The 122,834-nt window shown below is 39.7% G+C and overlaps 2 protein-coding genes and 2 long non-coding RNA genes across 8 annotated transcripts; 3 read left to right on the top strand and 1 right to left on the bottom strand.

Moving 5' to 3' along the window:
* Positions 1-1,844: 1,844 nt before the first annotated feature.
* SLC30A6 (solute carrier family 30 member 6) lies at positions 1,845-50,660 on the top strand. 2 transcript variants are annotated; one of them, NM_001075766.1, is made up of 14 exons: positions 1,845-1,901; positions 6,561-6,647; positions 12,247-12,331; positions 13,315-13,357; positions 15,106-15,171; positions 20,753-20,833; positions 21,274-21,309; positions 22,049-22,143; positions 24,333-24,381; positions 24,695-24,814; positions 28,933-29,035; positions 29,927-29,974; positions 31,098-31,166; positions 47,161-48,029. In NM_001075766.1, the coding sequence occupies exons 1-14, from the start codon at positions 1,899-1,901 to the stop codon at positions 47,659-47,661; spliced, it is 1,386 nt and encodes a 461-aa protein (NP_001069234.1). In that variant the 5' UTR covers positions 1,845-1,898; the 3' UTR covers positions 47,662-48,029. The 2 variants fall into 2 exon arrangements, with proteins under 2 accessions (NP_001069234.1, XP_059747235.1); XM_059891252.1 differs by lacking the exons at positions 1,845-1,901; positions 6,561-6,647; positions 13,315-13,357 and having other exon boundaries at positions 12,246-12,331; positions 47,161-50,660.
* Positions 48,933-103,289, bottom strand: NLRC4 (NLR family CARD domain containing 4). Of its 3 annotated transcripts, XM_005212521.5 has the most exons (9): positions 103,202-103,289; positions 90,243-90,369; positions 88,207-88,467; positions 85,325-87,298; positions 75,282-75,374; positions 74,967-75,137; positions 72,190-72,282; positions 71,367-71,534; positions 48,933-54,372 (listed from the first exon to the last, which is right to left on the bottom strand). In XM_005212521.5, coding segments are annotated over exons 2-9 (3,054 nt in total). In that variant the 5' UTR covers positions 90,244-90,369; positions 103,202-103,289; the 3' UTR covers positions 48,933-54,079.
* On the top strand, positions 66,784-72,357 carry LOC132346550 (uncharacterized). Its single transcript, XR_009496381.1, has 2 exons — positions 66,784-70,572; positions 72,227-72,357. It is a non-coding gene; the product is annotated as an uncharacterized lncRNA (long non-coding RNA).
* LOC132346551 (uncharacterized) lies at positions 87,239-105,099 on the top strand. 2 transcript variants are annotated; one of them, XR_009496383.1, is made up of 3 exons: positions 87,239-87,312; positions 87,808-87,908; positions 99,685-105,099. It is a non-coding gene; the product is annotated as an uncharacterized lncRNA (long non-coding RNA). The 2 variants fall into 2 exon arrangements; XR_009496382.1 differs by lacking the exon at positions 99,685-105,099 and adding an exon at positions 91,074-98,870.
* The last annotated feature ends 17,735 nt before the right edge of the window (positions 105,100-122,834 follow it).

Raw genomic sequence — 122,834 nt, forward strand, 5'->3', positions numbered from 1 at the left:
TAGCAAGTACAGGATAGCTGGTACTTTAAAACTAGGTTGTACAGAATTCCAGCTCCACCCCTGACTAGTTGTTTGACCCTGACACAATTTTCCAAGCAGGAGCTAACCACAGTACCTGTATCAAAGGGATACTGTGCTGTGCTTAGTGTTCAGTCCTGTTGGACTCTTTGTGACACCATGGACTGTAACCTGCCAGGCTCCTCCATCTATGGGGATTCTCCAGGCAAGAATACTGAGTTGCCATGCCCTCCTCCAGGGGAATCTTCCCAACCTGGGAATCGAACCCAGGTCTCCCGCATTGCGGCAGATTCTTTACCATCTGAGCCACCAGAGGAGCCCAAGAATCCTGGAGTCGGTAGCCTATCCCTTTTCCAACGGAAGTTGCCTACCCAGGAATCGAACAGGGCTCTCCTGTATTTGCAGACGATTTGTTTACCAACCGAGCTACTGGGGAAGCCCGAAAAGATAATATAAGGATTAAATGAGCTAATACACTTTAAGTCCTGAGTGCCTACTACATAAGTGCTTTAATAAATGTTAGCAATTATCTTCCAACTACAATCCTTTCTGCATACCACAGCCAAAATGTAGCAGGTCACTCCGTTGTAAAAAGTGTCCCCTGGCTTCCTGTCTCACTCCGGGGCGGGGGGGGGAGGGGGGTAGAAAAAAAAGCAAGCTCTTTAACCCTGATTAGAAATTTCTGCTTGATCTGGGCCCTATTTACCACTTCGATATTCTCTTCATTTCTTCCCCTCAAAGACAACGCTCCAGACACACTACCTAATTTCAGATCTTAAAACACACTTACTTGAGTTTTGCACTACTTATCCTGCCTGCAAAAATCTTCACAAAAAGACTTGTCATTTGAAAGTCAAATTTAATCTTCTTAGAGCTTTCTGTGACTACCTCTTTAAATCAGCGACTCAGTTACTCTCTGTTGCTGCTGCTGCTGCTAAGTCGCTTAGTCGTGTCCAACACTCTGCGACCCCATGGACTGCAGCCCACCAGGCTCCTCCGTCCATGGGCTTTTCCAGGCATGAGTACTGGAGTGGGGTGCCATTGCCTTCTCCGCACTTACTCTCTACTATTACCCATCTGGAGAAGGACATGGCAACCCACTCCAGTTAATTCTTGCCTGGAAAATCAGATGGACAGAGGAGCCTGGCGGGCTACAGTCCATGGGGTCGCAAGAGTTAGACACGACTTAGCTACTTAACCACGACCACAAGAATATCCTTTTCATGAGGGCGATACCTGATACACACGTGTTCCATATTCAATTTTTGCTGAATGAATTATACTTCAATGTGTTTTATTTTCCTTTTTAAAGTAAAATCAATCCTATAAAATTTACGTATTATTTTAGGAATTACTACATAATACTCTGTCACTGGAGAAGGCAATGGCAACCCACTCCAGTACTCCTGCCTGAAAAATCCCATTAGTCGGCCTGAGCAACAGCTGCTATGGCAAACTAGGTGGTCTCTGGGTAAGTTTCTCGATCCTGTTTCCTCACTTGAAAAATTGAAAAATGGAAATGTTACCTATTTCATACGGTATTGCAAAAATTAAAAAACACAACATAGGTCAAAGAGCTTCAGGACTCAAAGAAATTTTTCTAGTTACAAACAAATTGCTCCTTAAACCTAAAGACCTCAGCTGGCAAATCTGCACCCAGACCTCCGCCAGCTTGGAAGAGTCGCTCTAGCCGCCGCCTTCGCCTCTATAGAAAGCAGGGGCAGCCGGGAAGTGGGGCGCCGGACCAGGAGGCCAGTGCACGCACTTCCGCCCCCCGCGTCGCTCGCAACCAATCGGCCTCTGATGTCCACGCCCCTTCCGCTCCAGGGAACTACCAGCTCCCAGAGCGTCTTCCGGTGGGAGCTGTGCCGCTCCTTATCATGGTGAGTTGGCCAGGGGAATGAGGGTTTCTTTTGTGATTCTTCTTATTCTCTCTGGTTCCGAAGCGGCCTAGAAATGCTTCAGCTGCCCAGAGGAGGGGTCGTCAGAATTATGCTCGAGGTCCCCGGAAGGAGTCTAGCGTCGGAGAGAGTGCCCTCAGAGCTCTGATGCCCCCTCGCTCCCTCACCCGGTTCCTTTGCGTCTCGGGACACCGGCATCGCTCCAGAACGACTTTTCGGCTCTGATGAGTGTATGACTCTTCGCTGCCGTGATATCCTTGATATAGAAATAAAAGTCTTTGCTGGTGTCAGTAACCACAACACCGACAAAAGATCTGAAAACAAGTCCACAGTAGCGACGACCGTATTAGTGATGCGTACAGCAGTGATGATAACGTTGCATTAATGAACAGCATGATTAATAGGCTATTGAAGCTGACGCCCCACTCTCCAAATTGGTTTTATTGAGTGCAGATAGCCGGGTACAGCACAACTTTGAGAAGGCCAAAGATTGGCGAAAGTCAAGGTGTCGGTCGTTCCTCTTACTGCAGCTTTTTTGGTGCTTTTGTAGATCCCAGTATACCTTAGGGCTTTAGGAATGTGCTGTTTAAATTTTGTTAGACAAGTTAGTTATTTTATTCTTTAATAAATCAAGTATATAGCTCTCTGAATTTCATCTAAGGGTAAGCAGTGGATTGTGATTTCAGTGTCAAAAGAGGTACACACCATTTTATCAGAAAAATTTATGGATCTCTTATTGATAGCCTGTATATGACAGAACGACCATGTTTCTGTGTCTACGTATTGTCATTCCATTTTTTCCTTGAGTGAATATGATGGAAAAAATGTCTTATTTATCTACTTAAATATTTTCTAAATTTCCTGTAATCTTTCCTTTAAACATGTAGAAAATAGGTAAAAGTTTACTGTTTTGGCTGACCAAATAGCCTCTGTGTTCAACATCAGAACATTCACCACTGTGTAGCAGAGTTAAGTTTCTAAAACTTGACCATACCAGTTCCTTGCTTAAAATTCTTCCTTTTTTTTTTTTTCTTTAGCCCACAAGCTAAAGACCTGTTTAGTATGGCAAGCAAAGACATCTGTAGTCTAGCTTCTTACCTTTGCAGGTTTTTTTCACGCATACATACATATATCCATATTCCAGCTACCAGGAACAGCTTGGGGATTGTGCTCTAAGAATTAGACCTTTGCGCTGAATTAATATGTGCTGTTCTATCTGCAAGAATCGTTCTCCATCCCTTACGTGTCCTTTAGTCTCTTTCCTGAGCCTTTCTGTCATGTCTCAAGGTCCTATTAAGTGCCTCCTTTAGGCTCCTATGAGGCTGCTTTTTACCAGTAGCATCTGTAGCCCTTAGCAGACTGTGTTACGATTGTGTATTTACTTGCTTGTCTTTCTCACTTCTTAGGCTATAAGCTCTTTAAGAGCAGAACCTATGTATTCACTGTCACATTCCCAGAGTCTTTTGTACAGTGCCTGGCCCAGAGGAAGTTTTCAATAAATACCTGTTTCAGAAAATGATGAATAAGTAACCTTGGCAGTAAATTTTTATATTTGAAACATTAGTAATAAGGGAAATACTAGCATTTAAGTTTTATTTTTAAAATTGCCCATTATTCATTTTAATAACATATACTATGTGCAAAGCATAGTGCTATCTTAGAAAATGTTGGGGAAATATAGCCCTTGTTATTGGTGAAGTTACTGAAAATGAACTTACCGTGCAAGATGACAGTATGAAGGCTAGCCTGTGGTGAATTACAAAACAAGTGGCATTAAAAAAAAAACTCATCTAAATAACGTAATACGGCTTCTTGCAGGAAGTGAACCAGTGAACTGAGTACTTTGTCCCTTTATTCCAGTCTCTTAGTCTACTTTTCATTACTCTCTTCTGGGTGAGGAAACAGAGAGGTCAGATAACTTGCTAAGTGCTACAGGGCTATTAGTGCCTGGGTTAGACCAGTCTGATCTTTTCACTGTAGAATTATCGATATGATCATGAGACAAGGAGTACACCAATATAGTGGAAATTGAGGAGAGCAATTTCCTCAATAGTGGAAATAGAGCAAGAGAGAAAATGGAAAGAAACAGGCTAACTCACTGAACACACTTGAGTTCCAGGTTGTAAAATTTGGTGTTTATTTTGATAACAGTGGAGAGCCAATATAATTTTAGAAAGAGTGACATTAAGATTAGGGTATTTGTAGTTGTTCCTCTACTATCAGAATGGCATCAGAAATGGACGTCTGCCTTTTAGAAACCTTATTGATTGTCTTAACCTGAAACTTAAAGTAACTGAAATAATTTTAAATGAGCTAGAAGTTAGAAGATATTCAAGAATAACAGTAGTAAGCAGAATTTATCTTTGGGACCAAAATATCCCACTCATAATTCTTTAAGAATAAAGTATGTTTATTAACATTAACATTTAGTAACATCTCAGATTAAAATAGCATATTGTTCCTTTTCAACTGAATTGACTTAGCAGAGCCTTAGGTTATTCACATACACTGATCTTTATTTGGGTATCAAAATTGGTAATACCTTTTTCTTGATGCTTTATTTTTACATTTTAAAGTATATCTTTAACTTTTTATTGTGTAAACTTTCAAACATGCAGAAAAGTAGAGAGAATATCATGAAGTCCCCATGTAGCCCTAACTTGGCCTCCACAGTTACCAGCATTTTGCTGTTTTTGTTGTGCCACATTTCTAGCACTCAGCCTATTTTCTGCCTTCGCTGAGTCTCAACATAATGCAACTAATGACATGTCAAACTTAAAGAAATGGAATATATCATTTTATAGCTACCAAGATGTTTCTAAATGTATTTGCCTGTAGGCAAATCATACTTCTGCTTGTATTGGATCTGAAACTTCACATTTTTTATCTGTTAACTCCCATTTCCTCTGTTGTCTGTAAAAAGCCAGTGTTTGAGTCAAATTGGCCAACTTTAATGAGATGGAAATGCCTCATTATGGTATAGTGGTATAGTGATTGTGGCCTTTACCATCTAGGAAAATGTTTTGTTAAAGTTGAAATCCAAATATTTAAGTGCATGGCACTTAGTAGTCAAGTTACTGTGTATGACCCATTGAAAATTGTGAAGGATATTTTTTTCTCTAGAAACAATTACTTTACCTTTGTAATAACAAAGATCTTCAGTTTATTTTTCTTGGGTTTTCTTTCTTATACATCCATGAGTTTCTTCAAATGTACTATTGTTTTATATTTGAAAACTTAGATTGAGAAGTATAGTAAGGACCCATCTTTGCCTTTTTCCAAATACCATTTATTGAATAACCCATACTTTCTCCTACTGATGTTGGATACTACCTTAATTTCAGGCTAATTTCCTATATGTGGTTGAGCGCTCCTTTATGATAAGGCTTTCTTACACTGTTTCCTGAGCTTGAGTGGCAAATCCCTCAGTGCTCACCACTGCCGTGTTCTTTCTCTGCTAGTACCGTACTGCATACTAGCAGGGACCACGGAAGCTAGATAGATGTCACATACTTTGAATGCCTAAGAGAGAAACTCAGAGGTTTGATTCTAGTAATACTTGCCAAACCTTTCATATATAAAGCTTTAATTAGGTAAATGGTATAATATCTTGGAAATTAGAGCTACTTGGAAACTGCTTTTCCGGTTCAAAATTGCCTAGGCAATCTATTTTACAGCAGAGGTTTTGGTCCTGAGCTAAAACTCCTAGATTTGAATTCCTGCTCAGATGTTACTAGCACTATGTACTTCAGTTCAGTTCAGTCGCTCAGTCGTGTCCGACTCTTTGCGACCCCATGAATCGCAGCACACCAGGCCTCCCTGTCCATCACCAACTCCCGGAGTTCACTCAAACTCACGTCCATCGAGTCAGTGATGCCATCCAGCCATCTCATCCTCTGTCGTCCCCTTCTCCTCCTGCCCACAATGCCTCCCAGCATCAGAGTCTTTTCCAATGAGTCAACTCTTTGCATGAGGTGGCCAAAGTACTGGAGTTTCAGCTTTAGCATCATTCCTTCCAAAGAACACCCAGGGCTGATCTCCCTCAGAATGGACTGGTTGGATCTCCTTGCAGTCCAAGGGATTCTCAAGAGTCTTCTCCAACACCACAGTTCAAAAGCATCAATTCTTCGGTGCTCAGCCTTCTTCACAGTCCAACTCTCACATCCATACATGACCACTGGAAAAACCATAGCCTAGACTAGACGGACCTTTGTTGGTAAAGTGATGTCTCTGCTTTTGAATATGCTATCTAGGTTGGTCATAACTTTTCTTCCAAGGAGTAAGCATCTTTTAATTTCATGGCTGCAGTCACCATCTGCAGTGATTTTGGAGCCCAAAAAAATGAAGTCTGACACTGTTTCCAAGGTTTCCCCATCTATTTCCCATGAAGTGATGGGACCAGATGCCATGATCTTCATTTTCTGAATGTTGAATTTTAAGTGTACTTAGTTTACTAAAAATTATTTCCACCACATAGGTTATTGTGAATCTTAAATAGACAAATACATGTAAGGTGTCTAGAATAATTGCTTGTCGTGTATCAAGCATTCAAGAAATGTTAGTTGTGATTTACTATATCACAGGAGTGCAGAAGCTTAGGTACTTAAATGCTGATTTGTATACTTTTTGTTTACTTTAAAGGGGACAATTCATCTCTTTAGAAAACCACAAAGATCTTTTTTTGGCAAGTTATTACAGGAATTTAGACTTGTAGCAGCTGATCGAAGGGTAAGTTATTTTTATTTCTTAATCCTAATTTTATTTATTGTATCAACAGTATTATAAAGTTGAAAAAGGTAATTTTTAAGACAAATATAAATCACTCTCAATTCATCACAGTGTTTTTATTTTTTTTTGTTGGATAAGTAATTTGTTAATGTAAAACCACAGCACTTTAGTATACAGTTGTTATGCCTGGGAGGAAACTCAGCTTTTATTAGTTTTTTTTCTGATTTTAAAGAGTTTTGAAGAAAAATTGGTGATTGCCTTATGTTGTTAGTTTTTTCACAAATTAAGTGGATGTGGTCTGAAGCCATGTTTTCTCATTTTGAATGTAAGGCAGAAAACAAGTTTTTTCATTAAGTTAAACTTTGAGACTATAAAGAAATAATCGGTACCCATTTTGGTCACCAATGTAGACTTTCTAGTTATTATTCTGTTTTCATTGTTCTCATTACTGTCTCATTTATACTGTAAGTTCCTTGAGGGTAGTGACTATGTGTCTCTTGCTCACATTTTTAATAAAAGTATAAAATAAAATTTTAAATAATGCTAGCTTTATGTAACATAATAAGCAGAAGCAATAATATTGACCATGTCTTGTGATACTAAAGACTTCTTTGTTTTTTACCCTTTTATCTCCTGTTTATAAAACCTTGGGATATAATCAGAAGCCAGTAATTCTAGTATTTGGAAATATTGTCACCTCTAGATGTTAAAGTTCAAGAGCCAAGGGTAGGAAACTAACTCACCTACTTATGTATCTAGTCCATTTAGGATGCTCTCTTGAGAACAGACAGTTACGATGTTGATGGAAAACAACTCTATTGCAGAAGTAAGCAGGGAGTTCTTTAAGCACACTTCAGTGAAACACCGTACACCACAGAATAGGTAGTAGGAGCAAAACTGATACAGGAGCACCTGGATTATACAGACAACCTGTATCATAATTTAAATCTGAAGAGATCCACCTGGCTCATCGCTATTCATTACTTCTCCTGTCTTAGTTCTTAGTGATTGCATATTTCATATGAAAGATCCTTACCTCTCAATTCCTCACCACAAATCTTGTCCTGTGTTCCTCTCAACTGCCCACTCCTATGATCATACCATGCTGCTGCTGCTGTTCAGCTACTAAGTCATGTCCGACACTTTTGTGACCCTGTGAAGCCTACTATATGCCTATGTCCAAGAAATTTCCCAAGCAAAAATACTGGAGTGGATTGCCATTTCCTTCTCCAGGAAATCTTCCTGACTCAGGGATCAAACCCACGAGTCCTGCTTGGCAGGCAGATTCTTTACCACTGAGCCACCAAGGAAGCCTGATCATGCCATACACTTTATCATTCACAATAACTATCTTCCCATTGTCTCAGTTACAAGCATTTTACTCATCAGTCACCGTCTCTTGTCTTTCCAGTCCCCTTCTCTTACCAGGACCTCCAGTTCATTGACTCTGCTGTGTTTTCACTGTTTTTTCACGTCTCTTATTGTCAATTGCTTGCTTATCAATTTAGATTCTCTGGTCCATCATTTTCATTTTCTTGCACATGCCTTCAACCCCTTTGTTTCCATCTTCTGTCTATCATACTTTATTGGAAAATCCTCAACTTTATTAAGTCCACTCTACTCTGTACCTCATGCAAGCAACTGAGTGTAGCCTTAAACACAAAACCGTACTGACTGGTCTTACTTTGTTTTGTTTTGTTTTTTTATTTTTTTTGCCACGCCATGGCACATGTGGGATCTTAGTTCCCCAACCAGAGATTGAACCTGTGCCCCCTTCAGTGGGAGCACAGTCTTAACCATTGGTCCACCAGGGAAGCCCCTGGTCTCACTTTAAATTCATGATCAAGTATGCCATTTGCACTGCCCATACTGTATCTTCCTAGTTTATTCAATTTCCCACGTTCTTAAGTGACATTTTCTTTCACTTCTGTCCTCGAACTCCCCAAAACTTGTTCATCCTCACTCTAACCTGTTGGGTCTGGCTTCCTGTTTCTCTGAGGGAAAAGAAGCAATCAGGAGAAAACTTCTGCACCTTGTCATTAGCACATCTGCCGGCACTCTGCCTTCCCTCCCATTTCTTTGAATGAACTGTCTGATCTGGTCCATAAGGCCCATCCCTCCATTGTTGCCTTACTCAGAGCCAGGGTTCCTAGAACCATTCCTTCTTCTCTTGCATTGTTGTTCCTTCTTTAATCTTTCTCCTTCTCACATCATAATTACATGCCATAAATACCACTCTCAGCTGCTGCTTCCTTTCTCTGCTTGCTTTTGAAGCAAAACTATTTAGAATTGTCTTTACTCTCTTTGTTCAGTTTCTCTTCTCACTGTTTCTGTTAAGCAAAACCAGTCTAACTCTGGTCCCCACTTATCCACAGAAACTGCTTTTACAAGTACCTAATAACCTCTGTGTTGCCAAAAGCAATGGTCATCCTCATTTCCCATCTTATTTGGCCTTCAATGGCATTTGAATCAGTCTTCCTCCTTAAAGCATTTTATTCACTTGGACTCTGAACTGCCACCCTTGATTTTCCTCCTACTTACTTGAAAGCGTGAAAGTATTAGTCACTCAGTCATGTCCGACTCTTTGTGACCCCATGGACTGTTGCCTGCCAGGCTCCTCTATCCATGGGATTCCCTAAGCAAGAATACTGGAGTGGGTTGCTGTGCTCTCTTCCAGGGGATCTTCCTGACCCAGGGTTCGAACCCACATCTCTTATGTCTCCTGCATTGGCAGGTGGGTTCTTTACCACTAGTGCCACCTGGGGGGGCCCACTTACTTCTTAGTCTTTATTTTTTAGTCTCCTTTGTTACTCGCCTCCCATCTTTCTGACTTCTGAGTTTGGAGTGCCCAGGACTTAGAGAACTCTGGCCTCTCTTGTTTGCCTCATTCTGTCTTGGTGAGACTTTCACTACCATATGCTGATGACCCCGTATTTATATCTCAGCCTCTACCTTCTTCCCTACCTCCAATTCCTATATATAATGGCCTTCTCAACATTTTCACCCAAATATCTAATAGCCATCTCAAATTTAGTAAGATCAAACCCGAACTTTGATTTTCTATCACTTCTTCACCAAATGGCTCAGGCCAGAAACCTTGGAGTCACCTTTACCCCTCTCTTTCCTTCACTCCTCACAGCTGTTTTATAAGTAATTGCCAGCTCTGTCCTCGTAGTAGGACAGAAGCTGACTCTTCTAACAGCCACCTTCAAAGCTCCCATCATTCCCCACATGGTTTATTGCAAGCACATTCTAATGGTCTTCCTACTTCCATCCATGCCCCTGTGCAGCATATTCCAGGTTGAGAAGCTGAATGAGCTTTTTAAAATGAAAGCTAAGTCACTGCTTCATCTCATCTGGAATACATCCCAGTTCTTTTCCTGGCATACATGACACTGCTTAATGTAGCCCCAGACTCCTCTCACCTCTCCTGTCTAGCTGTCCTCAGCCCCTCTTTTATCTCAAAGTATTTGCACTGTGGTTTCCGTTTTCTCTCTGAGATGTCTGGATGCTTAGCATCTTCACCTCTTTCAGATTTCTGGGCACATGTCAGCTTATCAGAGAGTTCTTTTCTGACCACCCTATCTAGATGAGCAGCTCTTTAGTATCTTCCATTACTGTGTTCTTACTATGCTTTATTTTTTCTTTCTAGCACTTACCACCGCCTGACTTCCTATATTTGCTTCTTGTCTGTCATCCCATCTGGATTACAAGGTCCATGTTTCATTCACTGCTGTATCTCCAGTGCCTCAAATGCTATCTGTTACAAAATAGATACTCAAATGTTTGATTAACAGCTTGATTTGGCATGAGAATGGCATGTATTACATGCTTTATCTGCCTTTTCTGACTGTTACTGAATCCCTGTCCTGACTAGGCCCCTTGTCCAGTCATGTCCTCATTGGGCATACAGTCCCTCGTCCTGTTAACTTGTCATATCAGTTCTCAAGTTTCTAACATCCCCATGTCACCTGCTCTTCTGGTTTTGCTCCTCCTTGAGGAGGAAGTTCGAGAATGGTGTCTCCCATAAATTTATGCTGGGAATTATTGTTCTTCTTTTTGATGCTCCAGTAACGTATTCACCATAACAGCTATTGTGAAGATTTTTTCTGTATTTAAGTGTCCAGTCCTACTTTACCATATGCCTTAGTTTTAGGAAATGGCTTGTTTCTTCCTTAGATTTATAGCCTGTTACCTCTGTGCTCCATGACTGTCACTTCTTTCTGCCTTATGATTTCTGTCTCTTGAGTTACCTTCTTATCCTTCTCACTTCTGGTGGTGGTCTTCCTTTCTAGACCTACAGCTTTCATCTGTATTATAAAACCATCCTATCCCATACCTTTCCCATACCTTATTTGACCTTATCTATTTAAATATATAAATATAAATTATATGTTTAAACTTAACATTTCCAAATAACAACCTTCCACTATTTCATCTATACTTTGAAACAAGTGTTGGTCTCCCTATGTAGGGATTGGAGCAGAACAAAGTAAAAAACACTTCACTTGATCTCGTCTTCCTTAATTTTTAGAATGCTATTCTTCCTTCCTCTGACTAAATCCAAGCTGTTTCAGATCAGTTCAGTCGCTCAGTCATGTCCGACTCTTTGAGACTCCATGAATCGCAGCATGCCAGGCCTCCCGGTCCATCACCATCTCCCGGAATTCATTCAAACTCATGTCCATTGAGTCGGTGATGCCATCCAGCCATCTCATCCTCTGTCGTCCCCTTCTCCTCCTGCCCCCAATCCCTCCCAGCATCAGAGTCTTTTCCAATGAGTCAACTCTTCGCATGAGGTGGCCAAAGTACTGGAGTTTCAGCTTTAGTATCATTCCTTCCAAAGAAATCCCTGGGCTGATCTCCTTCAGAATGGACTGGTTGGATCTCCTTGCAGTCCAAGGGACTCTCAAGAGTCTTCTCCAACACCACAGTTCAAAAGCATCAATTCTTTGGCGCTCAGCTTTCTTCACAGTCCAACTCTCATATCCATACATGACCACTGGAAAAACCATAGCTGTTTCAAGGTATATCTCAAATCCTCCCTTTTCTATGAACTTCTAAACTGTGGTAATCTCCTTTTTTTAGCAGTCCTGTTTCTTATGACCTATTTGGTAAATAACCAAGCATTGTTCTGTTTTTGGTGGGTGGATGGGCAGGCTAACTTTATTTTGATGTAATTGCAAGCTTATAGAAAAGTTTTCAGATTAGTGTAACGAATTCCCTTATACCCTTTATTCAGATGCATCAGTTGCTTTATATTTTGCCCCATTTGTTTTATCATTGTCTCCATATATATGTTTATAGAGTCAAAATTATATTCAAATGTCATCTTATTTTCTCAACTATTTGAGAATTTATATGTCAGAATTTATTTTCTCTTGAATAATTCCCCTTCTCGAATTTTTTTAGGTTTATATATTGTGATAATAACTTGGTTGATGAATTTTTTGGGAAGTTTTAGAAACTGTAACCCTTCAGTTTTTTAAAACAGGTTGTGCTTATTCCTTTGAATATTAGAGTATGAATCCTCAAACTTGAGTGGACCCAAAGAAGTTTATCGGTGTTGTACAAGTAAGAATGATTTTCCTTTTCACAGTCCTGGAAGATACTGCTCTTTGGTGCAATAAACTTAACATGTACTGGCTTCCTGCTAATGTGGTGCAGTTCCACTAATAGTATAGGTATGTCACTGTTCTTATTTTTATAGTTAATTATTAATTTCACTTTTATTGTTCTCATCTTAAATAAAGGTATGTCTTCCTTAACATGGAATATATTATTCTGAAATACAACTTGAAAGATTTAAATGAGGGAATCTATTCCAAAAGTACCTTGTTATATTCTGTTTTGGCCCTGTCGCTTGGCATGTGGGATATTAATTCTCCAACCAGGGATTGATCCCCTGCTCCCTGCAGTGGCAGTGCAGAGTCTTAACCACTAGACTGCCAGGGAAGTCCCTCAAAAGTACCTTGTAAACTATAAAATTTGGTTCAATTGTTAGGCATTATTTAAAATGAGCTTTTTCAAAAGATTTAAATCTATTTGAAAAACGGAGGTTTCTTTTTATTTTTTAATTGAGGTATAGTTGATTTATGTTAATAGTTTCAGGTGTACAGCATAGTGATTCAGTATTTTTATAGATTATACTCCACTCAAAATTACTATAGGGACTTCCCTTGGTGAGGAAGCTATAGATTAATACATTTGTTTGTTTTATTTTTTAGATTTCATATATAAGTGATACCATATAGTATTTGTCTTTCTCTGGCTTATTTCCCCAAGCAGAATATACTCTAGGGGTTATCTGTGTTGCTGCAAATGGCAGATGCACTCCTTTTTATGGATGAGTAATCCTCCTTCCTGCCTTTGTGTCTGTTGATGGCCCCTTGGGTTGCGTCCATGTCTTGGCTGCTGTAACTAGTGCTGCTGTGAACACTGGGTGCATGTATCTTTGTGAGGTATTTTTAGTGATAGATTAGTTCTTCAATTTATGTAGTGTATAAATAAGATTTTGAGGTTTATTGAGTTTTTCTTAAAAGGTAAAACCTCTTAATATCTTTCTTGTGTTTTTAAAAACCTCTTATATTTTTATGTACCATTATTTGTTGTATTTCCTAACCATGGATTCAGTAACATTTTAATCAGTCTTTCTGTTGTTTTGCAGCTTTAACTGCCTATACTTACCTGACCATTTTTGATCTTTTTAGGTAAGTTTTAAAAACTCTCCTTAATGTTTTAAAGCTTATATAGAATTTGTCAATCAACTATACTTCATTTAAAAAAAAAAAGAAAGAGATGTCCAGAAAACTTCCCCGTTGTTTTACTTCTGACCTTAATTTGTGGTTACATGGGTGGTTTTTTTTTTCTATTTGTTAAAATGTACATATGTGCTTCATGCACATTTCTGTATAAATGTCCTATTTGGAATAAAACAGTAAAAATAAAAGAAGAGTTTATTGCACTGAATTTATGAAATTTTCTTTAATTAAAGGAAAGTAATCTGTGAAATTGGAGAAGGAAATGGAAACCCACTCCAGTGTTCTTGCCTGGAGAATCCCAGGGACGGGGAAGCCTGGTGGGCTGCTGTCTATGGGGTCGCACAAAGTCGGACACAGCTGAAGCGACTTAGCAATAGTAGCAGCAATCTGTGAAATAAGTAAAATTATCAACATGGATCATGTATACAAATAAAAACAATTAGAAGATATGCTGGAAGAAGATATCCCATTTACATAGCAACAGAAAAATACCCAGACGTTAGGTCAGTTGCCTACCTATAGATGAGTCAGCTATAGGTTCCTGCTAGGGAGCAGGAACATGTAAGAGCATACCAGTTCCCACTGGAACTGTGTAGATGGGAAAAGAAATGAGGGGTATTAATAACTGCAAAGCAAGTATGTGATTGTGAGATCGAGAGACAACCTGTCGGCTCCTGCTTTGGGGGACCTTTCTTATTTCCAGTGTGTGTGTGCTTAGTCACTCAGTGGTGTCTGACTCTTTGAGACCCATGGACTGTAGCCTGCCAGGCTCCTCTGTCCATGGGATTCTCCAGGCAAGAATACTGGAGTGGGTTACCATGCCCTTCTCCAGAGGATTTTCCCAACCCAGAGATAAAACCCAGGTCTCCCGCATTGTAGGCAGATTCTTTACCGTCGGAGCCACCAGGGAAGCCCCATGTTTCCAATAAAGATTACAAAGTGCTTGGACAATGATGTCTCCAATATCTGTGCCATAGGTGTGTTATAGGATGTCTTTTCATCAGTCACATAACTAAATCTTCTTGATGGATCTAAAACAGATAGTTGTTACCTGAATTTCACACTGTAGTAAATTGTCTTAGAGTGAATTTCCACTATACCTGGAAAGCAACCATAACTTTACCTCATCTAGAATATTGTCAAGGTGTTATTAATATTTAGTTTAACTTTTAACATAGATTAAATAAAGTTTATCAAAGTTGAAATGTTTATGCCTGCTACTACTACTAAGTCACTTCAGTCGTGTCCGACTCTGTGTGACCCCATGGACTGCAGCTTACCAGGCTTCTCCGTCCATGGGATTCTCCAGGCAAGAACACTGGAGTGGGTTGCCATTTCCTTCTCCAGTTTATGCCTAGAACCAAGTAAATATTCTTAATTATTACTATGTTATTTTTTGCAGGCTCAGTTATGGAAACCATTTAGGGTGGATAACTTACTGAGTAGAGAAAATATGAGTTTAAAGTATTCTATTTAACTGTCTTAATGGTATATCATAACTTCTTCTGTTTCTCCCCATGTTAAAACTCACATGTTAGGGTGTTTATTGTGATTAGATTATAAATCATTAGAATAATTTGTTGTTAGCCTGTGAACACTGTTACTTTTAGCAACTTAGGTATTCTGAAAACCAAATTTCTTTTTGTATGTCTTCTAGCTCTTGTTCTAATGCTGTATTTATTTGCCTTTTTACTTAGTTTGATAACTTGTTTAGTAAGTTACTGGGTGATGATGAGGAAACCTAGCCCTGCCTATTCATTTGGGTAAGTTCAATTTACTTTATTTTCTGCTAACTTATTGCTATTAAAATTAGTAGTTAAACTACTAAAGAGCTAGCTTGAATATTTGTAGAAAATAAGTATTGCCTGTTTAGTGTGATAATGATAAATAGTAAAATTAGATTTTAAAAAGCATCTTCTAAGAGGATTCTAGATAAGAAACATAGATGATTAAATTTAAATCATATTAAAGTAAAATGTTCACATTAGGTTCTTTGCTATTTTACAAAACAAATCTTAACATAAAATGTTCATTTTAAGGTCTTTGGTAATTTCTTATTTCAGTTAGAGAAAGTACAAAGGATTTTTGTGTATGTATCTTCTAGATGTTAAAGTAAGTGGGATACACTTTAACGTTAATGCAGTGGTAGAGGTATATTTTTCCCATAAGACTAGATTTGTGATAGCAGCAAACTGACAAAGATTTTAAGATCTCTGTGTCTATAGTTTAGAAATTGCTGAAAGCTGGAAAATAATCTTTTACATCAGAGGATTTTTTTTTTAATATTTATTCATTTATTTCACTGGGCCAAGTCCTAGTTGTAGTATGTGGGATCTAGTTTCCTGACCAGGGATCGAACTCAGGGCACCTGCATTGGGGGTGCAGAGTCTTAGCCACTGAACTACCAGGGAAGTCCCGGATGTTTTTATTATATTAGGAAAAGAAATGAATTCCTTTCAGATTCAAGGAAAGAACTAGAAAGAAAAATTTAACCTTGGTGAAGAAACTCTTGAACCAAACTTAACCTTTCTTTTCCATACCATTCATTGGGATTATATTCTTTTGAACAAAATCAGGTTTTATTTACTTAAATAATAAGACAGAGTGAACATGAAATTTTAATGCAAAATGAAAATATTTGTGTGTCACTGAAATTTAATAGAGTTGGACTGTTACTATGATAACCATTTGTAGAGAATACATATCTGTATATGGAAATCTTAACTCTTGAGTCAGGCTTTTGGTGGTGACAGAAATCCAATTCAAACTAATTTGGTGGGAAAATGATAATATACTTGTGTGGGAAGACTGAGGTAAGCTGGCACAGGGACACTCAGGACATTGTCTTTCTCTTACCTCAGTGGCCTGCTTTTCTCTGCATGTCAGGTTCGGTTTCTCAGACCATTTTTCTCCACTCTGCTGGAATGATAACTTCTAGCAAGACTTGGAACCTTCTCACCTTCCTCCTAGACAGGAAAGGACTCTTCCCCAGCTCTAGTTCTGAAAATTAATGAGAAAGAGCTGTTGGTTTTTCCGCCTTGGTATAGATGTTAGTTTTTTTAGTTTAGCTCCTGTGGCCAGGATACAAGGTTTAATAAGGACATGACAGCTCCCATTTTGGTCTCATTGCTTAGAGAATAGGAAACGAGAGAGCAATTAAATATAATTACAGTCAGTTGCATGGCTTGAAGTATCATCTATATCTGATAATCCCAAAATTCAGTTCTGTAGCACTGAGATTTACCTCATGTCAGTGTTCCCTTCATGCCAACTTCACATGGGTGCCTAATTGATGTCTTAAATTCAAGCTAAATTTCCTGTTTTGTTTTCTTTCCCCAACATCTGTTCCTCTGTAGTTTTTCCCATCTTAGTAAATACACAGCCACTTAGTTGCTCAGGCAAAATCCTCGATTATTCTCTCATCACCCACATTTATCCATCGGGAGGTTATGTCAGGATAACTTACAAACACATCCAGAATCTGCCTCCACCCCCATTTCTGTCTCCAGTACTACCATCCTAACCAAGCTACCTTCATTTCTTGCCTTCAGCAACATCCTGCATCCTAATTCTAACTAGTCTGCATACTTTGCTTTTCCCAACCCTTGGAGTCCATTCTTTGTGTAGCAACCAGTGTTTGTTTGGTTTTTTTTAAGCCTAAATCATGCTATCATTCTACTCCTTAAAACCATCCAGTTGTTTCCTATCACATTTAGAGTAAAATCCTGACTCCTTTCCCTTGTTTATAAAGGCTGTGTATGACTTAGACCCAACCTACTTCTTTTCAAGTTACCACTATCATGCACTCTGTCTTTGTGTCTATAATTTGAATATAACTTATTCTTGCTTTAGGATCTTTATACAGACTATTCTCTCTCCTTGAGATGCTCTTCACCTGATTCTTTCAAGATAAGCCCAGTTTTGTTATTCCAGTCTTAATATTACCAAGTGCTAATATCATTAAGTGACTGGGCGCAGTCTACAATGAATTCTGAAATAGATCACCTAGTTAGTCTTTTGTCACATCAGACTGGACTTCCCTGGTGGCTCAGACGGTAAAAATTCTGCCTGCAATGCAGGACACCCAGGTTCATTCCCTAGGTTGGGAAGATCCCCTAGAAAAGGGAATGGCAAGCCACTCCCAGTCTTCTTGCCTGGAGAATTCCATGGACAGAGGAGCCTGGCAGGCTGCAACCCAGTCCATGGGGTTGCAAACAGTCGGACACGACTGAGTGACTAACATTACACACCAGACTACTATAATTCTCTGTATAGAACTTATCAGTTATTTGTTTTTTTGTCTCCCCCTTTAAATATAAATTTCTTGGTAGCATGGACTGTTATCTTATTCTTTTCTTATATCCTTGTACAGTTTGATGAATTTTAACAGATAAATATACTTGTATAACTACTATCTGGATCATGATATAAACCATTATAAGTTCCCCCAAAGCCTCCATTCATGACTTAAGGTTGAGTCAAATGCCGAGAAAAGTAACCAGTATTCTGATTGCTGTCATTTCAGATTATTATTGCCAGTTTTGAAATCATATAAATGGGATTGTAATATGTATCATCATATAGCAGTAATTCATTCTTGTTCTTTGCTCTAATGTTCCAATATGCCAATATACGTTTATATGTTCAACTATTGAAAGAAATTTAGATAATTTTTACCTTTTTGTTATTATGAATAAAACTACATATGCTCATTTTGTACTTTTATTTTGGTATACATGTGTGCTCATTTATGTTGGGCATATGTCTTTGAGTGAAATTACTGTCATAGGACTTGCATATATTTGTCATTAGAAGATAGGATAATTCCAAGCAGTTCTCCAGAGTGGTTTTGCATTTCTACTGGCAGTATACATTTCTACTGGCAGTATATCTGAGTTCTAGTTGCTTCAAGTCCTTACCAACTGTTGGTATTGCCTTTTTTTTAAAAGCCATTCTAGGATGTGCAGTGGTATCTCATTGTAGGTTTAAGTTATTTTCTTGATGAGTATTTGAGCACTTTTTCTTATGTTTATTAGCCATTCAGATTACCTCTTTTCTGAAATGCTTGTTAAAGTGTTTTATCCATTTTTATATTGGGTTGCTTATTTTTTCTTATTGATCCATAGGAGTTCTTTCTCTTTCATTCTCTTAAAGCTATCTTCTGATGCATGGAATGTTTTTAATTTCAATGATAAATTCAGTTGATCAGTCTTTTCCTTTATGGTTAGTACTTTCTGTGTACTTGTCAAGAAATCTTGGCCCAAGATCATGAGATACTCTTCGCTGTCATTAGGAGTTTTACAATTTGACCTTTCACATATAGGCTTAACAATCAAACTAGAATTTGCTTTTTGTATATGGTTTGAAGTAGAGGTCAAGGCACATTGGTTTCTATACAGCTATTCAATTTGATAAAACATTAATTGAATCAAGTTTCTTCTTTTTTATTGCTTTTATGTGCTACTTTTTCATTAATCAAGTAACTGTATATGTTGGTCTGTTTCTAGATTCTCCTTTCTCTTCAAAGTGTATTTGTCTGTCTTTGCATCGGTTCTGTACTGTGTTAATTACTGTAGTTTGAAATCTTGCAGTGGAATACTGTAGTGGAAATCTTCCTACTTTGTTCTTTAGACCTTTGCTTTCCTTCACCTTTTGCATTTCTATGTGCACTTTAGTATCAACTTATCAATATCTACAGATAACATTGCTGCATTTACATACTGTTTTTTCCATACCCTCCTATAACCTACTTTTCTTCATTTATTTCCTTTCATGTCAGTAAATACATTTGTTATATTTTTAGTAATACATAATGGTCTTTTGTTGATTCCAACATTTTTCCATTACCAATAGCAACGTGATGTATGTCCTTAATTATTTTATTATTTCCTGAATTTTGTACCTCCTGGAATTAAACCAGCTGATTTGAGGAGAAAAAAAGTAATGTGATGAACATCCTTAATTATTTATTATCTTTTCTGAACATAATTATTTCCTTGAGAAATTTTAGTGTACGTACATACTACAAATGTTGAATGCCATTAAACTGTGTATAGTGGTAAAAACCAAGATAAATAAGACAGCAGTCCATGGCCTCCAGCTGATAGTTTAGGGATAATAAGACATATGTAAATGTGACAGGCAGTATCAGTTCAGTTCAGTCACTCAGTCGTGTCTGACTCTTTGTGACTCCATGAACCGCAGCACCCCAGGCCTTCCTGTCCATCACCAACTCCCGGAGTCACCCAAACCCATGTCCATTGAGTTGGTGATGTCATCCAACCATCTCATCCTCTGTCGTCTCCTTCTCCTTCTGCCGTCAATCTTTGCCAGCATCAGGGTCTTTTCAAATGAGTCAGCTGTTCGCATCAGGTGGCCAAAGTATTGGAGTTCCAGCTTCAACATCAGTTCTTCAAATGAACACCCAGGACTGATCTCCTTTAGGATGGACTGGTTAGATCTCCTTGGAGTCTAAGGGACTCTCAAGAGTCTTCTCCAACACCACAGTTCAAAAGCATCAATTCTTTGGTGCTCAGCTTTCTTCACAGTCCAACTCTCACATCCATACACGACCACAGGAAAAACCATAGCCTTGACTAGATGGACCTTTGTTGGCAAAGTAATGTCTCTGCTTTTGAATATGCTGTCTAGGTTGGTCATAACTTTCCTTCCAAGGAGTAAGCGTCTTTTAATTTCATGGCTGCAATCACCATCTGCAGTGATTTTGGAGCCCAGAAAAATAAAGTCTGACACTGTTTCCACTGTTTCCCCATCTGTTTCCCATGAAGTGATGAGACTGGATGCCATGATCTTAGTTTTCTTAATGTTGAGCTTTAAGTCAACTTTTTCACTCTCCTCTTTATCGTAGTGATTAAAGTCATGAACACTAGAGCCAGAGTGTCTGAGTTTGAAAATCTGACTCCTCCACTTGCTAGCTATATGACTAAACAGTTACTCTTACTCTTGGGCTTCAAGATCCTTATCTCTTACTTATTTATTTTTTTAAAGAGGGATAGAATCACCCCTCATAAGGATTTAGATGAGATAATGTGTTAAGTACTTTGACTGGGTGTCTAACATAAGATGGGTCAATTAAGTGTTAGCTGTTATTATGATAATGAATATTTCTAGAGAAAAAAAGCCATAAAGAATATATGTTTTATAAATAGGTACTCTTTCTAAAATCTAAGATATTCACTGTTTATTATCATTCTAGAAACTAGATTTTTTAAACAGTGTTTGACTTACAGTAGTTACACTTGTAGTGAGTGAGTGATGTGTTTTACAGATGCTAGTTTGTGAATTGAAAAAATTATGCTAATTTAATTAATTTTCCAATTTCAGATTTGAAAGATTAGAAGTCCTGGCTGTATTTGCCTCCACAGTCTTGGCACAGTTGGGAGCTCTCTTTATTTTAAAAGAAAGGTACATTTGTATATGATGTTTCTGTCACTGCAAATTCTACCTGTGCTACCTTTGGAAATATGAAAGAATCCAGTGAGACATTCTGGTTAAAAGGGTATACAAATTAATATGAACAATGCTGGAGATTTGATAGTACAATTTCTTCATGTTTCAGACTTTTCTCCCTCTTTATACCCTTCTTTTATTACCTTTGATACTACTAAATCCAGTCATAAGTAGATGTGAATAAAAGGAAGGGATTCAGTCAGACATATTCAGGTTTGTTAGAGAAGGATTGGACATTGCACCTTGAGGATAACTTGTGGGTCTGCTTGTCTCATCACTACTAGTAATCAACAGGTCATATTTAAAAGTTTTGTGAATTTATTAGATTAATTATGTATTTAATAAAGTTTTTTAACTTAATTCTTTAATACATTAACATTATTTCTTTCTTTTAGCGCAGAACGCTTTTTGGAGCAGCCCGAGATACACACGTAAGATTCTACTTTTGACATACAATATACTATTAAGTTTGATTCCTAGTGATTAATTGGGAATTATGAAAATTATGAAAATTATGAAAAAAAAATAATATGAAATAATGATTACTTTGGCCCATACTAGAGTTCAGAGTGTGGTAATATATATTTCACAAGCAAAATCCCCAAGTCCCAAGACTCCTTCTTTTCACCCTTAACTGTTCCCAAGCCCCTACGTTTTTATATGGAACAAAAAGGCCTCTCTACTTTGATGTCGGGTCCCTCAGTATTTCCAAATCCAGGCGAACATGCTAAACCAGCCCTGTCTTGTCGTCTATAATTTAGATCCCCCAAATTTTTTAGTAGCATCTCTAGAAGAGATGGAAGTGTTATTAGCTGCAACAAAGATGCTAACTGTGTGGATCTGTTCTGATCAGTTTCATTCAGGACAGTTTGACTTAGCCAGCAGACTATAAACCAAATATCTGTAGCATTTCTAAAGATTTATAATAGCAATTACCTGTAAGAAGATATTGTTAATGCTAAGGGTCTTTTTTGGAGGGGTGGGGATCCCATGTAAGATGGAGCAACCATATGCAGAACATGGGTCATAAAGCTAGAAACCAAGTTCAAATTCTGACTGCAAATACTGAAGCAGACCACTCTGCTCCCTCATCTCCTAGTCACGCTACATGCTGAAATTATATATTAATATTACCAAGAAAAAAATAACAATGAGTGTTATTCTTTTTAGGGGAAGATTATTAGTTGGTACTTTTGTGGCTCTTTCCTTCAACCTGTTCACAATGCTTTCAATTCGGAATAAACCTTTTGCTTATGTTTCTGAAGGTATGTTTTTGTTTACCATTAATAAAAATCCAATTAATTTCTGATAGCAACAAATCTTTTGTTTGTTTCATTGATTCATAAATCAATGAGAAAGTGTATCCTGAGGGAAAGAGAGAACTACCTCCCCCTAAAGTTCTAAAGTCTTCAGAAACTTATAAAGCAGAAAATTAAGAAATAGAATCTAACTTTTAAGTTTTAAAATAACATATTCCTTAAAAACAAGCAGAACTGACAATTAAATTACATGAGATAAAAAATTACATTTACCAGATAACATGAATGAAATTTTAAGTGTATAAACTACCTAAGAATGCATTTTAGAAGCATCAGCGTACATATAGTTGATGTGCTCATTGCAAATAATTGTATTTTGTTAATTAACTTCATTCCCAGGAACTCTCTGGGGCGATGATGGGTGGGCATATATTTGAAAGTATCCAAATTTTAGTCCTTTTGATAAATTCTTTTACTTTCAAGTCTAAAAATTCAGATAGAATTTTCATTTTAGTGGTCTAAAGTATTGACATTTTTCACTAATTTCAGTGTTTTGGAGTCCTACTCCCCCACACCAGGTTAACCGCTGTTGGATGGCTGGAGGAGTTTTACCTCACTTTACACTGAGATAAAAACAAAAGCGGGCTGTGTACACACACCTGCACTTTGAAGGAAAAATAGGGGAAGGTCTTTTTAAGTCTCACTGACTTGAATACCAAGATAACCAGGGGAAGAAAGCTTTCTGAAATACCCATTCAAGCTTAAACAACTTCCTAAGTGTCATGAAGTATGAATTTATTTGTATGAATTAGAGTTTAAGAATTACTGCATAAACTGGAAAATTAAATAATGATATTTATGATCATCAGAATTATTTTGAAAAAACTTTATTAAAATACTATTATGCTCATTCTTGAAATTTTAAGAAGGTACAAAGATTTACAAACTATGTTTCCCTGAAGAGCAGAAAGATACAAGAAGGAAACAGTACTGGTAATCTCATGAGCCAGAGATAACATCTATTAACATTTCTGTTTTGTTCCTTTATTTTTTTTTCTGTGCACATATGTATGTTTTTTTACATACTTAGAATTGTATCAGTTAAAAATTTTATGCTTGGCTTTTTTCACTTAACTTTATGTCTTGAATATTGCCTGTCATTAAATAATCTTTGAAAAATAATTTTTGAATGCTTGCATAACATTTTGTCATGAATATTTAAAAAAATTAGTCTAATGTACATTTTCAACTTTTCCTTTTAACTATAACCACCTTTTTTCTATCAAATTTCTTGTATGCATTTCTAATCTTCTCAGAGAAAAAATTATAAGTGTTTGATATATATCGCCAAGTTTATTTCCAGAAAAATCATCTAGTTTGTATTTTTATTAGCTGGAAATGAAAGTTCGCAGAAATATCAAGATTTACAACATGAGTTGAAATTTGAGTGAAAAAAAATATTAAAGCACTTTCTGCCAGGCAGTGTGCTCAGTACTTTACACAGAGCCCATTTAATTCTTCCTATAACCATATAAGGTAAATCGTTTTATTCTCCCCACTTTACACTGAGGCACTGAGAGATTCAGTCACTTGTCTCAGGCTATATATCTAGTCAAGGGCAGGGTTGAGGTTGAAGCCAAGTATCCTGGCATCAGAGTCTGCTTTAACTGCTGTTCTAGGCCACTGTTTATATGGCTTGCCAATCTTTTCTACATCATGGTGCACATAAATGAGAATTTCTGTAGCACCCTGGAGTAAATATAAGAGTATGCTTGCACCTGGAGGCTACATGTCCAGGGTCAGTCACTGACTGGCATCTGCATGTAGCCAGATACCTGGCCTCTCTGAAAGCTAAGAGAGTTAGTAATTGGTGGACCTGCAACTCATTCTCAACACACTGGTTAGGAAGCTTTGCTTTGCAGTGTAATAAGCCTTTAAAACTTCAAACTAATAGTAACGATGACATGTGTAAGTTCATTGATTCCATCAGATCAGCTATGTATTGTAGTTGAAACTACTTTTCATTTAATATCCTAAAGGCATAAAAAAGAAAAAAGTTCTAGGTATAATGTATCCCTTTGTACTGTTACATAGTCATCATGAAATTTATTTTTTAAATTTAAGAATCAAGTATTTCTGGTAATTTAATAATTATTTCTGGTAATTTTAATAATTTAAGTATTTTCTTTTTAAAGCTGCAAGTACGAGTTGGCTTCAAGAGCATGTTGCAGATCTTAGTAGAAGGTAAGATGTTTGGGGTTTCATAAAATACATATTGTTAAAGGAATGCACAGGAAACACATCTGTTATGGGAACTTAACATTATTCGTTGCTGAGGTTACTATATGAATCTCACAGATCAGATTCTTCTTTTCCCTTGGCTTTTTCTTATTTTTTAATTGATGATACAAAAGAGAACTTTACAAGTGAGAGATTTGTTCCCAAATCCTCTTTGTTAAATGATTTATGATACTAAAATGCAAGTCATCTTTTATTCAGTTTTCATTATTATTACATAAGTTTTGGTAATGAGTACTCTTTGTTTGTTTTTTCATAGCTTGTGTGGAATTATTCCAGGACTTAGCAGTATCTTCCTTCCCCGAATGAATCCATTTGTTTTGATTGATCTTGCTGGAGCATTTGCTCTTTGTATTACTTATATGCTAATTGAAATTAAGTAAGTATTTTTTATTGCTCTCAAGTGGATTTCCATTCCTGGGGTCTGATTTTTAAGGGCATTAGGACGCATGCGGATTAAGTTTATAGCATGTTTATGACCTGTGCAACTTTGGTCAAGTCTTGTCCTCAAGTGTCTTCATCTGAAAAAATTAAGGGGGGTTGGATTCAATAAGAAATCTTCACTACAATCTATAATGCAGATGGGAAAGCTATTTAAATTCCCTTCTGCTGGCCAGATGAGTGAAACAGAAGAGGAGAGTAAGAGACTCATAAATTATAGGTACTGTTGCTGAATGAGGAAAGAGGAGTAGATGTGAACCAATTTTTTTTTTAAAGCAAGCCTATTAAGAAATAGTCTTTAGCAAGCTTAAGTTTAATGTTATGACATTATTCTTTGACTCCCTACCCTTTTGCCTACTCTCCTAGGACATCACATACCATTGTTTGTATTTTCTACCTTTGTGTGATTCCTTCACTTTATTTCTAGCCCAGATCTCTATATCTCAAAGCCTATCTTCTGTTCATGTCCACCTCGACTGAACCTGTTTTCCCCATCCGCTAAACTGCTTTTTTTTTTTTGTATTTCCTGTGAGACTGACTGCTGCCACCATCTATTCCATTGCATTCTACTTTTTTGTGTGTTCATTTTAATTTATTTATGTATGGCTGTGCTGGGTCTTTATTGCTTCGCAGGCTTTTCTCTGGTTGTGAGTGGGGGCTGGTTGTGGTGCTCAGGCTACTCACTGCATTGGCATCTCTTGTCATGGAGCACGGGCTCCAGGGCGCACAGGCTTCAGTAGTTGCGGCACATAGGCTCAGTAGCTGTGGTGCATGGTCTTAGTTCTTCTGCAGCATGTGGGATCTTCCTGAATCAGGGATCAAATCCGTGTCTCCTGTGTTGGCAGGCAGATTCTTTACCTCTGAACCACCAGGAAAGCCCTGCTTTCCACTCTTAAATTGCATAAAAAACATACGTAAAATAAAATTTACCATTTTAGCCATTTTCAAGCATACAGTTTAGTATTTTCACAGGCATTTGGTGCATTCACTTTGTTGTACAACCATCATCATGATTCATCTACAGAACTTTTTCATCTTCCCCAGCTGAACCTGTACTCATTAAATAACTTCTACCAATTTGGCCTCCTTCCAGCCCCTGGCAACCACTATTCCACTTTTGGTCACTATGAAGTATTCTGAGTACTTGATTTAAATGAAATCATACGTATTTGTCCTTTTGTATCTGGCTTATTTCACTTAGCGTAATGTCCTCAAGGTCCATCCATGTCAGAAATGGCAGGATTTCCTTCTTATGGCTGAATAATATTCCACTAGTGTACATACTTGTGTATATATATATGCCACACGGGGCCTCCCTGATAGCTCAGTTGGTAAAGAATCCACCTGCAATGCAGGAGACCGCAATTCAATTCCTGGGTCGGGAAGATCCTCTGGAGAAGGGATAGGCTATCCACTCCATTATTCTTGGACTTCCCTTGTGGCTTAGCTGGTAAAGAATCCGCCTGCAATGCAGGACACCAGGGTTTGATTCCTGGGTTGGGAAGATCCCCTGGAGAAGGCAAAGGCTACCCACTCTGGTATTCTGGCCTGGAGAATTCCATGGACTATATAGTCCATGGGGTTGCAGAGAGTCGGGCACAACTGAGCAACTTGCACTTTCACTTTCTATATGCCACATTTTCTTTATCCATTTATCTGTCAATAAGCACGTAGGTTGTTTCCATGTCTTGGCTGTTGTAAATGATAGTCTTATCTCCTACTCTTGTTTAATCTTTCCTTTTTTATCTTTCCCTTCTTCCCATTCTGTTCCCTAAATTGAGGCCCTTATCTTCATTTCCTTGACCTAATTAGAATAGTCTCCTGATCTCAAAATTTTTCTTCTCATACATCTTTAGTTACCTGCTATTTTGCTACTGATCATATCAGATCAGTCAGTCGCTCAGTCGTGTCCGACTCTTTGTGACCCCATGAACCGCAGCACGCCAGGCCTCCCTGTCCATCACCAACTCCCGGAGTTCACTCAGACTCAGGTCCATCGAGTCAAGTGATGCCATCCAGCCATCTCATCCTCTGTCGTCCCCTTCTCCTCCTGCCCACAATCCCTCCCAGCATCAGAGTCTTTTCCAATGAGTCAACTCTTCGCATGAGGTGGCCAAAGTATCGGAGTTTCAGCTTTAGCATCATTCCTTCCAAAGAAATCCCAGGGCTGATCTCCTTCAGAATGGACTGGTTGGATCTCCTTGCAGTCCAAGGGACTCTCAAGAGTCTTCTCCAACACCACAGTTCAAAAGCATCATTTCTTCGGGGCTCAGCCTTCTTCACAGTCCAACTCTCACATCCATACATGACCACAAGAAAAACCGTAGCCTTGACTAGACAAACCTTTGTTGGCAAAGTAATGTCTCTGCTTTTGAATATGCTATCTAGGTTTGGTCATAACTTTCCTTCCAAGGAGTAAGCATCTTTTAATTTCATGGCTGCAGTCACCATCTGCAGTGATTTTGGAGCCCAGAAAAATAAAGTCTGACACTGTTTCCCCATCTATTTCCCATGAAGTGATGGGACCGGATGCCATGATCTTTGTTTTCTGAATGTTGAGCTTTAAGCCAACTTTTTCACTCTTGACTTTCACCTTCATCAAGAGGCTTTTTAGTTCCTCTTCACTTTCTGCCATAAGGGTGGTGTCATCTGCATATCTGAGGTGATTGATATTTCTCCCAGCAACCTTGATTCTAGTTTGTGTTTCTTCCAGTCCAGCGTTTCTTATGATGTACTCTGCATATAAGTTAAATAAACAGGGTGACGATATACAGCCTTGACGTACTCCTTTTCCTGTTTGGAACCAGTCTGTTGTTCCATGTCCAGTTCTAACTGTTACTTCCTGACCTGCATACAAATTTCTCAAGAGGCAGATCAGGTGGTCTGGTATTCCCATCTCTTTCAGAATTTTCCACAGTTTATTGTGATCCACACAGTCAAAGGCTTTGGCATAGTCAATAAAGCAGAAATAGACGTTTTTCTGGAACTCTCTTGCTTTTTCCATGATCCAGCGGATGTGATCACTAAAAGCTGCAAATCTAGACATAATATTTTCCTGTTTCAAAATCCTCTCCTTTCTATACCTAACAAAATTAAAAGTTGTTAGTATGATGAAGCCTCTATCAACCTTACTAGCCATCCATCTGCCTGTACTTAACTGTTCATAGTTTCTTCACTGCGTTAGGGTTTTCATGCCCTTGCACATGCTGCTGTCACTGTCTACAGTGTCCTGTCCCCCTCATCTTGGCCATCTTTGAAGGCTCAGCTCAGATGTCACCTCTTTTTGATTTAGCCTTTCTGGATTATCCTACCCCTGTAGGCTCACTACTCACTCCTTTGTGCAGCCATGATACCCTGTAGGGCTTCTCCTTTGTACTCAAAGTCATTTCTTGTATTTTTCACATGAGTGTTTCCTGTCATTTCAAAGGCAGGAACTGTGTCTTTATTTGTGTTTCTATTCCCAGCTGATAGGAAAAAGTGAAAAAGAGTACATGATTAGCTTGTAACCTTTGGCATTTTTGGTCTCTCTTGTTAATAGAGCTGTGAACTACTGATGAGCCATTGTACTTCAGTCACAGTGTTCACTGTAACAGATTCTTAAGAATCTCATCTTAAGAAATTCCTGGGGAATTTGACATTTTTTAATACTAATTATTGGAAAGTTCATGTTTACAGCAAATTGATAAAATCACAGATGAATTCCATTGGTCTTTATCAGAAATTACTAGTTAAAGGTTTTTATTTGTTGCAGCAGATAAATATATACGACATATTTACAGTTGACAAGTAGATAAAAGTACATTGTAGGGAAATATATTTTTTTCTTCATCATCTCTCTTCACACTAATTAACATAATTATTAGTTATTTTCCCTTCAACTTTGGCAAGAAAGGATTCTGAAAACTTTCTTTTTTCCTTTGAGATGCTCTCATTGCAGTAGTGGCCAGTTATATTAAAATAGTCCTGTTGCTTGAGATAATTAAAGTTTGGTGGATTAAATTGTAAGAAGCCTAGTGAAGGATACATTTAAGATTTAGAATTGCTTTTTCTTTTTAGTAATTACTTTGCTGTAGACACTGCGTCAGCCATTGCCATTGCTCTGATGACGTTCGGCACTATGTATCCCATGAGCGTGTACAGTGGGAAAGTGTTACTCCAGGTAATGGTCATCTTTCAGTATGCATGCTTAGAATTAGCCATGTTCTTTTACCAGATTATAAAAATAAACGTGTTCATCTGCCAGATTATGAAATTTTTAGGAGGGTCCTGTTGGAGATGAAGCCAAACAGTAACCTCTGAAATTTGTATAGTAAGAACCAGATGAAGTTATATTGGTGTACAAAATAGGCACAAATGAGTCGTCATATATTTATATATAAGACAAAAGCATAAATAAGAAACTTTGCCTTTAATAATATTTCAAGTAAAAACAATATTAATTAAAATCTCTTTAGATACTTATTTTCCCCTGATAAATGTATTTTGGCTATTATATAATCCAGTTATGATTGTTTTCTTATTTCCTATTCTTGAATTAGTGAGACTTCTAAATTTCAAACTTAAAATCACTCCTTATTGAAACAATAGGAACACCTGTAGACAACACCTGACTAGAAAGATGGTTTCCCAGGACTAGATGAATATATAGGCTCTACTTCTCATTATGCCTTTCCCACATGTCTTCTCTAAAACATATGGGTTGTATCTCCCTCTCGAGAAGCAACAATAACAATTAGTTTACTAGTGCTATGTCTTATACAAAATTTTACTTTCTTAAAAGATTTTTTTGTTGATTTGTTGGTCCTTTAAGGCTTATTTGGTTACAGAAATAGCAGCTTCTTTGCAAAATAAGAAATAAGCATGGATGGATTTCTGATGTTGCTTGATGAGTGAGTCAGTTGAAACCTCTCTTTCCTAAACCATGTGAAGGCACATGTGAAACAAAGCCAAGGCTGGTATAAAATGCATTTTTTTTTTTACTGTCAGGACCACTGTTGGAAAATTTTTTCTCTCTCTAGATTCATGTTCTATTTTATTTTTTTTCCCCCAGACAACACCACCCCATGTTATTGGTCAGTTGGACAAACTTATCAGAGAGGTAAGATGGAATAATAAATAAAATCATTTTAATTTATGATTAGAGAATACAAAGAGTGGGTACAAATAATTTCAGGCTCTTTCTAGAATTTTAGGGAAGTTTATGTAACATAGTGACAAAAATAGAAAAATTTGACCACTTGCTCAGTCTGGAAGCCAAATTCACTTGAAATAAATGTAGATGGTAATTGTGATTCTGTATTCAAATCTGGGCTTCCCAGGTGACTCAGTGGTAAAGAATCCAACTGCCAGTACAGGAGACACAGGAGATGCAGGTTTGATCCTGGGTCAGGAAGATCCCCTGGAGGAGGATATGGCAACCCACTCCATTCTTGCTGAGGAAATTCCTTTGACAGAGGAGGCTATAGTCCATGGGGTTGCAAAGAGTCGAACAAGACTAAGCACGCACACACACACAAAGCCTATTCAAACTTAGGATTTTGATTAAGTCAGAGGCCACTTTGACATGGTGATTGCTTCACCACATAGTAGGTTTTGATTTTGTATTGTTATAAAATTCCACCTGTTAACTAATGAAGGAATAAGATAATCAAATTATTTGATTGTTGAGAGTAATTAAAACTATTGATTGTCACTATCACAGAGGCCACTTTGATCAGTGTAGCTGACCACTTGTCTCAGCTGCTGAGTCTGTGCCACTGTACCAATGGGCTACACACTGTCCTTGGAATTTCTTTTTGGCTCAAATCCAAATAACATCCTATGTTGTACAGAAATGTGTTGAAAGAGAATCCAGAGGAAGAAATCATTGAGAAGACAAAGATTCTGATACCTCAAGTACTGGATATAAACATATACTATACTAACAAGATGAAAAGAACTACACACTGTTGAACAAGGTGTGGGTGAGGGAAGTAAAGACCTAATTCTAGAGAGATTGGTGCAGATAAGAAACTGGGGAAAAAAAAAAAACAGACCCTGGCTCAGTATGGAACAAGAAGAAATGATATCTTGAGTGAATGGTCTGGCACTTCTTTTGGCTAATGAGTGTCTTCATGCAGGGTTTGACCATGTCATTCCTAGGTGTAGAGCAAATCCATAATTTGACTGAGTTGTGTTGGATATGTCAAATACAAAAACCCTATTTCTATGTTTTTGATTAGGTATCTACCTTGGATGGAGTTTTGGAAGTCCGAAATGAGCATTTTTGGACCCTAGGTTTTGGCTCATTGGTATGCTTTCTATGTATTACTTTAGTTATAATTTAAAACATAGTTTATAATTTTTAGGCTCTTTACCAGCTCCCTCATGGCTCAGCTGGTAAAGAATCTGCCTGCAATATGGGAGACCTGGATTTGATCCCTGGGTTGGGAAGATCCCTTGGAGAAGGGAAAGGCTACCCACTCTGGTATTCTGACCTGGAGAATTCCATGGACTATATGTATTACTTTAGTTATAATTTAAAGCTATATAATTTATAGTTTATAATTTTTAAAACTGAGAAAAGTGTTTCTTTAAAATTTTTATGGGTCCTTTGATTCCCATTTCTGTTCAATAAAGTAAAATATGTAGATGGATTCAGTAACCTAATTGAGATTAATTAAGGGATTTTTTTTTTTTTTCATTTTTTCCCTTTCAAACTAAATGATCTTAATACTGGGCTATTCAAAAGAGAAAAATCCATAGTCAGACATTCCTAAATATGAAAATGTTACAAAAGTAAAATGTGCTTTTATTTTCTTTTTTATTACAGTTCTGATTTTGGAGATTTTTGCTGAATATGTTAAAGAGTTATAATAATAGCTGTTTCAGCATAAAATTCCATCTTTTCTAATCCAGTTTTGGACCTTATTACCAAAGAGATTTTATTATGGCATGATTTTATTCCTATGTCAGAAATGATGAAGAAAATATGGGAAAGTACCCAGAAAAAAAAATTGAAACAACCATAATTGTATCATGTGAAGAAAACTGCCATTGATTTTTTGGTTTAATATTCACATACTTAAACTCTTTAGAAAATGAAGTCATGCTGTTTTATAATTTGTTCTTTTCACTTAATATATCATAAACAGTTCTCCATGTTATTAAATATTACTCTTCTACAGTACCAGTTTTAAATAAAAAACATAGGATTTGACTTTTGTAACATAGATTTTTGAGGCAGATTAGGGTTGGTCCAACAGCTCAATGATATCACTGCTTTGCAGTCTTTAGTTCAGACTTACACGCTTTTAATGGAAAAATGGCTACTTCATCTCTTCCTTCTCCTTCTCTTCCCCTCTCTCACTCATTATTTTGGATATCTAAAACTCATTCTCTAGTAAATTCTTCAGGGAAAAGGCCCTTGCAAACAATATTCCCTAAATTTTTTCATGTTGAAAACAGTTGTGAACATTATTGAAAATCATTTGGCTGGATATAACATCCTGAGCAGATATTTTCTTGAGTTTCTTACCTCTGGCATAAGACGTTACTGTGATAAACCCTGAAGACTCAGTCTTATTTTTTCCCATTGATATGTGACTTGATCTTTTTACCTCTATGCCTAAAATATTTTTTCAGTCCAGTAATTTTACTAGACTGTGTCTTGGTGTTGATGGTCAGTTATTTCAGGGATGCAGTATACCCTTGTATAATGTTATTTTAGAAACAGTTCTTTAAAACTTTCAGGAAAGTTTTCTTTAATTAAAGTTCTTAATATTCTCTTCTCTTGCTTTGATTTTCTTCTTTGGAAATGCCTATTATAAGCATGGTGGAGCTTTACCTTTCTTTCATATTTGTTATTTTCTTTCAGTTACTTAGTATCTCAATTTCCTTTGATTTTTAAAACTTCTCTTTTTATCTTTTTTTTTCATAATATACCTGTATGTTTATTGCTTTTCTAGCTTAATCTTTGTTTCAGAAATTTGGGAGTCGGCATGCTACATGACTTGCCACATCTTAGTTCCCTGACCAGAGATTGAACCCAGGCCCACAGCAGTCAGAGGACCTAGTCCTAACCACTGGACAACTAGGGAATTCCCTGAAAAAAATTTTTTTTCATGTATTTCTAATTGCCACTCCATTTCTAGGTTTTCTATTTTGATTTATATTCTTCTTAATCAATTCAAAAATTGATTTGAAAAAGAAAGTCATAGTTCTCATCAGTTTTGTAGGTAAATCTTTCCAATCTTTTATGATCTATTCTGTATTCTCCTTTTTTCTTATAATAACTATGTGTAGGATTTGGATTCAGTTCTTTGCTTTTGCTCCTTTTTATGTGAAATTCGTTTTCCTGAATTTTAAAATAAAAAATGGTTTAAGGTAGTGTATCTAAATTCATGGTTCTAGAGTTCCCTCTTCTGATGAGTCTGTAAAGTGAAAGCTTTTTTTCCTCCTGGTTCTGTTCCTCTCCCATTTGTATCTGAACCTTCTTTATCTTCTGTTTCTACTCTGCTGCTCAATTTAGATTCTCTTCCCAGCTGTTTCTTCTTAATGTGGGGCTTTGTGCTGGAAGGGAGCTTTGCTTGGTTACTTTTGAGAGCTCACAGGGTCACACTACTCCAGTCCTTCATATCTTGTTGCAGACCCAGTGCATTCACCCAGTACTGAAATGTGCGAAACACCTTCCATTTCCCGGCTGCCTTTCTCAAATTCACTGTCCTAGATTTCCATGAAGAGCTAGTTACCTATTGTGAGGTTTTTAGGTCAATCAGATGCCCTATTGTATCCTCCTCCACAGATGCTAATACCTTACAGGTCTTACAGTTTGTATTTGGGTTTTCTTAGGGTGTTGTGTTATTTATTTTTTTTTGGGGGGTAGGTGTTGTCCATAGGTATTTGAATTTGCTGTTTTAGTTTTTGTTTTTATGGGGATATTCGGGACATTTCAAAAAATGCTACCAATGCTTCTGTCTTTCAAGAATCCCAGCATAATTAATAATGACTGCAGAATTTTACAATATATGAATATACCATATTTTATTTAATCAGTCCTCTAATATATGTTTGTTTGTTTGTTTTTTCCTTAGCTGTGCTATGCAGCATACAGGATCAAGGCTATTTTTTAATTGGGGATGGAGGGTTTTGATGTTGAGTTGAATGAGTTCTTTTATGTCTTCATCAGACATACTGTTTGCAAATATCTTCTCCCATTCAGTAGGCTGCCTTTGATGGTTTCCTTCACTGCAAAAGCCTTTTAGTTTGATGAGGTCCCGTTTGCTTATTTTTGCTTCTGTGGCCCTTGCCTGAGGAGACAGATCAAAAAAATATTGCAAAGGCTGATGTCAAGGAGCTTATTACTGCTTGTGTTTTCTTAAGTTTACTTGTGTACATGGTATGAGAAAATGTTCTAGTTTTGTTCTTTTGCATGTAGCTATCCAGTTTTCCCAGCACTACTTGTTGAAGGAACTGTCTCTTCCCCTTTGTATTTTCTGCCTCCTTCACTGTAGACTAATTGACTGTATGTGTGTGGATTTATTTCTGGGTTCTCTGTTCTGTTCCATTGATCTGTGTGTCTGGTTTGTGCCAGTACGGTGCTATTTTGATTACTATAGTTTTTGTAGTATAGTTTTGTCAGCTGCTGCTGCTGCTGTTAAGTCGCTTCAGTCATGTCCGACACTCTGTGCGACCCCATAGACGGCAGCCCACCAGGCTCCCCCGTCCCTGGGATTCTCCAGGCAAGAACACTGGAGTGGGTTGCCATTTCTTTCTCCAATGCATGAAAGTGAAAAGTGAAAGTGAAGTCGCTCAGTCATGCCCGACTCTTAGCGACCCCATGGACTGCAGCCTTCCAGGCTCCTACGTCCATGGGATTTTCCAGGCAAGAGTACTGGAGTGGGTTGCCATTGCCTTCTGTCTCACTGGCACATATTAAAGCTAAATCAAAGTGATTTTACATTGCCTGGTGGTTTAGAAAGAGACAGAACTGAGGAAATTACACACTCCCCTGACAAAACTGGAGAAGGCAATGGCACCCCACTCCAGTACTCTTGCCTGGAAAATCCCATTGACAGAGGAGCCTGGAAGGCTGCAGTCCATGGGGTCGCTAAGAGTCGGGCATGACTGAGCGACTTTGTTTCACCTGAGGTCCTCACTCTGGTCCTTGGACCTTCCTTTGTTCTATTTTTGTGGGCTTTTTCCTTTCTTTGTCTTTTAACCACCACTATTTTGGACTCCTTTTTCCTATTCTAGCTACCTAACATTCCCCCCTCAAGAGATGGGAGGCCCAGTTCTTTAGGAATAGGGGCATCAAGGTCTCTGTGGCACTTCTTGCTGAGCTGGGACATTGAGGGGCATTGGGCCTCCCCCTCTTGCTAATCTCAAGCCTCAGAGTTCTTATAGCAGTATCCATCTAAGGGTGAGTGATATTTTCCACGGTCAGGTGTAGTTTTATATATCCTTGTTGAACTGGCACCGCATGTTGTAGCTTGTTGACCTGGGCAGAGACAAAATGGGTTAGACAATTGATAATACATGGAGCAATCATAAGCAGCATCAATATGATGATAACAGGGATTAGTTGGAGCATTAGCCAACTCCAAATTCCCCCTCGCCAGGAGAAGGATCCACCAAATAGGGATTGGAGCCACCCACCCCAGGAACTCTCTAGCTCATTCTTTGAGTTTCTGTAGGAGATTTTTTTTTGAGGACTGTGTTTTTCTTGAGGACTGTGAGACTTTCTTTAACTTAGCTGGAGGTATTTACCCAGAAACAATATGTCTCATTCAAGATGGCTCAAGTCCCTCCTTGTTCAGGGATCAGGAGATCTATCTCCTGTCTGTTTTGGAGTACAACCTCTGCCAAGCTGTGTTGGCTCTTTAGAGCTGACTTGAGAAATCTTATCGCCAGAAACTTGATTTTGGGGGTGTTTATTAGAATGACCCTCATTTGTAGTTCTGAATAGGTATCTGAGATCTCCCAGGGGCTCACAGGTGTATTGAGTGTCCTCTTCTGTTTTCTTCCATGGCTTGACTCGTGAGTAGTGAATCCAGGAGTCGTGTCCTGGTACCTTGACTGCTGTGGGTGTAGAAAGTATTACAGGGTCTCCCATATAGCATCTCATAAGAACTAAGACCAACCTCTTCCTTAGGGGCAATACGGGTATGGAGAAGAGCTATTGGTAAAGCCTCCTTCCATCCCAGGGAGGTCTCCTGGGTTATCTTTTTATCTATCATAACTAGTAGATATTTAATCCCTTGAGAAACTGGCATCTGGGTGAAGTCCATCTGCCAGCCCTTTCCTGGGAAGGTCCCATGCTGTTGGGACAGGCTGGGCCAGTTGGAGTCTTCGCACTCCTTGGGGGCTGTTTAATTGGCAAGTGGGACAAGAGGAGACCATTTGCCTTATACTTGTTTGGAGGCCTATTCCTCTGAAGGACCTTTCTAGTAATCTTTGGAGGGCCTTCTCCCCTAAATGAGTGGTGGCATGTAAGGAGTTAACCAACTTCCATTGGAGTCCCTCCTTTTGGAACCACCCCATATGATCTTCTTGAAAGCCCTCACTCTTAGCTTTAATAGTCTCACATTCAGTATATGAAGGAGTTTCTGGCAAATTAGTCTGTGGAACTAGGGTGGCAACCCCTGTTAGGTCATTGTTCTGTAATTAGGTCATTGTTCTGTAATGCTGCTCTCTTAGCTGCCTCATTAGCTGCTTGGTTCCCTCGTGCCACTTCTGTGCTCCCTTTTTGGTGTCCTTTACAATGGGAGACTGAAACTCCAGTGGGCAGATGGACTGCCTCCAAGAGCCTAAGGATTTGGTCACCATATTTAATTAGGGACCCTCAGATGATGAAGTGGCCTCTCTCTTTCCAAACAGCAGCATGTGCATGTACCACCAGAAAGGCATACTTGGAGTCTGTAAATGGCTACTCTTTTTCCTTTTCCCAGCTCTAAGCTCGAGTCAGGGCCATGAGTTCAACTAATTGGACTGAAGTATCTGGTAGCAAAGGTTTGGCCTCTATGGTCTCAAAATTGGAGACTACTACATATCCAGATCTTCTTTTTCCATCCAAGACAAAGCTGCTTCCACCAGTGTACCAGATTTCCTCAGGATTGGTCAGAGGGTCTTCTGACAATCCCTCTCAAGGTTTCCAGGCAAGAATGGAAGGGGAGAGAGTCCTCAGGGGTAGGCTGGGTTAAGAATCTCACAAGGGGATATAGTCAGACCTGGATTTTCCATCAGCACTACTTGGTATCTGAGGATCCTTTGATCAGACATCCATAAATGGCCTCTCCCATTCAGGAGTTGTTTCACTTGGTGGCTGGTAAAAATAATTTTTCCCCAAAAGAGAGTTTTAAAGCATCTTCTATCAGGACTGCAATAGCTGCAAGATTTCGAAGGCAGGAAGGCCAGCCTCGGGCAGTTGGTTCACGCCTCTTGGATAAGCAAGCTATAGGCTGGGGCTCAGGTCCCAGTCTTTGGGTTAACATTCCCAAGGCTCTTCCTTCTTTTTCGTGGACATAAAGTTGGAATGCTTTTTCTAGCTCTGGGAACCTCAAGGTGGGTGCTCGAGTTAAGGCTTGTTTTAGTGTACCCTCTGCCTTCTTTTGAGGAGTTCCCCATATCAGTGGGATTGAATCATCCTGTCCCTTCAAGCTTTCATATAAGGGCTGGGCAATTAGACCATAGTTGGGTATCCAGATTCTACAATACCCAGTTAGCCCCAGGAAAGCTCACAGTTGTTTTCGAGTTGTGGGGGAGGGCAACTGGAGGATTCCCTATACTCGATCAGAGGACAGCCATGTGTAATCTGAACTCCCAGCTAAGTGACCTTTGTCTCAATCATCTGTGCCTTAGCACAGGAGACTTTATATTCCCTCTCTGCCAAAAAGTTTAGATCCTGAATTGCATGTTGGGCATTTTTCTCATCTGGAGAACAGATTAGTAGGTTATCTACATATTGTAGTATTTTCCCATTAGATCCCAGGTCCAGATCTAGGAGATACCAGCTAAGAGCCTGCCCAGACAGGTAGGGGCTGTCTCTGAACCCCTGAGGTAATACTGTCCAAGTCATCTGTTGGTGTTTTTCTCCTGGAGATTCCCACTCGAAGGTAAAAAGATACTGGGATTCTTTAGGCAGTGGTATGCAAAAGAATTCATCCTTGAGATGCAAGACTGTAAACGACTTGGCACTGGGTGGGATTTCTCCCAAGATTACATCGGGATTGGGTACTGTGGGAAGGAGAGGGACTATAGCTTCATTTATGATCTGGAGATCTTAAACCATTTGCCAGGTCCCATCTTTTTTCTTTACAGGGAGGATTGGGGTGTTACATGGCTAATTGGTGGGGACCAATAGCCCACAGGCAAGGAATTTATTTATTTTAGAGGCTGTAGTCCTCGAGCTTCTCTTCTGAGAGGGTATTGTTTCTGGTTTGGAAACCAGTGGGATCTTGGAGGACAGTGATGACCAGTTCAGCTTTGTGGGCTCATACAGGAGTCCCCTGGTCCCACACCTTGTGGTTAATTTTGTCCTCCCATAGTTTTTGGTCTCTCCCTGTTGGAGAGGGTGTAACAGGTTCCTCAGTAGTAACCAGGAGCTGTAGGGCTCTAGGGGCTGAAAAGCTTCCCATCACAAGGGTGGTCCCCAGTTTAGTGAGTATATCTCTTCCCAATAAGGGGTTAGGACACAGGGACCACCAGAAACTGGTGGGAAAATATTTGTCCACCCCAGCAACAAAGAAGTGCTCGGGTGAATCTTTTTGTAATTGTTTTTCCTATAGCACCCAAAATGGTACAGGTTTGGGAGGAGAAGGCTCTGGAGTAGGAGGTCAGGACAGAGTAGGTAGCCCCTGTGTCAGCCAAGAGATTCTTGGACCTACCTGCCAATCCAGTTGCACCCTTGGCTCCAGCCCTGTGATGGTTATCTGTGACAGGCAGGCTGGCTGGAGTGGGCCGCTTCAGTCCTGTTGAACTGTAGAGGGAAGGCTTGGCACTTGACCTTGAGGCTTTTGGGTCCTGAGGGCAGTGTGCCGCCCAGTGTCCCAATTGATGGCATTTGTAGCAAGCCATTTTAGGAGACTTGTCAAGATTTGGACACTCTTTGGCCCAGTGTCCCGCCTGTCTACAGATTAGGCATTTGCCTCGTGCCTTGTCCTTTAAGGACTCAGAGTTTGCCATAGGGCTTCCCTGGAGGGCAGCCAGAATCTGGGCATGCCTTGTCTCTTTGCTTTTCTCCGTTTCCTGGGCCTTGGCCTCTCTCTCCTGTTGTTCTCTGTTATAAAAGCTAGAGTCTGGTGGCTGGAGTCTGGACCATCTCATCTAAAGAGGCAGCAGAGTCCTGCTGCTGTAGCTGTTGTAACTTTATCCTGATGTCTGATCCACACTGGGATAGGAATTTGTCCTTTAATATCACCTGTTCCTCTTAAGTGTCTCAGTCCAGATTGGTAAGTGGAGTTCTTGTTGGGCTCCTGAGTTATTGCTGACCCCCAGGCATAGCTGATTACTTTTTGCTGGGCTGCTTTTAGTCCTGCCTTTACACAGATCAGAAAATGATCCTTTTCCCAGATGTGCTCAGGGTCGTTATAATTCCAATTAGGATCTGAAGAAGGAACCACAGTTTCCCCCACCAGGTATTTTCGCTTGACATGTGAAGCCCCATAGCATACCTTTGGGCTTCCTTTAAGACCCTAGCATACTCAGGGTCAGATAAAGTTTGACTAAATATGACCATTGATGTCCTTCCACATCAAGTCAAAGGCCAAAGTAATGTGTTGGAATGTATCACATTCCAATATATCTATATATTTGCTGGGTCATCTGTATAGCTTCCCAGGTCTTGTTTGATCTGTCTTAGTTTTAAGAGGGAGAAGGGCTTATGGACCTGGACTGGTCCAAATTCTCTAGTTTCAACTAAGGGACGTACTCAAGTTGGCTTTTGTCGAGGGGGTGCTCCCGGATATGGGGGCACGTTTGGATAGAAGGAAGGAGCACCAGGCAACTTGGGAGCCATGGGAGGTGAGCCTTCACAGGGGGCTTCCTTCTCTTGGTTGTCTGTGCCTAACACCATTTGCCTGGTAGGCTCACTTTTAGGCCATACAACAATCCCATACTTAACACAGAGTTCCTTCATATCTCTTGGAAGAAAATTTGGGCATAGGGGATCTCTGTCCATGTCCCTTATCTTTTGCAGAATAAGTCTAGCTGGAGGATGGTGTTGTAATTTAACTCCCATCCTCAGGCCAGTGTTCCTTGTCCCCTAGAGGATACCATGGCCACTCAGTGGCACAAAAGAATTTTAAGCAACTTCTCCTTAGAGTTTGAGAATTGAAATAGATTCCAGTTATCAAGAATGCATCTCAAGGGTATCTGTTAGGAAGTGGATTGGTTATTTTCCATCTGAAAGACAGTGATGACAGAGAAAGGAAAAGAAAAAAAAAAAGCCAATAGTCCTCCTTCTATTTTTATGGGTGGACTTCCTTAGGGGTGAGTCTTTCTGAAGCCTATCCTACTCAGTATTGTTGCAACCTGAAAGCCGGGTGTCCCCAGGTCAGGGTGCAGATCCCCTGCAGGCTGAGTCATGACAGTCTCCTGGAGATCAAATTCCTGGGCAGATCGAGGCAGGTTGGCCTCCTGAGAATTGGGTCCCTTGGCATTGGTCAAGGCATGTCGACCTTCTGGGACCCCTGAACTGGTGGATCTCCAAGCAGGTTGAGGCATGACCGCCTCCCAAGGACCAAATCCCTAGGCAGGTCGAGGTAGGTCAACCTCGTGGGACCCCTAGCTGGGGTTGGGCGTCCCCAAGGTCTCCAGCCTGACCAGTGCTGGGTAGGATTAAGGGGTTGTAATCTTAACTCATTGCTGGTTTGTCCACTGCAGATAGGAATAGATATCATGATGTAAAGCAATCCAAGCCTGTGCCCTGAGACTGGAAACCTGGTGAAACAACCATCAGCCTTATCCTCTTATTGCTCTGAGGGAATGTAAGTCACTGGTTTCTTCCCTTAGTCCTCCATAAGAGCAGTTTAGGGTATTTCCAATGGTAAATATTTCAGTGTCATAGACGCACTTTAGGTAATAACAGAAGTAATGACAAAGGAGTGAGTTATCTTGGCCTGTTAGGGGCATTCAGTTCAGTTCAGTCTTTCAGTCATCTCCAGCTCTTTGCAACCCCATGAACCACAGCACGCCAGGCCTCTCTGTCCATCACCAACTCCCAGAGTCACCCAAACCCATGTCCATCGAGTCGGTGATGCCATCCAACCATCTTATCCTCTGTCATCCCCTTCTCCTCCTGCCCTCAATCTTTCCCAGCATCAGGGTCTTTTCAAATGAGTCAGCTCTTTGTATCAGGTGGCCAAACTATTGGAGTTTCAGCTTCAACATCAGTCCTACCAATAAATACCTAGGACTGATCTTCTTTAGGATGGACTGGATGGATCTCCTTGCAGTCCAAGGGACTCTCAAGAGCCTTCTCCAACACCACAGTTCAAAAGCATCAATTCTTCGGCACTCAGCTTTCTTCACAGTCCAACTCTCACATCCATACATGACCACTGGAAAAACCATAGCCTTGACTAGACGGACCTTTGTTGACAAAGTAATGTTTCTGCTTTTTAATATGCTGTCTAGGTTGGTCATAACTTTCCTTCCAAGGAGTAAGCGTCTTTTAATTTCATGGCTGCCGTCACCATCTGTAGTGATGTTGGAGCCCAAGAATATAGTCTCCTACTGTATCCACTATTTCCCCATCTATTTGCCATGAAGTGATGGGACCAGCTGCCATGATCTTAGTTTTCTGAATGTTGAGCTTTAAGCCAACTTTTTCACTCTCCTCTTTCACTTTCATCAAGAGGCTCTTTACTTCTGCGCTTTCTGCCATAAGTGTGGTGTCATCTGCGTATCTGAGGTTATTGATATTTCTCCCAGCAATCTTGATTCCAGCTTGTGCTTCCTCCAGCCCAGCATTTCTCATGATGTACTCTGCATACAAGTTAAATAAGCAGGGTGACAATATACAGCCTTGACGTACTCCTTTTCCTATTTGGAACCAGTCTGTTGTTCCATGTCCATTTGTTCTAACTGTTGCTTCCTGACCTGCATATAGGTTTCTCAAGAGACAGATCAGATGCTCTGGTATTCCCATCTCTTTCAGAATTTGCCACAGTTTATTGTGATCCACACAAAGGCTTTGGCATAGTCAGTAAAGCAGAAATAGATGTTTTTCTGGAACTCTCTTGCTTTTTCGATGATGCAGCAGATGTTGGCAATTTGATCTCTGGTTCCTCTGCCTTTTCTAAATCCACCTTGAACATCTGGAAGTTCACGGTTCACGTACTGCTGAAGCCTGGCTTGGAGAATTTTGAGCATTACTTTGCTAGCATGTGAGATGAGTGCAATTGTGCGGTAGTTTAAGCATTCTTTGGCATTGCCTTTCTTTGGGATTGGAATGAAAACTCACCTTTTCCAGTCCTGTGGCCACTGCTGAGTTTTCCAAATTTGCTGACATATAGAGTGCAGCACTTTCACAGCATCATCTTTCAGGATTTGAAATAGCTCAACTGGAATTCTATCACCTCCACTAGCTTTGTTTGTAGTGATGCTTTCTAAGGCCCACTTGACTTCACATTCCAGGATGTCTGGCTCTAGGTAAGTGATCACACCATTGTGATTATCTGGGTCGTGAAGATCTTTTTTGTACAGTTCTTCTGTGTATTCTTGCTACTTCTTCTTAATATCTTCTGCTTCTCTTAGGTCCATACCATTTCTGTCCTTTATTGAGTCCATCTTTGCATGAAATGTTCCCTTGGTATCTCTAATTTTCTTGAAGATATCTCTGGTCTTTCCTATTCTATTGTTTTCCTCTAATTCTTTGCATTGATAGCTGAGGAATGCTTCCTTATCTCTCCTTGCTATTCTTTGGAACTCTGCATTCAAATGGGTATATCTTTCCTTTTCTCCTTTGCTTTTCACTTCTCTTCTTTTCACAGCTATTTGTAAGGCCTCCTCAGACAGCCATTTTGCTTTTTTGCATTTCTTTTTCTTGGGGATGGTCTTGATTCCTGTCTCCTATACAATGTCACGAATCTCCGTCCGTAGTTCATCAAGAGTATTTTAATATAAGTGGGATGGAGTTATGTTGCCTACAAGGAGGCAGAGTCCTGGCTGTAGGAGTTAGTAAGTGGTTTAAGAACAAATTGATAAGAAGCAATAGACTAGATGTTCCATAAAAGTAGAGTGTAGATTTGATCTGGGGCTATGTTTGTAACTTAGGACAAGGGTGATAAGGATTTGGGCCAGATGGCCTACAGGGCTGACTCCCAAAGTGGCAGACATTGTCCCTGGAAGCCCAATTGCCCTTGAATGGATACCGCCAACAGATAGACTTCTAGTAGGCACCTGTCACCTGCCCTAGCAGGTTCACTGAGAGCTGCTGTTGTTGCACATTTTGTAGGAAACATGGAAGATGAAGGCCTGACTATCTAGAGGGATTGGATATTATGTAGTATTTTCCCTCCCAAGAGCCAGCTATTTCCTGGTTGTCTCTCCCAAAGATAGTAGAGGCAACATTGTGGGTGCAGACAGGGCTCAGGAAAAGAGATGAAACAGGAGGGAAGGGGGCAGGGCGCAACTTTTGAGAGAATGACGTAGCCCAAGGGCATAACATAAACCGATTAAAATTAAATGGGTCCAAGACAAATTTAACTAAACCTTGATTCTCAATCTGCAAGCTTAATGACACACCCAGAGGCACCAGGACAGTTCCAAGGCACTATCAAAAGATGGAGGAGTGGGTGGTTCTCCAATTGTTAGAATGACCCTCCCTCTTTAGCATAAGAAATCACACACTCTGGACTGTGCATCTCTCTGAATCTGAACAAATCTACCTCTTACCTATTGCTGTGTCTCTCACTGAATTTTTTTGCAATGAGACATCAAGACCCTGAGCTTCATTAGGTCCTGAAACCAGGCACCCTGGGTTTTGGCTGGGCTTAAGTCCCAGTCGTATATGACTGAGTGACTAAGCATAGCACAGAATCCCTGCCATGTGGGTTTGATTCCCAGTCTTAGGTAAACAGTTTCAAACACAACTTTCAGAAATGGAAAGATGATGATCTGCCCAATACTTTGTAAGCAGTGGCATAGATGGAGAGAGGAGCTGAAGGACAGGAGGAAAAAAGCAGTGGGAAAAACATGCCGAGGAATCCCCTTCATAACCTGCTGGAAAATCTGCTAAATATCTGACCTGTGTTCACAGTTTTCATTGGCCTGATCCTTGGCACAAAAAAGATTAAGGACAGAAGAACCCCCACTCACTTAGGCAACAGCTACAAGGTGCAACCGACAGTAGAGCCTTCGGGACATACTGGGGACTAGCCCCTAGCAGAGTCCCTCAGTTGCACCCACTGCCATTCACGGGGTTCGGGGAAACAAGAAATTAGAGATTGTAAAGGAATGTAGATTTTGTTAGCCATATGTCCTTCCAGCCATCGGAGCAAAGACCTCCTTAACCAGAGGTCTTCTGAAATCTGAGACTGAGCTGCTTGCGCTTTCTGTCGAGTTTGTTTTTGCTGTCCTGGTTTCCAGCACGCTAGGCTTCTTGTCACTGCCACTGCGCTGGGTTTTCTTCATGTTCAGCTTCCATCACGTGAGTTTTCACCAAGTTGGGCTTCTGGTGTGCTTGGCCTCCGCCTTGCGGAGACCGAGCCAAGATTGTTTCAGCCAAATTAAATCCAAGTCACGGAGCCAGATATGTTGGGGGAGTGTATAATTTCCTCGGTTCTGTCTCACCACAGCAAAAATCTGAAGCGGCAGACCAGTGTTTCAGCTCAGTTACAGCTCAGTTTAAATGGCAAACCAGTGTTACAGCTTGGTTACAGCTCAGTTTTATTTGGCAAGCAAAGGAAAACACATCCTTGAGGTGTGAGGGCCGGCCGACCCAAAAGAAGAGAGGAGCTCAATTTTGGCTCCTCTTTTTATGTTTTTTCCTCCTCCTCCTGAGCCTGCCCTATGTAAATTGGGCTAGCCAGGAGGGCTGTTTGTTTCACCTGAGGTTCTCACTCCTGTCCCTGGACCTTCCTTTGTTCTATTTTTTCGGGCTTTTTCCTTTCTTTGTTTTTTGGCCACCGCTATTTTGGACTCCTTTTTCCTATTCTAGCTACCTAACAGTTTGAAGGCAGGGGGCATAATACCTTTGTTCTTCTTTCTCAAGATTGCTTTGGCTATTTGGGGTCTTTTGTGGTTCTACATAAAATATGGGATTATTTGTTTTAGTTCTGTGAAAAATGTCATGGCTGAATGTGCTTTAGGTAGTGTGGACATTTTAGCAATATTAATTCATCCAGTGTACGAACACAAACTATCTTTCCATTTATTAGTATCATCTTTAGTTTCTTTCATCAGTTTTGTAGTTTCAGAGTGTGTCTTTTACCTGCTTGGTCAAATTTATTCCTAGATATTTTACTCTTTTTGATTTAATTGTAAATACGGTTTTCTTGATTTTTCTTTTTGATACTTGATTTTAGTATATAGAAACGCAACAGATTTCTCCATATTAGTTTCATATCATGAAACTTTGAATTCATTTATTAGTTCTAATAGTTTTTTGTGTACTCTTTAGGATTTTCTATATATATTATCATGTCTTCTGCAAACAGTAATGATTTTACTTCTTCTCTTCCATTTTGGATGCCTCTTACTCTTATTCTCCTCTGATTGCTGTGGCTAGAATTTACAGTACTGTGTTAAATACAAGTGGCAAGAGTGGACATCCTCGTCTTGTTCCTGATCCTAGAGGAAAAGCTTTCAGGTTTTCACATTGAGTATGATGTCAGTTGTGTGTTTGTCATGCATGTGTGCATGCATGCGTGCATACTCAGTCACTGTCGTGTCAACCCTTTACAGCCCTGAGAACTATAGCTCACCAGGCTCCTCTGTTCATGGAATTTCCCAGGCAAGAATACTGGAGTAAGTGGCCCTTTTCTTCTCCAGGGGATCTTGTGGACCACATCTCCTGTTCTCCTGCAGTGGCAGGTGGATTCTTTACCATTGAACCACCTGGGAAGCCCTCGTGTTTGTCATAAATAGTCTTTATTGTTTTGATGTATGTTTCCTCTATACCAACTTTGTCGAGAGTTTTTATCATGAATGGGTGTTGAATTTTGCCAAGTGCTTTTTCTGCATCTATTAAGATGATCATATGATACCATTCTTGATATTTTTGTTTGTTTTAATCAAAATATAATTATTGTATCTACTATTTTATTATCTTTTGAAGACAAGATGTGTAATGACCATTTTATCAAGTTAGTAAACATACTTCTGACTGTCATTCTAATGCCTGGGCTCTCTATCCTCCTGGTAACCTAGGCTAGAAACCTTGAGATTGTCTTTTGATAAGTTCATCTCCCTCATTCATTATTTATATCCAGTTGAAATCAAAGTCTCCCACTTCTATCCAACCCCTGGAATATCATGAAATCATTTGTCCCTCTGTAGTCCCACTATAGCTGTCCTATCTTGGCCTCTCCATTCCTAACCTAGACTGTTTTAGTCAATTCCTAAATAATTAGCAGTTATCCATAACTGTAATTTTTCTGAACTCTGATTACCTTACTTCTGTTGGATTGCTGCAACTAAAACTCCTTATTCATGATTTTTAGAACCCTACAGCTAGCCTTTCTTTTTTTTTTTTTTACATTTTTTTTCTTTACATTCTTTTTTTTTTTTTTTACATTCTAAAACTAAACTTTTTTTTTTTCTTTACATTCTTCCTGTCCTTATTTGCTTCCTCCTTTCCTCCTCCTTTTCTTCCTGTCTTTTCTCTTTCATTTCTTTTCTGCCTCCTGAAATACTGTACTTCTTTTATATAGTAATGTTGCTTATTCTTGCCCAAACATGCCATGTTTTCAAGTACTGTTGCCCCAGCTTAGAATGCCTGTCTCTACCTTTTGAGATTTCATTTAATCCCCAGCCCCAGATCAGATGCCATCTTCTTTTGAAGTCTTCCTCAACTGGAATTAATAGCTACCTTCTCTGCCCTTGCAGTGCATTTTTCCATATACTTCATTTGTGTTCTGCCTTCTATTGCTATATACCCGCCTTCCTCCTACATGGATTTCTTTCTTTTTTTAATATTTTAATGTTATATTTTATTTAGAGTCATAAATTATTTTATTAACTCTTTACATCAACAATTACTACTAAAGTAGTTTTTAAGGAATATCAATAAAATGTTTCTTTCCAATGGAATTTTCAGTAGTATAATTGTAAGCAGTCTTTTTCTTATGATTTTGTCCCTTTTAGGCTGGATCAGTTCACGTGAGAATTCGACGAGATGCCAATGAACAAATGGTTCTTGCTCATGTGACCAACAGGCTGTACACGCTTGTATCTACTCTGACTGTTCAGATATTCAAGGATGATTGGATCAGGCCTGCCTTACTGTCTGGGCCTGTTGCAGCCAATGTCCTAAACTTTACAGATCATCACGTAATCCCAATGCCTCCTCTTAAGGGTACTGATGATTCAAACCCTGTCACATCAACTCCAACTAAACCTAGTAGTCCACCTCCAGAATTTTCATTTAACACCCCTGGAAAAAATGTGAGCCCAGTTATTCTTCTAAATACGCAAACAAGACCTTACGGTTTGGGTCTTAATCATGGACACGCACCTTATAGCAGCGTGCTTAATCAAGGACTTGGAGTTCCAGGCATTGGAGCAACCCAAGGATTCAGGACTGGTTTTACAAATATCCCGAGTAGATATGGAACTAACAATAGAATTGGACAACCAAGACCATGATGTACTATAATTTAATTTATTTTTATGAGGAATATTGACTCCTTGAGTTTCAGTTTATTTAGTAATCCACTTTGCATCGACTGTTCAATCATTTACTCTAAATGTTAGAGAGTAGTAGGCTTGTTCACATTTCATGAAACCAATGAAACTATATTTTTGTAAAACATTTGGGGCAGTGAGAACCTTTTAAATGTTATAGACTTTAAATAGGCTTCCTTTAGAAAGTGTGTTCTCTAAATTTGAATTTTGCTATCTTTGGTTTTGTAGTTGACTGCAGCGTGATATAACATTACCTTTATAAGAGAACCACTTGATGGAGTAGATTTGTCACATTATTAAAAATATAATGCTTTCTTCAGTGAAATTTATAAACTTGCTTCTTGAGTACACATTTTAGGAAAGGAAAAAAAATGTCTATTCTAAAAGTAAAAGTCTCTTTTATAGGTTTTCCAAACTTAATTGCTACATTTTTCTTTGAGGTCCTCCTGTGGTATGCAAAGTAAAAGCAAACATTTTTATCAGAAATTTTGAAACATATTTTACTATCTGGCACAGTTAAAAATTTTTAATTATCAGTTTTTTAATAGTTTTTCTCATTAAAAAATTTCAATACATTTGTAAGTGACCCATCAGTCTCACAATATCTTATTTTGGTTAAATAAACATCTTATCCTTAAGTGATATGCAGTGAAGGAATCCCAATTTTCAGTCTTACATTTAATTAAATACTGAGATAATGATAGATTTTTATCCTTCCTGTCACCTTTTTATTGGTTGACTTTGATTTTTCATTTTATTAACAAAATATCACATATATTACCAAAATATGTGGAATTACATGCAATGTAGTACTTTTTGATCCTTTTTTCAAAGTTGCATGAACAATTTGAACTTAAATTATGTAATTTTGCCAAAATCTAGTGCACCTTAGGTTTATAAGTACTGGTTAGATCTGCAGTAGGCAGTTTCTAATTTATTTTGTTCTGCTTCATTGAAAATAGTGAATTGTTAACATTTATAATGAAGTGTGAGAATCATGTAGATTATTTTATTTTTAAATTATTTTCCAAATGCAAATGTTAAGGACTTTCCAACATGGCCAGTATTACTTATAAAAAGTATAACAAGCAACAGTCACAAATTACCTATGATTTTTTTTTTTCTCGTTTTATCATGCATTTTATACTTAGGTTTTAAAATTGGATTTTGAGAGTGGATTCAGCTTTTCTAGAATTCAGTACTCCTGGAGATTTGTGACATTTCCAGCCATCAGCAACTATCTAGAGAAGTGTTTTTTTTTTTTTTTTTTAATTTGCAACTTTCTTCAATCAACTCATCCTCTTTTAAATATAAGCAACCCTCCCAAATTCCTGTTTCTTTACAGTGGAGTAATAAACATCTAAGAAGCCATCTCTGTCAAGTAGAATTGTAGTCACGCTGTGACAATAAGTGACCAGGTCCCAAGTAACTTTTGCTTGATGAGGAGTTGATCGTTGTCTTTGACATTTGCAGCCCTGTTCAGCCATTTGACCTGCTGAAGAAATAGAGCCCATGCCACCTTGACCGCTGGGGAAAACGAAACATAAATGTGATAAGGCAACCTGTTCCTTGACATTTATCTTTCGTCCTCCAACTATTTCTATACCTATTATTGGTCTACTATTACAGGGTGATTTTTCTTCCATTGATCTCATCTAAATGTGAATTTGGGTCATGCGTGAAATCTGAAGAACTGCCTTGTACTGAATGATGATTAAGAGGTATGTGCTGCCACTCTATGCATGTCTTCTCCGTTTCCAGGGGATTTTTAAAGTGCCCGGGTACTAAACACAGTTCTGTGCAAGGTTAAATGCCTGTTTCCTCAACACTCATTCAGAGGTTACATCTGTTCTGTTGTCCTTCCAAAGGTGCTTTGATAACCGACTGCACTACTTGAGAAGTTGCATGTGGGTCTTGAAGGGTTGGCTCTACTTGCCGAAATTTGATAATGCCAATTGCTGCAGGTGGCATTGCTCCAGGCATTATTATATAAAGAAGTCTTATTTGCCAACCTTTGGATAGGTTCTGGATATGAAAATAAGAAACTTGGCCAGCGTAAGCCTTGATTTAGTAGCCTAACTGGTAAATCTTGCCATGGAGTTACATGAAGCTAGACCAGGAAGCACGTTTGAGTTAAAAACTTGACCCATGGTTTGTGATTAAGAGCAAGTTCCATGGAGTGTGATTAATCTTGTTTGAGAAATTACTGTTTTATAATGGAGGAAAACACTGGGCTGGAAGACAAGAGATTTGGATTCCAGTCCTGATGCTGCCACTGTTTGAGTAGTTTTATAACCATGGGTAAGTCATTTAACTCCTCTGAGCTTTCTCATCTGTAAAGTTAGGGTGGGGAATGAAGTAGTTGATCTATAAACTGTCAGCTCTAAAACTGTATTACTAAATCTGCAGAAAATATATCCACTTGTGAAATAGAATATTGTACCAAGAATTTCTTTTTAGTGACTACCTCAACATACAGGCCAAGTGTTACCTATGCCAACACCCAAGCCATTAATTTGAGGTGCCATGAGAACAGAGAGTAAACTAAAGGCTGACATTTGGTTTTTGTGTATTTCAGAGTTGCCTCAACTTAAATCTGTTTAGCTTAAACAGATTTTTCTTAGACTTCTTTCTTTGTGAGGAAGGATTATTTTGGGAGGTGTTGGGGAAAAGATTAGGACAGGGTACTCTTACCTTTCACAGGGTACGAAAGAATGGGATCCATTTTTTCTTCTTTAATCTCTGAAGTCACAGATGGAATTGCATACATGTATCAGCAACTGGTTTAGCTACTCATTCAAGCATCTGATTGAGCTACTCATAAACTGCCAATTTTTTGCTTAACTAAAGATTGCTGATTTTGCGGGGGGAGCCTGATCTGCTTTTTATACAAGAAAATACTTTTACATTCCAAATTGTTTGAATTAAACTATTTGAATAAAGAACATTCGTGAACTTTCTCTCTGCTTTTAAATAATTTTGGCCTGTTTGTTTCAATAGCTATTTATTGGTAACTTTATCTCATATTCAGCAAATGCTCGTCAGGAGTATAGTACATGCCATGCACTGTACTAAGTAAATGTGCATATAGTATATAAATTTTGGTGACCTGCTATTCTTGAGACTGAAGAGAATACAAGGATAAACAGGAATCCCCTTCAAGTAGCTGATAGAAGTGACCTATTTATCAGTTCAGTTCAGTCGCTCAGTCGAGTCTGACTCTTTGTGACCCCATGGACTGCAGCACGCCAGGTCTCCCTCTCCATCACCAACTCCCAGAGTTTACTCAAACTCATGTCCATTGAGTCGGTGATGCCATCCAACCATCTTATCCTCTGTCTTCTCCCGCCTTCAGTCTTTTCCAGCATTAGGGTCTTTTCATATGAGTCAGTTCTTCACATCAAGTGGCCAAAGTATTGGAGTTTCAGCTTCAGTATCAGTCCTTCCAATGAATATTCAGTACTGATTTCTTTTAGGATGGACTGGTTGGATCTCCTTGCAGTCCAAGGGACTCTTCAAGAGTCTTCTCCAACACCACAGTTCAAAGGCATCAATTCTTCAGTGCTCAGCTTTCTTTGTAGTCCAACTCTCACATCCATACATGACTACTGGAAAAACCATGGCTTTGACTAGACGGACCTTTGTTGGCAAAATAGTATCTATGCTTTTTAACATGCTGTCTAGGTTTGTCATAACTTTCCAAGGTGCAAGCGTCTTTTAATTTCATGGCTGCAGTCACCTTCGGTAGTGATTTTGGACCCGCAAAAAGAAAGTCTCTCACTGTTTCAACTGTTTCCCCATCTATTTGCCATGAAATGATGGGACCTGATGCCATGGTCTTAATTTTCTGAATGTTGAGGTTTAAGCCAATTTTTTCACTCTCTTTCACTTTCATCAAGAGGCTCTTTACTTCTGTGCTTTCTGCCATAAGTGTGGTATCTTCTGTGTATCTGAGGTTATTGATATTTCTCCTGCCAATCTTGCTTCCAGCTTGTGCTTCATCCAGTCCAACATTTCTCGATGTACTCTGCATATAAGTTAAATAAGCAGGGTGACAATATACAGCCTTGACGTACTGGAACCAGTACATTTCCTGATTTAGAACCAGTCTGTTGTTCCATGTCCATTTGTTCTAACTGTTGATTCTTGACCTGCATACAGATTTCTCAGGAGGCAGGTAAGGTGGTCTGGTATTCCCATCTCTTTCAGAATTTTCCACAGTTTGTTGTGATCCACACAGTCAAAGGCTTTGGCATAGTCAATATGCAGAATTAGATGTTTTTCTGGAACTCCTGTGATTTTTTGATGATCCAGTGGATGTAAGCAATTTGATCTCTGGTTCCTCTGCCTTTTCTAAATCCAGCTTGAACATCTGGAAGTTCACGGTTCACATACTGTTGAAGCCTGGCTTGGAGAATTTTGAGCATTACTTTGCTAGTGTGTGAAATGAGTGCAGTTGTGCGGTAGTTTGAGCATTCTTTGGCATTGCCTTTCTTTGGGATTGGAATGAAAACTGACCTTTTCCAGTCCTGTGGCCACTGCTGAGTTCTCCAAATTTGCTGGCATATTGAGTGCAGCACTTTCACAGCATCATCTTTTAGGATTTGAAATAGCTCAACTGGAATTCCATTACCTCCACTAGCTTTGTTCATCATGATGCTTCCTAAGACCCACTTGACTTTGCGTTCGAGGATGTCTGGCTCTAGGTGATCACACCATCATGATTATCTGTGTTATGAAGATCTTTTTGTATAGTTCTGTGTATTCTTGCCATGTCTTCTTAATATCTTCTGCTTCTATTAGATCCGTACCATTTCTGTCCTTTATTGTGCCCATCTTTGCGTGAAATGTTCCCTTGGTATCTCTAATTTTCTTGAAGAGATCTCTAGTCTTTCCCATTCTATTCTTTTCCTCTATTTCTTTGCATTGATCACTGAGGAAGGCTTTCTAATCTCTCCCTGCTGTTCTTTGGAACTCTCCATTCAAATAAGTATATCTTTCCTTTTCTCCTTTGCTTTTAGCTTCTCTTCTTTTCTCAACTATTTGTAAGGCCTCCTCAGATAACCATTTTGCCTTTTTACATTTCTCTTTCTTGGACTTGATCCCTGCCTCCTGTACAATGTCACCAACCCCTCCATCCATAGTTTTTCAGGCACTCAGTCTATCAGATACAATCCCTTGAATCTAGTTGTCACTCCCACTGTATAATCGTAAGGGATTTGATTTAGGTCATACCTGAATGATCTAGTGGTTTTCCCTACTTTCTTCAATATAAGTCTGAATTTGACAATAAGGAGTTAATGATTTGAGCCACGGTCAGCTTCTGGTCTTGTTTTTGCTGACTGTATAGAGCTTCTCCATCTTTGGCTGCAAAGAATGTAATCAATCTGATTTTGGTATTGACCATCTGTTGATGTCCATGTGTAGAATCTTCTCTTGTGTTGTTGGAGGAGGGTGTTTGCTATGACCAATGCATTCTCTTCACAAAACTCTATTAGCCTTTGGCCTGCTTCATTCTGTACTCCAAGGCCAAATTTGCCTGTTACTCCAGATGTTTGTTTCTTGACTTCCTACTTTTGCATTCCAGTCCCCTGTAATGGAAAGGACATCTTTTGGGGTGTTACTTCTAGAATGTCTTGTAGATCTTCATAGAACCATTCAGCTTCAGCTTCTTCAGCATTACTGGTCAGAGCATAGACTTGCATTACTGTGATGTTGAATGGTTTGCCTTGGGAACAAACAGATCATTCTGTCATTTTTGAGATTGCATCCAAGTAGTGCATTTCAGACTCTTGACTGTGATCACTACTCCATTTCTTCTAAGGGATTCTTGCCCACAATAGTAGATAAAATGGTCATCTGAGTTAAATTCACCTGTTTATACATGTCATCAAGTTAAACGCCCTCCCACTTCCTCTTCTTTGGCCTCAGTTTCCTAGCATCCTCCTGTTTTCTGTCTCCTTTTTATTTGAGTGATGAAATTAAGAAAGTTGATTTCCATGGAAGAGGCCGGCTAAGAAGGTGATGATGCTCCACATCATCCTGATATCCATAAAAGAAGAAAACGTTTAGAAGGGGTGAGTTAGACACACACTCTTGAGAAGGATAATTTTTAGATATATAGTGGATTGCTGTTTACTTTCAGACCCTTGAAGTATATGAGCAAAGTTTGTTCCATATTTTTATTAGCCAGGCCTTTATTGCAATCATGCAATTTAAAGAAACAATCCAAACATCTCAGTAACTTACAACAGTAAGCATACATTTCTTATAAGTCTGCAGGGCACCTGGGGCAGTTTTTTTGAGCAAAGATTTTTAAATCACCAGGCTGAAAGTAATGGAGTCCCCAGAGCATTCAGAGGCTTAGGGTACCCTTTATTTAAGCAATTACTAGTTTAAAAGCACCTTTAAGAACACTGACATCATCGTCATCAAGTTGCCACCCAACAAGCTGAACCTCTTGCAGAAAAGTTAGTTTGGATAACACGTGGCTAAGTTTCCTGACTAATGATGCATCAGGTAAGAGTCCTTTCGTACTGAAGTCAAAAAACACTAGTTCCTTAAGATTCTCAAATCCACTCATGAAGGCAAGCCATCCATCGCTGCTTACACAATTTCCTGCCAAATCCAACTGCTGGAAGTTTTCCAGAGGATTCTTTTCAAAAAATACACCTGAATAAAAACAGAAATAAATCCATTAACTGGAAAAAAGGTGTTTTTTTTTTGTTTGTTTGTTTTTTTTAAGAGAAATGGCTATGTTTGGACTAGTGCTTTGCTTAAGAAAGAAATTCTCTGTGTAATTAGAAAAGTGATTATAGACCTGGTTCATTATATTTACAAATTATATTTTTCCTAAAGTGTAAGGGAATCTGATAAATAGCAATTATAGGAAACCAATATAAATGACTTATATACTTTTTCTCTTTTCCTGACTTTTCCAAGTAATGGAAGATTGTGTAAAAATTGAAACGTGGGAGAGACAATTGAAATATTCAGTACCTGTTTTCAAAACTGGAGTCAGACTTTGGCAACATTACGTCATTTCCTCTTCTGGAGAAGCATACGCTACCTAACGATTGTTTCTTTGGGTATGAAATGTTCCAAACTGTAAACTTCAGTAAGTAAACTCCTTCAGTATCTCAAGATAAAGAGTTTTGGGGTTGTTATTTTTCACCCTCTTCTAACTCTTCAGGAATTTCCTTATAGAATAGGGCACTCTAAAATACCTCCTCCAAGGACTGCCCTTATGGCACCATCCTTATGGCAGAAAGCGAAAAAGAACTAAAGAGCCTCTTGATGAAAGAGGAGAGTGAAATAGTTGGCTTAAAACTCAACATTCAGAAAACAGATCATGGCATCTGGTCCCATCAGTTCATGGCAAATATAGGGGGAAACAATGGAAACAATGAGAGACTTTCTTTTTTTGTGCTCCAAAATAACTGCAGATGGTGACTGGAGCCATAAAATTAAAAGACACTTGCTCCTTAGAAGAAAAGTTATGACAAACCTAGACAGCATATTAAAAAGCAGAGACATTACTTTGCCAACAAAGGTCCATCTAGTCAAAGCCATGGTTTTTCCAGTAGTCATGCATGGATGTGAGTTGGGACTATAAAGAAAGCTGAGCACTGAAGAATTGATGCTTTTGAACTGTGGTGTTGGAGAAGAGTCTTGAGAGTCCCTTGGACTGCAAGGAGATCCAACCAGTCCATCCTAAAGGAAATCAGTTCTGAATATTCATTGGAAGGACTGATGCTGAAGATGAAACTCCAGTATTTTGGCCACCTGATGCGAAGAACTGACTCATTTGATAAGACCCTGATGCTGGGAAAGATGGAAGGCGGGAGGAGAAGGAGATGACAGGATGAGATGGTTGGATGGCGTCACTGACTCAATGGACATGAGTAAATTCCAGGAGTTGGTAATGGAGAGGGAGACCTGACATGCTGCGCTCCATGGGGTTGCAAAGAGTCAGAACTGAGTGACTGAACTGAACAAGGCTGCCCTGGTGGCTCAGTGGATCAGAATCCACCTGCCAATGCAGGAGACAGGGTTTCAATCCCTGGTCCAGGCAGATCCCACATGCCTCAGAGCAGCTAAGCCCATACGCCACCACTGTTAAGCCTGTGCTCAAGGGCCTGCCAGCTACAAATACTGAGTCCACACACCCTATAGTCTATGCTCTGCAATAAGAGAAGCCACTGCAAGAAGAAGCATGCTTAACTGCAACTAGAGAGTAATCCCCACTCTCTGCAATTGGAGAAAAGCCTGTGTAGCAACAAAGACCCAGCACAATCATAAATAAATAAATGTTTAAAATTATTTTTTAAAAAAAGTACTCCTACAATGGAAAGGTAAATATCCTAGCCATTACCATGAAGTCAAAGGTAACACCCTAAGTAACGGAGGAGTAAAGAACATGTAGGTATCTGAGTCTGAAAGACTGCACAGAGCAAAGCCACTCCACCTGCCTGGACTGCACACTCCTGAGTGTTACAGGAGAGGGGAATATAGCTCTGCTCTGTAAGCCAAGGTGTGGCTGGGTCTCCTTAGACCAGCATAGCCTGTGCCCAGCCTCATCCATACATAGGGCCTCACTTTCTCCTTTCTTCCTCCTTCCCATAATGAGCCCTTCTTTCTTCCTCATAGGTTTCTCCCTTCTCTTCTTACACCTCATTCTCAAGTCCTTTCTGTCTCTGCCTCGTTCCCAGGTTCTTCCCAGCAAAGTATGTGCTCAGTCAAAATACTGGTTGCCAGTTAGCATGTCTGCATATAAAGCTCCTTCCTCCACAAAAAGCAACTTCATTTCTCCTTCTTAATTACCAGAACAGATTGCATCACCTGAAAGGAACTCTAACGAAGAATTTCAAGCCCACCCCACCCTCAAAGGGTAAGCTATTTATACAGGCTACCTGCCAGGCTTAAAGAATGGTATCAATTAGAGAGATTTTTGGATAATTACCAGAATGTGCACAAGCACAGGAACCAAGAACAAGCAATGTAATTCACAAGGGCACACATTTTGTTCATTGAATCTGGCGTTTTTGTCATCATGAGGAGCAGACTACTTCTGAGAGAAGAGGAATCAGTGACATTTAGCTCTGTAGGCTGTATGTGGGTTGTGGAGAATGCAAGTGCCTTGATCCTAATTCCAGGCAGAAATCTCAGATTCTCTGGGTAGAAGGATTCTGATCCATGAAGGGTTCCTACAACCTAAACAAAGCTCTAGTGTGGAAGAGACCACCCTATAGTTCCCCTGAGCCAGAGCTCTTACCATTTATTCATTCAACAAACAGTTTTGAGTGCCTACCATGTATCCTGGATTGTGCTGAGTGCTGGGGATAACGTAAAAGGACATATGGTCTCTGTCTTCTTGGGCTTACATGTAGTGTGAAAACATGCATAATGAAGTAACTGGATGGAAGATAGGTGCTGTGGTAGGTCCAGGTGCCTTGGGAACACACAAAGGCAATAGACCTTCCAGCCCCACTTTGTTTGCAGAGCAGTGGCAGCTGCACTTACATGCTCCAGGAGAAAGACAAGGATCCTTCTCAGGGAAAATTGAACTGCCTCCAAGGAAGGCCCTACACAGGAAGAGCTGTTTTTCTTTCCTGACCACCCACGGTGAGCCTAAGCCCCTCCCTCAGGTGCAGGGAGCTTCCTACCAATTTGTGCCTCACTCTAAAATGTGAAGAGAACAGGAATACCAGACAGTTGAGAACAGCCTCCAACAAGGAACTAAAGACAGACAAAAAGTCGAACAAAAAGCTCCCAAGAAATGAGGCAACATAGGGATCAGGAAAAATGAACTTCATAAATTTAGTTTTTTTCAGAGACCCCCAAAATTTCCTGTGTCTAACAATAAAAATAAGATGCTATTAAAAAAAATTACAAGTAGATAGCAAAACAGAGCACTTGCAAAATTCTGAGGATCCATTTGGCAGAATGATTTGGCCCAGAACTTACCACTGAGCTAGAACATAAGTATGGTCTGTGGTGGTTCTTTTTTTTTTTTGAGGAAAAAATTGGGTAATGGAGTTCAGATGTGATGCCTGTTTGAGAACATGCTAAATTGTGAGTTTAGCCTCAAACATTTAAATCAAACTATGTCACCTAAAAAAGTAAGTGAGGACAGGTGCAGTAGATCCTTGAGCTCACAATGATTCCTATTCAATAGTCCCAGATTGCTGATCAGGAAGAAACAAAATTTGGGGAGTGAAAATTTAAATATGGCAATTACAGCTTTAAGATGAAGTGTAATCTAAGGAAGAAGAGTGGAGAACCTAGGACTAGGTTCTAAGGAAAATTGGGAGCGTTTAACATCTGTATGGAGGAACTGCCATGGCAAAGGAGACTGAGAAGCTACCAAGGTAGCACGGAAGTCAAGAGAACATTTTGAAAAGGAGAGAGTACTCAGCATCAACTTTTACATAGGTAAGTTAAACACTTTGGGAAAATATCCATTGAGTCGTTGCAAGTGTGTAGAGTCAGCTGGAATAAGTAGGAAGCAGAGGATGGTCAGATAGTGGAGATGTGTTGAGGGTACATAAATTTTTGCCTTGAAGGGAAGGAGGGAGAGGATGATAGTCATAGGAGGAAGATAGGAGTCAGGAAGAGTTCTATATAAAATGAGAGAGACCTGAGCACCTTTAAAAACTGATAGGAAAGAGTAAAGAAGGGCATAATTGGTGAAATGATCTTGAACAGGGATGAGGGCAGGGGTGGGATCTCAGTCAAGGCTAGAGCAGAGAGACTGCCCTTAAAGGGGGAGAGACCTACTATAATGTAATAAGAAAAGGAAAGGCGGGGCATGGGAGGGGGGAATCACATTCATTGTGAAATAGAGAAAGACATGGATTAAGGAGAATAAAGTTTAAAATTGTTTATATAGAGAGAGCTGCATACAGAGGCACAGTAAGATTGTCAGGAAATGTTGACAGGTTGTGTTTATTGTTTATTCAGAAGTGGATAGATCACTAATTTCACCTATTAACTCATGAATCTATCACTTAACCTGAGAATAAGAACATGGATGAAAACTTGGATCTATTATGTGGTATCCTCCTGTTGCACACATCTGTCCCCGCTGACCCACGGAAACTACTGTTCTGATTTAGAGTTTGTCATTCTTTTGTATTTTAAAAAATACAGTTTTGACAAGTACTGTGTAAATACAGTTGCTTAGGATATACTTTTAGGGTCTTTTTGATATATAATATACATACCATAAAATTCAACATTTTAAAGTATAACTATACCACTATAGTTATAGTGGTATAGTCAGACACGACTGAGCGACTGAACTGAACTGAACTTATAGTGGGTTTGGGGCTTCCCCGTGGGCTCAGCAATAAAGAGTCTACCTGAAATGCAGGAGATGCGGGCGGGAGACTCGCATTCAGTTCCTGGGTTGGGAAGATCCCCTGGAAAAAGGAAATGGCAACCCATTCCAGTATTATTGCCTGAAAAATCCCAATCCATGGGATTGGGATCTCAAGAGACATGACTGGGCAACAGCGTAGTGGGTTTTAGTATATCCACAAAGTTGTACACCACTATCTAGTTCCAGGACATCTTCATCACCCCCAAAACTGAACTCCACAGCATTAGCAGTCATTCTCACCCCACCCCACAACATTGGCAACCATTAATCCACTTTTCGTCACTATGGATTTGCCCATTGTGGACATTTCATATGAATGTAATCATACTATATATGGTCTTTTGTGACTGGCTTCTTTCACTTTGTATGATATCTTCAAGGTTCATCCATGTTATAGTGTGTTCTAACACTTCATTCCTTTTTACGGCTGAATAATACTCTATTTTGTAGATATATCACATTTTGTTTATCCATTTAGCAGTGATGGACACTTGGGTTGTTTCCACTTCGGGATTATAAAATATGCGATAACATTGCTATGCATGCTTTTGTATGGACATATATTTTCATTTCTCTTGGATTCCTCAGGGTAGAATTGATAATCCTATGTTTAACCATTGGAGAGGTGGCAGAATGTTTTCCTAAGTAGGAAACAGTCCAACCACCAGCACATGAGGGCTCCACTTTTTCTATGTCCTTGTCAACACTTTTTATTACCTGTCCTTTTTTTTATTGTAACCATCCTAGTGGTTGGTAAGAGTCATTTCACTGTGGCTTTGGTTTTCATTTCCCTGATGGCTAATGATACTGAGCATTTTTTCTGATGTTTATTAGCCATTTATATATCTTCTTTGGAGAAATGCCTATTTAGATTCTTTGTCTTCTCTAAACTCCTTCAAGTTGTCTTTTTATCAATGAGTTGTAGGAGTTCTTTATATATTCTAAATAGTAGTCCTTTATCAGATATGTGATATGAATAAAGCCACTACAAACATTCATGTGCCTAGGTCTACACTTTGATAAATGAAATTATTTATGTTGCTCTGCTTTTTCTTGATTAATTTTGCTTAATTTTTCATCTCTATTCCTTTGTTACTCATTAAAGAACCATTTTAAGCTTTACTAATCTTTCTTTTGAACTTCCCTGGTGGTTCAGACGGTAAAGCGTCTGCCTACAATGTGGGAGACCCAGGTTCAATCCCTGGTTTGGGAAGATCTCCTGGAGAAGGGAATGGCAACCCACTCTGGTATTCTTGCCGCCACCACATCACCCCCCCAAAAAAATCGGTATCAAAGCCTACGTCCCAACCAGTAACACTGAAGAAGTTGAATGGTTCTATGAAGACCTACAAGACCTTTTAGAACTAACACCCCAAAAAGATGTCCTTTTCATTATAGGGGACTGGAATGCAAAAGTAGGAAGTCAAGAAAAACCTGGAGTAACAGGCAAATTTGGCCTTGGAGTACGGAACGAAGCAGGAAAAGGCTAATAGAGTTTTACCAAGAGAACGCACTGGTCATAGCAAACACCCTCTTCCAACAACACAAGAAAAGACTCTACACATGGACATCAACAGATAGTCAACACCAAAATCAGATTGATTATATTCTTTGCAGCCAAAGATGGAGAAGCTCTATACAGTCAGCAAAAACAAGACCAGGAGCTGACTGTCACTCAGATCATGAACTCCTTATTGCCAAATTCAGACTTATATTGAAGAAAGTAGGGAAAACCACTAGACCATTCAGGTATGACCTAAATCAAATCCCTTATGATTATACAGTGGAAGTGAGAAATAGATTTAAGGGACTAGATCTGATAGATAGAGTGCCTGATGAACTATGGACTGAGGTTCATGACATTGTACAGGAGACAGGGATCAAGACCATCCCCATGGAAAAGAAATGCAAAAAAGCAAAATGGCTGTCTGGGGAGGCCTTACAAATAGCTGTGAAAAGAAGAGAAACAAAGGAAACATATAAGCATCTGAATGGAGAGTTCTAAAGAATAGCAAGGAGAGATAAGAAAGCCTTCCTCAGCGATCAATGCAAAGAAATAGAGGAAAACAACAGAATGGGAAAGACTAGAGATCTCTTCAAGAAAATTAGAGATACCAAGGGAACATTTCATGCAAAGATGGGATCAATAAAGGACAGAAATGATATGGACCTAACAGAAGCAGAAGATATTAAGAAGAGGTGGCAAGAATATACAGGAGAACTATACAAAAAAGATCTTCATGATCCAGATAATCACGATGGTGTGATCACTCACCTAGAGCCAGACAACCTGGAATGTGAGGTCAACTGGGCCTTAGGAAGCATCACTAGGAGCAAAGCTAGTGGAGGTGATAGAATTCCAGTTGAGCTATTTCAAACCCTAAAAGATGATGCTGTGAAAGTGCTGCACTCAATATGCCAGCAAATTTGGAAAACTCAGCAGTGGCCACAGGACTGGAAAAGGTCAGTTTTCATTCCAATCCCAAAGAAAGGCAATGCCAAAGAATGCTCAAACTACCACACAATTGCATTCATCTCACATGCTAGTAAAGTAATGCTCAAAATTCTCCAAGCCAGGCTTCAGCAGTACGTGAACCGTGAACTTCCAGATGTTCAAGCTGGTTTTAGAAAAGGCAGAGGAACCAGAGATCAAATTGCCAGCATCCGCTGGATCATTGAAAAAGCAAGGGAGCTCCAGAAAAACATATATTTCTGCTTTATTGACTATGCCAAAACCTTTGACTGTGTGGATCACAATAAACTGTGGCAAATTCTGAAAGAAATGGGAATACCAGACCACCTGACTTGCCTCTTGAGAAACCTATATGCAGGTCAGGAAGCAACAGTTAGAACTGGACATGGAACAACAGACTGGTTCCAAATAGGAAAAGGAGTACGTCAAGGCTGTATATTGTCACCCTGCTTATTTAACTTATATGCAGAGTGCATCATGAGAAATGCTGGGCTGGAAGAAGCACAAGCTGGAATCAAGATTGCCGGGAGAAATATCAATAACCTCAGATGTGCAGATGACACCATCCTTATGGTAGAAAGTGAAGAGGAACTAAAAAGCCTCTTGATGAAAGTGAAAGAGGAGAGTGAAAAAGTTGGCTTAAAGCTCAACATTCAGAAAACTAAGATCATGGCTTCTGGTCCCGTCTCTTCATGGGAAATAGATGAGGAAACAGTGGAAACAGTGTCAGACTTTATTTTTTGGGGCTCCAAAATCACTGCAGATGGTGACTGCAGCCATGAATTAAAAGATTCTTACTCCTTGGAAGGAAAGTTATAACCAACCTAGGTAGCATATTCAAAAGCAGAGACATTACTTTGCCAACAAAGGTCCATCTAGTCAAGTCTATGGTTTTTCCAGTGGTCATGTATGGATGTGAGAGTTGGACTGTGAAGAAAGCTGAGTGCCGAAGAATTGATGCTTTGAACTGTGGTGTTGGAGAAGACTCTTGAGAGTCCCTTGGACTTCAAGGAGATCCAACAAGTCCATCCTAAAGGAGATCGGTCCTGGATGTTTATTGGAAGGACTGATGCTAAAGCTGAAACTCCAATACTTTGGCCACCTCATGTGAAGAGTTGACTCATTGGAAAAGACCTTGATGCTGGGAGGGATTGGGGGCAGGAGGAGAAGGGGACGACAAAGGATGAGATGGCTGGATGGCATCACCGACTCGATGGACATGAGTTTGAGTGAACTCCAGGTGTTGGTGATGGACAGGGAGGACTGGCGTGCTGAGATTCATGGGGTCGCAAAGAGTTGGACACAACTAAGCGACTGAACTGAACTGAACTGAATCTTTCTTTAAATGTATTTTTGTCTTCTATTTCATTGATTTATATTCTTATGTTTATTATCTTGAGTTTACTCTTTTTCTGGCTTCTTAAATTAGAAACAATAATTTTCAGCCTTTCTTCTCTTCTAATATAAGTATGTAAGACTACAAGCATTTTATTCAAGCCCTGCTCTTGCTGCATGCTATGTTTCTATATATAATGCTTTCTTACCATTTTCTCTAAGTATTTTCATTGAAATTTGTTACTATAAACCTGAAATGTACCTATCTGCCAAATTGTGTGATTTTTCCCAATGGTCTGAGTATAGGTACAGAACAAGTGGAAAATTGAGGACAATCCAGGCTTTCAGTTTTGCCAGCAAATACACCCTAACCACTGTATCTAATTTCACACCTCACCTCCACTCTCATTTTCTTCCTGCATCTCATTAAGTAGTCTTTATTTAGAAACTGCATCTCTCATTACACTTTCTTCATTTCACTTTTGCATCTTCACACACACAGGCCATCACTAAATGTCATTGCCTAAATTGACTTATCATACTGTGGGCCATAAGAGTTTCAGCTATTTTGACAAGAATGTTTGCAGGATGAAGGACGGAATTTAAACTAGGTGGGAAGAAAAGTCAAAATAAACAGGAGCTATTTAGTAGGCAAGTGGCAGTGGCCTCAATGGACTGGATGTCCCAGTGAAATGAAGTGAACTGGTGATGAGTCACCAAGTAACTAGGATGGAAATTTAGAAGGCTGTTTGAGAATGAATCATCTGGATTTAATATCTTAGGGGTAGAACGGTTGTAAGTGGAGTTATCATAATCTGATAATTCCATCCTCACAGATGGGTGAAGGATAATAGAAGAGAAGGACAAAAAAGGACGTTCCTGAATGTTGGCTGAGTAGTTTCACATAAGAAATGAAGTCTTCTCAGTTGATGACCAAAATTAGAGGGTAAGGAATTCTGTAAGACAGTTGTCAAAGGCTTCAGTGCATAAGAAAACATGACAGTAAATTTGGAGTTCATAGCAATAAGAACAAGCCATAGTTCAGTTAAATGGCCTAAGCCACATGGAAGTAGGAATCCTTCATGAGTTTGGAGGTGTGGACTGGAAGGACAGTGAAAATCAAGGAGAAACTGACCTTGCCTTTTGGACTCTGAGAGGCATAAAGATCAAGAGAATAAAAGTGACTGTTTAAGAGAGTTGTAGGGGAGAGCCAGGTTTCAGTTAGGACCAGGAGGTGTCTAAAACCCTTGGTAAAAAGGTACTTTTCTGAAAATACACCTTATGTCTCCAGCGCATCTTATCTACCACATATTTCATTAAACACTTACTATGACATTTCCTCCCTGCTTCTTCCTTGGTAGCCTATATTTCATTAGACTCCCCATCTCTTATTACTAGCCTGAATTTTATTATCCCATGTCAAGGCATATTGCATCTCATCCATCACATGTACCATCACTAAATAGGGATGTGAATCCCAAAGCCAGATCTAAGCCAGGAGAAGTATGATGGACCAGAGTCAAGAAACTTTTGCTAGAGGTTTGAAGAATTGGTTGGTTCAGATATCATAAAGAGTTTGTGAAATCATACAAATGTATTTTCAAATTTGGGGATATTTTATATATAAGAAAATAGCATTTACTATAATGGGTTTTCTAAGAACCCAAGCTAGCCTATATCTCATGGCAAATAGTGGAGGTGCTATAAGTTCTTTCATTCTTTTATACAACATATTTATTGAGTGTGGGAAATACACTCAATACCAAGTCTAATGGCCTGAGCCCTGTTCTCTAAGATCTCACAGTTAAGTGGGGCAGATAGATATATGAATACATTCTCTAAGTTCAAATGGTAAGTGTGCTAACAAAAATAAATGGCTGTCTGTGTGTAATAATAAAAACCACAGTTTTTTTAAACCAGAATTGAATATAAGCACATTGGAAGACTGACATGTATATTAAAGCCAAACATATGAAAAGTGAAAGTCGGTTGCATCCAACACTTTATGACCCCATGAACCGTAGCCCACCAGGTTCCTCTGTCCATGGTACTCTCCAGGCAAGAATACTGGAGTAGGTAGCCATTTCCTCCAGGGGATCTTCCCAACCCAGGGATCAAACCCAGGTCTCCTACACTGCAGGCAGACTCTACCATTTGAGCCACCAGTGAAGCCCAAAGTTTAACATATGCTTTACCTGTAACCCAAACCCACTCCTGTATAGACACCCAGCAGAAATGTGCCCATATGTTCACCAGAAGATGTACACAAGGATGTTCATAGCAGCACTATTTATAGTATTTGAAAGATAAAATTACTCAAATATCAACAGTAGAATGGGAAAAACCAGTTGAAGTATGTTCATACAATAGATTTTACAGCAATGAGAATGAATGAATCTTGTATACACATAATAATATGGATGAATTTCATACACATGATATTGAACCAAAGAAAACTCAAAAGAATATACAGTGTATGATTCCATTTATGTAAAATTAAAAAGCAGCCAAGACTAATCTATGATGTTAGAAGTTAGGAAGCTGGGAGAAGGAAGCTACAAAGCTGAGAATCTTCTGTTTCTTTCTTTCTTTTTTTTTTTATTCTTCCACGTCTTGATCTGGGTACTAGTTACATGGGTATATGAACCTTATGAAAATTCATTGTACTATCTACTTAGGATTTGTACACTTTCCTGTGGGTATGTTACACGTCAATTAAAAAACACAAAACCAAAAGGAACCCTGATTTTGGCTTCTTCTGCCTTTTAACATGATTCGTATTATGGAGGAAATAAATCTGTTCTTCTCTCTGCTGTTAATAGAGCCCAGCAGTAGAGGGGAAGAGGAGAAACCTGAATGTAAGCCTGTTATTCATAGAGCACATTAGTCTGGCTATGTGAAGGAAGGGCTTCCCTGGTGGTTCAGTGGTAAGGAATCCTCCTGTCAATGAAGGAGACCCGAGTTCCATCCCTGGGTCAGGAAGATCCCCTGGAGAAGAAACTAGCAACCCTCTCCAGTATTCTTGCCTGGGAAATCCCATGGACAGAGGAGCCTGGCGGGCTACAGTCCATGGTGTGGTAAAAGATTGGACACGACTTAGCGACTGAACAACAATGTGAAGGAAGGTCCTGAACTGAGTTTGGTATTAGGGGGCTAGATGTAATTGAGTTACTCTTCATAATCACATAGATCATAATCACATAGAAGGATTTTTTTTTTTTTTTCAGGGATTGTAAGAGATGGTGATGAAATAGGACAGGGTAATTGACAGGCAATTGGAGCCTGAATTGGCAGAAATAGTCTTGCATCTATTTGAGAAAGGGGAAGTGCCAATATTAAAGTTAAGTGCTCTTCAGAGCTATCATGTAAGTCCACCCTTTACAAATACTTATAAGCATTCAGTAAATCTGCTACATCTGTAGTTATACTGGGACCTTCTTGTAAATGTTAAGGATAAGTGAACTCTCCCCATCTGAGTAACTTGGAGAATAGGGAAAGGGACACCACAGGGGTTAAGTTGACACAGATCCAGAGTCACACAAAAACAGAAGTGCAGAGCCAGGAGGGACCATGGAAACAGAGCCCTGGATCTAGCATATGGATTAGAGCAGTTTTTTTAAAATCGTTTTTTAAATTGAAGTATAGTTCACTTATAATATGTTAGTTTCAGGTGTACACCAAAGTGACTTAATTCTGTATATATATTTTTCCTGTTCAGATTCTTTTCCATTATAGGTTATTGTAAGATATTGAAAGTTCCCTGTGTTGTACTGTTGCCAATCTATTTTATATTTATATATATATATATATATATATATATACTGTTGCCCATCTATTTTATATATATAGTAGTGTGTATATGTTCGGAGAAGGCAATGGCACCCCACTCCAGTACTCTTGCCTGGAAAATCCCATGGACGGAGGAGCCTGGTAGGCTGCAGTCCAAGGGGTTGCTAGGAGTCGGACACAACTGAGCGACTTCCCTTTCACTTTTCACTTTCATGCATTGGAGAAGGAAATGGCAACCCACTCCAGTGTTCTTGCCTGGAGAATCCCGGGGACAGGTGAGCCTGGTGGGCTGCTGTCTCTGGGGTCGCACAGAGTCGGACACGACTGAAGCGACTTAACAGCAGCAGCAGCAGTGTGTATATGTTAATCCCAAACTTCCAATTTAATTCTCCACCTGCCCCCAATCCTGCTGTTTTCTTTGGTAACCATAAGATTTTTTTTATGTCTGAGAGTCTGTAAATAAGTATTTGCATCATTTTTATATTCCACTTACAAGTGATGTCATATATTTGTCTTTCTTTGTCTGACTTCCTTCACTTCACATGATCATCTCTAGGTCCATTCATGTTGCTACAAATGGCATTTCATGCTTCTTTATGGCTAATGTTCCAGTGTATATATGTACCACATCTTTTCCCTTTTTTTAGTGGTTTTAAGAAGACTTTCAAGTATATATAAATACTATAAAAATGTATGTGTATGTGTGCATTGGATAACAAGATAAAATATACTTTTAAAATATGGGTCATAGTCAAAAAAATTTGAAAGACTCTGGACAAGAGGCTTAAAACAATGTCTAGGTTACTCTTAGGGGTGCAGAAGAGCGAGCATAAGGAGACTATTTTACCAAGAGTAGCTAGTGGGAAGCTTCTGTGTAGCACAGGAAACTCGCCCTAGTGCTCTCTGACAGCCTAGAGGGGTGAGATGGAGTGGGAGGGAGGCTCAAGAAGGAGGGACATATGTATACCTATGGCTGATTTATGTTGATGTATGGCAGAAACCAACACAACATTATAAAGCAATTATCATCCAATTAAAAATAAATAAAATTTTTTTAAAAAGGAGACTATTTCACCAAGAAAGAGATGCATCAGCTAGGTCTTAAAGGACTGTAGAGGAGGTGAAGGACTTCCTAGAGGGAGCACATGTACAAAGGCATTTTGGAGGACTAGCAAGAGGTGGATGAAGCCTCACATAGGTGGGGAGGCATGCAGAAGATGAAGATGGAGAAGAAAGTGGACTGGGGCTCTATTGTGAAGGATCTCATACATCAAAAGTGAGCAGCCTGAAGAAGTTCTTTTTTAAAGAAAGATGACCCTAGCATTTGGTTCCCCTTGAAGCTGCCAGAGAATAATGATCACAGTACCATTTATTGAGTATATACAATGAATCAATATTGAACTTCTTACTATTCATTAGCTCAATTATGGATTAGTATAATAACCTCTCATATGGTAGGCATTGTAATTATCCCCATTTGACAGATGAGCAAACTGAGGTTCAGCAGCTTGAAGTTGCTGCAGGTCATACATCTATCAAGTGGAAGGGATGGGTAGGTCTGTCTGACTCTAAAACTAATTCACTTAACCACTTCATAATGATGGAGCCTCTAGAGGGGACTGACAGACAGCAGTCTCTTCACCTGGCTAGAGACCAAAGGCAGAGAATGCTTGGCTCTCACTCTTCAGCTAGTGCCTCACATCCAAGCAGACTGCTTTTTATACCTCTAGCTGCATGTGTGTGCACACTCAGTTGTGTCTGACTCTTCGCGATCTCAAGAACTTTAGCCCACCAGGCTCCTCTGTCCATAGGATTTTCCAGGCAAGAATCTGGAGTGTGTTGCCATTTCCTACTCCAGGGGATCTTCCTGATCCAGGGATCGAACCTGGGTGTCCTTCATTGGCAGGCGGATTCTTTACCACTGAGCCACCTGGGAAGCCCTTATACCTTTGCAGGGTGGAGGAAATGGCTGGAGAGGAGCCATGCCAGCACCTGTACTCGCTTGCTCCTTTCATCAACTCTTCTGTCTCTAGCCCTCTCCCTGCTTTGGCCTGACAACTTTCTTATGTCTCTGCTTCTTTTTTAAAAAAAATTTTTTTGGCCTTGCTGCATGGCATGAGGTATCTTAATTCCCCAACCAGGGATGGAACTGGTAGCCCCTGCAGAGGAAGTGCAGAGTCCTAACCACTGGACTGCTGAGAAGATTCCATGTCTCTATTTATAAAACAGGGATAATAGTTATGTTTTATTAGGTATATAATGGTAATTCCACAATTCTTTTTAAAAACACTTTGAGAATAAATTAGTTCTTCATTTTGTCATTTTTTCACTTGCATCTTGGGGTACATCATTACAGGTAAATTCCCAAGAGTCAGCTGTCTTCTGTTATATTTATATTTCTCATTTACATATGGACACTGTTAGGCACTAGGCTATTAAAGTGAAATGGCAAACTACTCCCTTAGCTTAGTTCTTAATAAACCCACCACAGCATCTCCTTCTCTGGTCTCAGTAGTCAGCCTCAGAAGTGGGCAAGTTAAGCAACTACCTACTTACAGATATGAAAGATGATAAAGGGTCTCTATGTAAAAATGCCTTCCCTCACCTGTAATTCTAATTCTACACACTTCCCAACAGCCTCCTTGAAAAGACATAACCTTTCCTACTTACTTTAGGTATGAGGTTACCTGAGAAGGATTATTTATTAGCTAATTAGCCTGTCACAGAAACCCCACCTGCTTCCAATATCACCCAGAATAGCAGAAGGTCCTGAAAGAATGACACCCAGGATGATATGATTTGATGGTTAAGGGAGCAGGTAGAGGAGATGGAAGTGGAGTTAGAAATTAAAGGAAGGAGAGGACTTCCCTGGTGGCCCATGGGTTAAGAATCTGCCTACCAATGCAGAGCACACAGTTCAATCCCTGATCCAGGAAGATCCCACATGCTGCAGAGCAACTAAGCCTGCAAGCCGCAACGATTGAAGCCTCTGTGCCGTAGACCCTGTGTCCCACAAGAGAAGCCACCATGATCAGAAATCCACGCACTGCAACCAAGAGTAGCCCCAAAGTCCAAGCACAGCAGCAGAGAGCCAGTGCAACCAAAAATAAATAAAAGAATCAAGGGAAGGAAAGACCCAGAATCTCAGCACCACTAAGAATTGCAGAACCTTTGGGCAGCCTAAGGAATTAAAGACATACACCTCTCTAAGAGAAATTTTTAAAAGAGGGAGTTAGTCTTTAATGAGTACAGAGTTTCAGCCAGGGAAAATGAAAAAGTTCTAGAGATGGATGGTGATGGTGGTTGCTTAAGAACGTGAATTCCACAAAACTGTAGATTTTAAAATGGTTAAAATGGTAAGTTTTATGATATGTATCCTATTAGTACTTTCTAGACAATCTGTGAGGGAGATGAAGGCAGTCAAGGCTGTTTTCACCAATCCTTTGCCTTAGGTAATATAGTAGTCAGCCTTCAAGTTGGCTCCAGTGACCCTCACCTCCTAGTATCCACTCTTCTGTGTTGTCCCCTCCCACACTGGGTTGGGCTGACATGAGTAACCATAGGACACAGCAGAGATGACCCCAGAATGATCTTCCCAGGCTAGGTCATAAAGGGTATTGCAACGTCTAACTGATTTCTCTTCTGGATCTCTTGCTCTAGAGAGAGTGAGCTGCCGTGTTCTGAGGACATGCAAGCAGTGTATGGAGAGGTCCAGGGATGAGAAAATAATGCCCCATCCAACAGCCAGCACGAAGCTGCCAACCAAGTGAGGAGCCACCTTGGAAGCAGGTTTCCAGCAGCCCCAGTCAACATCTGTACTGCAACCTCATGACACAAAGCCAGAACCACCCAGCTAAGCTGCTTCCAAATTCCTGACCCACAGCAATGTGAGGTAATGTTTATAGTTGTTTGTTTTATAGTTGGTTTAAGCCACAAATTTTGGAGTCATCTTACACAGACATGATAACTAATACAGAGAGCGTGGGGACACTTCAACTGCCTGAGGCTGTTGTGTCTTCAGTCATCTATGTATCTTTTTTTGTTCCTGGGAAATTTTGCAGCTTCTTAAATGTATTCCATGATCCCATTTACATTAAAATTGCACTTGGGCTTCCCTGATGGCTCAGATGGTAAAGAATGTGCCTGCAATGCAGGAGACATAAGAGATGCGGGTTCAGTCCTTGGGTTGGAAAGATCCCCTGGAGAAGGGAATGGCTATTCACTCCAGTATTCTCACCTGGAGAATTCCATGGACAGAGGAGGCTGGGGTTCCAGTCTATGGGGTCACAAAGAATTGGACACGACTGAACGACTAACACATTCTTTCTTTCTTTTCCTTACTTGTTTTGAATACCCAACAAATGACTTAAACATATTTCCCAAGATTGGAGGGGCCTTGCTGAATTTCAGATAGTTAAGGCCAGGAAGAGCAATTCCTAACATAATACATCTTATCAGATAATGTGAATGTTTTTCCTTTAAACACTTTAGGTGAAATGCTTGAAGACAGGCTAGTGTCTTCAATCATTTTACTCTTTAACATATGTGAACACTCTTCTACTATGTTTGTATAAAAAAGAGGAGTCAAATAAACAAATCAGATGCTAGCTAACTAAATAGAACAAGCCAATTGAAGAACTTTGTGAGGGCTAACTTCCTTTCTCTTAGCTCTGTATGTATACCTACCTAGAATTCTTATCTCTGCATCTGTGAGTCTCCAGTTTTTCAGCCCAAGCTTGACGAGCTGTGGGACCCTCTCCAGTTGCTCCAACAGTCTGGCCAGACTGACTCGTACATCACCACACCAGGGCAGCATCAGAACGGTTAGCTGTTCTAAGATATGCAGCCTGTCAACTTGAAGAACGAGGGAGCAGTTTCAGAAATTGGATCCATCTCAAAATTGATAAAGGATGAAGGGATGTGAGAGAAGGAATGACTATTATCTCTGAAGCCTGCTCAGTGGGCAACAAGAATCTACTTGTTTTTTTGTTAATATTTTTATGGGAAGTGTTCAAAAATATACAAAAATATATAAAACTATATGTACTAATATGCCAACTTTCAACAAAAACCAAATCATGGATAATCTTGTTTCATTGTCATCAAATTCCTTCCCTTCTATATTATTTTGAAACAAATCTCAGACAGTAAGTACCAGGTTGTTTTATTTTAACATAATCACAGAATTGTTATCACAGCTTAAAAATCTTATTACTAACTTCTTAAGCAAAATTGCCTTGAATGTCACTCTCAGACACTAGCTCCCTGGAAGGAGGCAAGCAAGTGGGAATCTCAGGTGCAATGATATGGGAAAACTAATAACTCAAAAACCATTGGCCTGTATTCTTCAAGAGTAGTTTAGAAAAGGGCTACATTGACTTATGTAATGACTTTCACTTTCACTGAGGTCCATCTAGTAAGGCGTATGTGGATAAACGAAACTGCAGGAGTCAGGCTCTGCTTTTCTGACCTTTTGAGTATTTGGTTTTGGCTAAATTGTCATTCTTACTTAGTTGCTGAAGAGCTTCTTTTCCATCCTTTTCCAGATGATTTTCAGATAAATCAAGAATGCTCAGTCTGGCCAGGTTATGAAGATTCTGAGCTGGAAAAAAGAAATTTCAATCCAAAACAAGACTTTCAGGGAACTAAAGTGCATTTTAAAATATCCTTAGAAGAATTCTGAGTCCTTGTTTTCTTTGTTGGCAGCATACAAAACATTATTTCACTTGATTAATATAATTATTCCAAAAACGTCTCTGGAAAGATTTAACCCCCGCTTGCCACAACTATGATTGATGCACATATATTTCCTGGTCCTAAGTTCTGACTAAAAAACTTCAATTCACCATAAGCCTAATGCAGCCTGGAAGACAGTTTTTATGTCATTTTAGTAAAGTCACTCTGCTTTTCTAGGCTTCAGCAGCTTCATCATTAGAATGAGGAAGTTGAAATGGATAAACTCTTGAGGTTGCTTACAATTCTAAATACCCTATCATGCAGGAGAAACAAAGGAACAAAACCAGATAAGATGGGCTGTTCTTTGTGTACTCAGTTTAGGTAATTTTGTTAATGTCATAGTTGTGATGCTAATAATAAAAACTTAGAAATTAAAAAAGACAGATGAGAAAAACAGAAAATAAATAGCAAAATGGCAGCTGGAAATCTATTCATATAAATAATTATATTAATGGGATTAAACATTCCAATTAAAGACAAAGATGAATAAAACTAGATTTTCTTTTTTAAAGCAAGACCCAACTCCATGCTATCTATAAGAGAGGTATTTTAATAACAAAAATACAAATATATTGAGGTTAAAATTTTGGGAAACTATATTACATGTAAACATTAATCATAAATGCCATTGTTAGGCGGTTAGAATAGGAGAAAGGAGTCCAAGAAAGGGGAAAGCCCATGAAAAAGGAACAAAGGAAAATTTTGAGGACTGGAGTGAGAACCTCAGGTGAAACAAACACACGCTCTTCCTGGCTAGCCCTAATTTGCATATGGCAGGCTCAGAAGGTAGGAGACAAAAACGTGAAAAAGAGGGAGTCAAAACAGGTGGGGCCTCTCCTCTGGGGTCAGCCTGCCTTCACACCTCAAGGGTGTACTATCCTTTGTTTGCTGAATACAACTCTGAGCTGTAACACTGGTCCACCATTTCAAATCTTTGTTGCGGCAAGACAGAACTGACGAAATTACACTCTCCTGACACTATCATTCTAGTGAGGAACTGCTTAATTCTTTTCTTCATTTTCGTATATTTATCATGGTTGTTTAATTTAGTTGAAGTTTTTCCTATCAAGACTGATTGGAAATATCCCCGTTAGAAATTAGTCAGTTTTTTAATGAATACATACTCTTGTTATAATATTAGCTATTATTATTTTTAATCAATCATATGAACCCTTTTCTTAGAGTAAAGTATCTTCTGTGATTTGGTTTCAAATACAAAGCCTGGGACTTCCCTGGTGGCTCAGTGGTAAAGAATCTGCCTGCCCATGCAAGACACATGGATTCCATCCCTGGTCCAGGTTGATTCCACATGCCACAGAACTACTAAGCCCGTGCACGACAGCTACTGAGCCTGTGCTCTAGGGCCTTGGAGCCACAACTACCGAAGCCTGTGTTCCCCAGAGCCTGTGCTCCTCAACAAGAGAAGCCACTTCAGTAAGAAAGCAACTAGAAAGTAGCCCCTACTTATGGCAAATAGAGAAAAGCCCAAGCAGCAACAAAGACCCAACAGAGCCTAAACAAATAAATAATTTTTTAAAACCTGCAGAGCTCCTCTTAAAAAGGGTACAGCTAGTATTTTCAGTTCTAAACCTGTCTCTCCCCAGGGCAAGTGAAGAAGTAAAGGAGTGTGCTCATCATTCTTATGCCTCTCATTGTTTGTCTGGCCTTTTCTAATCCCTAGGTATCTGCAACTTTTGGTTTACACTGGTGTATACGTAATTTTCTTAGGAAAGTTTACAGATTCTTAGCAGTTGTTTATTCTGTTTTTTAAAGGGCTAGACCATCTTTTCCCCAAAATCCTAAATTTAAAAAAAACATCTAAATTGACCATATCTAGTTTATCCAGAAATATGCAAAAGTTTCTCCATACTTGGTATATACACCCTTTAGGAACTCAAGACTCAGCTCTTATATTGATGCATATTACCTCCATCTTAACCAGGCAATAGGTAAGAATTAGGACAGAGAACATTTAAGAAAATCCTTCTCTCTCTGCTTCTCAATCACTTATTTATCCATTCAATCAAAATTTTATTAAGCAGTTATTATATAACAGAATGTGCCAAGTTTCAATCACTCATTTCTTACTTTCTTCCTCTTTACCCTCTCTTGGGCTTCCCTGGTGGCTCAGCTGATAAAGAATCCACCAGCAGTACGGGACACCTGGGTTCGATTCCTGGGTTGGGGAGATCCTCTAGAGAAGGGAACAGCCACCCACTCCAGTATTCTGGCCTGGAGAATTCCATGGACTATATAGTTCATGGGGTCTCAAAGAGTAGGACACAACTGAGTGACTTTCACTTTCACTTACCCTCTCTTAAAATGACATCTTCAATTATCCCAAAATTCTCTCCTATTATTCATCCATAATAAATTTTCATTCCAATCACAGAGATCATAAAAATAGGTTAGATATTACCTAGCAGTCTTTATTATCTTTTCCAATTTCTCTAAAGACTAAATTTCCATTTGAGAGATTTAGCATGCCTTGGTATAAACATATCACATGTTTTCTTACACTGTTTTCATTCAATTATAGGCAGCAGTTACCTAGGGTTTTCACAGCATTTCCTGACAGGCAGCAGGAGACTAATTGAATTTCTTTAAGGTCACAGGGTTCAGCTGATAGAGACTTGACTATGTAATCCATTCCTTCCCCTATATCAGACAAGTGGGTCAAACGAAGTAAGCACATCTTTTTCAGATTTGTCAGACCTTCAGCTGCAGACCAATGGAAAGGAAATGCATTAGGACAGCAAGTACATAAAGGCCTTCTTGCAGTGTATAAACACAGTGTCAGAGTCTTAACTGTTCTTATTATTAAACTTATATTAATAAAAATAATAGAGAAAACAAAAATCTGACCTAGTTTTAAAGCATCTTCTTCATTCATCTGAATATTATCCAGTATGAGCTTCATAAGATTCTTCAAATTACCTAAATTGTCAGTCAGACCACCTGCCAAAAGAAAAGGGATTGGTGTTCAGCTGTCATTTACTAGATTTCTGTGACCAATCAAAAGAATTTTGTTCTACTATGGGCAAGAAATGTTCATGAAATTGAAACACAAATATATAATTTTTGGTCAGAGATAGAATCATGTCTTCCCAATATAATGGAATTACACTGGAAAGGTAATTGGGAAATCTCCAAACAGGTGGAAATTAAACAACACACTTCTATACAAGCATCAAATAAGTCTCAAGGAAAACTGGATAATATTTTGAAAAAAATTTTTTTAAAACTAAAATATATCAAAATCACAGATTAACAGTTGCTTAAAGGGAGATTTAGAGCATTGAATACTTATATTAGAAATAAGGAAAATTTTCAAATCAGTAACCTAAGCTTACTTAAGAAACCAGACAGAGAGGAGCAACATAAACCCAATGGAAGAAGAAGCAATGCAATAATAAAGGGCAGAAATCAATAAAAAATTGCAAACATAAACAATAGGGGAAAATCAATGTAAATTAAAAGCTGTATCCATGAAAAGAACAATAAATTTGATAAATTTCTAGCAAGACTGATAAATAAAAAATGAAGAAAAACAAATTACAAATATCAGAAATGAAAAGGAAGATAACAATACAGAAATCACAGATGTTAAAAGAACAAAGAAAAATATGCATAAATTTGACAACACAGATGTGTGTGTGTTTTAGTCACTCAGTCGTGTCTGACTCTTGTGACCTCGTGGACTGTATGTAGCCCATCAGGCTCTTCTGTCCATAGGATTTTTATAGATAAAACTACACAATTTCTTTTTTTAATTAATTAATTTATTTTAATTGGAGGATAATTTCTTTACAATATTGAGGTGATTTTTGCCATACATCAATATGAATCACCCACGGGTGCACATGTGTCTCCCTGTCCTGAACCTGCCTCCTACCTCCCTCCCCACCTCACCCCAGAGCACCGACTTTGAGTACCCTGCTTCATACATCAAACTTGCACTGAAAACTACACAATTTCTTGAAAGCCCCAAGCTACTAAAATTTATCCAACATTACATAAATAACCTGAATAGTCCTATGTAACTAAGGACATTGAATTTGTAGTTTAAAATTTTCTCAAAAAAGAAAGCTTCAAGCACAGATAATTTAACTTGCAAATTCTACCAAACTTTCAAAGAAGAAATAACATCAATTCTACATGATAACTATCAGGAAACAGAAACACAGGCAACACTTCCCAACTCATTTTATGAAGCTACCATTAACCAACGTGAAACTCAGACCAAGAAAATAAAACAAAAGAAAACTTTGAAGCAGTATCTCTCATGAACATAGAAGCCAAAATTCTCAACAAAATATTACCAAGGAGTCCAGTCATGCATAAAAAGAATATTATACTACCACGAAGTGAGCTTCATACAGGAGCGCAGGATTGTTTTGATATTTGAAAATCAATCCATGTAATTCACTATATTAACAGTCTAGAGAAGAAAAATGAAATGATCATATAAATTGACACAGCGAAAATATTTGTCATAATCTAATAACTATTCATGAGAAAAACTCTCAGCCACCTAGGAATAGAAGGAAACTTCCTCAACCTGACAAAAGGCATCTCAAAAAAAAAACAAAAAATGACAATGAATGTCATACTTAATAGTGAAAGTCTGAATGCTTTCTCCCTAAGATCAGAAACAAGGGAGGATATTCACTCTCATCTCTTCTGTTCAGCACTATGTACTGCAAGTCATAATGCAATAAGGCAAGACAATGAAATGAAAAGTATACAAATTGGAATGGAAGAAATAAAGATATTCTTTTTGGAGGGGACATGAAATAAGTTTATCATAGATACAGAGTACAATATCAACACACACAAAAATCAATTGTATTTCTGCTGCAGGGTAGCGACTGACTCCCTGCAGGGGTACCTTTCAGGGGTACTGACTGTGGCAGTGCGAGCATGGGAACTTTGAAGGAGGTCCCCATTATCTTCATTACCTCCAGCATAGTTTGGTCTCAGGTCAAACAACAGGGAGGGAACACAGTCCTGCCCATCAACAGAAAATTGGATTAAAGATTTACTGAGCATACCATAACAAAACCCAGTTTCTCCCACAGTCAGTCTCTCCCATCAGGAAGCTTCCATAAGCCTCTTATCCTTATCTGTCAGAAGGCAGACAGAATGAAAACCAAAATCACAGAAAACTAATCAAACTGATCCCATGGACCACTACTACTGCTGCTGCTAAGTCACTTCAGTCGTGTCCGACTCTGTGCAGCCCCACAGACGGCAGCCCACCAGGCTCCCTCGTCCCTGGGATTCTCCAGGCAAGAACACTGGAGTGGGTTGCCATTGTCTTCTCCAATGCATGAAAGTGAAAAGTGAAAGTGAAGTCCCTCAGTCCTGTCCAACCCTCAGTGACCCCATGGACTGCAGCCTTCCAGGCTCCTCCATCCATGGGATTTTCCAGGCAAGAGTACTGGAGTGGGGTGCCATTGCCTTCTCCGATTGTCTAACTGAATGAAACTATGAGCAATGCTGTATAGGGCCACCCAATATGGACAGGTCATGGTGGAGAGTTCTGACAAAACATGGCCCACTGGAGAAGGGAATGGCAAGCCACTTCAGTACTCTTGCCTTGAGAACCCCATGAACAGTATGAAAAGGCAAAAAGATAGGACACTGAAAGATGAATTCCACAGGTCGGTAGGTGCACAATATGCTACTGGAGGAGTGGAGAAATAACTCCAGAAAGAATGAAGAGATGAAGCCAAAGCAAAAACAACACCCAGTTGTGGATGTGACTGGTGATGGAAGTAAAGTCCAATACTGTAAAGAGCAATATTGCATAGGAACCTAGAATGTTAAGTCCATGAATCAGGGTAAATTAGAAGTGGTCAAACAGGAGATGGCAAGAGTGAGCATCGACATTTTAGGAATCAGTGAACTAAAATGGACTGAAATGGGCAAATTTAACTCAGATGACCATTATATCTACTACTGTGGGCAAGAATCCCTTAGAAGAAATGGAGTAGCCCTTATAGTCAATAAAAGAGTCCAAAATGCAGTTCTTGGATGCAATCTCAAAAACGACAGAATGATTTTTGTTCGTTTCCAAGGCAAACCATTCAGTATCACAGTGATCTAAGTCTGTGTTTCAACCAGTAATGCTGAAGAAGCTGAAGTTGTGGTTCTATGAAGACCTGCAAGACCTTCTAGAACTAACACCCAAAAAGATGTCCTTTTCATTTTAGGGGACTGGAATGCAAAAGTAGGAAGTCAGGAAACACCTGGAGTAACAGGCAAATTTGGCCTTGGAGTACAAAATGAAGCCAGGCAAAGGCTAACAGAGTTTTGCAAAGAGAATGCACTAGTCATAGCAAACACCCTCTTCTAACAACACAAGAGAAGACTCTACACATGGACATCACCAGATGGTCAATACCAAAATCAGACTGATTTTATTCTTTGCAGCCAAAGATGGAGAAGCTCTATACAGTCAGCAGAAATGAGACTGGGAGCTGATTGTGGCTCAGATCATGAACTCATTGCCAAATTCAGACTTAAGTTGAAGAAAGTAGGGAAAACCACCAGACCATTCAGGTATGATCTCAATCAAATCCCTTACGATTATACAATGCAAGTAATAAATAGATTCAAGGGATTATATCTGATAGAGTGCCTGAAGAACTATGGATAGAGGTTCGTGGCATTGTACAGGAGGCAGTGATCAAGACCATCCCCAAGAAAAAGAAATGAAAAAAGGCAAAATGGTTGTCTGCGGAGGCCTTACAAATAGTTGAGAAAAGAAGAGAAGCTAAAGGCAAAGAAGAAAAGGAAAGAGATACCCATTTGAATGGAGAGTTCCAAGGATTAGCAAGGAGAGATAAGACAGCCTTCCTCAGTGATCAATGCAAAGAAATAGAGGAAAACAACAGAATGGGAAAGACTAGAGATCTCTTCAAGAAAATTAGAGATACCAAGGGGACCATTTCATGCAAAGATGGTCACGATAAAGGACAGAAATGGTATGGACCTAACAGAAGCAGAAGATATTAAGAAGCGGTGGCAACAATACATAGAAGTACTATACAAAAAAAGATCTTCATGACCCAGATTAACCATGATGGTGTGATCACTCACCTAGAGCCAGACATCCTGGAATGCAAAGTCAAGTGGGCCTTAGGAAGTATCACTAGAAACAAAGCTAGTGGAGGTGATAGAATTCCAGTGGAGCTCTTTCAAATCCTAAAAGATGATGCTGTGAAAGTGCTGCACTCAATATGCCAGCAAATATGGAAAAATCATCAGTGGCCACAGGACTGGAAAAGGTCACTTTAAAGGCAATGCCAAAGAATGCTCAAACTACGGCACAATTGCATTCATCTCACATGCTAGTAAAGTAATGCTCAAAATTCTCCAAGCCAGGCTTCAGCAGAATGTGAACCATGAACTTCCAGATGGTCAAGTGGGTTTAGAAAAGGCAGAGGAATCAGAGATCAAACTGCCAACATCCACTGGATCATCGAAAAAGCAAGAGAATTCCAGAAAAACATCTTCTTCTGTTTTATTGACTATGTCAAAGCCTTTAGCTGTGTGAATTGCAACAAACTGAAAAATTCTGAAAGAGATGGGAATACCGGGCCACCTTACCTGCCTCCTGAGAAATCTGTATGCAGATCAAGAAGCAATAGTTGGAACTGGACATGGAACAACAGACTGGTTCCAAACTGGGAAAGGAGTATGTCAAGGCTGTATATTGTCACCCTGTTTATTTAACTTATATGCAGAGTACATCATGCGAAATGCCAGACTGGATGAAGCACAAGCTGGAATCAAGATGCCAGGAGAAATATCAATAACGTCAGATATGCAGATGACACCACCCTTATGGCAGAAAGCAAAGAAGAACTAAAGAGCCTCTTAATGAAAGTGAAAGAGGAGAGTGACAGTGTTGGCTTAAAACTCAACATTCAGAAAACTAAGATCATGGCATCCAGTCCCATCACTTTATGGCAAATGGATGGGGAAACAGTGGAAACAGTGTCAGACTTTATTTTTCGGGGCTCCAAAATCACTGCCGATGGTGACTGTAGCCATGAAATTAAAAGAAGCTTGCTCCTTGGAAGAAAAGCTATGACCAACCTAGACAGCATATTAAAAAGCAGAGACATTACTTTGCCAACAAGGGTCCATCTAGTCAAAGCTATGGTTTTTCCAGTAGTCATGTATGGATATGAGATTTGGACTATAAAGAAAGCTGAGCACTGAAGAATTGATGCTTTTGAACTGTGGTGTTGGAGAAGACTCTTGAAAGTCCCTTGGACTGCAAGGAGATCCAACCAGTCAGTCCTAAAGTAAATTAATCCTGAATATTCATTGGAAAGACTGATGCTGAAACAGAAGCTTCCATACCTTGACCACCTGATGTGAAGAACTGACTCATTTGAAAAGACCCTGATGCTGGAAAAGATTGAAAGTAGGAGGAGAAGGGGATGATAGGGGATGAGATGGTTGGATGGCATCACTGACTCAATGGACATGAGTTTGAGCAGGCTCTGGGAGTTGGTGTTGGACCGGGAATCCTGGTGTGCTACAGTCCATGGGGTTACAAATAGTCAAACACAACTGAGTGACTGAACTGAACTGAATTTCTGTAGTAGCAATAAATAATTGGTAACCAGATTTTTAAAAAATATTTATTTATTTATATTTGGCTTCACCAGGTCTTAGTTGCAGCACAAGGGATCTTGATCTTCATTGCAGCCTGCAGACTCCTAGTTGTGGCACTCGGGATCTAGTTCCATGACCTGGGATTGAACCCAGGCCCCTGACATTGGGAGCAAGGAGTCTTAGCCACTGGACCACCAGGGAAATCCCATTAACCAGATTTTTTTAAATACCGTTTACAATAGCTCCAAAAGAATGTAAAAGGTATAAATCTAATAAAACATATACAGGATCAACATGATGAAAAATTCAAAATAATGAAAAAAAATTAAGAAAAATCTAAATAAATGGAAAGAGAAACCATGGTCATAGGTTGAAATATTCAACATAAAAATTATGTCAGTTCTCTCTAAATTAGTCTATGCATGTGTGTGCCAAGTTACTTCAGTCATATCTGACTCTTCATGAAGCTATGGACTGTAGCCCTCCAAGCTCCTCTGTCCATGGAATTCTCCAGGTAAGAAGACTAAAGTGGGTTCCATGCCCTCCTCCAGGGGGTCTTCTGGACCCAAGGATTGAACCAGTGTCTCACATCTCCTGCATTGATAGGCATGTTCTCTACCACCTGGAGAGCCCCAAATTAGTGTATGCTGCTGCTGCTAAGTCGCTTCAGTCATGTCAGACCCTGTGCGACCCCAGGGACGGCAGCCCACCAGGCTCTGCCATCCCTGGGATTCTCCAGGCTGGAGTGGGTTGCTGTTTCCTTCCCCAATGCATGAAAATGAAAAGTGAAAGTGAAGTCGCTTAGTCGTGTCCGACTCTTAGCGACCCCATAGACTGCAGCCTACCAGGCTCCTCCATCCATGGGGTTTTCCAGGCAAGAGTACTGGAGTGGGTTGCCATTGCCTTCTCCGAAATTAGTCTATAGATCAATGTAATTCCAACCAAGATCTCAGGAAGAATTTTTGATGATATAAATGTGATTCTTCGGAATTCACTGCCAGTCTAGTGGTTAGAACTCTATGTTTTCACTACCAAGGGCTCAGATTCAGTCCCTGGTTGAGGAACTAAGATCCCACAGGCTACGAGCCCTAGCCAAAAAAAAAGTGATTCTAAAATTTATATGGAAGAACAAAGGAACTGGAATATTTTGTAATTTTTTAGAAAAAGGAAAATTAATTTGGAGAAATAATACTATCCAATTTTATGACTTACTGTAAAGCAAAAGTTACTAAGACAATGGAGTATTGACAAGAAATAGGCATGGGTATTGGCAAATGAAAGATCAGTGGAAAAGAGTATTCAAAATTATACCCATACAACTATAGCCAAATAATTTGGGCAAGGATAAAAAGGTTATTCAAACATGAAAGAACTGTCATTTCAATAAACAGAATAACTGGATATCCATAGGGAAGAAAAATGAACTTTGATCTAAACTTACCACTTTACACAAATGTTAACTCAAAGTGCATCACAGATCTAAATGTAAAACGTAAAACTTCGAAAGAAAATATGGAAAAAATCATGTTGACCTGGGATTATGCGAAGAGTTCTTAGACATGACACCAAAAGCGTGATTCACAAAGAGAAAAAGGGACGGCAATAAAACTTTTGTCCTATGAAAGACACTGTTAAAGAATGAAAAGACTACAGATTGGGAGAAAATATTTTCAAATCACTTATCTGACAAAGGACTTATATCCAGAATGTATTAAAAAAAAACACTTAAAACTCAACACTAAGAAAACAAATTAACCCAATTAAGAATGGGGAAAAACTTGAACAGACATTTCACTAAGTTGGCAAATAAGTGCATGAAAAATTTTCAACTTTTATCAGCCAACTCTGATGAGACAACATTATGCATAGAGTTCTAGTTTCTCCATATCCTCAGCAGCACTTGGTATTATTGTTTCCTTTTTTATTATTATTATAAAATGAAAAAAAGAGACAAATAGGAAGAATACTAAGTGCTAGTAAGAAGGCAGAACAACTAAAATTCTCATGTATTGCTATTGAAAATGTAAAAGGCACATAGCGGAAAATAGCTGGGCAGTTTCTTCCAAAGTTACACAAGCACTTGTCGCATGGTTCAGCAGTTCCAGCACTAAATATTTACCCAAGTGAACTGAAAACTGACTTTTACATAAAAAGTTGCATAATAACGTTTATAGTAGCTTTACTTATAATTGCCCAAGCAGAAAATAACCTACATGCCCTTCAGTAGTGACTAGATCCTGCTGCTGCTAAGTCGCTTCAGTCGTGTCTGACTCTGTGCGACCCCATAGACGGCAGCCCACGAGGCTCCTCTGTCCCTGGGATTCTCCAGGCAAGAACACTGGAGTGGGTTGCCATTGCCTTCTCCAATGCAGGAAAGTGAAAAGTGAAAGTGAAGTCGCTGAGTCTTCTCCGACTCTTAGCGACCCCATGGACTGCGGCCAACCAGGCTCCTCCATCCATGGGATTTTCCAGGCAAGAGTACTGGAGTGGGGTGCCATTGCCTTCTCCGAGTGACTAGATCCTAGCTGTAAGAAAAAATAAGTGCTGATTACAAACTCAAATGTCAGAGAGGGTGAGAGAGATGATGTTATTACAAGAAGTAGAACAGGTGACCTCTGTGTCTTACTGGAGAGTATGTGTCTTGTCCAAAGAGCATAGGATCTGATCATGAAGCTCTAGCCAGTTGTTACCAAGTGCAGTTGTCAAGTCTGTAAGTTTTAAGAGAAATGAAAATCCTGTATTTTCATATGACATCTCCCAACTTCAAAATGCTGACAGCTCCTTCAAGGAAAAGAATCATTGTGAGGGGAGAGGGAAAGGAAGGAGACTTTTCATTATAGATTATTTTATAATTTGGACCATGTGAATACCTTACTCAAAAAATAAATGTAAAGTATTAAGAACAAAATATTGGCCAACATTAAAAAATAAATTTTAAATAGTATGTAGATCAAATTCTGCCTATAAGTGACCAGTTTGCCAAATTGGCACAAAGGAATTGCCATCAAGAGGAGACGGTAAGCCTTCTAGCACAGAAGGTAGACTAATAGTCTGAGTAACTATCCAGAACCTCATAGAAGGGACTCTTGCATTGAGTAGAAGGTTGCAAAGCTTATCCCCTTACGTGGTGACAAGTGAGGCAGAGCCAAAAGGGAAATCATTTGCGGATGAAAACCAATCTCAGATTACAGGCACATAAAGCAAGGCTCCTATCCACCCATAACTACACAGAACTCAGCAGCCCCTGCTCTGGTCAATAGGAGGGATCTACACAGGTGTGGCTGGTCTACACAGGTAAGGGTCTACACAGGTAGACCTTTAGTGCTATTTTGAATTTGGTGAAAACTCCCCTTTACCCAGAAAGATTTACCCCATATGTATTGTGTCTGATGTCTCGAATTTCTTCATGTTAGACAAAACCTGTTCCCCAAATTTTCTTTCAAAATAAATGATACTTGAGGTGGAGGTGGGACTGGGTGTGTGCTGCAATGTCCTAGTTAAGAGTCTAATGACACAACTGGCCACTAGCTTCTACAGGCGATCGATTAATGGGTGGTTTTCCTCCCAGACTTCAAAGAAGGATAGGTGCTGCTGCTGCTGCTGCTGCTGCTAAGTCGCTTCAGTCGTGTCCGACTCTGTGCGACCCCATAGACGGCAGCCCACCAGGCTCCCCGTCCCTTGGATTCTCCAGGCAAGGACACTGGAGTGGGTTGCCATTTCCTTCTCCAATGCATGAAAGTGAAAAGTGAAAGTGAAGTCGCTTAGTCCTGCCTGACTCTTAGAGACCCCATGGACTGCAGCCCACCAGGCTCCTCCGTCCATGGGATTTTTCAGGCAAGAGTACTGGAGTGGGGTGCCATTGCCTTCTCCAAGGACAGGTGCTACTTGGTAGGAAAGGAGTGAGTGTTGGGTTGAGACAGAGATGCTGACAAGATGGAGGGATCACAGAAAACAAGCTTAACCTACTGTATACATACACATGCACACACACACCTACATACACACGCACACTCACACACCACCATACACGCTACCACATAGCTATGCAGTCAGACTCTAGGGCTTCAGTTCTGGGAATCCACCCTAGGGCCTCCCAACCTGACAGCCTTCCCCCAGCAAGGAACTCTCTCTTAAGCCCTCCCACTTCCCTTCTAAGTCCTGACTCCTGGTAGAAACTATTGGAAAATTTCAGGCAAAACAAATGATGGCTAATATTTCTGCAGTAAATAACCAGGTTGGATTACAGCTTAAACTGCTGGTATTCACAATACCTGGCAGCCGTTGAATCTGTAGGTCATGAACACCCAAGGTCTGCAGGTTTGTCACAGATGTGATATGCTGCTCGTCTTCTAGGGTAAGGGGACTGGCTTCCACTATGAGGGAATGAATGTTCTTACAGGTGCTGAGGACTGAACTGAGGCTTCCAGCCATTCCGACACATCTCTTAATGTGCAACCTGAGGCTTGTAGCTGAGCTGAATATTTTCTCCAGATATTTGATATCTTTCTTACTCAACTTGCAGAAATCCCGGAGTGTGACATCCAAGGTCTTAAACTCCTGCTTCCAGTTGAAGAACAAAGACACAGCTCTGCTGGGAATGTAGGTTCCTGAGAACTCTTGATCCTGGTTCCCGCTTATGTCTCTCACAGCCCCCCCATAGAAGTCCAGTTTAACGAAGTCAAGAGCACTTGCACAGTTAGGCAAGTCTTCAAAGAAGTCAAATAAGTAGTCAGGGATATTCTCTGAGTTGATATATAAGCTTTTACCGCGAAAGAAATCTTCAAATTCTTTGCTCAGGCTAGATGTGGATATACTCTCATGGAATAAGTTGATTCCACACTCTGTAAAGGAATTGATGTTTATGGCTTTCAGAATTTCTTGCACAGTGGTGCTTTTCATATTTTGCATAGATTCCTGCCTCCAGAGAGGCCTCTTGGTGACGGAAAGTCCAAGGAGACTGCCATGTTGATACACTGATGACAAGTGTTTCAGAACAGTCCGGGTGGCTTCAGCAGATGAGCCGCACGTGTACAGGAGCAAGTTGCTGTACTTGGATGTAATGTCTGAAATGGAAACCATTTTCTGCAGGTGACCATTCCCCTTGGTTACCTCCGCTGGTTCTCCAGACGTCAGTAAACTGCTGAGTCTGCGTCCTGCTGTGTACTCCTGGAATGACTGATGAAAGAATTTATACTTTGGCTTGAACCGTTGCGCTGTGTATTTACAGAGGAGTCCTGTTGTCAGCAGGACATCCTCGTTCACATTGGACAAGTCGTCTGGTTCGAAATCAAACCTGCGGGAGAACACACCCTCCAGAGCTAGGTCTCCACAGTGGTCCAAGCTCTGAGTGACTTCACTCGGAGCCAGCCCTTTACGTTTGTGCCTGTTTTTATTTATTAGCAGATCGTAGAAGGTGCAGAACAGTGTGGTTTGTGTGTGAGAGTGGAACTCACTTTTCCCCATCTGAATTGCACAAGTGATGACCACAAAGAGAGGGGTCTTCATCAGATTCCTCAGGCACCTGGATTTCTGAATTTGGAGCAACAAGCCTTCAGCGAACTCCTTTCTCAGCACTTCCTGGATGAGAGCCTGGGCACTGCTCTCAGTCATATCCCCCACCTCAGCAATCAGTGCCCCAAACTGCCGGATGTGCCTCAGGCTCTCTGTGGTGGTGGTGACGATAACCATATTCTTGAAGCGGTGGTTTTCCTTTATCAGGGCTTCAATTTCTGGGCAGTTCTGGGCCTTGAATTCATTGTAGCCATCAAGCAGAAAAAGAACTCTTTGCCGTAACTTCAGCAGCCTGGCCATGAAAGTCTGCTTACTGATCACATCAGGTATATCCAGGAGTTGGTCAGACAGGGTTTCGAAGAGTCCACCCTGGGCCCTGCTCAGACGAAGAAAGAAGACTAATTTGAACTTGGTGAGAGCCTGGCACTCTCCAGAGGCCCAGAGCATGGCGATTCGCTGCAGCAGAGTGGACTTCCCTTTGCCCGATTCCCCTTCGATGATGCAGGGGCTCTGAAGAGTGTCCAGCAGGCCACTCAGGGTCAGCTGCTCCAGGCGGTGATGGTGTTGATCCTTCTTCCATAGCACCGGTTCTGTGAAGGTGCTTTTCAAATTAAACATGATGTCAATATCTTCACCCAGGGGATAGAAGTTGAGAAAAGATGGGCTCTGATAGAAGTACTTTAATTCCTGAGCCAAATCATCTAAGTCTTCTTCTGACATCTGATGAAAAAGACCTGTTAGAGAAGAGGTGAGGTTAAAAAGGACCCGGTTCTGTGTCTCCTCAGAACTTAGCGTTCAGGAGGAGGAAGGAAAGGGTGGTGCTGAGAATCTGACTTTAATTTCCTTCCCCAGTTCTGGACTGGCAGAAAGGGTTCCAGATATTTACTCCTGCTTTTCCCTGTTACCCTTTACCCTCATTCCCCTTCTGTTTCTTCATTTCCACCACCAAACTTTGTAGCAGCTGATTGGAAAGGAGAGGAGCCAGTGTTTGGGATAAGGAAAGTACATGAGTCTAGTGGGGAAATGGCTTAGAATGATGGCCTGGGGTGACGCCCAGCAAATCAAAAATTAACCTTGATTAATATTTCATGAAAAGCAGAATCATGCTGCTTTAGTCAGTCAGGCTCTCTTTAGCATGGAGCTTGGATCAGAGTAGGTAGTCATGGGGCCACTTATCCAAAGATGGTCCTCGTCAGATTGAGGAATGTTGAAAACTACTACTGCATTGACTCCTCTTTTTTAGGGGTGTGGGCACTTGGCATGATGGATCTTAGTTCCCTGACCAGGGATTGAACCTGTGCCCCCTGCAGTGGAAGTGTGGAGTCTTAACCACTGAACTGCCAGGTGAGTCCCTGCTTTGACTACTTAAGTACCTTCATTATCCAGTTTGATTCTGAAGTCAGACTATGCTAAATCATTTATTCCCTGACCTTGGAGTTTCTTATTTGGCTTCACCATCAAGTAATCTAGTGGGAGTGTTTTTCTTTTTCCTGAGAGTGTCTGAGCTTTTCCTGAATGTGACCAAAGCTCACAGCCCAGGAATATGAAAAGGGAGGAGAGCAGAGGCTCTGTCATGGGGATTATGGATCTTCTTCATGGTTTATTCTATTTGTAGAACATATAAAAGCAAACTGATACTTACTTAGTCCATGCAATTCCTGAAACAGAGGATAGTTCCACTTTTCAAGGGATTTAAGAAAGAGGTTACAGGCTTCTGAACCCTTCTTCAAAATCATGTGAATGACCCCTCTCGCAGCGTCCTGCTCAAACTTCTCGCCGCAAATGACATTTACTTCTTCGTAATTCATAACATTCCATACAAATAGCTCATCCAAAATTTGCTTTATCACAGTCATTCCCATCCTTTGAATGAGAACTTGACTGTTCTCCTTTATGAAATTCACTGAGGGAGTAAGAGGAAATACACATATTTATTCATTTATACAAAATATGTATACTAGCATCATGTTGCCAGAGCATTAGGGTCATTCGTCCACCCACCACCACCTCCTTTGGACCTATCTTGAATTATGGGAATACTGAATGCTTGAATTCCAGGCCTTCAAGCAGAGCTCTGTAAAGCCCTTCATTCCTAACATCAGAGTCCTTGGTGAACAAGGTGTTTTATTCTCTGATAACAAAGTAAAGTGAGTAATCTTGTCCGTGCTGTACAAGAGTAAGGTCAGAGGGGCAAGATGTTGGGCTTTCAAACAAGGAGACTGGCATACATCTGCCAGTTGCTACCGTCTGTGTAACCTTGAGAAAGTGAAAGTGTTAGTTGCTCAGTCAAGTCTGACTCTTTGTGACCTCATGGACTGTAGCCCGCCAGGCTCCTCTGTCCATGGAATTCTCCAGGCAAGAATACTGGAGTGGGTTGCCATTTCTTTTTCCGGGGAATCTTCCCAACCCAGGTTTCCTGCATTGGCAGACAGATTCTTTACCATCTGAGCCAACAGGGAAGCCTTGGCAAGTTGCTAAGCCTCTCTGAGCCTGTTTCAGTGCTGTGCTGCTAACCATTGAAAACACTGCCTCTCTGAGGGTAAAGGCCCAAATTCATATATAACACATACCAATGTGCACATTATAATATTTCCACTGTGGCCAATTTCAAGCTAACAATGGGTGTCAGCTGGCTAGCATAAAGCATAAACATTCAGCAATCAGGTCTCATAAAACAGTAAGAACCAGTATACCATTGGTTCCTTATCTGTACAATGGAGTTGAAAAGTTACTTATGAAGTTGTAGTGAGAATTCATGTATAGTATTTCATAGAAAGTAATAGCTCAATAAATGTTAGCTACTATTGTTAGCCATTATTCTGTTGCCACCACTCAAAGGAGTAGCACATTTTATCTGAGGTGAAATTTGGTGTTTTCTGAAGAGTATCACTGCAAAACTCTCATCTCTCATGGTGAGGTTCTCTGGAAAAGCTGTCTCATGTCTGATTTGCCAAGATCTAACTCCCCCAGGCAGTCCCTGCCAGCTCTGAGAAATGTCTCTCTGGTGTCGTACTCTCAGACATTGTCTGCATTACTTTTCTCCCGGGCTAGGCTGCTCCTGCTTTTCAAATCTTTCTTGACAAATCCACATGGATATCTGCTCCCAAACACCCCAAGGCCTCTCTGATCTGAACTGCATCGTCAGGTGCTCAGACCCCCAGAGTCCCATCCAAGGTCCCCCTTGTCTCTGTCGCTGATCCCTACTGCTAACTTCAGCTGGAATGTCACCACATTGGCTATTGAGCAGTTGAAGTGTGGCTTGTGTGACTGTGTGACTGGATTTTAAATTTTATTTAATTTTTGTTTATTTAAATTCACATTTTAAATAGACACGTATGGCTACTTGCTACTAACTACATTGGACAGCATACTCTAGACATGGTCATCACGGTGGAAAGAATTACATTTTGGTTGCCACTTAGATCTACACAATGTTAGAGCAGGTGATGGCAGGGAACCAATATTTTAAAACCATCACTCTTTGTGGCTTATCTGTGGTTCTGCCATTTATCACAGGCCACCATATTTATAACTGAATTCTCCAAATCACAGAATATATGATGGGAATTCCATATATAACTGATCAAAGGAAGGTATAAATTGATTTTTCTATTCAATACCACCCATATTTGAAAGCACACTATGTAACCAGGCAGGTTTGATTTTTAGTATACTTACTTTTTCTGAATAAAACCTTCCCAGCTTTCTGTATCTAAAAGACAATATTATTTCCAAATGGAGAAATCCAATAATGACTCCAATATTATCCTCTTCTTTCTGTAAAATGGCTCCTCATTCTGTAAAACTAACAAGACAGAAACTATCAGGAGGCAACCCTTGTCACTGTCCTTTTTTTCCACACCAAGAAGAACACGGATTACATAATATTTGACATCTGTTTTTTTCATCTACTGAAGTTTTTGAGACCTTTCTGTACCAGTTAAGTATTAAACTGCTTCATTTTTTTTTTAAGATTTTTTGATGTGGACCATTTTTATAGTCTTTACTGAATTTGTTACAACACTGTTTCTGTTTTATGTTTTGGTTCTTTGGCCGAGGCATATGGGGTCTTAGCTCCCTGACCAGTGCTTGAACCCACACTCCCTGCACTGGAAGGCAAAATCTTAACCGCTGGATCTCCAGGGGAGTCCCAAAACTGCCTCGTTTTAAAAATCAATCTCATTGACATATGCTTTACAAGCAATAAAATATAAGGAACTTTCACAAATGTACACACCAAAGTTAATTTTACCCCAGTCAAGATTTAGAAAATTCCCATCAGTGCAGAAAGTTCCCTTGTGCCTCTTTATAGTCCCCATCAAAGCAACCACTGATCTGATTTCTTTAACTATAAATTACTTTTGCCCATTCTAGCACGTGTGTGTGTGTATAGTGGGAATTCCTAATAATGTACTTTCACAGCCTTGAGAAATTTCACAGAAATAGCACCTGGAAAAACAGCATATATTAAGAAACTGTGTTAATGATTATCTTTCATGTTTTTCTTAGAATAATCGTCTTGTTACAAACCCTAAGACCAGACCCAGAAGGGAGTATGACTGGGATTGTGAAAGCATGGACCTTGGAACACCAGGTCAGAGTCAGGCATGAACGCTGCCTGCTGCTACTGCTGCTAAGTCACTTCAGTCGTGTCCGACTCTGTGTGACCCCATAGATGGCAGCCCACCAGGCTTCCCCGTCCCTGGGATTCTCCAGGCAAGAACACTGGAGTGGGTTGCCATTTCCTTCTCCAATGCATGAAAGTGAAAAGTGAAAGTGAAGTCGCTCAGTCCTGTCCGACTCTCAGTGACCCCATGGGCTGCAACCTACCAGGCTCCTCCATCCATGGGATTTTCCAGGCAAGAGTACTGGAGTGGGGTGCCATTGCCTTCACCGTGAACGCTGCCTACACACTTGCTAATTGTCCAAGACTAGCTGAGACGGGGAAGGCCCGGGGTGGGAAAACAAGGAGATCTGGACTATGTCAGTGTAGTGTCTTGAGAAAGATAAGATCAAAGAAAGTCTTGTAGTCTGCAATTAGGAATAAAACCTGGACTCAGAGTGGACTCTGCACCTCAGTCCAATAGAGGCTGCAGGTCCCTTGACTCATTGCACTGGATTTCGTGTTCTGTCTTCATTCTCATCGCTTGCTACCGGACCATTAGGGCAACATGTGTGCTCAGTTGTGTCCAACTCTTTGCGACCCTATGGACTGTAGCCCACCTATGTCCTCTGTCTGTAGAATTTTCCAGGCAAGAATACTAGAATGGGTGGCCATTTCCTCCTCCAGGGGATCTTCCCAACCCAAGGTTGGAACCCACATCTCCTGAGTCTCCTGCATTGGCAGGCAGACTCTTTTACCACTGAGCCACCTGGGAACCTCCTGCCTGTTCTGGAAGTTCATATAAATGGACAAATGTAGTGTTACTCTTGTGTCTGGCTCCTTTCACTTACTATTGTGCTGTTAAATTTTGCCTTATTGTTTGCAGATGTTGATAGTTCAGTCCTTTTTAAATGGCTGAGTGGTATTTCACTGTTGGAAAAGTTCCATTTACCTATTAGTTCTGTTGATAGACATTTGGTTTGTTTCCAGTTTTTCGCTGTCATGAATGAAGCTTCTATGCACATTCATGGACAAGTATCTTTATAAACATATGTTTCTATTTCCATAAAATATGGAAAATAAAAAATATGATTAGTACAATGGTTTGCCTTTTATTCTTCTGCATCTTTTGAAGAGCAAAACATTTTTATTTTTATGAAGCCCAACTTACTAATTTTTTCTTCTTTGATTCATGTTTTTTGTGTCCTATCAACAAAATCATTCTCATACTGAGCTACAAAGATTTTCTCCTATTTTCTTCTAGAGGTTTTGTAAGTTTAGATTTTATTTGGGTCCCATTCATTTATTTGTCTGCTTATTTTTGGCTGCATTGGGTCTTCTTTGGTCCTCCTAGGCTTTCCCTTATTTTAACAAGTGGAGGCTGCGCTCTAGCTGTAATCCATGGGCTTCTTGGTGCAGTGGCTTCTCTTACTGCAGCACGTGGGCTCCAGAGCTTGTGGGCTCAGTAGTTGTGGTGCGTGGGCTTCGTTGCTCCACAGCACGTGTGATTTTATTTCCTGGACCAGGGATTGAACCTGTGTCTCCTACACTGGCAGACAGACTCTTAACTGCTAGACCACCAGGGAAATCCCCACTGATGCATTGTGAGATAATTTTCTTGGTTATGATGTGAGATAAGGAGTTGAGTTTCACTTTTTTTCCATTGGGGTATACAATGTTTCCATCATGACTGGTTGAGAAGAATATTTTTTACCCATTGAATTTGTGAATCTATTTCTGGACTCTATTCTGTTCCACTGATTTATGTCTGTCTTTATGCCAATATCACACTGTCTTGATTACTGTATCCTTATAGTAACTCTCGAAATCAGGTAGTGTAAATTCTTCAATTTTTCTCTTTTTGAGAATTGTTTGCATTCCCATATTTATTTTATTTTGTTTTGTTTTATTTTTACCGTCCAAGTTAAGGCAGTTTATTACATAGCAAAAGCAATCAGAACAGAGAAACAGGAAATGATGGCGAACATTAATAGTGATGCAGCTCCTAAAGCACCTAAGGCCTAGAATCAAACCTCCTGTTTTCCAAGTTGTGGGTGCTATGGGGTGTCGCAGTTCAACCCTTCTGCCTACATTTAGAGTTCCCTCTCTTCAGAGCCTGGTTTATTTCAGTTCTCTGCTGTTTCTTGTGTAACTTCTAGATCAAGAAAGTGTGAATAAGCTTTATATAAACACTTAAAATTTATTTCCTGGAAGCTCACCAGGCCAGACTTGTGAATCCTCCCTAGTCTGTGTAGTAGAAAACAAGTTATATAATTTCTATTTCTCAGGGCAGAAAGAGCTATGCAAGACACAGAACACTGGGACTGATGCCTGAAACCTTGGAATCATATTTTATTTATTTTTAAATATTATAATTTTATTGGAGTATAGTTCATTTTCAATGTTGTGTTAGTTTCAGGTCTACAGCTAAGTGATCCAGTTATACATATACACATATTCATTCTTTTTTAGATTCTTTCCTCATACAGTTTATCATAGAATATTGAGTAGAACCTACTGTGCTATGCGGTAGGTCCTTGTTGGTTATCTATCTTACATATAGTAGTGCGTGAATGTTTGGGACTTCCCTGGTGGTTCAGACAGTAAAGAATCGGCCTGCAATGTGGGAGACCTGAGTTTGATCCCTGGGTTGGGAAGGTCACTGGTGTGTATGTTCATCTCAAGCTCCTAATTTGTCCCTCCCTGCTAACCGGACATTTCCCTTTTGGAACCATAAGTTTGTTGTCATTATCTGTAAGTCTGTTTCTGCTTTGTAAATAAGTTCATTTGTATCTCTTTTAAAAAAATTAGATTCCACATATGGGTGGTATCTTATGATATTTGTCTTCTCTGTCTAACTTATTTCAATTTCTCTGATAATCTCTAGATCCATTCATACTGCTTCAAATGACATCATTTCATTCTTTATGGCTGAATAATATTCCTAGGTTTAAGCAAACTAAATGTCCATCAACAGAGGAATGGATGGAGAAGTTGTAGTATATATACACAATGGAATATTACTCAGACATAAAAAAGAATGAAATTATGCTATTTGCTGCAACATGGACAGATTTAGAGATTATCTTGTCCCAAGGAAAGGAAGGAAGCTACTGTCATAAGCTACAATACTTCTGAAATTTGAGGACATGATGTTAACTGAAATAAACTAGTCATAAAAAATGCAAACTGTGTGTTTTAACTTACATGAAATGTCGAGAGTAGCCAAAACATTCATAGAAACAGGAAGTAGAATGGTGGTTGCCAGGAAATGTTGGGAGAATGGAAATGGGGCATTCTTGCTTAATGGAGACAATTTCAGTTTTGCAATATGCAAAAGTTCTGGAGATTCTACCACAGTGTGAATATACATAACTGCTACTGAACTGTACACTTAAAACTGCTTAAGATAGGGCAGTTCCCTGGCGGTCCAGTGGTCAAGACTCTGCTTCCACTGCAGAGGCATTGGTTCCAGGAACTAAGACCCTACAATCCATATGGTGTGGCCAAAAAATAAATAAAATAAAATCCAATGTCTATTTTTAAAAAATGGTTAAGATGGTAGATATCATGATACATGTATTTTGCCACATTAAATTAAAAAAAAGAAAATTGTCACTGAGTTTCCTTTTTGCCATTACTATCATTAATCCTGTCATATGACTATTATTAAAAATTAAATTATATAAAGGAGGGAGGCGTCTGAAATGATTTGTTTAAATGTCAAATATGTGACGAACACCCAGCTAAGATACAAATAGTCATGCTCTTAGGGCCAAACTTTTCATCACTGGACAAATAAACGAAATTAAAATGGAGCTTCCTAGATGACTCATGTATGGGACACCAGAGAACTGGACCCCAGTGCACCGGTGTGAGGTGCCAAGCATCTGCGGCTTTCAGAGGCAAGAGAAGCAAGAAAAGCTGTCAAAGGATGAAAGAGTGTCCTTGAGGACAATTTTTCAAACTGCTGAACTCATTAGCAGGTCATGATATCAACTGAGGGCAGGCAGACAGGTTGAAAACCACACTCACAGAAAACTAACCAATCTAATCACATGGACCACAGCCTTGTCTAACTCAATGAAACTATGAGCCATGCCATGTAGGGCTACCCAAGATGGATGGGTCATGGTGGAGAGTTCTGACAAAACGTGGTCCACTGGAGAAGGGAATGGCAAACCTTCAGTATTCTTGCCTTGAGAACCCCATGAACAGTACGAAAAGGCAAAAAGACAGGACAGTGAAAGATGAACTCCCCAGGTTGGTAGGTGCCCAATATGCTACTGGAGATCAGTGGAGAAAAAACTCCAGAAAGAATAAAGGGATGGAGCCAAAGCAAAAACAACACCCAGTTGTGGATGTCACTGGTGATGGAAGCAAGGTCCAATGCTGTAAAGAGCAATATTGCATAGGAACCTGGAATGTCAGGTCCATGAATCAAGGCAAATTGGAAGTGTTCAAACAGGAGATGGCAAGAGTGAACATTGACATTTTAGGAATCAGTGAACTTAAATGGACGGGAATGGGTGAATTTAACTCAGATGACCATTATATTTACTACTGTGGGCAGGAATCCCTTAGAAGAAACGGAGTAGCCATCATGGTCAACAAAAGAATCCGAAATGCAGTACTGGGATGCAATCTCAAAAACAACAGAATGATCTCTGTTCATTCCCAAGGCAAACCATTCAATATCACGGTAATCCAAGTCGATGCCCTGATCGGTAATGCTGAAGAAGCTGAAGTTGAATGGTTCTATGAAGACCTACAAGACCTACTAGAACTGACACCCAAAAAAGTTGTCCTTTTCATTATAGGGGACTGGAATGCAAAAGTAGGAAGTCAAGAAACACCTGGAGTAACAGGCAAATTTGGCCTTGGAATATGGAATGAAGCAGGGCAAAGGCTAATAGAATGCTGCCAAGAGAATACACTGATCAGAGCAAACCCCCTCTTCCAACAACACAAGAGAAGACTCTATACATGGACATCACCAGATGGTCAACACTGAAATCAGATTGATTATATTCTTTGCAGCCAAAGATGGAGAAGCTCTATACAGTCAACAAAAACAATACCAGGAGCTGACTGTGCCTCTGATCATGAACTCCTTATTGCCAAATTCAGATTTAAATTGAAGAAAGTAGGGAAAACCCCTAGACCATTTAGATATTACCTCAATCAAATCCCTTACGATTATACAGTGGAAGTGAGAAATAGATTTAAGGGACTACATCTGATAGACTGCCTGATGAACTATGGACGGAGGTTCGTGACATTGTACAGGAGATAGGGATCAATGCATACACAACAAAAAGAAATACAAAAAGGCAAAATGGCTGTCTGAGGAGGCCTTACAAATAGCTGTGAAAAAAGAGAAGCAAAATGCAAAGGGGAAAATGAAAGATATACCTATTTGAATGGAGAGTTCCAAAGAATAGCAAGGAGAGATAAGAAAGCCTTCCTCAGTGATCAATGCAAAGAAATAGAGGAAAACAACAGAAAGGGAAAGACTAGAGATCTCTTCAAGAAAACTAGAGATACCAAGGGAAAATTTCATGCAAAGATGGGATCAATAAAGGACAGAAATGGTATGGACCTAACAGAAGCAGAAGATATTAAGAAGAGGTGGCAAGAATACACAGAAGAACTGTACAAAAAAGATTGACGACCCAGATAATCACGATGGTGGGATCACTCATCTAGAGCCAGACATCCTGGAATGTGCAGTCAAGTGGGCCTTAGGAAGCATCACTAGGAGCAAAGCTAGTGGACATGATGGAATTCCAGTTGAGCTATTCCAAATCCTGAAAGATGATGCTGTGAAAGTGCTGCACTCAATATGCCAGCAAATTTGGAAAACTCAGCAGTGGCCACTGGACTGGAAAAGGTCAATTTTCATTTCAATCCCAAAGAAAGGCAATGCCAAAGAATGCTCAAAACTACCCTACAATTGCACTCATCTCACATGCTAGCGAAAAAATGCTCAAAATTCTCCAAGCAGACTTCAGCAATATGTCAACCGTGAACTTCCAGATGTTCAAGCTGATTTTAGAAAAGGCAGAGGAACCAGAGATCAAACTGCCAACATCCACTGGATCATCGAAAAAGCAAGAGAGTTCCAGAAAAACATCTATTTCTGCTTTATTGACTATGCCAAAGCCTTTGACTGTATGGGTCACAACAAACTGTGGAAAATTCTTAAAGGTATGGGAATAGCAGACCACCTGACCTGCCTCTTGAGAAACCTGTATGCAGGTCAGGAAGCCACAGTTAGAACTGGACATGGAACAACTGACTGGTTCCAAATAGGAAAAGGAGTACGTCAAGGCTGTATATTGTCACCCTGCTTATTTAACTTGTATGCAGAGTACATCATGAGAAATGCTGGGCTGGAAGAAACACAAGCTGGAATCAAGATTTCTGGGAGAAATATCAATAACCTCAGATATGCAGATAAACCCACCCTTATGGCAGAAAGCGAATAGGAACTAAAGAGCCTCTTGATGAAAGTGAAAGAGGAGAGTGAAAAAGTTGGCTTAAAACTCAACATTCAGAAAACTAAGATCATGGTGTCTGGTCCAATCACTTCATGGCAAATAGGTGGGGAAACAGTGGATACAGTAGGAGACTACATTCTTGGGCTCCAACATCACTACAGATGGTGACTGCAGCCATGAAATTAAAAGACGCTTGCTCCTTGCAAAGTTATGACCAACCTAGACAGCATATTAAAAAGCAGAGCCATTACTTTGCCAACAAATGTCCGTCTAGTCAAGGCTATGGTTTTTCCAGTAGTCATGTATGGATGTGAGAATTGGACTATAAAGAAAGCTGAGTGCCGAAGAATTGCTGCTTTTGAACTGTGGTATTGGAGAAGACTTGAGAGACACTTGGACTGCAAGGAGATCCAACCAGTCCATCCTAAAGGAAATCAGTCCTGAATATTCACTGGAAGGACTGATGTTGAAGCTGAAACTCCAACACTTTGACCACCTAATGTGAAGAGCTGACTCATTTGAAAAGACCCTGATGCTGGGAAAGATTGAAGGTGGGAGGAGAAGGGGAAGACAGAGGATGAGATGGTTGGATGGCATCACTGACTCAATGGACATGGGTTTGGGTGGACTCTGGGAGTTGTTGATGGACAGGGAGGCCTGGCCTGCTGTGGTTCATGGGGTTGCAAAGAATTGGACACAACTGAGTGACTGTACTGAACTGATATTTTCTGAAGTGTATTACGGTTAATATAATTTAAAAAGTGAAATAAAATTTAAACTATCAGAATGCTGTAACTATTCTATATTTTTTCGTGAAAGTTTTGTTTTAGTTATTTATATATCCTGGCACTGGGTAGTGATGTCTTACTTATTGTGAATTGAAGTCAATAAAAGTTTGAATGTCAGTAGGGCTTCCATCAGAGAAGGCAATGGCAATCCACTCCAGTACTCTTGCCTGGAAAATCTCATGGACAGAGGAGCCTGGTAGGCTGCAGTCCATGGGGTCCCAAAGAGTCGGACATGACTGAGCGACTTCACTTTCACTTTTCACTTTCATGCATTGGAGAAGGAAATGGCAACCCACTCCAGTGTTCTTGCGTGGAGAATCCCAGGGAAGGGGGAGCCTGGTGGGCTGCTGTCTATGGGGTCGCACAAAGTCGGACATGACTGAAGTGACTTAGCAGCAGCAGCAGCAGCAGGTCTTCCATGGAGGGATATTTAACTACCTGGTGGGGGTAAGTTTTGAATGTTCTTAAATGAAACTAAAGTTACCAGGCTATAAAGGGGAAAGGCAATTTGATCTCTGGTTCCTCTTTCTTTTCTAAAACCAGCTTGAACATCAGGAAGTTCACAGTTCACATATTGCTGAAGCCTGGCTTGGAGAATTTTGAGCATTACTTTACTAGCGTGTGAGATGAGTGCAATTGTGCGGTAGTTTGAGCATTCTTTGGCATTGCCTTTCTTTGGGATTGGAATGAAAATTGACCTTTTCCAGTCCTGTGGCCACTGCTGAGTTTTCCAAATTTGCTGGCATATTGAGTGCAGCACTTTCACAGCATCATCTTTCAGGATTTGGAATAGCTCAACTGGAATTCTATCACCTCCACTAGCTTTGTTTGTAGTGATGCTTTCTAAGGCCCACTTGACTTCACATTCCAGGATGTCTGGCTCTAGGTGCGTGATCACACATCGTGATTATCTTGGTCGTGAAGATCTTTTTTGTACAGTTCTTCTGTGTATTCTTGCCATCTCTTCTTAATATCTTCTGCTTCTGTTAGGTCCATACCATTTCTGTCCTTTATTGATCCCATCTTTGCATGAAATGTTCCCTTGGTATCTCTGATTTTCTTCAAGAGATCTCTAGTCTTTCCCATTCTGTTGTTTTCCTCTATTTCTTTGCATTGATCACTGAAGAAGGCTTTCTTATCTCTTCTTGCTATTCTTTGGAACTCTGCATTCAGATGTTTATATCTTTCCTTTTCTCCTTTGCTTTTCACTTCTCTTCTTTTCACAGCTATGCCAACATCCGCTGGATCGTGGAAAAAGCAAGAGAGTTCCAGAGAAACATCTATTTCTGCTTTATTGACTATGCCAAAGCCTTTGACTGTGTGGATCACAGTAAACTGTGGAAAATTCTGAAAGAGATGGGAGGCATTTCAGACCGCCTGATCTGCCTCTTGAGAAATTTGTATGCAGTTCAGGAAGCAACAGTTAGAACTAGACGTGGAACAACAGACTGGTTCCAAATAGGAAAAGGAGTACATCAAGGCTGTGTATTGTCACCCTGCTTATTTAACTTATATGCAGAGTACATCATGAGAAACGCTGGACTGGAAGAAGCACAAGCTGGAATCAAGATTGCCGGGAGAAATATCAATAACCTCAGATATGCAGATGATACCACCCTTATGGCAGAAAGTGAAGAGGAACTAAAAAGCCTCTTGATGAAAGTGAAAGTGGAGGGAAAAAGTTGGCTTAAAGCTCAACATTTAGAAAACGAAGATCATGGCATCCAGTCCCATCACTTCATGGGAAATAGATGGGGAAACAGTGGAAACAGTGTCAGACTTTATTTCTTTGGGCTCCAAAATCACTGCAGATGGTGACTACAGCCATGAAATTAAAAGACGCTTACTCCTTGGAAGGAAAGTTATGACCAACCTTGATAGCATATTCAAAAGCAGAGACATTACTTTGCCAACAAAGTTTCGTCTAGTCAAGGCTATGGTTTTTCCTGTGGTCATGTATGGATGTGAGAGTTGGACTGTGAAGAAGGCTGAGCACCAAAGAATTGATGCTTTTGAACTGTGGTGTTGGAGAAGACTCTTGAGAGTCCCTTGGACTGCAAGGAGATCCAACCAGTCCATTCTGAAGGAGATCAGCCCTGGGATTTCTTTGGAAGGAATGATGCTAAAGCTGAAACTCCAGTAACTTTGGCCACCTCATGTGAAGAGTTGACTCATTGGAAAAGACTCTGATGCTGGGAGGGATTGGGGGCAAGAGGAGAAGGGGACGACAGAGGATGAGATGGCTGGATGGCATCACTGACTCGATGGACGTGAGTCTGAGTGAACTCCAGGAGTTGGTGATGGACAAGGAGGCCTGGCGTGCTGCGATTCATGGGGTCACAAAGAGTTGGACACGACTGAGCGACTGATCTGAACTGAAAGGGGAAAGGCTATTTCTAGGCAGAAGAAATTGCACAGGGTAAGAGCAATGGGGAAAAGAGCCTGAAAACAAGGATTGGGACAACTCCTGAGTGTGAGCAAGGGCCTATTTTGTATTTTGATGCCTGGATTGAGGTAAATTCCAGCTCTAGCACTGACAGGCTGGGAATCCTCAATCAAGGGATAGTGACTGGTACACAGAAAGGATAACAGCTGCTATAGTTTCTTTCTTCCCTTCCTACACAGCCCTTGGTGGATCAGACTCCCATTGAATGGGTCAGAGTTTAAGTGAGAACAGAAAAAAGAGGAAGAAGATACAGGAAGGAGCCAAGAAGTTCTTTATATTCATATATAAACAGAATAAACTAGACTCAAAGTTAGCCATCCAGTCACCTTGTCTGCAAAAGTGATTAAAACTTTACGTGGATCATCAGGCAGGAATCTCAGCTGATTTTAAAGATGTTAAAAATTCATATTCAATTTGGATACTGGAGAGTCTTCCTACCCACAGAGAAGTCTGTGACTAGATTAGGAAACCTAGTCAGACTGTTGACCTGTTACTTATTTCTCTCAAGAATAAATGCTGCCTGTAGTCCAAAGCTCAGGTCATCCACTCTGTTGCCCACTGGCATAAAGAATAAGACTGTGAGCAGCTGCTCCCTTGGACCCTGACTATAGCTCTGAACACCCCCAGCCCTCACCCTGAAGCAAAATGTCCAGAGAATAATTGAATTACATAGAAGTCCTTTTCCTATATTTGTGCTTTGGAAAATAATATTTAGACTAATTCTAAAAACACGTATTTTCTTCAAAATGGTTACATGAGTTCTTTAGAGAACTGAATTTCCTCAGGACCCATAAAACTCATGTCTATGGAGCATTCTACAGTTTATGGATAAAATTAGAAATAAGCTGTTAGGACTTCCGTGGTGGTACAGTGAATTGAAATCTGCCTGCTAATACAGGAGACATGGGTTCGATCCCTGATCCAGGAACATTCCACATGCCGTAGAGCAACTAAGCCACAACTATTGAGCCTGTGCTCCAGAGCCCGGGAGCCACAACTACGGAGCCCATGTGCTTCAGCTACTGAAGCCTGAGAGCCGCAGAGCCTGTGCTCTACAAGAGAAGCCATAGCAATGAGAAGCCCATGTACCGCAACTGGAGAGTAGCCCCCACTCACCACAAATAGGGAAAAGCCCACGCAGCGGCGAAGACCCAGCACAGTCATAAACAAATAAATAAAATTAAACAGGAAAGCAGTTGGGACAGAGATGACCAGTGGGTATTATCTGTCTCCCTTTTGAGCAAAAAGGTTGTAGTCTAGAATGTACTTAGATCTCCAGTAGACTCCAGAAATCTCACAGATTACTGTTGCTGTTAACGTTATGGGCTTAATTGTGTTCACCCCACCCCCCTGAAATCCATATGTTGAAGCTCTAATCTTCCTGGTGTCCTTATAAGAAGAGTAGATTTGGACACACAAAGAGACCTGAGAGATGCATGCCCCAAGGAGAGATCATGGGAGGACACGGGGAGAAGGAAGCCATCTGCAAGTTAAGAGAGCAGCCTTAGAAGACAGACCTGCCAACATTCTGTCTACCTTGGACTTCCAACCTCCAGGATTGTGAGAAAATAACTTTCTGTTGTTTAAGTCACCCAGTCTGTGGTATTTAGTTATGGCAGCCAGAGCAGGCTAACACAATTAGTATTATAGAAGGTCGCTGAACTGTTAAGAGAACAGTGGCAGGAAGTGGGGTCGTATCCCATCTTTAGACAATTCTTTAGACAATCATTGCATAATCTGCAGCAAGTCACTTGACGTCTGTCTGCATTTTCCACCTCTCTCCTCCAGGGTCGTAAGGATTAACTGAGATAAAGTCTGTAAAGACCCTATCAATAACAGGGGTCCTCCAAGCATCCTTCACTTCTCTGTCTAGATAGCAGCTTTCTCCTAATTCAGGGGAGTGGATGGACTGAGCAGTGCCCCCACGGCTTTTCAGCTCTGAACTTTTGCAACTGTAACAGAAGTCTCATGAATGAGAGTAAGTTTCATATCTATAAAGCCCCAAAGTATTTTTACAGTCCTTCCCCTCACTGTGTCTCACAGTAAACACAGATGCACCCCTCTGACTTAACGTTAGTTTAAACCTCAGTTTTGAAAAACTGGATGAAACCCCAGCAGACCAGACTCCTGACTCCTAAAGTCTCCCGGCTTGCAAATCCAACCAGTCATGCAACACTGCACTCTTTAGAGTTAAGGCTTCATACCCACCAGAAGCAAACTTTACATGAATGTAAATCCAAATGTCAATATTTGGTTCCAAAACCCACTTAATACCCCATTCTCTGTCCCCACAGTACCTGGCTGAGCAATCCGGTTGCCCTCTTCTTGATGGATCAAAAGACACTTTTAAAATAAAAGTTTCTCATCGTGTGGCTAAAAATGAAAATAAAATTTGTTTTCATTTTCTTTCTGTTTCATCACAAAATCCAGTATTCTTGTAGGTCCGAAGTCTCTCCACTCCCGGCAGGGGATTGTAAGGGAAGGGCAAACACTGACAAGTTCCTCTTTTTCTTCAAAGCATCGTAATAATGGTTTGGACACAGTATGAACTTCCAGTTCAAAAAGAGAAGATGAGTGTAAGTACAAGTGAAATGAGCTTAAAAGATGCAAATCTGGAAATTCACATCAGGAAAGGAATTACTCATTTTTTCCCTGTTTATTCACAAAATGTGAGTCCTGTTGCTGTTAGTTTATCATTCTATAGCTTAAAATGAAAATAACGTGTTTTGAACATTTAATGTATATTAATTTTATTGTTAACCAAGACAGAAAGCAAGAGAAATGAAATGAGCTGATTTAGTTAGTTAAAGTTTGTTGCTACCACAGCCAAAGTCATACTTATCATCTATACCTTGGGTCCCAGAGTGCGTGTGTGCTAAGTCGCTTCAGTTGTGTCCAACTCTGTGTGACCCAATGAACTGCAGCCTGCCAGGCTCCTCTATCCATAGGATTCTCCAGGCAAGAATACTGGAGTAGGTTGCTATGCCCATCTTCAGGGGATCTTCCTGACCCAGGGATCGAACCCGTGTCTCTTATGTCTCCTGCATTGGCAGGTGGCTTCTTTGCCACCAGCGCCACCTGAGAAGCCCTCGGATTCCAGGAGACTTTAGCAAATGCATACTTTCTGTCACCAGAGTCCTGAGCAAGATTAACACAGAGCAAATGGACCACCACCGTTGATCCGTCCCATGATGGTATTCAGGGCATCCTCCTGACTTTGAAGAGTCACTGGCTCCTGCTTGCACATACACATTAAGAGCTTGTAAGCACAAGCTCCAGGAATCAGGTTTACACCAGGCTTCAGTAATGGAGACGTTTCCCCCAGCAGTTGTCTTTAGAATGCCGTTATTGCATAATGTTTCCCCTACCTTGGCACAATCAGGAACTTTTTATGTTACAAAACTTATTTCAAAAAGAGCTTTCTGACATTAACTTATCTGATATAGAGGGACACTGAAGTTTTACCCTAAATAAATTCAACATTCTTGGTTTTCTATGGGATTAACAAGTGTTTCCCAACTTATGAGAAGGGTTTCTCTGAAGTGAGACCAGGAGCTGTGCTATCAGCCTGGATTTTTGAACTTTTAATTAAATCCATATGTAAATGTATGTTCACAGAGAAAAACTATAAAGATAGGCACCAACAATATAAACAGTACTTATCTCTTGGGGATAATTTTAAATTTTCTTCTTTTGTTTACCCATATATTCTGATTTTCTGTAACAAACACCTATTACTTTTATAACAAACGATGTAAAACAGGATGGAAAGAGGGAATGTGGAAATGTGATTATAATGGGCCATCCAAATATTAATGTATCAAGTCTTAATCCCTGGAATTGGTAAATGTTGTATCTTTGTAGATATGGTTAAGGCTCTTGAGATGGGGGCATAACCCTGGATCTGGGTAAGCACTAAATGCAATAAAAAAAAAAGTGTCCACATAAAAGAGAGGCAGAAGGAGATTCAAAACAGAAAAGGAAAGGACAATGTGACCATGGAGACAGTGATTGGACCGGCTGTGAGTCAAGGAATGCTGGCAGCCACCTGAAGCTAGAGGAGGCAAAAAATGGATTTTCTTCTAGAGCCTCTGGAGGGAGTGTGGTCCTGCTGACAACTTGGTATCCACCCAGTGATGCCGACTTGGGACATCTGGCCTCCAGAGTGTGAGAGAATAAATTTCTGTTGTTTTGAGCCACCTAGCCTGTGTTATTTTGTTACAGCAGCTACAGGAGACTAATGCTGTAGTGTGTCATGGTAAAATGACAAAATGATATCCCCCTTCATTCAAGCACATCCTCCATATGGCCTCATCACTTTGCTTTGCAAACAGATTTGCAGTCAGGTGTTTTCAATACATTTAGAATGGATGCTCTGCTGTGCTCACTCAGCTGTGTTCAACTCTTTGTGACCCCGTGGACTGTAGCCTGCCAGCCTCTTCTGTCCATGGAATTTTCCAGGCAAGAATACTAGAGTGGGTTGCCATTTCCTATTCCAGGGGATCATCCCAGCCCAGAGATCAAACCCGCATCTCTTGCATCTCCTACACTGGCAGATAAATTCTTTGCTGTTGTGCCACCTGGGAAGCTCAGCTTTAGAATGGATAATGTACTAGAAATTTTGACATCCTGAAGAAGTTCCAAGAGCTATGTCCCTCGCCCTTTTACTTTTCTTCCCAGTCTCTTCCCAACCTATACTCGTCCGGGGAGTGTGGCAAAATGGAAATGCCCAGGGATCTGGAGCTAAGACCTAAATTCAAGTGTGGGTTTCATCTTGCTTCTTAGCAGGAAAATGGTGGCTAGCCAGCCTGCTCCAGGACTTTTTGAACATCATCTGAACTACTGTATCTGAAAATACCACCTGCGTGCTATTCTGTGACTTTAAACATTTATAGATACTCATGCCTTTTACTCTCAGTATAATGGAAAAGGAGAGGAAAAGTCACAATACTTTTCTCCCTGGGGGCCTGCAACTCATAATTCTAATTGTTCTAGAATTTTGCTAGTCTTCTGGCCCAGAAAATCAGTGGCAGGGGAAGTTACTGGGCTAATTCATGTTTGGTAACTTCCTTGTATGCCTTAAAAAGGAGAGTCAAAACTTCTTGACTAACTCCTTTAGGAAGTAGGGGTATATTGTGTCTATTATTCTCTGTTTTATATATATACATAAAATATTTTTTAAAAATCTATAATTCCCCATCCTTACTCCTTACAGTTGGCCTAATAATTCAGATACACTAATATAAGAGAGGCTTTAGTGAGAGAAACTAAATGTGGAAGGACTGATTGTTGATTTTCAAGGCAACTGAAATCCTCTCCTAAAATTAACATTTGAAATAGCTGGAGATATTTTGCAAGAAGAAAAAAACACCTTAAGGAGGTAATGATAGCTGTGTTCAGATGCCCACAGGGACGTGGCCTAGGGAAGAGGGAGCAGGTCTCAGATGTTTATGACAAATAAATGCTGTTTACAAGAAATCAGAATCTCATTCAAAATGCCAAGAAGCCTAAAGATACTTCTTTAAGGTAATGTACTTCTTTGGGGTAATTGGTGATTATCTTTTACTCTCCTTGAATTTTAAAATACCCTTCCAATAATTGGACAGTTTCCCAAATTATGAAATCCATATTCCTAAATCCTTCCCTGGTGGCTCATCTGGTAAAGAATCTGCCTGCAATGCAGGAGACCTGGGTTCGATTCCTGGGTTGGGAAGATCCCATGGAGGAGGGACAGGCTACCCACTTCAGTGTTCTGACCTGGAGAATTCCATGGACTGTATATGGGGCCACAAAGAGTCAGATACGACTGAGTGACAATCACTTTCACAAAGCAGAAGCCAGAAACCCTTTTTTCTTAAAAGAAAAAAAAAAGTTATTTATTAAATAGTTTTTTCTTTTTTTGAATATTCTCCCTATTCTATGTATGTATGTATTTATAGCTGCACTGGGTCTTCGCTGCTGCATGCAGGTCTTCTCTAGCTGCAGTGAACGGGGCTTCTCACTGCAGCGGATTCTCTTGTTGTGGAACACGGGCTCTAGAACGCGAGCCCAGTAGCTGCGGCACACAGGCTTGGTTGCTCTGTGGCATGTGGGATTTTCCTGGACCAGGGATTGAACTCATGTCTCCTGCACTGGCAGGCAGACTCCCAAACTATGAACCACCAGGGAAGTCCTTAAAATTTTATTTATTTATTTTAATTAGAGGATAATTACAATATTGTGATGGTTTTTGCCATACATCAATATGAGTTGACATTAGGTGTACGTATGTCCCCCCCGTCTTGAACCCCCTTCCCACCTCCCTCACCTTCCCACCCCTCTAGGTTGTTGCAGAGCTCTGGCTTTGGGTTCCTTGAGTCATACATCAAACTCCCACTGGATATCTCTTTTACAGATGGTAATGTATATGTTTCAATGCTAACCTCTCAAATCATCCCACCCTCACCTTCCCACACTGTCTCCAAATGTCTGTAGAAATCCTTGTTCACAGCGTTCCTTGAAGTTAGCGAGTACATACCTACCCTCAGGGTTCTGCTGATGGGAAGCTAACATAAGACTACAATGGAGCGCCAAGGGGTCACAGTGTGAAAGCCATCCTGGTGAAACAGCATAGAGACATCCCTCTTGTGAAAGCAGTGGCATAGTTGCTCCAGCTCTGTCCTGCAGAGCCTGAGTCCAGAGGTAGAGACAGTAGGGTTTCCAAGCGACCCAGCACTGAAATTACCTGTTCTTGCCTACACAGCCTTCCAGGCCTGGTTCTCTGCACCCCACTAAAGATTCTGTTAGTTATCTGATATCTTCAATAAATTCCTTTTCTGCTTAAACTCGCTGAAGTGGGTTCTGTTGTACTTGTCGTGTAAAGTACTGTCTTAGCAATTAATTGGCATCAGTTCTCTAGGAGGTTAGCATTTGCTTTATGTGGAAAGTTAAGTTAGTTCTGATCTCTATCTAATTTATGATTCTGTGAGTTAGAGTGGTAAGGGTACGGGAAGCAGGACATCTGGGTAAATACACTTGATCAGTGTCCCAGCAACTATTTGCAATTACTTTTCCACTACAGGTAACTTAAAAATTGAAGCAAGAGTGTACAGAAGACAGTTGGGCCAAGGCTTAACTGATAGTCCACCTTTAGTCATATAATAATTCCTTTAGGTAAAGCACAGCCCTAACCACTCAGTCCATTTTTACAATGGAAATATTTTGAAACAAGTCTATGATGACTCTACCTTCGTCTGATTTAGTGATGAATCTTACAGTTAACAAGTTCAGGTGTGAAATATGCAAACTTTGTTTCTGTATAAATCAAGCTGCTATTCTGATACAGCCTCCATTTCAGTTGATGGTAGACTTCTAATCTATTCATTTTGAGGTAAGCTTCTCCAGTTCAATGAACCCTCAGTCTATCCAGATCTGTAATTTAGTCATATTCAAACTTAAAACTCCTGTTGGTATGTTTTCCTCTCTCTCTGCTTCCTGGGTGGTATTCTAAGTTCTGCATCTAACAGCAGTGAAGAGGATCAGAATCCTCTCCTCCACTCAGTTCCTCTGATGGAGCATGTTGCTGGTGCGCTCAACTTGAGTGTGGTGCTTGGCTTTTGGGTGTTTAAGTTCCATTTCCTGATGTGCATTATGTCTGGTTGCCTGATGCCAGGAGACTGCTAAAGTGTGCTTCCTTCCTCCTATTGCTCCAAGTCAGCAGTTTACATCTCAGCCTTTGAATGCATGTTTTCCACCCCTGCCTGATACACTGGCTCTCCCTCTGCTTCTCCCATCTCCTCACGGAAGGCTGGGAACTTCAGACTTCCTGAATGCTGTAGGAAAGCCTCCAGAAGCTGGATGGGAGGGGCTTCCTCCTCCCAACCACAGACGCTCTAGATTTCTGGGTCAATGGACTCAGGACCGCTGAGAAAGTTCTTGAGAGGAAAAAATGAGCAGGGATAATTGGTTAGTATCTAAAATAATTCATCCATCAGATTTTATTGAGGGTGGTCCTAGATTAGGCTATTTATGTTTGAAAAGTGAACATACTGTTTTCTATTTTTAAAAAATTGATTCTGCAAAAGCCTTTTTGTATGTAATTAATGAATGATTACCTTTGGTTCAATGAAGAAAATACAGCAAGCACTGAATGAGATATATTTTTTACTGTTTGAAAGTAAACTGCTTTTATCCTTATAAAATATTTTTAAATTAAAAAAGTAATACATATTAATTTCAGAAAATTTGGAAAACATAGAAAAGCTTAATATAGAAAAACGCAGACCTCACTCACAATAATAACCACTTGCCACTTTGAGATGTTATCCTTTCAGTTATATTTTCTTATATCTTTGTATCTATATAATATTAGGACCATATGCAAATTGGGATCATGGTAGATTGTTTTACAAACAGATTTTTTTTCACTTCATAAAGAATTTTGAGATTTTCCTCCATATCATGAAATAACTCAAGAAGATGATTCAGTGTATCATTTTATTAAATGGATGTCCCACAATTTCCTTACCCATTCTCCTGGACATTTAAATTGTGTCCAGTTTTTAATCTTTAATAAATGTCCTCAATGTGCACATTTTTTAAAATAAATTCTTTTTTCTTTTTTGGATGCACTGCATGGCTTGTGGGATCTTAGTTCCCCAACCAGGGATTGAACCCAGACCCTAGCAATGAGAGCGCCAAGTCCTAATCACTGATCCTCCAGGGAATTCCCAGAACAAATTCTAAAAAACAGAAATTTGGTGCCAAAGAAAATACACTTTTTAAAGATTTTAAAATAAAATTTGTCAAGAGAAAAATCAGACAGCTCAAATTAATGAGTTTTAGCACTTCACTATGTATGGGGAGATTCAAGAGTCTGGGTGCAATAAAATCATACTTATGATATGAATGCATGATATGTATGATATATCATATGAATGAATATGAATGATACATTATACATTCATACATATGAATGTATGATATACAATTTGTCAAATTGTTTTTTAGAAAAGATATATCTATGTAACTATTGAGAGATGAATCATCCAAAACCCGTAACATTGGGCACTGCATTATCACTCACTTAATCTTTGCTAATCTGATTAATATAAAATGATACCTCACTATTACTTGATTATGCTTTTCTTTAGATTAGTCAAGTTGAATTCTTTGCATCTTTGCTGACAATTCTGAGTCCTTATTTTATGAATTGTCTGTTCAAGTCCTTTGCCTCTTTCTTTGTGTTTTTTATTGATGTACAGTTGATTTACGGCTTTTAATTGGTCCCATGGACAGAGGAGCCTGGTGGGCTGCAGTCCATGGGGTCGCTAAGAGTTGGACACGACTGAGCATCTTCACTTTCACTTTTCACTTTCATGCATTGGAGAAGAAAACGGCAACCCACTCCAGTGTTCTTGCCTGGAGAATCCCAGGGACGGGGCAGCCTGGTGGGCTGCTGTCTATGGGGTCACACAGAGTTGGACACGACTGAAGGGACTTAGCAGCAGCAGCAACAGCAGCATTGGTTTTAGGTGTACAGCAAGAGGATTTATTTATACATATATGTATATGATTATTTTTCACTATAGGTTATTATGAGATGTTGAATAGAGTTCCTTGTGCAATATAGCCTTTTTTTTTTTTTTTTTTACAAATCAACTGCATTGATTTACAGTTTACATACATGAAATTGTACCCATTTAAAGTTGTTCAGCTAATGAGTTTTGATAAAGATCACCATGAACATAACAGAGAACCTTTTTATCACTCTAAAATTTCCCTCAAGCCTCTTTGTAGCTTTGGTTCCAGACAACGACCAATCTGCTTTTTGTCATTATAGATCACAATTTCTCTTATTTAGAATTTCATATGAATGGAATCATAAGGCATATACATTTTTGTGTCTGTTTTCATCACTGAGCATAAGGCTTTGGTATTCATCCATATCCCTATGTGTATCAGTATATCATTCCTTCTGATGCTGAGTACTATCCCATTGTATGGCTATATCACAATTTATCCATTTATCTACTAATCTATTGATGGACATTTGGGTTGCTTCCAGTTTTAGATTGTTATGAATAAATCTGCTATGGAATAAAATGAAATGTTACTGAGCCATGAAAAGGAAAGCATTTGAGTCAGTTCTAATGAGGTGGATGAACCTAGAGCCATTATACAGTGAAGTAAGTCAGAAAAAGAAAGATAAATATCATATACTTACACATATATATGGAATCTAGAAAGGTGGTACCAATGAATTCATTTGCAAGGCAGCAATGGAGAAACACATAGAGAACAGACTTATGGACACGGGAGGCGGGGGAGGGAGGAGAGGGTGAGATGTATGGAGAGAGTAACATGGAAACTTATATTACCATATGTAAAATAGATGCCAACGGGAATTTGCTGTATGGCTCAGGAAGCTCAAACAGGGGCTCTGTATTAACGTAGAGGGGTGGGATGGGGAGGGAGAGGGGAGGGAGGCTCACCTATGGGTGATTCATATTGATGTTTGACAGAAAACAACAAATTCTGTAAAGCAATTATCCTTCAAAAAATAAATTTAAAAAATCTACTATGAACATTTCCTAGAAATCTTCGCAAAGACATAGGTTTTCTTTATGTAAGTACTTACAATTCATGGATCCCATGTTAACTATATGTTTTCAACTTTATTAGCAACTACTGAAGTTTGTTTTTGTGTATGAGAGTTCCACATACACGTCCTCTCCAGTGCTTAGTATTATCAGTCTTTTTCTTTTTAAAAAAATGTTTATTTTTATTTGGCTGTGTGGTTATTGGTTGTGGCACACAGAATCTTCACAGCGGCATGCGGGCTTCTCTAATTTCGACGCGCAATCTCTAGGGCACGCGGGCTTTGTTGCCTTGCAGTGTGTAGGACTTGTTAATAGTTCCCCGGCCAGGGATCGAACCTGTGTCTCCTGCATTGGAAGGCAGATTCTTAACCACTGGACCACCAGGGAACTCCCATATCAGTCTTCTTCAATGTAGCTGTTTAATGAGCCTGCAGGAGCATCTCATTGTGGTTATACTCTACATTTCCATTGTGACTAACAATGTTGTGTACTTTTAATATGCTTATTGATCAAAAGAATATGTTCTTTGGTGAAACATCTGTTCAAATCTTTTGTCCATGTTTTTAATGACGAGCTGTAACAATTTTTTAATTATTCTAGAGGCAAATCATTTGTCAGATTGTGAATATTTTCTCCCAGTTTGTGGTGTGTTTTTTCATTGACTTAACAAAATCTTCAACCATTTTTAATTTTTATGAAGTGCAAGTCACCATTTGTTTCTTTCATGTTTTGTGTGTTTCTGTCACATTTAAGTTTGTTACCACAAGATGGCAAAGATTCCATCTGCAATCTTAATTTCCCTTTGCACATAACGTAATGTGTTCACAGGTTCTGGGTATGAGAATGTGGGCATCTTTGCTGTTCTTGGTTGTTTGGCCGCTGGGTCATGTCTGACTCTTTCTTTGGGGGGGCGTTATTCTGTCTACCGCATATGTCCTTTATCAGAATGAGGAGCTACTCTTTTGTTCCTAGTTTGCTGAATATTTTTTACCATGACACATATTGAGTGTTTACTAAGTGCCAAGCACTCTGCTAATTGTTTTTATGCAGGTTATGTCATTTAACCCTTGCCTACGACATGATTATCATCCTCAATTTACAGAGGAGTAACTTCCCCAGTCTCATATAACCAATAAGTGGCAGAAAAAGATTTAAACAGAAATATGTTAAAACTGAAGTTCAGTCTTTTACTAACTGCTAAAAATAAACTGGGCTTCCCTGGTGGCTCAGATGGTAAAGAATCCACCTGCAATGCAGGAGACCTGGGTTTGATCCCTTGTCAGGAAGATACCTAGAGAAGGGAATGGCAGCCCACTCTAGTATTCTTGCCTGGAGAATTTCACGGATAGAGGAGCCTGGTGGGCTACAGACTATGCAGTTGCAAAAGAGTTGAACATGACTGAGCAACTAACACACATACACAAATAAACTACAGATTGGATATTATTCACTTTCTGCACAAGGTCATTCACTTATGTTTTTAAACTGCTTTTATTGAGATATAATTCAAATATCTTCCACTTTGCTTATTTAAAGTGTACAATTCAGTAGCTTTTAGTATATTCTTAATGTTGTATACCCATTTATGCAACATACACACAGTCAATTTTAGAACATTTTCATTTTCTAAAATGAAAAGGAAAACTTGCTCTCTTTAGCTGTCATCCCTAACCCCTACACCCTCTAGCCCTAGCCCTACTTGCTGTCTCTAGAGACTCCCTTATTCTGGATATTTCATATAAATGGAATCATAATATGCACTCTTTTGTGACTGGTTTCTTTCTCTTAGTGTTTTCAAGATTCATCTATGTTGTAGCATTAACTCATTACTTTTTATTACCAAATAATATTCCATTATATGGATATACCAACTTTACTTATCCATTCATCAACTGATAAACATTTAGACTATTTCCACTTTTGTCTATTATGCATAATGATGCTATAAATGTTTGTGAACAAATTTTTGTGTGGACATAAGTTTCCATTTCTCCTGGGGATATACCTAGGAGTAAAACTGCTAAATCATACAGTACATCTATGTTTAACCATTTGAGAAATTGACAGACTGTTTTCCAAAGTAGTGGCACTGTTTTCTTTAAATAATGAGAGTGGTGTTATGATGGTTCTAATTCCTCTACATCTTCGTCAACACTTGCTATTGTCTTTTTTGTTATAGCCATCCTATGGGTGAAAAGTGGTATCTAAATTGGTTTTTGCATGCATTTACACTTTCATTTATTCACCCTTTAAAAAAAATAAATGAAAAAAAAAATGAACAGGGACCTCCCTGGTGGTGGTTCAGTGGCTAAGACTTTGTTCTCCCAATGCAGGGGGCCTGAGTTCAATCCCTGGTCAGGGAACAAGGTCCCACAAGCCACAACTAAGAGTTCATATGCCACAACAAAGACCAGACACAGCCAAATAAATAAATTATTTAAAATAAATGAGCAGATAAATAGCATAATGACATATTTGTGATAAGTTCTAGAAATAGCCAGGGTACTATCATTGAGACTAATATGGCAGTCAAGGAATCTAGGAAGGTGATATTTAAGCTGAGTTCTCAAGAATGGATGGAACCAGCCCTGAAAATGCCAAGGAAGAACTTTCCAGATAGAGAAGAGCAAGCACGGAGGATTGAAAACTGTCCTGGGTGACTGACTGCAAGTGGGAGAGTACAAGAGATGAGGCTAGTGAGGTATGCAGGAGAAGGGAAAAGAGTTTGGATTTTATCCTAAATACAGTGGGAATCCATGAAAAGGTTCTACATTGAGAGAGGCATGATGGTGTTCCTGTTTTAAAAGATCACTTTCGCTGCTGCATTGCAAAACCAGTTAAGAAGTGTTCACAGATTTCCATACGAGAGATAACAGTAACTTTAATAAGAGTGGCAGTAGTGAAGATGCATAGAATTTCTTCCAAGCTCTATTTGAAATGTAGAACAAGCAAGACTGGATGGGACCTGAGGGGTGAGTGAAAGGGAGGAGTCAATAATGACATTCAAGTTTCCGGCTTCAGTGAATGAAAGTGTCATTTTCCAAGATAAAAATGAGTTAGCAGTGGTAGCCTGGTGGGCTGCTGTCTATGGGGTCACACAGAGTCGGACACGACTGAAGTGACTTAGCAGCAGCAGCAGTGGTATGTACTGGCTCCAAATATGCTTAAATAAATCTTGAAAACTTTCAATTCATTTTTTCTGGAGTTATTGTCCATTCAAGTGGATAAACATACGCTTCCTTGGTTATAAATATAATGACAATTGACTGAGGTCTGGTGGTTCAGATGGTAAAGCATCTGCCTACAATGCGGGAAACCTGGGTTCAATCCCTGGGTTGGGAGGGTCCCCGGGAGAAGGAAATGTCAACCCACTCTAGTACTTTTGCCTGGAAAATCCGATGGACAGAGGATCCTGGTAGGCTACAGTCCGTAGCGTCACAAAGAGTCAGACATGACTGAGCGACCTCACTTCACTTTGGATTTATTTGCCCTTATGCTACAGTTTGTTGTATTACATTCTTATCTCACTAGTATTAGTTCAAAATAGAAAACATTCCCTTCCATTTTCAATCACTCTGAAGTATCATAATTGAAATCATTAAGATGATAGTTTCAGGACTTCCTTGGCGGTCCAGTGGTTAAGACTCCACACTTACACTGCAGGGGGCAAAGGTTTAATCCCGGGTTAGACCTAAAATCCTCATGCTGTGTGGTGTGGTCAAAAAAAGAAAGAAAATGGAAACAAAAAAATGCTATATCCATCAAATTGACGTGTTTTTAAAAATAATTATATCCAGTATTAATAACAAGGATGAGGGTAGGGAAACACTTACACTGTGGCAATGGAGGTACTATTTGTTACTATCTCTTGGAAGACAGTTTACAAATATGGATTTTAAAACCTCAGACATTCGTACTCTTTGATCTGAGTTATTCCTCTTTTTAAAAATATATAAATATTTTAAAATTTATTTTAAAAATATTTAAAATTTATATATTTTAAAAATATATAAATAAAAAGGAAACAATCATGAATATGTATTAATACAGAAGTACAGCTATAAGGTTGTTTATCATGGTGCTGTTTTATCATTATGAAAATTTGGAAAGAAAGTCAATGAATACAGAGAGTTTACAAATTATAATATATCCAGTAAATGAATAAAAGGCAACATTAAAATGTTATAGAAAAAACATGGTGACATCAGAAAATGTTAATGTTATGGAATACAATATATGCTTATATATAAATACTTCAAAAAGTATTGTAACAGTTTAAGACGTTAATAGTGGTTACCTCTATAGGTAATACAACAGGATGATTTTTCTTTACAATTTTCTCCAATAAGCATGTAATAATTTTAAGATAAGACAATAAACTAAAAGACAAAACAAAACAAAAAAATTCATGAGTTTCCCACTTAAGTTTGAGTTAATTTCAATAAACATCACAACTAAAGTTTTTCAGTCTGAAGACTAGCCTCTTAAACAATATTTAAAACATGAAAGTCAAGTAGGCAAATTAAATATAGCATGTGTACCACTTCTGAAGGTCAACAAACCCATTATTTAAAGAAACAAAAAACAGGACACGAATTCCTGAAACAGGAATCATAGCCCACAAATATCCTGACCTCAGCTGCCCAAAGTCTGGACTGGAGGAACAAATATCTGTAATTTATTAGGATTATATCCTCATTGACAAAATGATTACTGAGTGTGTTGCAGCACCTGGGTAATGACATCAAAAACTGCTCTCTTAAATTTTGTTGTAACTACTGCAAAATGATTGCTAAGGTGCCAAATTCAGTTGACGCCCAGAGCTGTGTGGGGAAAAAAACAAAACAAAACAAAACAAAACAAAACAAAAAGCAAAAAAAATGAACAAAAACAAAGAAATCCTTAAACATCAAAGGAAGAGTAATGAACTCTGAAGAGTAGCAAAATACAAAGCAGTTTCAAACACTGTGGCTGAGACTCGAGTTAGATGACTTCTGTTCATATCTTAGTCCTGCCGCTTAGTATTTCCCTGATTTTTGACAAGTGATAAACTCTTTTCTGCCTCATAGCCGTTATCCATCAGGTGGGTAAAATAACAGTATCTACTTAAGGAGAATGTCATGAGGATTAAATGATTTAATGTAACGCTTTACCATAATGCTCGGCACTTAGTCATGAAACCATTAGCTGTAAGTATCAGGCACATGTTATCCATTATGGTTATACATCCAGTTGGAGTTTCAGCAGAGGAGAGAGAGAACAGAGTAGGAACAATATTGGAAAAGATAATAACTAAAAATTTCAAGAACTGAAGAAAGACACAATGTTGAGGTTCAGGTTATGCAATAAGTTCTAAGTAATATAAACAAAAAGAAATGCATACCATACTCATTTCAATATCCATTCTCTGCATATAGAAAGGCAAAGGCATATTAAAAGAAACCAAAGAAGACAATATTTGAAGACAATATCTTCAAAGAAATGAAGCTGTTTTCTCAATAGCAACCAGAAAACAAAAGACAGGGGGATACCTTTTGAGAAGTATGTGCTAAGAAATAGTAACTTTTGACCCATAATGGTGTTACCTGGAGGAGGAAATAGCAACCCATGCCAGTATTCTTGCCTGGAGAATCCCACGGACAGAGGAGCCAGGTGGACTACAGTCCGTGGAGTCAGACACAACTGAAGAATTGGGAACAACTGAAGCGGCACACACATGCACACACACAACGATGTTCCCAATACAAACATTTTTTTAAATAGAAGGAAAATAAAGACATCTGTATATAAAAACACACATTATTCCACCACTGTATCTTCAATAAAGGAAATCTTAAAGATGTACTTCAGGTAGAAAAAAGTAGAAAGTCAGAGGTGAAAGAACTAATGGTGATTAAAGAAAATTAAATTGGGGGTAAGGAATCTAAATAAACACTGACAATATAAAACATAATATCAATTTTTGTGGAGTAACAAAGTAGCATGAAGGAGAACCAAAATCTATAACAAAAGTAGTTTCCAAATTGTTTCAGTCAGTTCAGTCGCTCAGTCATGTCCGACTCTTTGCGACCCCATGGACTGCAGCACGCCAGTCCTCCCTGTCCATCACCAACTCCCGGAGTCCACCCAAACCCATGTCCATTGAGTCAGTGATGCCATCCAACCATCTCATCCTCTGTTGTCCCCTCCTCCTCCTGCCCTCAATCTTTCCCAGCATCAGGGTCTTTTCAAATGAGTCAGCTCTTCGCATCAGGTGGCCAAAGTATTGGAGTTTCAGCTTCAGCATCAGTCCTTCCAATGAAAATTCAGGACTGATCTCCTTTAGGATGGACTGGTTGATCTCCTTGAGTCCAAGGGACTCTCAAGAGTCTGACAGAATGTGGTCCACTGGAAAAGGGAAGGGCAAACCACGTCAGTATTCTTGCCTTGAGAACCCCGTGAAGAGTATGAAAAGGCAAAAAGATAGGACAGTGAAAGATGAACTCCCCAGGTTGGTATGTGCACAATATGCTACTGGAGATCAGTGGAGAAATAACTCCAGAAAGAATGAGGGGATGGAGCCAAAGCAAAAACAACACCCAGTTGTGGATGTGACTGGTGATAGAAGCAAGGTCCGATGCTGTAAAGAGCAATATTGCATAGGAACCTGGAATGTCAGGTCCATGAATCAAGGCAAATTGGAAGTGGTCAAACAGGAGATGGCAAGAGTGAACGTCGACATTCTAGGAATCAGCGAACTAAGATGGACTGGAATGGGTGAATTTAACTCAGATGACCATTATATCTACAACTGTGGGCAGGAATCCCTTAGAAGAAATGCAGTAGCCATCATAGTCAACAAAAGAGTCCGAAATGCAGTACTTGGATGCAATCTCAAAAATGACAGAATGATCTCTGTTCATTTCCAAGACAAACCGTTCAATATCATGGTAACCCAAGTCTATGCCCCGACCAGTAACACTGAAGAAGCTGAACAGTTCTATGAAGAACTACAAGACCTTCTAGAACTAACAACCAAGTTGTTTGGGGCTTATCAAAGTTATTGTGGTCTAGAGTTTTTGTATTATCTCGAGAGAGTAATAATATTGATTAACTTTAGACTGTGATTAAGTTAAGTTCGGGTTCTTTACTGTCTGAGCCACCAGGGAAGCCTGATAAGTTAAGTACAGATGTTAAAAGTGCATTGCATGTGTATTTTGCAAATTAATCCTTTGTTGATTGTTTGATTTGCTTTTATGGGGGTGGGATGGGGAGGGAGATGGGAGGGAGGTTTAAGTGGGAGGGGATATATGTATACCTATGACTGATTCATGTTGAGGTTTGACAGAAAACAACACAATTCTGTAAAGCCATTATCCTTCAATTAAAAAATAAATAATTTTTTAAAAAAAGATTTAAAGAAGTGCATTGCAATTGATAAGAAAATAGAAATAGAGAGTATAAGCTCTAAACTAGTAAAATGCAAAAATACAATGAGAGAAAATAATCAAAATAAAGAAGAGAAGCCAAACACAGTTAAATTTAATAGTTAGACAAACAGAAAGCACAAAACAAGATGGAAAAAATAATAATAGCAATGCCCCAGTAACTACAATGAATGTAGATGGACTCAATGGTCAAGTTTAAAAGCTAAGGTTGTTACTCTAGGGAAAAAGTCCTATTTACAAAAAGACATATCTGGCCTTTAAGGATACAGAAAAGTTAAAAGGATGGGACACAAAATTATGGCAAAGTGGACTAAAGAGTTCAGCACTCTCACCCCAACAACAACACAGTTTAATTGGAGAAAATTATTTGAAAAAACAATTATTTAAAGTCTCTAGAAATTGTCCTCAGGGTACAAATGGAAAAACATTCATTTAAGAAAAATCTATTTAATCTTGGTAAGAATGAGAGTGGGGATTCCATGCTGAGAGGGGCATGTTGTGAAGACCCGAGGCTCAGGGCACAACCAGCTAATCAGTGAAGGACTGCCATGACACAGAGCCAATCTTCATAGACTGAGAGAAGTGGCTGTTTTTTCAAATGCATACTTTTTAAAGTATTTATGTATCCACCGCTACTCTGAGTTTTGGCTGCTGTGCACAGGCTTTCTCAAGTTCCAGAGGGCAGGGGCTATCCTCTAGTTGTGATGCACCGGTTTCTCGCTACAGTGGCTTCTCATTGCAGACCGTGGGCTCCAGGATACTCGGGTTTCAGAAACTATGGCACACAGCCTCAGTAGTTGTGGTGCACAGGCTTAGCTGCCCTGAGGCACGTGGAGGCTTCCCAGGCCAGGGATTGACCCTGTGTTCCCCGCACAGCAGTGGATTCCTATCCTCTGCACCACCAGGAATCCCTTGCAGATTCTTAATCCTTAATATGTCTCAGTGTTTCTTCTTCCCCATTACCAATCTGCAACCTTAGTCCAAGACATTATATTTTTGTTAAAGTCTAACACAAGTCTCTGCTCCCCAAATCAAAACATCCCACTACTGTGGATATCCTAAGTAATTATTCTAACAAGAATATCTAGTATGCCACTTCTCTGCTCTAATTCCTTTAAAGGCTCCCCCAACACTTTCATAAAACATTTTTTAGCATGCAATATTGTTCATTATTTCTTCTTTACCTATTCATGCAATCACATCTGTAGCCATCCTCTCTCATGTAACTTAAGCTCCAAGTAAAGTAAATGACTTCTAGTTTCCAGATCTTTGGAATGTGATGACCCAGGCTGCCAGCCCCACATATCTCTTTGGTCAAAAATTTTTATACACCCTTTAAGTACCAAGTTAATTGTTACCTCCTGTGAGAAATCTGTCAGTATTTCCTTTTACACATTAATGGCCGTGACTTCCCATTGCTCTACTGCTGAACTATCATTTCTCTCTCTCAAACTCTGTCCTCATTATACCCTCAAAACTTCTCTCAAAAATTGGACATCACATTAATGCGGCTTGGATAGAGTGCCTGAAGAACAATGGAGAGAGATTTGTAACATTGTATAGGAGGCAGTGACCAAAACCACTCCAATGAAAAAGAAAGGCAGAAAGACAAAATGGTTTATCAAAGAAGGTCTTACAAATAGCTGAGAAAAGAAGAGAAGTGAAAAGCAAAGGAGAGAGAGAAAGATATACCCAACTGAATGAAGACTTCCAGAGATTAGAAAGGAGAGATAAGAAGCCCTTCTTTAAAAAAAAAAAACAGTGCAAAGAAAAGGGGGAAACAACAAGATATGTACTCTTCTACAGATCCCCTCAAGAAAATTGGAGATGCCAAGGAAACATTTCTTACAAAGATGAGCACAATAAAGGACAGAACAGCAAGGATCTAACAGAAGCAGAAGAGATTAAGAAGAGCTGGCAAGAATACACAAAAGAACTGTAGAAAAAAGATCTTCATGACCCAGATGATCACGATGGTGTGATCACTTACCTAGAGCCAGACATCCTGGAATGTGCAGTCAAGTGGGCCTTAGAAAGCATCACTATGAACAAAGCTAGTGGAGGTGATGGAATTCCAGTGGAGCTCTTTCAAATCCTGAAAGATGATGCTGTGAAAGTGCTGCACTCAATATGCCAGCAAATTTGGAAAACTCAGCAGTGGCCACAGGACTGGAAAAAGTCAGTTTTCATTCCAATCCCAAAGAAAGGCAATGCCAAAGAATGCTCAAACTACTGCACAATTGCACTCATTTCACATGCTAGCAAAGTAATGCTCAAATTTCTCCAAGCCAGGCTTCAACAGTACGTGAACTGTGAACTTCCAGATGTTCAAGCTGGATTTAGAAAAAGCAGAGGAACCAGAGATCAAATTGCCAACATCCATTGGATCATAAAAAAAGTGAGAGAGGTCCAGAAAAACATCTACTTCGCATTATTGACTATGCCAAAGCCTTTGACTGTGTGGATCGCAACAAACTGTGGAAAATTCTTAAAAGATGGGAATACCAGACCACCTGACCTGCCTCCTGAGAAACCTGTATGCAGGTCAAGAAGCAACAGTTAAAACCAGACATGGAACAACGAACTGGTTCAAAATTGGGAATGGAGTACATCACAGCTGTATATTATTACCCTGCTTATTTAACTTATATGCAGGGTACATCATGCAAAACGCCAGTCTGGATGACTCACAAGCTGGAATCAAGATTGCCAGGAGAAATATCAGCAACCTCAGATATGCAGATGACACCACCCTTACGGCAGAAAGTGAAGAGGAACTAAAGATCCTCTTGATGAAGGTGAAAGAGGAAAGCGAAAAAGCTGGATTAAAATTCAACATTCAAAAAACAAACATCATGGCATCTGGTTCCATCAATTCATGGCAAATAGATGAGGAAAAAGTGGAAGTAGATTTTATTTTCTTCAGTTCAGTCGCTGAGTCATGTCTGACTCTTTGTGACCCCATGAACTGCAGCACACCAGGCTTCCCTGTCCATCACCAACTCCCAGAGCTTGCTCAAACTCATATCCATCGAGTCGGTGATGCCATTCAACCATCTCATCCTCTGTCATCCCCTTCTCCTGCTGCCTTCAATCTTTCTATCAGGGTTTTTTCTAATGAGTCAGATTCTTCGCATCAGGTGGGCAAAGTATTGGAATTTTCTTGGGCTCCAAAATTACTGTAGACAGTGACTGCAGCCACAAAATTAAAAGATACTTGCTCCTTTGAAGAAAAGCTCTGACAAACCTAGACAGTATATTAAAAAGCAGAGACATCACTTTGCTGACAAAAGTCTATACAGTCAAAGCTATGGTTTTTCCAGAAGTCATGTACAGATGTGAGAGTTGGATCATAAAGAAGGCTGAGTGCCAAAGAATTGATGCTTTTGAACTGTGGTGCTGCAGAAGTCTTGAGTGTCCCTTGGACAGCAAGATCAAACCAGTCATGCCTAAAAGAAGTCATCCCTGAATATTCATTGGAAGGACTGATGCTTAAGCTCCAATACCTAGCCACCTGATGGGAAGAGTGGACTCATTGGAAAAGACCCTGATGCTGGGAAAGATTGAAGGCAAAAAGTGAAAGGGGTGGCAGAGAATGAGATGGTTAGACAGCATCATGGACTCAATGGACATGAATTTGAGCAAACTCTGGGAGATAGTGAAGAACAGGGGAGCCTGGCCATGCTGCAATTCATGGGGATTTTAAAGAGTTGGGCATGACTTAGCAACTGAACAAGTTTATCAGCAGACAGGACCTTTGAAAACAGCACTGGAATAGAATTCAGAACATATAGGTGCTCTTCTAATTGTGCTCCTTCCTTACCTTTTCAGGCTTCAGTTGCCTCAGTCACTGAGGAATGTGGTAGACAAGCGCCCTAATGTTTGAGTGGAAATTTATAGCTTTTTTTTTTTTAAGTATCCAA

The sequence above is a fragment of the Bos taurus genome, chromosome 11 (assembly GCF_002263795.3).
Source record: "Bos taurus isolate L1 Dominette 01449 registration number 42190680 breed Hereford chromosome 11, ARS-UCD2.0, whole genome shotgun sequence".
Taxonomy (NCBI): Eukaryota; Metazoa; Chordata; class Mammalia; order Artiodactyla; family Bovidae; genus Bos; species Bos taurus.

Bases quoted from the DNA above. Each gene is read 5' to 3' on its own strand.
- SLC30A6 (NM_001075766.1), top strand. The intron at 13,358-15,105 runs GTAAGTTTTAAA...CTTTTTACTTAG, and splicing joins ACCATTTTTGATCTTTTTAG to TTTGATAACTTGTTTAGTAA. The intron at 21,310-22,048 runs GTAAGATTCTAC...TATTCTTTTTAG, and splicing joins GAGCAGCCCGAGATACACAC to GGGAAGATTATTAGTTGGTA.
- NLRC4 (XM_005212521.5), bottom strand. The intron at 75,138-75,281 runs GTCAGATTTTTG...ATTGGTCTGCAG, and splicing joins AGAAGATGCTTTAAAACTAG to CTGAAGGTCTGACAAATCTG. The intron at 72,283-74,966 runs GTAACTGCTGCC...TCTTTTTTCCAG, and splicing joins AAATGCTGTGAAAACCCTAG to CTCAGAATCTTCATAACCTG.